Source organism: Juglans microcarpa x Juglans regia, chromosome 7D, assembly GCF_004785595.1.
Source record: "Juglans microcarpa x Juglans regia isolate MS1-56 chromosome 7D, Jm3101_v1.0, whole genome shotgun sequence".
NCBI lineage: Eukaryota > Viridiplantae > Streptophyta > Magnoliopsida > Fagales > Juglandaceae > Juglans > Juglans microcarpa x Juglans regia.
The window spans coordinates 24837076-24981254 of NC_054606.1; the positions used below are offsets into that span (position 1 = coordinate 24837076).

Here is a 144179-nt window from a genome sequence, read left to right on the forward strand (position 1 = left end):
TTTGTTGTTCTCCATTTTTTTCTTATGAATTTCTTCTCGATTTTTCTTACTCCACTCTCTCTCTCTCTCTCTCTCTCACTCCCACTCCCACTCCCGATCTATAATGAAGTGATTTTGGGATTGAATTTCTCCTTGACTTTTTGTCTTCTCAGTCTTTTTGCTTCCCATGATTTTTTTCTTATGAAGCTTGTTTTGTCTTGTAATGATTCCTTGTGATTCACCCGTGTTGTAAGTGGGCTGGTGTAAAATGGAAATAGTGATGCGTGGAATGAATAATAGAATGCACGTGCAGTGTTTGTAGAAATGAGCAAGTAAGCTAGTTGGGTTCATAACAGTTTTAAGGAAGATTGAGAGGGAAGACAAAAAGTTTCAAACCACACACCATGGAACTAAAAATTTCCTATGCGGGTCATAAAAATATCATTTTAATGAGATGAATCTACTTATTTATTAAATAAAGTAGTTCTTACTTGGGTAAATAATCGGTAGCTCTTATGGCGATGATTACCAATTTGTGATAGCACTTCCAGTTATATTACAGCATACGTGGATAATGGACTTTAGATGTATGAATCATGATTGCATAATGGACTCAGCTGACTTCAACTTGTATTTTGGTGTAGATAAAAAAATATTAAATAAGAAGAGTCAAATATATATATATATGTATATATATGAAAGTCGTTAATCATTGATGATGCAATTGCAAAGAAATTACACAAAGCATAGGATGAGATTTATTGTATATGGCTTTTGTGGGTCTTGATTCTTTCCTTTTTTTTGCTGACTGTTTATGAAACTTGTTGCATCTCAATATGTAATATGTAATTTCTTGTGTCATCTCATTCTTACTTACAGTTTTGATTGTCTCCCCTACTTAAATTGTTGTGTTGACTTTATTACTTGTTGACTGTTTTATGAAGGATGGATTCACACTTATTGGACAATCTTTTTTCACCACACTCTTGCAAAGTGGTGGAGAAGGTATTAATAACCCTCTCCCATGACTAGTGTCTTGCATGGTAATGTTGAGGTCTACTAAGTTTGATGAAAGGTTAACACACATGGAAAGTGATAGGAAGATAACGTTGATTGAGTGATGGGAGGCGGAAAGTCAGGCTGATAGGGACAGGACTGAGATTATCGAACTTAAGAAAAAGAAGATGGAGATGGAAATTATGAGTATGAATGTTGATAACATGAATGCGGTTCAGAGAGAATACTTCAAGTCACTTCAAATGAAAATCATAGAGAAACGTAGGAATGAATTGAATCAAATGTAGTAGCTGGAGGAGGGAGAAGTGAATCAAAGAGTTGTTGTTTGTGCACACCTGGTAATATATTGTTCAGTTTGTTGTTTTTTGTAGTTGCTGTTTTTGGTTAATATATTGAAGAGTTGCTGTTTTTGGACACTTGGAAATCCTAGTAGTTGCTGTTTTTGGTCAATTCTGAGATTAATATTGCTTAATTCTATGTTTTTTGTAGGTACTGCTCATTTTGGATTTTGCTGCTGAATTTTATTGAATACTCATAACAGTTATGTGGATAGTTTTTGTAACTCATCATGTGGATGTTTTTTGGAACTTCATGACAGATGTATGTTTTTTGGGCTTAGCATAGCAGATGTATGTAACAACTCATGTGAATGTGTAACACCCCGCATTTTAGTGTATTTTTACTAAAGGATTATTTTTATTTATTTAAATTTTATTCTCGTATTTTAAAATTGGTTGGATTTTTAATGAGTTTATTTCTATGATTTTAATTTGCTGAAAATTATTTTTATGTGCTTTCTTAATATTTATTTATTGTTATGCATTTAAATTGCTTTTAATATTTATTTAATTACTGTGGGATTTAATTATTTCAATTTAACTTTACCATTACGTTTAAATTATTTTATTTAACTTGAGGTTTTGAAATCATTTCCGTTGGATCATTTTTGTGACCCAAGTTATGAGGATTAGACCTCATTTCTTTCTCTGCATTTTCTCTTTCCTCTTTTCTTTTTCTTCCTTTTTCTTTTTCTTCTTTCTTTTCTTTTTCTTTTCTTGGATTTCTTCCCGTTCGCGCGCCCAGCTTCCTCTCTCTCTCTCTCCGTCCGTTCTTCTCCTCCCTAGCCCGCTCCGTGCGCCGGCGGTGGTCGACACCGCCCGGCTCCTCCGCTTCCCCTGCCGCCGGCGATCACTCCCCTCCATTTCCAGCTCCTCCATCGCCACCGTTAACCACCACCAGCCCTTCAAGCCGCGGCGTCACTTTCGTTCCAGCGCCGCCGTCGCGCCACCTCCGGCCACCATCTTCCTACCACATCATCCTCGACCTCTTAGCAACCCATTGGACCCAACCCCAGCTCCGATCCGCCACCGGTGAAGCTCCACCATCTACATTTCCGATTTGGGAATTTTGGTCTTCTACCGCCCATTGCGCCGCCACCCACGGCCAACCACCACCACCACTAACTTCACCGACCTCCCTAGGCCCTACCCTATCAATCTTGGGTCTTCGTTTGCCTCCGTTTGAAAGTTGGTATTTGTGACCCACTGCCACAGTGTATTTTACACTGTGGTGTTGCTCAAACGTCGCCTTTTTTAACTTCGTGATCCTTCGGAAATTGTTATATTGCACTGTAAGTATTTCTTCAAAGAACTTTCGTAATTTAAATGTATTTTTGCACTAACCCATTTCACTGTATTTTTGGCATGCCGGACTGAGTCCGAGGAGTTCGGGGGTCGAATGGATTTGTGATTGGAGTTGTTTGGTTGGTTTGGTTTATTTGGTTTGGTTGTTGATGAGTTGTTTTGATTGGATTTGTTGGGATTGGTTCTGGATGGATGTTGGATAGTGTTGGTGCATGTTCATATCATTATTTCATGCATGATCATGTTTGTAAGAAAACTGGGTTTTCGTGTATTGCATTCATGTTCATGTGTTTATGAAAACTGGGTTTTCATGTGAGAATGGATTTTGGGTGCGTGTGTATCACGACCCCAAGCCGAGATGGGGTATTAACTCGGTGGAGCTCCTCTGGTTACTCGGGAGCGGAATATACTGAGTAACGTCCCCTGGATTGTCGCCGAGCGACAATGGGATCGGACGAGATGGTCTCGTGCGGACTCCGTGGTCCTTCTGCTGGCGGGGACTAGAGGATGTCTGGCCACGTACGCGCTGGGCGCGGAACTGGGCATCGCTCGTTGCGTAGTGTGGGTGCTTGGCCATGTACGCGCCGGGCGCGGAACTGAGCACCGCTACGAAGCCAGGACGTGCGGATGGTCCATAGGGGAGGCCATGGTGCATATGGAAATAATGCATGGTGCATTTGGAATTAATGCACTATTTTCTGGGAAAATAGTGCGAGTTGGATTTTGGGTAAATCATTTTCTGGAAAAATGTTTTACGGATATTTTGGGCCAAAATGAGATTTTGGCGTGTGTTGGAAAATTATCATTTTCGAGGAAAATGATGTCTTGTGGAAAAATGCATATTTTTCATGTGCATGCATGTTAGTTGCATTTAATGCATTTTATATTACGTTGTTATTTGGGGTCATACTTACCTGATACCATTTTGTGGTAACGCAGATTTTGATGCAGATGAGGAAGAGGAGGGCGAGCCTGAGGAGGCGGCTCCGCCTGAGGAGTGATCTGGGATCACTCGTTTGTTTATCTGAAACTATTGTATTATATTTTATGGATGACTGTATAACTGCTATTTAAATCTTTACTGATGTTTGATTGTAAATAAATTCTGGTACTTAGTTGACTATCCGCTGCGTTATTTTATTTGTACACTGTTGCATGTACACACACTGGCATTTCGTTGGGACGTGTGACCGTGTTGTCACCGTCCTGGCATCTCGATCCCTGTGTATTTATATAAGGGGATTGGGGGCGCCACAGAATATATTTGGTGTTTTTGTAACTGTTGTTAATATGGGGGTTTCTTTTTGTGTTGTTGTACATGGTATGTTGTTAGACATGAATACTAGTATGTTGCTAGACATGGTAAGTGCAGATTTATCAAATGTTGAAGTGCTAGACATACTAATTGATCAAATGTTGGAAGTACAGATTTATGTCTCTTTTTTCATAATTAAGATGGCATTGGATCTTAAAATGTCTTGTAGGTGTTTATGTAGGTGTAGATTTTTTATTGACATTGAAATGTGTACGTTGCTGGATATTTGGTTATTGAATAAGAAATTTAGATAGAATTTTAGATAAATCTAATCTCAATTTTTGGTTATTAGCATTAAATGACATTTGAAAATATGATTTTTTAATATTAATTTAATTAGAATATAATTATTATTAATATTAAATTGGTAGAATTATAAAATATGATACAAATAAATTAAATAAAAAAATTTTAATTTAATAAAATTTTATTATTATATAAAGAGTGAATGGCTAATCCAATGTAGTAATTGAATTTAATAAAATACATTTGACCAAATCAATGAAAATGCTCTTACAAAAATACATTGGTGGAAATCAATGTCAATATTATGCAATTGTGACACATTTATTTTTTTGTGTCGGTTTAAAATCACCGTAAAAAGCTATATTCCCGCCAATCATCGCTCTACTACAAAAAATCTGCAGTTAATGTGATAAGTTTAACTTTTCAAGGTGATTGAAAATGCATCAATAAATGGGTTATAAATTTTATCTTTGAATAACTATTTTTTCTTTTTTCTCTTCTCTCTGTTTTAGGGGTGGGTGACGAAACTTCCACTTGGCCTGGATGGGCGCCCCCATCCGCAGACGCTGGAATTGCAGGCATCAGCCCTCACGCTTTTGGTTGTAGGGGACGGGGCAGGGATAGCGCCCACCCCTAGAAGGTAGAAAAGAGATAAAGATTTCTTGAATCCCTAGTGAAAAAGAACTATATATAAAATAATATAAATCCCAAAAGAGAATCATATTGATATATATATATATATATAAGTATATATGAATAGATGTTTACTTCAAACACACTATAATTGAACCATAAAAATGTCCCAAAATAAAACAGCTCAGAACCAGGCTGTTATATTAACGAGCCCTTAACCTGCTCAATGTGCAGACCGTTATTTATGCTAAATTTTATAAATCTAAATAGTTTATTATACATAATCACTACCATAACTATTAAAAAAAATATATCAAATATATATATATATATAATGAAGTATGCATATATAAGAGTTTGGTACAGATGACAGCGTTTGTAAGATCCAATATTATAATCGATCCGGAATATTATATGGTAGAAAATAAATTAATGTTAATTTTATCGTCTATTCAATTGTAATTGTAAATTATTTATATAAATATATTTGTATTATACATGAAATTATATTAATTGAATTAAAAAATAAATCTATGGGTCATTTGCTCAACCCATTTATATGAAACGGGTTAAACAGGTTGATGTGGGTTAAACGAGTTGAAACATGTTAAATGGGTCATGTGAATGCTAACCTAATAAAAGTTAATTACTAAATTGTTTACGCAGGCTGGTCATAACGTATCTTGTCACTCGTTATTTAAATGGGATGGATCCAGATTTTAGGGTTTGACCTATTTAAAAAAGAGATTAGGTTCTGGTTGACTTATATAATTTAATATTCATGACTTGACATAAGACAAATAATTCCAATTGTTGGCCCTATATAAAATAATAATATCGAGCAACAAAATTATTGTAAGGGGTGTCCTCCAACCCCCCAACCCTCCCCACCCCCTCCCATTTTTAGTGGGCCTGAGAGGAGTAACTAAGAGAATAAGAAAAGAAGGCCCACTCCAAAACAACTAGGCTTCTCGACCCGGCTCGCAAGTAGACTCTTTTGGACTCAACCCCTATGTGAGAGCTTACTACAGGGGATGAGATTCGTCGTCATGGAGATCTCTTGACCATCGTCTAACCTTGAAGTACCTGTCCACGTGAACGAGCAGGGAGTAAGGAGGACTCTTGATCATTTGACATTGTGACATCGATAGACCATCGAGGACACCAGCAGAGTAAGACAAATTGAGGAATCATCCCGCATTAATGACACTATTACCCGAATTATACGCTACATTAATAATGTCGTCGAAGAGGCATGCTGCAGTAAAAGATTCTAACAAAATGAAATAGTAAAAAGAAATAGACTCTACAGAATAATCACGATTTGTCCCTCCAAACTCTCAAAATAAATAATAATTTTTAGGTATGAGATCGCTCTTTAATCTATAAATGTAACACCCCCTTCTCGTAGGCTAGGTGTGTCACGTGTTTTTCATAAAATAAACCCGGCAATAGATCCCATAATTTCATAATTGAAAAACTGAAATTTATTAAGCAGAAAAACGTCTAATAAAACTGTCTTCCAAAACATTAATGAAATAAACTGAATAAATTCATGTCATAAAAACATGTTTTATTTTAGAAAGTCTGAACTAAAAATATACTCCTGGCCTGCCTGCTCGTAATCATCATCTTCACCTGGGTGGTTAAAAACATGAAAACAAACTAAAATGAGTCGATGACTCAGTAAAAAATCTACCACCACGTAAACGTAATAAACATAAGATTTTCATAACAACTTTCATGCTGAGCTTAAAAAATTCATGACTGTTCATACTGATGCTTATGCTATGTATGACTGTTTTAACTGAATTAACTGACTGATCTGACTGATTTAACTGATTTATCTGACTGGCCAACACACTTAACCCTGTGTGCAAGGTTGTGCACCGGCCCCACATCCCGCTGCAGCAAGAGGAACCGCTGATAGTATTCTAGCATACTATGGTGGACCACGACTAAGTTCATGGCTTGCACACCACCCTGAACTGAACTGAACTGCATTGGTACCATGCATCTGAATGGCCATCTTATTAACTGATATGATATTATCTTACACTTGAAATTTAAGATGGCTTACGTGTCTTATACACATGAGATGCATGACATACTACATACATAATCATAAATTCTGAATTTAAACATGATGCGGAATGACATGGTCGTATGCTATGCTAGATGACATGCTTGCATATGACATGAGCGGTTCATAAATAGTGGCTATCAATGAACTCGCTTGGATAATACATACATATAAGCTAACTGTGATGATCCTAATTTATGATCAAATTTATTTACCTCGCTGTGCCTCTTTCTGAATATCACTTCGTAACTCGACACCTATACGCAATAATAACTATCACTAAATCTGTTTGGAAACAATATGTACTAATATCCTACTAAATCAAATTCACAATCTAATAGGTAGTCAAACAAATCTTTTGTTTAACCCTTTAATCAATAAATCATAATATTTAAAATACTAAATTACTAATCTATAATATAGTGGAATACTTGAGCTATTTTAAAATAATTCATAAAACTTAAATTCTTAAACTAATTTTTATTTAATTAAAAATTCACATCGTAGAACATAATCAAATAAATATTCTGTTTATCACTAAAACAATGAATACTGATATCTTAAATTATTTACAATACTAATAGCATATTCTTACTTTCAAAATATAACTTAGTATAATACTTGAGATATAATCAATTCTATTAAAGATAAGTCATAAAAACTTAAATTCTTAAAATAGGTTTCCTTTCTTATAATTAACATAATTAAACAAGAAATTGAATAAATAATAATATCATTTAAATATTCTTAACATATTTCTTTATTCTTAAATTTACAACTCTAATAGCATAAAAATATCAAAATCTATTATAATAACATTAAAGATTCATTTCACACCATAGATTTAAAGTATTTAAAATAAAAGATTTAAACACTTACTATTTACTACTGAAATTTAATTGTAAAAATTAATAATAACTAATATAGTTTAAAATTCCCTAATTTCTTTTTAAAGTATAACATATAATAGGCTCCATAATATACTTTAAAACACATTTTAAATTCTTTAAACACTTTCTTATACACAAAGAGCTTATGACTAATATCTTTATTTAATAAAATTAGACTCAATTTGAAATATTAAACTCAACTTCAAATAAAAATGACGTAATAGTCTCCGTACTTAACATATACTTAATTGTAAGTCTATAAATGTAATTTAAAACAATCCTCCAAGATACTAGATAAAATAGAAATAAAAGGGCATATATATAATATTCTCAATTAACACCTGAATACTTAAAATAAAACATGTATCGTTAGAAGAGAAAACAGAGGATGTATCGTTAGAAGAGAAAACAGAGGCACGGGAGAGACGTGCGAAGCAGAGGACTCACCGAGAGAGAGGCTGACGTGCGGCGGTTCTGGGTTGCTGGCGGGGGTCACGGCGACGCGACTGGGGGCTCGTCTGAGGTGGTGCGACGCCGAAGGAAGTGAACCATGCGGCAGTGCAACATAGAGAGAGAGAGAGAGAGAGAGAGAGAGAGAGATGTTTACCGAGAGGAAAAGAGTGAGGCGAGAGTGGCGGACGGCGGTACGCTACCCGGAAGGGAGTGGGTGCGACGGGACTAGGACGGCCGGCAGTTTCTGTCACCGTGGGTGGTGCTCCGATGTCCCTTGAAGTGGTTGGTGACGGCAGTAGAAGTATACGGCCAAAGAGCCACTGCCGATGTCTTCTGTGGTGGCTGGCGGCGTGCCCTGGTGGTTCTCGCGGTCATGCATGGTCTGCGTAATGGAGTCGCTGCGGTGGCTCCGTCGTCGAGTCGTGGCCTTTCATGGTTGTTGCTGACGATGCTCTGTTCGATGGGTGCAAAACAGGGCTGCTTTCGTGCATGAGGGGCATGTGCATGGCAACGTGATGCATGGCAGTTTTCTGTGGGGTCTCGACGTGGAGGAACTGCCGGTGAGGGTGCTGTGTAGTGGCTGGGTGCGTGGATCTGGTTTGTGGTGTATTTAATAAGAGGCTTCGTGAGCTTTTATAGAGGAAAAACTATGGTAGAGTTTTCTCATTCGAGTTCGTCTTCTAATAGGATTCGAATTTATCAATTTAAGGGATAAGGATGAGTGTGAGGTTGTTGCTAAAGGGTTGGGATAGGAAGAAATGATATTTAAAATTCAAACAAAACTCTAAAATATTATAAAATAATAATAATATTTATAACTATAAGAAAAAATACATAAAATTTATCTTATATCCTAATTTTTGGGTCAGGTTGTTACAATAAACTCTCATTATTTATAAACTTTTAAAATATTCTATTATTACAATAGCAAAACCAATAGTTCTAGCTATGTCAATTTTTTCGTCTTCAATTTTCAAATAGCAAGTAAAGAATAGTACTACTGTGCATATAAGCGAAGGGTGATACAGTAACGGTCAAGTTGCATAGCCCGAGAAAAGTACGGCAACATTAATAATGGACTGTTTTTTACTGTACTGATACGTACACTCACGAGCAAAATACCCTCATCACTATTCATCACTGCAACATTGCCATATATTAGAGCAATGACGTCCGATTCCTTAAATTTTTTTCTAAATTTTAGTTAGAAAAGATATTTTTTATAATTTTATTTTAAATTTTATTTATTTTTAAAAAATTTTTCACATCCCATTCATATCATTTCTCTATTTTATTAAAATAATATCTTTCTATTCTTTATTTATTATTTATTTCTCTCACTTCTATTTATAAACTAACTACTTAATATTTTTTCTTATGTTTTGAACTATTACTATAGTGAATATTTTAAACAAAAATTTAAATTGTTTTTTTACAGGTTTGATAATATTTTTAAAATTATTATTTTTATATTTTAATAGTTATTTAAATTATTTTTAAAATTATTATTTAAAAGTATAATAAATATGAATATAAGAGAAAATGTAATTGATTCGAAGAAGAATATATTTTATTTATTAGAATAAAATATTAATAAAAATTAATTTAAGAGATGAATATTAGTTTTCTATATTTAGGAAAGTACTGTTTATCATCTAAATCAAAATCTTAAAATAAGAAATAAAATGAGAGGGAGTTTTTGAACTTTTCTCTAAATTATTCTTTATAATTTAAATAAAAAAGTGATATAGGAATGCGGATGAGATGTCTTAGTACTCTCAAGAAAGAAAATACAGAGCTGTATATGCCTAGTGATTATAAACATGCATGCTTTTTAAAATGATGTTTATTTTTAATTAATTAATTATTTTTAGAATAATTAAAATTTTTGAATGGTCATAAATTGGCCCCGGTTTTTTGGATAGGTTGTGCGCTAGCTGTGATTGATGGACGTATGGTGTTCAGGGCACTGCATTTATTGCTAATGCGGAAGATCGATGCCGCCGAACTGGACTTTGTGACGCTGAGACCTATGGCTGCGTCAATTTTTACGGCTTCAATTTTCAAGTAACAAAATAAGATTTAGATCTGATTTTTTTATCTTATTTAATATTACTTAATTTTTTACTTATTAAGTAAAAAAAAAAAATTATTGTCATCTAATTAACCGGATCCAACTGTGGCTGAGAGTAACTTTTTCCTTTGTCTTGCTATTGATCATCTGTCAGGACTTCGAATATTGCTTGCATGCATGCGTACTAAAAGACGATTTATATAAAATTTTAAACATGTTCCAATTCCGTACGTCAAATCCGATGCTACAGTGTATATATAATACAAAATATCTTGTTCTCTTCCATTTAATCGGCATTATCTAATGATCTACACAAGTGCAAAGAAAGAAAAGACGAATATATATGGACGTATTTTCCCTTTATAAAATCTTGGTCTGGGTCTATATATATCAGCTTGTATATTAAATTGGAAATATCAATTTGAATATATATATATAAACATGGTTAATTTTCGGAACATTAAAATATATTATTGTCTAATTATCTATTATAATGGACATACAGAGCTCATATTAAATGCAAAACTTAAAAGGTCGTGATGATTTCACTGATCACTTCCATCGAGAGAGAGTTGTCGGCCGCATGACAAAAATGGAAAACAATGAAAGACCAAGACAAAATTAGCTGATGGGCTCACATGAGTTCAATGTTATATTAACGATGTAAATGCAAAGTAGGAGTAAAAAGTCTTTCCTGTGTTAATAATGATGATCTTACTTATTATATATCCCAACGTGTTCAGTACTGTATACAAATAGAAAAAAAAAAAATCCCAATTGGCAACTTGCATGCCTCTGCTCCTCTATAAAAAGCCGAGTTAGTGACACTAGCAATCACACCAAAACCCAATATGGCGATGTAAGGGTACATACTCATAGTCATAGGCCTTCTTGTTCTTGTTTCCCCTTTCGCCAACACCATCAATGCTGAGGCTACTACTCCCAGTTACGGCATTTCTACCCTCAACAGGACCAGTTTTCCCGAAGGTTTCACTTTTGGTGCAGGATCATCTGACTATCAGGCCGTAAGCCCCAGGTTGCACATATTTTGAGTTTTAATACGTTCACAAAATAAGTCATGCAAATACGTGCATGCCCCAATAAGTGTTTGAATTCCAGGTTGAAGGTGCAACGCCGTTTCATGATGGCAAAGGAGAAAGTATGTGGGATTATTACACCCACAAATACCCAGGTCTCTCTCTCTCTCTCTCTCTCTCTCTCTCTACATATATATATATATATTACATACGAAGCGTCGTCCTTGAATATAAGTTTATCTATATCTATCGTCTCAATAATGAGAAAATTATTATTTCAGATGACATGAAGACCAAAAACTAAGAACGTACTGCTATTTCCAGAAGAAAAAAAAATTGACATTTTGGAGATCGTCTTGGATACAAAAAGCTTTTTAATTCATCTCATCTAATCTAATCATTATAATTTTTTCAAATTTCTATACAAAATACAATAAACAATTCAGTTTTTTCAAATCTCAAAACAATATTCATATTAGAAAAAATATTTTACCTATATTTTATTCAACTTTCAATTCATTTTATCTCAACTCTCTATTCAAACATCCGCTTATCTCAATCTATTTATATTCAAACACGTTTCAATAGGACTTACAAAATATTAATATTTACAAATCAACTTAGATCATGTCAAATGAAATCGCGTTGGCATCCGAATATATAATATATGGCCCATTAATCATTAAAAATATTTTCGAACAAACTTTGTGGTTAGGCTTGTGCTTTAGTCTTAAATAGTATTAATTTGATTTGTTTGAAACTGTAGAGAAATAAAATAGCGGATGGCAGTAATGGAGATGTAGCTAGTGAACAATATCATCGCTTCAAGGTACGCCGCGTATCCTTTTCTTTTAAAACTAAAAATAAATAATTATTATTTTAAAGAAATGTTATCTGAGAAATTGTAAAAAAAAAAAAAAAAAGGAAAAAGCTTTTTTTCTAACATTTTTATGCTAAAATAATAATTATAAAAGATTAATTGTCTTTTCTGGGAATTTTAAGAGGACTTTGGGCTTCTGAAGGATATGAATGGAGATGCATACAGATTCTCACTCGCATGGACCAGACTGATACCAAGTAATTAATTAATTACATGCTTTTCTGCCTCAATGATATATGATCTCTAGCAATTAATTTCCGATGCCTATATATATTCATTGTCTATTTTTTAAAAGCTTTCGATATGATATATAATCATAAGTCATAAGTACTATTGGTTTGTGTTCAATTTTCAGCCGGAAAGATTAGTGATGGTGTGAACCAGAAAGGAATCGACCACTACAACCAGGTCATCGATGAACTCCTAGCCAAAGGTCACGGGCGTCTACATTAATCTATCACCATATACTAATAATGAGGTGGTCATGTCGACCCATAAATAATTCACTGATCATGTATTAATGGTACTTAGAATTATTGAAATGCAGGTCTTACGCCCTATGTGACAATCTTCCACTGGCACGTCCCAATGGCCTTAGATCATGAGTACGGCGGTTTCTTAAGTCAACGCATTTTGTAAGTGATGACTAATTCACGACCGTATCACCAACATTCCATATATTGAAATGGGTAATTCTAATATATCCATGCATGCGTACGTAATAATTTTTAGGGAAGACTTCAAGGACTACGCAGAGCTTTGCTTCAAGGAGTTTGGTGATAGGGTAAAGCATTGGACCACCGTAAACGAGCCTCATATGTTCACCAATGGTGGATATGCAGCAGGGGTTTTAGCACCTTTTAGATGTTCGAGCTGGCAAAACATGAATTGCACCGGTGGGGATTCAGCGACGGAGCCATATACCGTCCCCCACAATCTGCTCCTTGCTCATGCAGTTGCCGCAAACTTGTATAAGACCAAATATCAGGTTCCAATACTATTATATCTTTACCAAATAAGTTGACGTTTACACCCAAAATATATATATATATATATATATATATATATATATATATATATATATATATATATGCTTTTGACGCACGGATGTTGTGTTGACTTAAACTAGACTAGCCATGGCCTGATTAACCAAATCACGTTCACTATGTTCAGGCAAAGCAAAAAGGTGTTATAGGGATAACAGTTGATCTGGATTGGATGGTTCCATATTCTCAATCGGAGAAAGACCGTGCTGCCGCGTTACGTGCCATTGATTTTAGATTTGGATGGTATGTTTTTCTTTAATTAGAAGTTTTCCATGGTCACACCTGTTTTTATTTTTAAATTATAGGACGATTACATCGTTTCATATCCTGATCTCAATTTGTGGATGGTTTTATATTTTGTTGCAGGTTCATGGACCCCTTGACAAAGGGCCGCTATCCCCTCAGCATGCGCACTCACGTACGTGGAAACCGATTACCCATGTTCACTCCAGAGCAATCGAAGCTGGTGAAGGGATCATACGACTTTATCGGATTAAACTACTATACTGCCAATTATGTTGCTGATGTACCTGAAGATCAGTCTCTGAACAAAAGCTACTTGACAGATGCTCTTGTTAATAAAACAGGTACGTGCTAATTCAACAGTACTCGTACAGCTAGCATTGATCGATATATACGTTTCTCTTATGCATATATCGAATATTAACTACATCTTCTTTTTTTTGTTTGTCTGTGCATATATATGGATTGCAAAATATATGGATTTAATAGCTATTTTCTATCCACCTTACCATCAGTACATGATGACAAACGAAAACAGTCTCGGGAAAATTTTTATGTACTGATCAGTTCATTTTCTATAAATCTCAGGCTGCTTCGGATTGGCTCTATGTCTATCCTAGAGGAATCTACGATCTTCTTGTCTACACAAAAACCAAGTACGGTGATCCAGTAATTTACATCACCGAGAATGGTAATTTTCTCTACCTTTTTGAATTATTGTTGCATAAAGTCGATGATGAATTCAGCTTGGTCCCATTCTATCTAATTAAGCTAAACCGTAATCTTTTACTAGGAATCAATGAGCACAATAATGCCTCAATACCTCTTAAAGAAGCTCTTGTGGACACCCACAGAATTGATTATCATTATAGGCACCTTGCGTATGTTCACAAGCCTATTGGGTAAGTGCTTAATTCATACAACTCTCTCTCTCTCTCTCTGTGTATGATCTATGACCTTTAATTCATTTTTTTTCCTTGGAATAGGGAGGGCGTGAGAGTTAAAGGATACTTTGCTTGGTCATTCTCGGACACCTTTGAATGGTTTTCTGGTTATACGATTCGGTTTGGCATCCATTTTATCGACTTTGAGAACGGATTGAAAAGACACCCTAAACTTTCAGCACAATGGTTCAAGAATTTCCTCAAGAAATAGAAATGAAGATTTTCACATTATTACGAACTGCCTATCAATAACTTGAGCATGTATCTCTTCACTATGAGTATTTTACTTTTTGAATAATGTAATTTTCTTTCTGTATTGGCTGAAACGCTTGCAGAATGATAAATTGCTTTGCGGATGGTCTCCGCCTTTTATTATGGGTGGTTGTTGAAATTTTCGCATTTTTAGTGTGCTGAAATTTTAAATACTAACACAGTGTGGATAGTAAAGGTGTTTCATCCCATCTCATCTTATCATTACAATTTTTCAAAATTCTCACCCAAAACATAATAAATAATTCAAAAATTTCAAATCCTAAATCAATAATAATATTAAAAAATAATATTTTAACAATATTTTATTTAATTTTTAATTTTCATTTAAAACTATCTCATCTCATCTTACTATCAATGATCGAAATAATTCTGGCCTTTTACATCAACTTCAGATCTTGACCATGCATCATGTGGAGTTTCTTAAAATCCTGACTAATTTGCTTATTGAATGGGTTCAAATTTTGTTAATGCCTTAGCAATTCACTTGTGATATGTTGAGTTTAGATCTCAAAATATTCTTGTTTTTCTTTATTCGAATGGTTATCATACGTATATAGTAAGTCCTAAAGTGACAAATTTGAATTATTGTTTTTCTTTACTCATTAGATTTAAGGAATTTTAAGAATAAATATAATAATATTGGAGCTTTCTAGTAGGTTTGATTAGTCTATACTTGGTTCGTTTGATAAACATGGCCCAAACTCTCTGCATTAGTCGACGGAGGGTACATGAACGTTGTTGAAAAATGTGGCATTGGTGGGGGCTACAATCATGCACGGTGTTAGAACGGGTAACAACGCACACATACCAAAAAAAAAAAAAATGAAAATACCTGGTTTGTTTGTTGAACATTGCCCGAACTTTCTGCATTAGTCGACTGAGGGTACATGAACGTTGTTGGAAAATGTGGTATTAGTGGGGGCTACAATCATGCACGGTGTTAGAACGGGTAACAACGCACACATACCAAAAAAAAAAAAATGAAAATACCTGGTTCGTTTGTTGAACATGGCCTAAACTCTCCGCATTAGTCGATGGAGGGTACATGAACATTATTGGAAAATGTGGCATTGGTGGGGGCTACAATTGTGGCGCCCACGACCCCATGTAAGGAGACACGGGAATCGAGACGCCGGGATGATGACAACAGGGTCACACATCCCAACGATAGTGTCAAGTGTGTGTACATGCAACAGTGTACAAAAACAACGCAACGGATAATTAATACAACTAAGTACCAGAATTGTTAATACAATTTAAACAATCAGTAAAAAGGTTTAAATATTATACAGTCATCCAAAAATAAATATTTTACAAGTCTCAAACCAAAACGAGTGATCCCATATCACTCCTCGGGCGGAGCCAAATCCTCAGGCTCACCCGTAGCCTCATCTGCATCGAAATCTGCGTTACCACAAAATGGTACCGCAGGTAAGTATAAACCAAACAACTCTCGGGATAAAAATACATTAATGCAACCAACATGCATTCATACGACAAAATCCACTTAGCCATAAAACACCATTTTTCTCCAAAAAATGATTATTTTCAACACAAGCCAAAATCTCATTTTGGCCAAAAAATATAGTCCGTCATTTTCCTAGAAAATGATTCACACAAACAAATCATTTATCGGACACTGTAGGCGGGAATCGCAGACGGGACTCTACCACCGTCCCTGCTTACCACCATCTATACCGCGTGCACCGTAGGCGGGAATCACAGGCGGGACACAACCACCATCCCTGCTTACCACCATCCCTACCGCGTGCACCGTAGGCGGGAATCATAAGCGGGACTCTACCACCATCCCTGCTTACCACCATTCCTACAGTTCCTTTCCACACATGAATATTTATCACACACAATGAATACTAATCAGAGCACTGTAGGCGGGAATTACAGGCGGGACTATACCACCATCCCTGCTTACCACCATCCCTACCGCATGCACCGTAGGCGGGAATCACAGGCGGGACACAACCACCATCCCTGCTTACCACCATCCCTATCACGTGCACCGTAGGCCGGAATCACAGGCGGGACTCTACCACCATCCCTGCTTACCACCATCCCTACAGTATCTTTTCCTTTTTCTCAAACCAGTCAATCCAGTCGTTTCAAACACACTCAATCATTTCACATGAAAATTCAATTTTCAGATAAACACATGAACATGTATGCAATCATGTGAAAACCCAATTTTCATTTACAAACATGAACATGCATGCAAATATGCCATATACATGAAACAACACCACAACAACCAACAATTCACAATACCAACCAAACACACAACTCCGTCCATAATCCATCCGACCCCCGAACTCCTCGGACTCAGTCCGGCATGTCCAACCAGATCACAATAATATGTGTTATTGCAAAAATACATTTAAATCACGAAAGTTTTTTGGGAAAATACTTACAGTGCTATATAATAATTTTCGAAGGATCACGGTGGTGCAAAAGGTGGCGACACAGCAACGTAACAGTGTAAAATACACTGTGGCCGTGGGTCTCAAATACCCACTTTTGCATGGGGACAAACTAAGACCCGAAATTGATAGGGTAGGGCCTAGAGAGGTCGGTGAAGCCAATGGTGGTGGTGGTTTACCGTGGGTGGCGGCGCAAATGGTGGTTTTAAGGTCAAAAAGTCGAAATCAGAGATGGAGTTGAATGTGCTTCACCGGTGGCGGATCGGAGATGGGGTTGGGTCCATTGGGTTACTCGGAGGTCGAGGATGAAGTGGTGAAGAGATGGTGGCCGGAGGTGGCGCGACGGCGGCGCGCGAAGCAAGAGAAGGCCGCGGCTGGGTGTTGCGCGTGGAGGCTATCGGTGGCGAGATAGGGGCTGGGATTTGGGAGGTGAGGTCGCCGGCCGATGGGGATGTGAACGGAAGGGGCGGTGCCGGTCACGGACGGCTCACGGCAGCGGGCTGGGTGGAGAAGAATTCGGACGGGGAGAGAGAGAGGGGGTGCGTCGCGCGGGAGGGGGGAAAAACTGGGGAAAAAGAAAAGAAAAAGAAAAGTGGGAAAAGAAATGAGGTCCAATCCTCACATCTTGGGTCACAGAAAATGATCAAACGAAAGTGATTTTAAAACTGCATCTCAATTAAAATAATTTAAACGTAATGATACAATGAAAATAAAATAATTAAATCTCACAATCAATTAATTTAAAAAGAAGAACAATTTAAATGTACAACAATAAATAAATATTAAGAAAACATAACAATTTAATTTTCACAATTTAAAGATCATAAAATAACCCATTTAAAATATCCGATAATTTTAAAACAAGAGAATAAATTTTTGAATTAATAAAAATAATCCTTCAGTGAAAATACACTAAAATACGGGGTGTTACAACAATCATGCACGGTGTTAGAACTAGGTATTTTCACGCACACATACCAAAAAAAAAAAAGAAATGAAAATACCTGGTTCGTTTGTTGAACATGGCCTGAACTCTCCGCATTAGTCTATGGAGGGTACATGAACGTTGTTGAAAAATGTGGCATTGGTGGGGGCTGCAATCATGCACGGTGTTAGAATGAGTAACAACGCACACATACAAAAAAGAAAAAGAAAAAAAGAAATGAATATACCTGGTTCGTTTGTTGAAGATTGCCCTAACTCTCCGCATTAGTCAACGGAGGGTACATGAACGTTGTTGTAAAATGTGGCATTGGTGGAGGCTGCAATCATGCACTGTGTTAGAACAGGTAACAACGCACACATACAAAAAAGAAAAAGAAAAAAAGAAATAAATATACCTGGTTCGTTTGTTGAATATTGCCCAAACTCTCCGCATTAGTCGACGGAGGGTACATGAATGTTGTTGTAAAATGTGGCATTGGTGGGGGCTGCAATCATGCACTGTGTTAGAACGGGTAACAACGCACACATACAAAAAATACAAAATTAAGAAAGGAATGTACCTGGTTCGTTTGTTGAACATGGCCCGAACTCTCCGCATTAGTCGACGGAGGGTACATGTTCGTTGTTGGATACGGTGTCATTGGTGGGGGCTGCAATCATGCACGATGTTAGAACGGGTAACAATGCAGTTCAGGACAAAAATTTAAAGTTCACACATTTCTCAACCTGGCTACCCCATGCGTATGTATATGAATTTGGATATGCATTTGGATGCATCCTAAATGGCGGATAGTAAGTATTTCTTGGACAGAGAGAGACCTACAATACACAAATAAAAATACATTAACTAGTTGGAATTGAGACACCTTCCTTTTATGAATGACCAATGTATCATACCTGAGTCAGTGAAATTGGTGTAGAAGGCCTAGGTGGCCTTTTATCTTCCTCTTTGTCTATCACGCTATTTCAATTGTGTTTTTAAATCGACATTACAAGAAAAAAAATTAATCCAACATTAGTTATCATAATATTGAATCGATTAAGATTGAAAGCAAAAATGAAGAACTTGAATAGCTTTGAAAATAATATCATTTCCTGACTTTAGTCTTTGTGTTATAAAGCATTGCAAAGAACTTCAAATGTTCCCAATATCTTAGTTCACTATTTCATGCTTCTATAATATATCATCCATTTGTGGGTCCATGATAAGAAGTGAATCCTGATTCCCACCCTTCCTGGCAAGTAAGTATCTAGTTAAGTATTCTTTCTTTAGTTTGATGAAAACCTAGGTTCAAACACAACTAAGGCAGTGTGTGGGTTTTAGCTTCCTTCTACACGGTATCTTTGAGTAACACCCCGTATTTTAGTGTATTTTTATGAACGATTATTTTTATTAATTCAAAAATTTATTCTCTTGTTTTAAAATTTATTCTCTTATTTTAAATGGTTTATTTTATGATATTTAAATTGTGAAAATTAATTTGAGATGTTTTCTTAATATTTATTATTGTGATTCATTTAAATTGTTATTCTTTTAAATTAATTGATTGTTGGATTTAAATATTTTATTTTTATTTTATCATTACGTTTAAATTATTTTAATTGAGATGCTGTTTTGATATCATTTTCGTTGGATCATTTTTGTGATCCAAGATGTGAGGATTGGACCTCATTTCTTTCCATTTACTTTTCTTTTTCTCTTTTTCTTTTCCCTTTATTTTCTTTCTCCCTTTTCTTTTTTCTTTCTCTGCTTTTCCCCCAGTGCGCGACAGCCTCTCTCCCCTTCCCCGTGTGTCCGCGTCTTCCTCACCCAACCCACCGCCGTCGCGCTGCCGTGTGTGACACCGCCCAGCCCAACCTCTCCCCCACCGGCCGGCGACCCTTCCCCGTAAATCTCTGCCCCTATCTCGCCGCCGTTTGCCCCCACGAGCCCCTCCAAGCCGTGGCGCATCTTGAGCTCCAGCGCCACCGTCGCGCCACCTCTGTGGCTCCCACGACCCCCATGTAAGGAGACACGGGAATCGAGACGCCGGGATGATGACAAGAGGGTCACACATCCCAACGTTAGTGCCAAGTGTGTGTACATGCAATAGTGTACAAAAACAACGCAACAGATAATTAATACAACTAAGTACCAGAATTGTTAATACATTTTAAACAATCAGTAAAACAGTTTAAATATTATACAGTCATCCGAAATAAATATTTTAAAAGTCCCAAACCAAAATGCGAGTGATCCAATCACTCCTCGGGCGGAGCCGACTCCTCAGGCTCACCCTCATCCTCCTCTGCATCAAAATCTGCGTTACCATAAAACGGTACCGCAGGTAAGTATAACCCAAATAACCACGAGATAAAAATACATTAATGCTACCAACATGCATGCATATGATGAGATATGCATTGGACTATTTTTCCCGAAAATAGATATTTTCCAGCGCACGCCAAAATCCCATTTTGGCCCAAAAAGAATACTCCGTCATTTTCCCAGAAAATGACCCAAATCAATAAAATCTCATTTTCCCAGAAAATGAATCACATAAAAACCTTTTAATCAACACACGCTATTTTCCCAGAAAACAGCTCATTATTCCATTAACCAATGCACCATGATCTCCCCTAGGGATCATCCGCACGTCCTGGCTTCGTAGCGATGCTCAGTTCCGCGCCCAGCGCGTACGTGTCCAAGCATCCTCTAGCCCCCGCCAGCAGGGGCCACGGAGTCGGCACGAGACCATCTCGTTCGATCCCGTTGTCGCCCAGCGACAACCCAGGGGACGTCACTCAGTATATTCCACTCCCGAGTGACCAGAGGAGCTCCACCGAGATAATACCCCATCTCGGCTTGGGGTCATGATACACACGCACCCAAAATCCTTTAATACATGAAAATCCAGTTTTCATGAAACACATGAACATGAATGCATGTACACGAAAATCCAATTTCCTTTACAAACATGATCATGCGTGCAATATGCCATGTACATGAACAACACCACAACAACCAACAATTCACAATACCAACCAAACACACAACTCCGTCCATAATCCATCCGACCCCCGAACTCCTCGGACTCAGTCTGGCATGTCCAACCAGATCACAATAATATGTGTTATTGCAAAAATACATTTAAATCACGAAAGTTTTTTGGAAAAATACTTACAGTGCTATATAATAATTTTCGAAGGATCACGGTGGTGCAAAAGGTGGCGACACAGCAACGTAACAGTGTAAAATACACTGTGGCCGTGGGTCTCAAATACCCACTTTTGAATGGGGACAAATTAAGACCCGAAATTGATAGGGTAAGGCCTAGAGAGGCCGGTGAAGCCAATGGTGGTGGTGGTTTGCTGTGGGTGGCGGCGCAAAGGGTGGTTTTAAGGCCAAAAAGTCGAAATCGGAGATGGGCTTGGTTGTGCTTCACCAGTGACGGATCGGAGCCGGGGTTGGGTCCATTGGGTTGCCAAGAGGTCGGGGATGAAGTGGTGAAGAGATGGTGGCCGGAGGTGGCGCGACGGCGGCGCGCGAAGGAAGAGAAGGCCACGGCTTCAAGCCATGCGTGGAGGAGAACGCCGGCAAGATATGGGATTGACAGGGTGGTGTCACCGGCGGCTCACGGTGGCGGGCTGGGTTGAAGAGAAATCGGACGGGGAGAGAGAGAGAGAGTGTCGCGCGGGAGGGGGGAATTCTGGGGAGAAAAGAAAAAGAAAGAAAAGAAAAAGGAGAAAAAGAAAAATGAAGGGAAAAAAATGAGGTACAATCCTCACATCTTGGGTCACAGAAAATGATCCAACGAAAATGATTTTAAAACAGCAAATCAATTAAATTAAATTAAACGTAATGATACAATGAAAATAAAATAATTAAATACCACAATCAATTAATTTAAAAGAAGAACAATTTAAATGTACAACAGTAAATAAATATTAAGAAAACATAACAATTTAATTTTCACAATTTAAAGATCATAAAATAACCCATTTAAAATATCCGATAATTATAAAATAAGAGAATAAATTTTTGAATTATTAAAAATAATCCTTCAGTGAAAATACACTAAAATAAGGGGTGTTACAACCTCTAGCCACCATCTCTTCACCACTTCATCTTCGACCTCATAGCAACCTAATGGACTCAACCCCAGCTCCGATCCGTCACCGGTGAAGCCTATCTATTTCCATTTCTGATTTGGACACCTTTGGCCTAAAACCACCATTTGCGCCGCCACCCACGGCAAACCACCACCACCACTGGCTTCACCGACCTCTCTAATCCCTACCCTATCAATTTCGGGTCTTGGATTGTCTCCGTTGAAAAATGGGCATTTGAGACCCATGGCCACAGTGCATTTTGCACTGTTCTGGAGCTGTGTTGCCACTTCTTGCAGCTCCGTGATCCTTCAGAAATTATAATATAGCACTGTAAGTATTTTTCCAAAGAACTATCGTGATTTAAATATATTTTTACACTAACTCATATTATTGTGATCTGGTTGGACATGCTGGACTGAGTCCGAGGAGTTCGGGGGTCGAATGGATTGTGGACGGAGTTGTTGTGTGTTTGGTTTGCATTGTGAGTTGTTGGTTGTTGGTTATGGTGTTGTTCATGTACATGGTATATTGCACGCATGATCATGTTTGTAATGGAAACTGGATTTTCATATACATGCATTCATGTTCATGTGTTTCATGAAAACTGGGTTTTCATGTGTTAAAGGATTTTAGGTGCGTGTGTATCACGACCCCAAGCTGAGATGGGGCATTATCTCGGTGGAGCTCCTCTGGTCACTCTGGAGCGGAATATACTGAGTGACGTCCCCTGGGTTGTCGCTGGGCGACACGGGATTGGACGAGATGGTCTCGTGCCTACTCCGTGGCCCCTCTGCTGGCGGGGGCTAGAGAATGCTTGGCAACGAACGCGCTGGGCGCGGAACTGGGCATCGCTCGTTGCGTAGTGGGTGCTTGGCCACGAACGCGCTGGGCACGGAACTGAGCATCGCTACGAAGCCAGGACGTGCGGATGATCCCTAGGGGAGATCATGGTGCATATGGTTAATGGATTAAAGGGCTGTTTTCTAGGAAAATAGCGTATGTTGATTAAAAGGATTTTATGTGATTGATTTTCTGGGAAAATGAGGTTTTATTGATTTGGGTCATTTTCTGGAAAAATGACGAATTATTATTTTTGGGCCAAAATGGGATTTTGGCGTGTGTTGGAATATCCATTTTCGGGGAAAATAATATTTTGGATTTGATGCATATTTCATCATATGCATGCATGTTGATTGCATTAATACGTTTTTATCTCGTAGTTGTTTGGTTTATACTTACCTGCTGTACCGTTCTATGGTAACGCAGATTTTGATGCAGAGGAGAATGAGGGTGAGCCTGAGGATTCGGCTTCGCCCGATGAGTGATCTGGGATCACTCATTTGGTTTGGACTTGTACTGTATTTATTTTGGATGACTGTATAACTTTTTAAAGATGCTTTGTTTTGAATATTTGTATTAAAATTCTGGTACTTAGTTGACTGGTTAAATTTATCCGCTGCGTTGTTTATTGTACAGTGTTGCATGTACACACACTTGGCACTATCATTGGGATGCGTGACCTTGTTGTCATCATCCCGACGTCACGATTCCCGTATTTTTTTTTTGTACATGGGAGTCGGGGCGTCACAGGTGGTATCAGAGGAGTTCGGCTCTGGGTAAACCCATATGTCCCTTAGGTGATGTACCAGAAATTTTATTTTAAAGTTGCAAGTTAAATTATTTAATTTAAAGTATATTATTTTAATCGCTTTATTTATTTTATTTTATTATCTTACTTTGTTTGTTTATTTATTTTATTTTATGTTACTTTATTTTGTTTAACTATGTTATTTTATGCTAGGCTATTTTATTTGTCTCTATTATTTTATTGTGTACTGCTTCATTGTTTTCTTCATTTTGTCTTATGATATTTTATTGTTGGTTTTATTCTATTTTATTTTTGTTGTATTGTCGTATTTTAATTTATTTTGCTACAGTTGTATTTTAATTTGCTTGAGTTGAAAGTGAGGTTAAGGTTACGCTATGTCAGGAAGATGATACGATTGAGAATGTCATTGTTAGGCTTGTACATTTAGTGTAGTAGGCCTGAACTCTTGGCGATTGGTTTGTTTTTAATATCGAGACTTGAAGGGAACGGCATGGTCTGGGTGATCTCTTTGGGGAATAGGATAATTGAGGTTTTAGATTTTATGGAGATATGACAGGGGGTTTTAGAATAGGAGATTGTAAGTTCAACAAGTTTCAATGTTAGATTTATGAGGAGTTTATCTAAGGTTTGTGGCTCTATAGTTTTTAGGAAATAAGTTTATTGGATTTAAGGTGATAGGTTCAACAAGCATTTGAAGGATTACTCAGATTAGAAGTTTTCGATTTTGCCGATTTTGATAAGCAGCTTGTTAACATTTGGGACTTGAGGATTTTCAAGCTTTATAAGGTGAATGTTTAGATTTAAGGTCGTCGAGCTTGAGGATTTCAGGGAATGATTCTTATCTGGTTTATGGTTTTATAATTGCAGAGTTGAAAGGTTGAATTATAATAGGATTTGAGTTCTTAGTTTTGTAGACTTGGTACGCTAGATTGGTCTATTCTAGCAATTGATTAATTGGTAACCATTAAAATGAGGTTGATGAGAGTTGAGTTACTGATATGAGAATTTTTCAGGAGAGAACTTCTTTGGAGATGGAAGGTAATGATCTAGTTTGTGTATGTTCTGAGGATTGAAGATGTTGATCTAGTTCAGGAAATGATTGTTTTTAGCTCTAGGTTAGTGACAGGTTGAGGATTTAATCCATATCAATTTTAAGGATAATAGATGGTGCGGACATAGGAAATGATTCTTGTTGATTTCTAGGATATAGGTCCAGATGATGGAAATGGTAGTGACGGATCACTTGCACGTTTGGAGGATTGGTTCTGGCTAAGGGTGCATGAGATCGATGCGTAGTAGTGGCGAGTGTGTATGCATTTCGGAGAGTACATGGGTCTTTGTCTCATTTTTGGCTTGGAAGAAGTATCTTGGGTAGGTGTTGAAGATGAATAAATACAATAGTATTAAATTTAAGAGATTTTGATTTGGAGTTTTTCTAGTGAGTCAATTGGAGTGTGTAGTCGAAGCAAGTTATTCAATGGAATCATGGTTGATAATAGTTATTGTGATTATCTTCAGGAATTAATTGTGACTTGAGGTTACCTAGGAATTTAAATTTTGAGGTTGTACTTTCCTTTGGAGATTGAGCGTCCAGTTGGTTGAATTAAAGACATTATTATTTAACTTAAAGAGAGATTGATGGGTCGTCATGTAGTGTATGATAGGATCTTGGAAGTTGAAGCTTAGGCATCGACAGTGGATAACTTGATTAAGTATGTGAGTTATTATATCATTAGGATCCATGGGTGCCTTGCAATGGCTTTTGGTGGATTGTAGATTTGAGCAGTATGGCTTGCCTTGGGATTTAATAGTGATGTGCTATTGAAGGAACTAGTTGTGTTAATACTAGCTTATAGGAGTAGAAATAGGTGGGCGAGTTATCAAGGAGGTTTTGATAATGTTTTGGTGAAGTCAATGATGGTTCGTAATGAGTTTAGTCACCACTAGATTAGATGTTATTCTGAATGTCGGTGATGAGCTTTTGGGTTTAGATTACTGGGTAGAAGTTTATAGGTGCTCTTTTTGGCTGGTCGGGTTGGAATCGAGCCTTTTAAGATATGTTCCTTATCGTAGATGAGACGGATGTATTTTGGGGTGATGTTACTTGTTTGCAATTTGGGATGTTGAGGTTGATTGATATTGGTTTTCTATCTGTGATAGTGGATGTATTTTACGGAATATTGATTTTGATCAAGGCAACGGGAGTTAATTGAGGAATATGAGTGATAACTCCTGGTTTGGGGAAAGAGAATATTTTCTACCAAAAAGTGGTAAGAGTTTTCTGGTTAGTAGGTATGGAGCCACCTTGTACTCGATGATGTTAGTTTTATGAGGACATAAATTTTGTGCATGTGGCGAATTGTCAGAGTGCGCAGCAGAAGCGTGATATTTGTGGTTGTAGTTAGGAGTTTGGATTTTGTGTTGATCTTGATGAATTAGTGGTGACTTGAATTTTTTTTTAGATGATGCTTGTAGTGGAGATTAATCATTTGGTTGTGCAAAATTTGTTATTGATGGTTGACCTTGGAAGTGGCCATTAGGTTACCAAATGTAGAATTCAATAGAGGTTTAGAAGTTGTAGGAGTTGATTGAGGTTAGCATGGATTATTGTATGGAGCTATTAATCATTGGAATTTATTGGATGTTGTATTAAGGTTCTTGGGGAAAGGAGATTTTGGAGAACATAGCCACCATAGGAATATTGGGCGTGATGTGCCACTGGGGGACTAATGCGAGTATGATGGAATTGCCTATGGGAGTAGACTTGAGAGAGCATTACTTACGCTTTTGGGCATTGGTGATGGTATGTTGTCTCAAGCGTGTTCTGGTTGTATCTCGTATCCTGTTTTAGCGTGATGTATGGCCTTACAAATTTTGAGGACGAAATTTTTTTTAAGGGGGGAGAATGTAACACCCCGTATTTTAGTGTATTTTTACTGAATGATTATTTTTATTAATTCAAAAATTTATTCTCTTGTTTCAAAATTTATTCTCTTATTTTAAATGGTTTATTTTATGATCTTTAAATTGTGAAAATTAATTTGAGATGTTTTCTTAATATTTATTTTTATGATGCATTTAAATTGTTCTTCTTTTAAATTAATTGATTGTTGGATTTAAATATTTTATTTTCATTTTATCATTACGTTTAAATTATTTTAATTGAGATGCTGTTTTGATATCATTTTCGTTGGATCATTTTTGTGACCCAAGATGTGAGGATTGGACCTCATTTCTTTACCTTTACTTTTCTTTTTCTCTTTTTGTTTTCCCTTTCTTTTCTTTCTCCCCTTTTCCTTTTTCTTTCTCTGCTTTTCCCCCCAGTGCGCGACAGCCTCTCTCCCCTTCCCCATGCGTCTGCGTCTTCCTCATCCAACCCACCGTCGTCGCGCCGCCGTGCGCGATACCGCCCAACCCAACCTCTCCCCCACCGGCCGGTGACCCTTCCCCGTAAATCTCTGCCCCTATCTCGCCGTCGTTTGCCCCCACGAGCCCCTCCAAGCTGCGACGCATCTTGAGCTCCAACGCCACCTTCGCGCCACCTCCAGCCACCATCTCTTCACCACTTCATCCTTGACCTCATAGCAACCTAATGGACCCAACCCCAGCTCCGATCCGTCACCGGTGAAGCCTATCTATCTCCATTTTCGATTTGGACACCTTTGGCCTAAAACCATCATTTGCGCCGCCACCCACGGCAAACCACCACCACCACTGGCTTCACCGACCTCTCTAAGCCCTACCCTATCAATTTCAAGTCTTGGATTGTCTCCGTTGAAAAATGGGTATTCGAGACCCACGGCCACAGTGCATTTTGCACTGTTCTGCAGCTGTGTTGCCACTTCTTGCAGCTCCGTGATCTTTCGGAAATTATAATATAGCACTATAAGTACTTTTCCAAAGAACTATTGTGATTTAAATATATTTTTGCACTAACTCATATTATTATGATCTGGTTGGACATGCCGGACTGAGTCCGAGTAGTTCGGGGGTCGGATGGATTGTGGACGAAGTTGTTGTGCGTTTGGTTTGCATTGTGAGTTGTTGGTTGTTAGTTATGGTGTTGTTCATATACATGGCATATTGCACGCATGATCATGTTTGTAAAGGAAACTGGGTTTTCGTGTACATGCATTCATATTCATGTGTTTCATGAAAACTGGGTTTTCATGTGTTAAAGGATTTTGGGTGCGTGTGTATCACGACCCCAAGCCGAGATGGGGCATTATCTCGGTGGAGCTCCTCTGTTCACTCGGGAGCGGAATATACTGAGTGACGTCCCCTGGGTTGTCGCTAGGCTACAACGGGATCGGACGAGATGGTCTCGTGCCGACTCCGTGGCCCCTCTGCTGGCAGGGGCTAGAGGATGCTTGGCCACGAACGCGCTGGGCGCGGAACTGAGCATCGCTACGAAGCCAGGACGTGCGGATGATCCCTAGGGGAGATCATGGTGCATATGGTTAATGAATTAAATGGCTGTTTTCTGGGAAAATAGCGTGTGTTGATTAAAAGGATTTTATGTGATTCATTTTCTGGAAAAATGAAGTTTTATTGATTTGGGTCATTTTTTGGAAAAATGACGGATTATTATTTTTGGGCCAAAATGGGATTTTGGCGTGTGTTGGAAAATATCCATTTTCGGGGAAAATGATATTTTGGATTTGATGCATATTTCATCATATGCATACATGTTGGTTGCATTAATATGTTTTTATCTCGTAGTTGTTTGGTTTATACTTACCTGCGGTACCGTTCTATGGTAACGCAGATTTTGATGAAGAGGAGAACGAGGGTGAGCCTGAGGATTCGGCTTCGCCCGATTAGTGATCTGGAATCACTCGTTTGGTTTGGACTTGTACTATATTTATTTTGGATGATTGTATAACTTTTTAAAGATGTTTTGTTTTGAATATTTGTATTAAAATTCTGGTACTTAGTTAACTGGTTAAATTTATCCGCTGCGTTGTTTATTGTACACTGTTGCATGTACACACACTTGGCACTATCGTTGAGATGCGTGATCGTGTTGTCATCATCCTGACTTTACGATTCCCGTGTTTTTTTTTTTTTTTTGTACGTGGGAGTCGGGGTGTCACACTTTGTGCAGGCGTATACCCCTTATTCATTTACTTAAATACTTCTCAAAGTTTCTAAAAAGAAGTTACACAGGAAGAAACAAACACCACAACTATGATTTGTACTAACCCAAAAAAATATGAAAACAAAACTGACACCACAACATAACTCTGAAGACATTTATTATCATTTGGATCTTTTCTTCGTCATTCCCAGTCTTATAGGAATGCTATGTTTTACACGGTCTAGCCTCCAACTCCCCAAGTTTAAAGCAGTAAAATGGGAATGAATCAGGTCAAGGGTTTTTAAACCAGTAAGACTGGAAATCAGATCAAAGGTCATCGTCTAAACAACACCCAAAGAATTAATAACACAAACTACTTTCAGATATAACAGGATTATCAAACGAGGAAGCAGTAAATCGCGCAAAAGACTGACCTCGCTGGAACAGCACAACGCAGATGGTGGAAGGCGGACGGCTGAAGGGACGCTGCACGCGGACGATGCGGGATGGCACGCGGAGGAGAGTGGCAGGACGCAGGAACTGAGCGGGAGGAGCAGGGGCGAGACGGAGGGAGAGATTCGAAATGGAGCAGCATTTGGGCAATAAAATTGGATTGGGTTTTTCGTAAAACGCTGTGTTTTACTGTAGAATTAAAAAAAAAAAAAGTTACACGTCAGTAGTGTGTGGTGTTGGTTACTGTAGCGGCCTAAGTGTAGAAGAACTCTTTCTCAAATTGACTAGGTTGTTAAGAAAATTTTGTATATGATTGTTATAATAAATCTGGTGATTGCACAACTTGTATAAGGTTGAATATCAGTTTTTTTCTTTAGTTGTATTCTTGGTTATTGCCAAAGTAACTCAAGGATGTTTGACCTAAAAACTGTGAAAAGAGTGCAAGGTTATTTGCAAGAAATTAAAGATTATATTGTTGCTTTAAGAAGAACTGATACTCTTAAGGTAATTCGATACTCAGACTCTATTTTGTGGGATTACTCTAATGATAGAAAATACAGTTATGGTTATGTATTTTGCTATCTAGTAGAGTTATTTTATGGAAAAGTATGAGGCAAATCTCTTACTGCTTCATGTGTAATAGTGACTGAGTTTGTGGTATGCTTTGAGGCCACAATGTATGGTATCTGATTGAGGAAATTTATCTTAGGACTTAAAATTATCGACTTATAACCAACCCGCTAAGAAAGTATTATAAGAATTCCTCAGAATATTTTTCTCCGAATGATAAGTATTTAATGAAAATTTAAATACATAAGTGTTAAGGAAAAAATACAGAAACAAATATGTCCATAACAATAGTGTATTAATGATTACACTTTAAGGGACATGTTGAAAAGATGGGTCATATGCTTATACCCGTGATGTGAACATGCCAAAGAGATCATTAATATGTTGAGTATTTTGTCACTGGAAATTGAAATATATCTATTATGGTTGTTTCTGTTTTCTTATCTTTCCACTTTATATGTACATTGAATGGTATGGATAAATGATGACAAGATAATGTCTACAATAGACATGAATTAGAACCCAAGGTATTACAGTATTAGCCTTAATTATCCCAATTAAAGATCATGTTAAATTAAGTTACTGGTGTTGTGGTACAAGGAAGTGAATTTTTTGATCATATAATAGAGGACCGCCATGACTCGCATTGGTAGCAGGTTTGACATTGATATTACGTAACTCATGAAATATATTTGAGCTATGAAGGTTTTAGGAAATGAATTTATGTAGCATGGTTAATTTCCTGTAATAAAACCTATGAACAGAAAATATTATTTATGGGCATATGAGCGAAGTGGGAGAATGTAAGAGTTTTATTTAAACTCAATATCCCACACACCCATCTTGATAGAGTTTGGAATAGTTCAAAACTTATTAGTTAATAGATGAGTTATAATGGGATAAGAAAACTCTTAAGAGATAAGATTAACTCTATATCTCTAATCACAGTCAAACACAAAGTCTTAGATTTCTTGATGGTCAAAAGTCTATAAATAGTACTAAGGGGTTAAAGGGTTCTCACCTACAACATCAGAGTGCCTCTAGGCATCAGGAGACACTTGTGAGGCTAAGTTGCTAGGGTGATTATTCTCTCATAGTCAGATCAAATTCTTCATCAAACAAATGGAAAAAGGTACGTGTTTAGTTATCATTGTTTTATTATTGTGGATCATAGAAAATCAAATATCCAATTATTAATGCTCATGTTAAAAATATTTAACATGTTAAACTTATCTGAGTTCAACTTTGTTTAGCCTAATTTTAAGTTAAGTCTAACATTTGAACACTCAACTCTCAAATTATTAAACTCATCTCAACTTAGAACTTCTTTACACGTGGGACCCACAACTTTTTTCAACTTTCAATAAATACATCTAAATTCATTTTAACATTCAAACAAATTTTAAATCATTTTAAATGGAATTCACAAAATTCACTTTACCATCTCAATTCACTACTATTTATAAAAAATTGAACTCAACTCGACATTCAAACACTCAATATCTGAGTTTTATTTAAAAAACGAAACTCAACTCAACTCAACTCAAGAACACCAAGCAAGAATCCTCTCAATGAAAGCACCAATTAATGTTAGGGATCTCGGTTAAGTCCCTAAACACTATGTTGTCCATGCCTAGGTTCTCCTTTGTTGACCGAATGTCGTTCCTTTCTTGCTTGGATATTGTGCAATGATGGCAATGGTGGCAATTTTGGTGAAGTGAGGTTAAGTGTTTAGGGTTGGTTTGGTGTATGAGAATGATGGAAAAGATGATGAAGTGAAGGAACTCCAATGCATGAATGGCGCGCATGGCAATAGTGGGGGCACTAGGGTTGGCGCCACTTTGGTGTATGGAATTAGGGTTTGGAGTATCGGGGCTAGGGTTGGATGGTTGGGAATGGATATGGTAAGTAGATATGGCTTGATTGGATAATTGAGAGATTTAAGGAATATTCCTAAAATATTGAATCTCAATATGGAAAGTATATGGCTAGCTATATAGATGGATATCGATTGGAATTAGTGCTCCTAAAGTTTAGGAATACTAATATGGTAAGTATGACTTTTGGCTAGGGCAAAATGAATAAGGAAAGAATTGTGGTAGCCAAATATGGATAGGAGCCAAGTATGATAAGTGTATTTCGGCTAGGGCAACTTGAATGGAAGAAGGAAATTATGATAAGTACGACAAACACAAATGTTGGTCGAAAATATGGTATGGATGGATTGAATCAGCAATGGATGGATGAACACAATGAACAAATGATGAACGCTCAAGAACTTGTATGAGCAAAAGATAGATAATCAACTATGATTCACGAATTGCACAATAGTTGAAATAAACTTCATATATTGAAAACTTGAAAGTCACAAAGATAACAACCCAACTTTGATTCACGAATTTCACAAAGTTAAAAGAAAAGATAAATTAAATCACACATATTCAATGAATTGCAAGGTAGTGATCCTCTTTCTAGAATTTACGAATTTCACCCAAAAAGTCCAAGTGCAAAGGCACCAAATAATGATCTCCTGAACAAATAATCTCCCTCTAAGGTAATTGCCAAAAGATCCTAAAGCAAATGACTAAGGTTCTATTTATAAAGATTACAAATTGAAAACCCCTAAAAGGTCCATTGAAAAATAAATAAATAATAAAGTAATAACATAGTTGGCATGGGCCAAGTTGGCCCATGGCATGCATGAGCCCATGGGTAGGCTAGAATGGTGCATGGTCTTCGGTCTGGTACATGGCTGGTGGACACGGCATGGCTTCTTGATGGGCATGGCATGATGCCATGCAAGGGCTTGTTGGTGGGCATGGCATGGTTCATGCAAGGCCTGCTGATGGTCTGGGCAATGAACCATGCGTGCGTGTTGCATGGCCCAGGCAGGTGGCCTGGGAGTTGGCTCTACATGGCCCAGGCTAGTGGCCTGGGCATTCTGCAAGGCATGGGCTGGAGCCATGCGCAAGATGGCATGCCACTGGCCTTGCCTGCAAGGCACGGGTTGGAGCCGTGCGTTGGATGGCATGCCACTAACCTCGCTGGTGTGCGGCATGGGGCTTGGGGCGTGCTGCTGAGTGTTGTGCGGTGCAGGGGTGCGCACATGGGCTTGCGGCACATGGGCATGTGTAGGGTCATGCAGCGCAAGTGGATGAGCAGGGCCGCGCACGGCGCAAGGCTGTGCGCATGGGCATTTGCATGGGCATGCACATGCTAGGCTGTGCGTTGGGCTGCGCATGGCCACTAACCTTGTTGGACTTGTAACCCAGCATGTTGGGCGCCCTGTGCGCGTCACGACATGGGCCAAGGCATGCATGCATACTGGGCGCCCCGTGCATGTCAAGGCATAGGCCAAGGCATGCGTGTAGGTTGGCCACAGGGCATGTCCCCTACATGGCTAACACATGGGCAGCATGGCTAAAGGCAACTAGATTGTTCTAAATTTTTTTGTAATTCTTAAAATTTTTTGGTTTGCTTTTTCTCAGTCAAAAGTACTAAAGGCAATTAATAAATTTGGAGGGATATATAAGCCGCCATAGTATTGCAGATATAGATCAAGACACTTTGCATTTGGAGGTTCACATTGGTTTGATGTGGAGTCGCTCGCATGTCTATATAGATATATTTTAAACAAATTTCTACCACTTCTAGAGTTTCAAGCTACAAGGATATATAGTTTGGTGACACCTTTCCCGGCTGACATCACATTAATTAGCAGAAACTTACATTACTTATAAACTCTTCCAACCATATATACAAGATGAAATTAACTTACAAACCATATGCATGGTTTTGAACCTGAATTTTGGCAGCGCTAAGAATATCATTATCAGATGATTGAGGCCTTCGACTCGATCTTAAATGTGCTTTCAAGTGTAGAAGTGTCAAGTTATATCAAGGATAAGTCTAAGATCGTATTCCATAGGGACAAAAGATTACCAAAGCATTTGTGAAATTTTGTTGTAAAAAAAATGTATTGACTATGAGAGATGAAAAATAAAATGAAATGCGATGTGAGGAATCTTGAAGATGAATTAATAAAAAGTATGAATTTAATTTCTACAAAAATTATGTTAGAGCTGAAATTAAAGTTTCTAATCAAAAAGACAAATTAACAAACACTTGGGTTGGGTATGGGACTCTCTTTGTTTCCGTTCCTAGATAATTTTTTCGATTAACAATCCAATCAAGGCATTGATAAACGGAAGATAAAAAGTTATGCTCAAGTTTTGCATTATTTTCTTAAGGGATTCACAACCTTATTAACCAAACACATTAACAATCAACTGAGAGAAGACTTGATAATTTTCAAGCTTTTGTTGTGCCTTACGTCAACAACAAATCAAGAGTAAGAGCGCAATCTATTTTCAATTCGAATCTGACTAGCAACAAGTGAAATCAATATTTATCAAAAAAAAATATCGCATTAAACTAGAATCCAAAACAAATCAAGTCTCATTCTACAACCCCAAGCTTCAAAAATTAGCTACACATGGCATTTCTAGTAGCAAAAATTAATCTAAGTAAAGCCATCACAAATTTGAGTTTAAAAGAAACCCAAATGGGATAAACCTTAGAGTCCAAAAATAGTCTCTCAAATACACTCCGGAAAATGAACAAGAAGTGCTGAGAACGAAGTCGAGAATGAAGCCAAGACACTCACATTGTTTGAAAAAGGACCAAAATAAAACCACGAAAATCAAAACTAACGCTCCAAAGAAAAACCAGAGAAAGAAAGGCAAAAGCCAGCCAACGTTGTCCCAAAAAAACCAAAAGAGAAAAGAAACAAAAACTGGAGAGAGCCAAAATGAAAATGAAGGAAAATAAAAATAAAAACTAGCTAACCCCCTCACACGAAAATCCCTCTTCCTTTTATACTCAGAATCTTCTCTCCTCCTCTCTCTCCTTGCCACGAATCATAGCCTCTCCATCATAATGGCGTCTCTTCATGGTCCCCAAGTTCGTGCGTTCCTCTCCTAGCTACAGTACGTAGACTTGAGGCGTGCTCTTGATTTACTTATGCAGGTGGTCTTCTATTAGGCCTAATTAAATCTTTTGCTGCAGGTCCAAGAGTCCTTTTATGTCTTTCCTATTCATGGGCTTCAGCTCTTGTACGTGGGCCTTCTTATGATAATTTCTTTCCAAACTCTAACTCTTGATAAATCCTGGAACAACATAAGCTATATGAGCCCATCTGAATTTAATTAGGGACAAGAAAATCATTTCACATGCCACATAAACTTAAATTAAATTATCTAATTAATACTCTTATTTTAACACCTAAAACTCTTTTAACCCAAGATATTTAAGAGTATTAATACTGCATAATTGACCGTTTATCACACCCCCAACTAACTTTTTACTAGCCTCTAGCAAATAAAGTGAATGAAATCATACAAAAGGGAAGTTACCAGCTACAATTCGAATAAATCTGAAAATCACATGCCATGAAATAAACTTGTTGAGTTTAAGAACATTGGAGATAGATTAATCTGAATTTTTGTATCAACTGGAAGATTTATACACTATTTAGTTAATCAACCAAGGGAATTAAATGTAACAAAGATTGCTTTCCTTCAAGTGCATGGGAATAAGGTTAGAATTCCAAGATCGACAACCAAAAGGCATTAACAGTTTTAATCATAACAGCTAATCTGAGATAACCACATGGTCTTAGTCTAATTCAAAACCATTGTAGTGGCGGCTTTTACGCTATTACACTTTAAAAGGCACATACTCTTTTTTTAATAAGGACCTTGGTAATATGCAGTCTTTTCCAATACACAAATGTAAACCATGTATGAAAACCTTCTTATTTTACTTCTTTTCTTTTTCTCTCTCTCTCTCTCTCCTTTTTTTTTTTTTTTTGATTTGATCCCTGGCTTGTCCATTTTCTCATTTAATACACTTCAGATTTCTTCCTAAGCCATTAGGATATAGTTCATTAGAGTCCCAACTAACCGAAGTGTAAATCAACAAATAACGACCCAATGTAGTCTTTCTAAGCATTATGGGCATGTGTTGTGTGTTTTACCAAAACTTTTGACATCTTTCCCTTGGTTTAACAACTAAATAAAATGGATAAGTTCCCCTTTTGACCTATACTCAGATTTGCATTACATTCCACATGTTCCATGACCTCAACAAATCATTTTTTGGTTCACTTTCTAGCATGTGAAATTTAAAAATAGGGATTTTAATCTACTTTGAACTCATTACCAGTACTCCCCCAAGGTGGACCAACATATGTCTAAGGCATGCAAATAGAAAAATAAATTCTCTTCCACCCCCAATTAGATTGTATCAATTTCATCAATGATGTAAGAGAAATGAAAGAATTTATACAAAGAGAGTAGTTAAGGGGCAAAACAGCTAAGAGAATAACCAAGTAGTTGAACAAAAATTGAAAGAAAGAGGAAAATGAAGTACCTGGGCAACTTTGAAAGGAATGCAACCAAAATAAAAATAAAGACTGAAAAGGAAAACAATGAAAAGAAATGGACAAATCAAGAAACCATTAATTAGGATCAAGCAAATGTAGAGTAGATTCATCAAGTGCAAAGTTAGAAACAAAAAACTTGAGCCTTTGACCATTATCCTTAAAAATGTTACCATTGAGATGACTCATTAACTTACCAGGGAACTAGTGTAACCGAGAATTGTACAACAACACTTGTTGATCAGACTCAAAAGTCTTACGTTGGATGTGTTTGTCATGGAAGTTCTTCATTCTTTCTTTGGACAACTTAGAGTTATTGTAGGCATCCATCCTCAATTCATCCAACTCAGATAGCTACAATTTCCTCACACAACCAGTTTCATCAATGTTAAAATTACATTACTTAAGAGCCGAATAAGCTCTATGTTCCATCTCTACAGACAAATGGCAAGCCTTACCATACACTAGTCAATATGGAGACATGCCCAAAATAGTTTTAAAGGCTATTCTATAAGCCCACAAGGCATCCAACAATCTCAGAGACCAATCCTTCCTGTTTGGGCTAACTGTTTTTTCAAGTATGTTTTTAATTTTCCTATTTTCCAGTTTAGCTTATCCATTGGTTTGAGGATGATACGGAGTAGAGATTTTTTGGTGGATACCGTACTTCTTCATTAAAGCCGATAAATGCTTGTTACAAAAATGAGTGTCATTATCACTGATTATGGCTTTAGGCATGCCAAACCTTACAAAAATTTTTTCTTTCAACAATTTTAAAACAACTTGATGATCATTATATTTGCAAGGGGCTGCCTCGACCCACTTAGAAATATAGTCAACAGCAACCAAAATGTATAAATAGCTATAAGAAGAAGGAAATGGTGTAACACCCGGACTCAGTCAAGCTCAATTTTTATTTTTATTTTTTTATTTTATTTTATTTTATTTTTTCACATGTTAACTTCCCTGTACGTTTTATTTTTTTTTTTGTCTATTTTTCACCCCTAAGTTTTCCTCTCGTCCATGGCATGCATGATCATACACATCTCTAGTGTATTTTTATCCACTTTATGCACACTCACGACTTTATTTTCGTCCGTATGCACGTCTCCCTCATATCTCTAGAGTTATCACATCATATATATATACACAAAGCCTCCACCGTGCACCACTCATCCCTCCACCGTAAACGACCATCACCCAGGGCCCAAAGCCTCTACCGTGCACCACCCAGAACTCCCACTGCCCCATACAAAAATCGACGCAAACCACGCATAACTCCCTCTCGTTCATTGCCTCTCCGCGTTCTCGGCTCTAAGCTTGTCAACTTTGCCACCATAAACCTCGACCGCAAACCACCAACACCGAAAGATAGCCACTGCAGAACGCTCCTTTGCCTTGGTCACGTAAACCACCCCAAGCTGTGCAGCAACCCCAACCGCTGGCCAAGCCGTAACGCAACACGGTTTGATTCTCCGTGACGCCGCTGCCCTGCCACACGAACTCACAGACAGCGACAACTCCTTGCAAACAGCGCACCACCCTCCAGGCAGTCCTCGCCGCCGCGAAAGGCCAACCACTGTCGCCCAACCGTTGAAGGAAGAGCACACACGGCATACTCTGTTTTTGACTCCCAAAACAAAGCAGTCCTTGCTCTAGCCGTCCACTGAGTTCCCCTGTCGGTCTCTCCCTCTCCCTGTGCCCCTCAGTTTTTCAGCCATGTTACACGACGGAAGCCACCGCATGTAGCTCCCGACCAGTCGCCCGCCTTCTCGCTGTCCCATGGTGAGCTCTCTCTCCCTTCCGCACACTATACTCTCTCCGTCCCTCACTCATATTTTCACCGTGTTTCTCTCTCTCACTCTCTCTAGCTTCCAGTGCTCCGCCGAGATCGCCACCGCTAAGCTTCTAGCCCCTCGCTGCGTCGCACGCTGCCGCGTAATTCCTCCGTGAGTAAGCCCCTGCCATGCAAGTTATTGTTTTTACGTAGGTTTTCAAAGAATTGAAGGAAATTACATTAATACCCTTTACTACATATTATTTAGATATGGAATTACAATTTTGCCCTTATTATTAGATGGTTTCAATTTAAAACTTTGTTTATATTAAATCTGTTTTTACATGGTTTATGCGGGAAGTATAAGAAATTTTAGAAAAAATAAATAGGATTTTCAAATTGTAATATTGATAGCAAATTATTTTAGTAACTGTGTAATTTTATTTTTAAACATTTAAATTATGATTAAAGCTATTTGTTTAATTATTATTTAACGAAAATTTTACTAGTACTTACCTTAAATGTTGAGTATTATCAAAGAAATTTAGAGAAGGAGGATATTTTAAGGTTATGAGGATTTTTAGGTAGTGAAGGATTAAAATAGGTTATTTTAGATTTTTAGGATTAGATATTGAAATATGAGATTAATTGAAAATTTACTAGAATTACGTGATTATTTTATCGGTGACTCTTAATTATTGTTCGTCATTTTTGAGGAAAATTCTGAAAAAGTTAAGAAGTCCAGGTAAGTGGGGTTCTTATGCTAGACTTTACATTAAAATAAAATGAGCTAAGGTTATTTTTGGAAAATATATATATTTGATTATGAAAATAAATTTGAACTACCTCAGTTATTTGTTATGCATTACTCATGAGATTCTGTTTAAGAAGAAATTATTTTCTGTCATGACTGGTGTAGACATGAGCTGATTTTTTGACATTCTGTTTCTGAACTTTGAAAACGAAAGCAAATATGAAATTTTGTGCATAAATTATGTTTTGTGATATGATTTTGTTCTGTTCTGAAGATTTTTTATACTCTGATATGATCTGATATGTTTTCTGGAAACCTTTGACATAACATTTTGTTTCTGTTTCTGTTCCATTCTGACCTTACTACAGGTGTAAAATCGCGGCCTCTGTTCGGGTTGGTACCAACTTTTCTGTTTCTGGTACACCCACTTTGGAAATGAAGTGGTTTTCTGCATAGTCTTTCCTATGTGCACACTCGGGGCTCCGAGAATGAATAAGGGAAAGATTCACATTCTGTTTCTACTCGATTAGCTACCGGGGTTTGCACAACCCTACCACGGGGGTTAAACATGGTATTTGTTCTGATATGATAAGATAAGATGTGATGTTTCAGTTTATGCTGTGCCAAAGGGATTTTGATTATGAATATTTTTGAATTTTCGCTATAATATTTTTTATAACACATTCTGACGCTGCATTTTGAAAACATTATTCTGATTCTGCATTCTGAAAGAAAATATTTTGTTCTGCATTCAAAATTCTGTAAATGCTCATGTTTACATACTAGTATATGTCCTCTACTTACTGAGTTGTTGATAACTCACCCCTTATCTCCATATATTTTTTTTAGATAATTTTGATGGTTCAACTGGAGAACAAGAGTAGGAAATTTTAACAAAGTGTGATGACCGTAGTGGAATAAGTGTCTGAGGGTACAAGTGCTTATTTGAGAGTCGTAGTTAGTAAACTAATTATTTCGGGTATTTTGATTTGATGAGTTAAGGATATTTTTGAATTTTTGGAGAATTTCTAATTTATGTTATTGAGAATATTTTATTGTCCCCATGGAAGAACTTAGATATTTGGATTGATTAAATGAATTAATATATTATGAAATTTTCTGGATTTTATAGTTGTGTTATTTAAGTTGATATTCGGTATTAAGAGCTAACTCTCCGGATCTATGGGAACGGGGCGTTATAAATGGTCCCATAAAATCTATTACCCAACAATAAAAAATTTCAATCACTAGTATGGGTTAAATAGGCATCATATTTCTCCTAGCGATTCTTCCTAATTTTTTATAAGGTTCACAATCTTTACAAAAACTAAAAGCATCCCTAAACGTAGTTGGTCAATAAATCTACTTCAAAGAATTTTAGCTACTATTTTGTGGGTTAAAAAATGCCCACCACAAGCTTCTGTATGGCAAAAATTTAAAACACTAGTAATTTCATTATTAGGCACACACTTCTTAATAACTTGATTTGAACAATATTTAAAAAGATAGGGATCATCGAAAAAAAACACTTAAGCTTTAGCTTTCAACCTTTTGATGTCTTGAGCCTTCTAATGAGGTGAATTTTTTCTTGTGACCAAGAAATTCATAAGGTCAGCATACCATGGTAAAGTCTCAACTGAAAATAATTGTTCATCAAGAAAAAAATCACAAATTAAAGGAAACTACTCAGAAACTTCAGGTGTAAGGTGAGAAAGATGATCTGCCACCATATTTTCTACTCCTTTTTTGTATTTTATTGTGAGATCAAATTCTTGCAATAGGAGTATCCATCTTACCAGTCTCGGCTTGGTGTCTTTTTTTGACAATAAAATTTTAAAGCTGCATGATCAATGAATATTATGATAGGTGAACCAAGAAGATATGATCTAAATTTATCCAATACAAACACTATAGCTAGTAATTCTTTTTTGTGGTGGAATAATTCTTTTGGGTAGCATTCAAAGTCTTACTAGTATAGTATATGGCATATAGCAGCTTATCTCTTCGTTGTCCAAATGCAGCCCCCACAGTAAAATCACTTGCATCACACATTAATTCAAAAGGAAGTGACCAATCAGGGGGCTGAATGATAGGTGTAGTGGTGAGAAATGTTTTCAGCTGATCAAAGGAATTTTGATACTCTTTGGTCCATTCAAACTTGACATCATGCATTAAAAGTCGACAAATAGGCTTAGAGATAAAGCTAAAATTTCTTATGAACCTTCTACAAAAATCGGCATGCCCAAAAAAAGATCTAATCCCTTTCACATTTTTAGGTGCAGACAAATTTGAAATTAAGTTTATTTTTTATTTATCTACCTCTATGCCCCAGGAGATATAATATGCCCCAAAACTATCCCTTGTCTCACCATGAAATGGTATTTTTTCCAATTTAATATTAATTGTTTTTCTTCACACCATTTTAAGACAACATGTAAATTAGACAAACGTGCATCAAACGTTTTCCCAAAGACTAAAAAATAAACAATGAAAACCTCTACAATGTTCTCAATCAAGTCGCTGAAAATGCTTAATTTGCTTCTTTGAAAAGTGGTCGGGGCATTGCATAGCCCAAATGACTTTCTCTTAAATGAAAAATTTCCAAAAGGACAAGTGAAAATGGTCTTTTCTTGATCCTAAGGGGCTATTCCTATTTGATAATAATCAAAGAAGCCAACTAAAAAACAATAATATTCATACCCCGCCACTTTTTCTAAAATCTTGTCAAGGAAAGGTAAGGGAAAATGATCCTTCCTAGAGGTGGCATTTAATTTCCTGTAGTCCACGCACATCCTCCAGCCTGTGGTCTCTCTAGTAGGCAACAATTTTCCCTTGTTATTTTCCACAACAGTTATACCAGATTTTTTTGGAACAACTTGGATTGGGCTAACCCACTTGCTATCAACAAAGGATAGATGATGCATATGTCTAATAATTTTAAAACTTCTTCTTTTACCACTTCTTTCATTGTGGGGCTTAGTTTCCTTTGCATTTCTCTAGAGGGTTTTGAATCTTTTTCCATATATATCCTATGTGCGCAAATAAGAAGACTTATACCTTTGATGTCAACAATAGACCAGCCAATGGCTGATTTGTGTTGTGCCAAAATTTCTAACAACATACTCTCTTGGTTAATGGTTAGGAGTGCAGAAATCACCACTAGAAATGATTTTTTTTTTGGCCCAAGGTAGGCGTATTTCAGCTCCGAGGGCAGTGACTTTAGTTCCAGCACTAGGGTCTTTTCATTTGAGGGCTGTGTTGAGCCTTGCAGTGATGGTAGTGGCTCAAATTTGAGCTTCCACTGCATCTCATTTGAATCTCCTGCAACACAAAGAGAAGAAAATTGATTAGTAGATTCAATTAAATCAATGGAGAATTCTAAATCTTCCCAATGTTCATCACAATTGTAATTTAACACAAGATTTTCAGCAAGTAGGGATTCCAATGCATTGACTTCTTGAATATCTTTAATTTCTTGAGGTTGCTTGCACAAGTTAAAAATATTTAGTTCTAAAATCATATTCCAAAAATTCAACTTTAAAACACCACTCCTACAATTAATTATCGCTTCAGAAGTTGCTAGGAATGGTCTTCCTAAAATCACAAGTGGTGAAGAGTTTGAGTGAAATGACAACTTCATATCCAATACCACAAAATCCACAGGGTAATAGAATTTATCTACTTAGACCAAGACATCCTCAACAATACCCTTAGGAATTTTTATGGATCTATCAGCAAGCTACAAAATGATTTAAGAGGCTTTTAATTCCCCTAGCCTTAATTGTTTATACACACTATAAAGTAACAAATTAACTCCCACACCTAAGTCTAGCAAGACCTGACCAATCTTAGAATTTTCAACGACACATGAAACAGTAGGTGATCTAGTGATTTTAACTAATGGCACTAACTTGCTCAGTGAGAAAATCCTTTTTCTGTACATTTAGTTTGCGTTTCACTATGCATAAATCCGTTATAAACTTAGCATAAGCAGGAATTTGTTTAATAGGATCAAGAAGTGGAATGTTAATCTTAACTTACTTAAAAATTTCTAGGATTTCAACATATTGTTTTTCTTTATGCAAAGAAAGCAAATGATGTGGAAAATGTGCAGGCATTGGACATGCATCATTATTTGGATCTAAAGTGCTTGACTCAACACTAACTAAAGGGGGGCTAGCTTTTTTACATGAATTTCTTGCACTATGGGCAGGGATATCCACAACCTTTTCATTCCTCAAAGGTTTAATGGCTTTCACTGATTTCAAATTGGCCCCTTCACCATTATTCTGAGATGGTTGACCTTGCCCTTGTGGATTGGGTTGGGGTTAAGCTGGGAATTCGCCTTTCTCTTGGTTACTCAGAGTAGTGGTTACTCTAGTGAGGGTCCCTCTGATATCGTTGATGGCTTGGGAGATTTGGTTGTTGATCGTGGTCTGACTTTGCATAAACTGTTGTAGGCTAAGAGTTAGTTGTGGTCTGACTTTGCATAAACTGTTGTAGGCTAATAGTTAGCTGCTGAATGGAGTCTTCCACCCTCTTTTTCTGCATTGGAGAGGGCTGATTTGCTAAATAAGATGATCCCGAGCCTTGGCCAGCTGCTGCATGGGGAGTATATTGACTTTGTCCTTGTGTAGATGACCCAGATTGTTCTTTTTTTCAACTGAAATTTGGATGACTTCTTCAACCTTAATTGTAAGTAGTAGAATAAGGTCCAGAAAAATTCTTAGAAATCATATGCACAGGGTTGGATTGATCAAGCAAAACTTCCTTAAAAGAAGGGATCGTTGGGTGTGCATTCGTCACATGCCCGTGATCTTCACATATGTTGATTTTTTCAGAAATTGATGGTAAAACATGCATTTCATTGACTTTCTTAAGCTTTAAAGACTCTAAAGTCACATGCCCGGGATCTTCACATATGTTGCATTTTTCAGAAATTGATGGTAAAACATGCATTTCACTGACTTTCTTAAGCTCTAAAGACTCTAACTTTTTAGACATCAATGCAAACTTAGTATGTAAATCATCAGATTCTTTCAAGTGGTATTTACCACCACACTATCACATTTTTAATTTTCAAATCTATCATACAAGTCAGAAACATCCCAAGATTGGGAATTTTCAACCAAATAGTCAAAATATTCAAAGGCTTTCTCCGGCCCTTTGTTAAAGAATTCACCATTACACATGGTTTCTACAAATTGCCTCAATTTTTGTTGTAACCCCTCATAAAAAAAACTATTAACTCTCCAATTCTCATATCCATGGTGAAAACATGCATTTAAAAGGTCTTTGAATCGTTCCAAACAATGATAAAATGTTTCCACATCCGTCTGGCAAAAATTCATGATTTAGTCTTTGAAAGCATTGGTTCTATGCATGGGAAAAAATTTCTTTAAAAATTCAGTTTGCATTTCTTGCCAAGTCCCAATGGATCTTGGTCTTAAGAAATTCAACCATGTTTTAACCTTGTCTTTTAAGAAAAATGGAAATAATTTTAATCTTAGGACCTCTTTAGTGCCTGGTCTATCCATAAATGTGGAAGAAACTTCTTCGAACTTTTTGATATGCAAGTAGGGTTTTCGGATTCCATACTATGAAAGTGTGGTAGCAATGGAATCATTCCAGGTTTAAAATTAAAAGCATTTGCATTAAGAGGCAAAATGATGCAAGAAAGGGTGCTAGTCCTAACAGGATGTAGCTAGTCTCTAAGTGTCCTGTTTTGATTTACCATTTCTCTATCATGATGTTCATCTTCAGCCATGATGCTATCAGTGTCAGATGATGCTTCAAGAGACAGGGATGCAGGGTTAGAAGATGTAAATGATTCTGTCCTAACCAACCAAGATGTTTGGTCTCCAGACCAACTAGTTATACACAAAAGAGCAGAAAATCAAAGACAATAAAAAATAAACAGAGAAAAGGGAAAAAGATCATATATCACCCAGGCTGTGAAGAGGTTCCTCTTTATAGGTCCATAAACATCCTTTCAGTAGTAGTGGAATGCTCTAATAAGCACCAGTTGTCCCTGGTAATGGCACCAAAAACTTGACTCGATCTCAAATGTACTTCCAAGTGTAGAAGTGTAAGTTGTATCAAGGATAAGTTCAGGATCGTATTCCACATAGACAAAGGATTATCCAAGCATTTGTGAAATTTTGTTGTAAAAAAATGTATTGACTATGAGAGATGAAAAATAAAATGAAATGCAATGTGATGAGTCTTGAAGATGAATTAAGAAAAGTATGAATTTAATTTCTGCAAAAGGTAAGTCAGAGCTGGAATTAAGGTTTCTAATCAAAAAGACAAATTAACAAGCACTTGGGTTGGGTATGGGACTCTCTTTGTTTTCGTTCCTAGATAATTTCCTCAATTAATAATCCAGTCAAGGTATTGATAAACAGAAGATAAAAAGTTATGCTCAAGTTTTGCAATATTTCTCTAAGGATTTACAACGTTACTAACCAAACACACATTAACAATCAACTGAGGGAAGTCTTGATAATTTTCAAATTTTTGTTGTGACTTACGTCAACAACAAATCAAGAGTAGGAGTCGCAATCTATTTTCAATTCGAATCTGACTAGCAACAAGTGAAATCAATATTTATCAACAAAATATTGCATTAAACTAGAACCTGAAACAAATCAAGTCTTATTCCACAACCCAAGCTTCAAAAATTAGTTACACATGATATTTTTAGCAGCAAAAATTAATCTAACTAAAGCCATCATAAAATCTGAGAGCAAAAGAAACTTAAATGGGATAAACCTTAGACTGCAAAAATAGCCTCTCAAATACTCTCCGGAAAATGAACAAGTAGTGTTGAGAACGAAGCCGAGACACTCACGCTGTCCGAAAAAGAACCAAAATAAAATCACGAAAATCAAAACTAACGCTTCGATAGGGGTGTAAAAAATAACTGGTAAACTAGACCGAACCGGTGGGTTGGGTCCGATACCGAGTTTGGTTCAGTTCGGTACCAGTTTTATTTTTCTTAAAAGCCTTCAAAATTGTTCTTGTTTTAATTTTTCTTTTCCTAAAACCAGACCAGTTCATATATATATATTATAATTTTTTATATTCTATATAATTTTTATATATTCTATATAATTATATATAAAATAATTTTGTATTATATGATAAATTACTAATTAATATATCACTATATATTATAATATACTATATTATATGGTATATATTATAATATATAACTATAGTCTATAATACAATTATAATATATATTATAATATACTACAATAAATCAGCACTATAGTATATTATAAATACAGTATATTTAAATCAGAAAACCAGATCGAAACAGAATCGATAAAATCAGAAGTACTAGTTTAGGGGGTAATTGGTGCGGAATTGGTTCTTGAAAATGCAAAACCGGTGCATACCGGTTCGGTCACAAATCTTGTCCAAAACCGGACCAAACTGGTTACAGCCCTAAGCTCCGAAGAAAAACCAGAGAAAAAAAGGCAAAACCCAGCCAACGTTGTCCCAAAAAAATCGAAAGAGAAAAGAAATAAAAACTAGAGAGAGCTAAAACGAAAATGAAAGAAAATAAAAATAAACACTAACTAACCCCCTCAAGCGAAAACTTCTCTTCCTTTTATGCTCGGAATCTTCTCTCATTCTCTCTCTCCTTGCCACGGATCGCAGCCTCTCCATCGTAACGACTTCTCTTCGTGGTTCCCAAGTTCGTGCGTTCCTCTCCCAACTGCAATATGTAGACTTGAGGGGTGCCCTTGATTTACTTCTGTAGGAGGTATTCTATTAGGCCTAATTAATGCCTCGGTTGCATTCAAAACCTACCTTAACTCATCTCAACTCACCTCATCATTACAACTTTTTCATATTCTCACACAAAATATAATAAACAGTTCAACTTTTTCAAATTCCAAAACAAATTTTCCAAATTTCCACACAAAATATAATACATAGTTCAATTTTATTCTACTATTCACAAGCTATCTCAACTCATCTCTGAATTCAAACCACTCAAAATCTTTGGTTGCAAGTGAGGGAAATGCCCCATCTTGGCTTGGGGTCGTGAGACACATGCACCCAAAAACCATTTTTTACATAAAAATTCAGTTTTCAAAAATACACATGAACATGTATGCAGTCATGCAAAACTCAGTTTTCATTCACAAACATAAACATGCATGCAAATATGCAATGTACATGATACAACACAATACCCAACAACCAACAAATCACAACAGAGTCCAGTCACACAAACAACTCCATCCTCCAATCCATCCGACCCCCTTACTCCTCGGACTCAGTCCGGTACAATCAACCAATTCACAGTAAAAATGAGTTAGTGCAAAAATATATTTAAATCACGAAAGTTTTTTGGAAAAATACTTACAGTGCTATAGTATAATTTTTGAATGATCACGGATGTGCTAGAAGTGGTGGCACAACAATGTAACAGTGCAAAATGCACTATGGCCGTGGGTCTCAAAATGCTAGATTTTTAACGGGGACAAATGAATACTTGAGATTACAAGGGAAGGACTTAGGAATGTTGGCTGTGGGTGGTGGCGTAGAGGGCGGTTGAAGTCTAAAAATGCCAAAACGGAAATGGAGTTGGATGGACTTCACCGGTGGAGGATCGAAGCTGAGGATGGGTTAGGTAGCTAGGGTATAGCCGGTGATGTGGTGAAGAGATGGTGGCCAATGACGGTGCGATGGCGGCGCGCGAGCACAAGAGGTACCACGGCTTGAAGCTGTGCGTGAGGGGTGGTCGCCTGCTAGTGGGGAAGAGATTGGGAGGGGCAGTGAAGGCCACGACGTCGCACGACGACACTGGGTGGAGGACGACGCACGGACGGGGAGATAAAGGGAATCCGCGCGAGGGAGAAGAGGGAGAGAAAGAGGAGAAAAAGAAAAGAAGAAGAAAAGAAAAAGGAAAATGAAAAAGTGAGGGAAAGAAATGAGGTCCAATCCTCACATCTGGGTCACACAAATGATCTAACGAAAAAGATTTCAAAACAGCAAGTCAAATAAAATAATTTAAACGTAGTGATTAAAAGAAAATAAAATAATTAAATCCAACAATAAATTAATTTAAAATAAAGAACAATGTTGGGAGTTTCGGCTCCCTTCCCCCTCCCTCCCTCTCTTCCACTCCCTTCTCCTCTGGTTAGTGCTCCATTTTTGTGTTTGTGTGTTTGTAGTCTAAATAAGGGTGAGTTCGCAGATCTGGTTTTGCCGGTGACCATAGACCAGCACGCGCCCTCCATGATGGTGCCCAGTCACCGATCTTCATGTCCACCGATTGAGGCGCCAATTGGAGTGGCGAGTCGCTAGCACGCGCGGCCTAAAGCTCTAGGAGACGTTCGGCGAGTGGCTCTCACGCTCCACCGGGAGGCCCTCTGCCGACGTCGCGCACGGCTCCTATGGGGTCTGTGAGTCCGGAGTCTCCAAAATCGACCGTCAGTCTCCTCCCAGAGCAGTGCGTGTACTGCACGCGCCACTGCAGCCTCATTGGAGCACTTGTGGCGCCCCCAATCCCCCTTATATAAATACACAGGGATTGAGACACCAGGATGGTGACAACACGGTCACACATCCCAACGAAGTGCCAGTGTGTGTACATGCAACAGTGTACAAATAAAATAACGCAGCGGATAGTCAACTAAGTACCAGAATTTATTTACAATCAAACATCAGTAAAAATTTGAATAGCAGTTATACAGTCATCCATAAAATATATTACAATAGTTCTCAAATAAACAAACGAGTGATCCCAGATCACTCCTCGGGCGGAGCCGTCTCCTCAGGCTCGCCCTCCTCCTCCTCATCTGCATCAAAATCTGCGTTACCACAAAAGGGTATCGCAGGTAAGTATGACCCAAAATAACAACGTAATATAAAATGCATTAAATGCAACTAACATGCGTGCACATGAAAAATATGCATTTTACTCAACACATTATTTTCCCCGAAAATAATTATTTCAACACACGCCAAAATCCCATTTTGGCCCAAAATATCTGTAAAACATTTTCCTAGAAAATGATTTACCCAAAAAATCCAACTCGCACTATTTTCCCAGAAAATAGTGCATTAATTCCATATGCACCATGGCCTCCCCTATGGACCATCCGCACGTCCTGGCTTCGTAGTGGTGCTTAGTTTCGCGCCCGGCGCGTACATGGCCAAGCACCCACACTACGCAACGAGCGATGCCCAGTTCAGCGCCGAGTGCGTACGTGGCCAGACATCCTCTAGTCCCCGCCAGCAGAAGGACCACGGAGTCGGCACGAGACCATCTCGTCCGATCCCATTGTCGCCCGGCGACAACCCAGGGGACGTTACTCAGTATATTCCGCTCCCGAGTAACCAGAGGAGCTCCACCGAGTTAATGCCCTATCTCGGCTTGGGGTCGTGATACACACGCACCCAAAAATAATATCACATAAAATCACAGCCTTTCAAATCACACATGAGCATGAATGCAATGCACGAAAACCCAGTTTTCTTTACAAACATGATCATGTATGAAATAATGATATGAACATGCACCAACACTGATCCAACATCCATCCAGAACCAATCCCAACAAATCCAATCAAAACAACTCATCAACAACCAAACCAAACCAACCAAACAACTCCAATCACAAATCCATCCGACCCCCAAACTCCTCGGACTCAGTTCGGCATGCCAAATAAATACAGTGAAATGGGTTAGTGCAAAAATACATTTAAATTACGAAAGTTCCTTAGAGAAATACTTACAATACTATATAATAATTTTCCGAGGATCACGGGTGCGCTCGAAGTGGAAATATAGCTGTCGAACAGTGTAAAATACACTGTGGCCGTGGGTCACAGATACCCACTTTTCAACGGTGACAAACGAAGACTCAAATTTGATAGAGTAGGGCCTAGGGAGGTCGGTGAAGCTAGTGGTGGTGGTAGTTTGCCGTGGGTGGCGGCGCAATGGGCAGTAGAAGACCAAAATACCCAAATCGGAAATGTAGATGGTGGAGCTTCACCGGTGGCGGATCAGAGCTGGGGTTGGGTCCAATGGGTTGCTAAGAGGTCGAGGATGAAGTGGTGTGAAGATGATGGCTGTGGCGCCCCCAATCCCCCTTATAAAAATACACAGGGATCGAGACGCCAGGATGGAGATAACACGGTCACACATCCCAACGAAGTGCCAGTGTGTGTGTACATGCAACAGTGTTCAAATAAAATAACGCAGCGGATAGTCAACTAAGTACCAGAATTTAATTACAATCAAACATCAGTAAAGATTTAAATAGCCGTTATACAGTCATCCATAAAATAATTTACAATAGTTTTAAAAGTACAAACGAGTGATCCGAGATCACTCCTCAGGCGGAGCCGTCTCCTCAGGCTCGCCCTCCTCCTCCTCATCAACATCAAAATCTGCGATACCACAAAATGGTCTCGCAGGTAAGTATAACCCAAACAACAACGTAATACAAAATGCATTAAATGCAACTAACATGCATACACATGAAAACATGCATTTTTTCACAATACATCATTTTTTCCCGAAAATGATAAATTTCCACAACATACACCAAAATCTCATTTTGGTCCAAATTATCCGTAAAACATTTTCCCAGAAAATGATTTACCCAAAAATCAACTCGCACTATTTTCCCAGAAAATAGTGCATTAATCCCAAATGCACCATGCATTATTTCCATATGCACCATGGTCTCCCCTATGGACCATCCGCACGTCCTGGCTTCGCAGCGGTGCTCAGTTCCGCGCCCAGCGCGTACATGGCCAAGCACCCACACTACGCAACGAGCGATGCCCAGTTCCGCGCCCAGCGCGTACGTGGCCAGACATCCTCTAGTCCCCGCCAGCAGAAGGACCACGGAGTCGGCACGAGACCATCTCGTCCGATCCCATTGTCGCCCGGCGACAATCCAGGGGACGTTACTCAGTATATTCCGCTCCCGAGTAACCAGAGGAGCTCCACCGAGTTAATGCCCCATCTCGGCTTGGGGTCGTGATACACACGCACCAAAAATATTAACACATAAAATCATAGCTTTTCAAAGCACATGAACATGAATGCAATACACGAAAACCCAGTTTTCTTTTACAAACATGATCATGCATGAAATGATGAAATGCACATGTACCAACACAACATCCAAACCAACAAATACCAATCCAATCAAATCCAACCAAACAACTCCAATCACAAATCCATCCGACCCCCGAACTCCTCGGACTCAGTCCGGCATGCCAAAAACACAGTGAAATGGGTTAGTGCAAAAATACATTTAAATTACGAAAGTTCTTTGGAGAAATACTTACAGTGCAATATAATAATTTTCCGAGGATCGCGAAGTTGAAAAAGGCGACGTTTGAGCAACACTACAGTGTAAAATACACTGTGGCCGTGGGTCACAGATACCCACTTTTCAACGAGGACAAATGAAGACCCAAGATTGATAGGGTAGGGCCTAGGGAGGTCGGTGAAGCTAGTGGTGGTGGTGGTTTGCCGTGGGTGGCGGCGCAAGGGGTGGTTTTAGGCCAAAAATGTGCAAATCGGAGATGGACTTGGTGGGGCTTCACCGGTGACGGATCGGAGTTGGGGTTGGGTCCAATGGGTTGCCAAGAGGCCGGGGATGAAGTGGTAGGAAGATGGTGGCCGGAGGTGGCGCGACGGCGGCGCAATGGAGGAAAATGTGCCGCGGCGTCGTGGGTTTCGTGGGCTTCGTGGAGACTAACGGCGGCACGAACGGAGGTGATACTGGTGGGGTAGGACGGCCGGCGGCTGGGGAGTCTAATGGGCTGGGCGGTGACGACCACCGCCGGCGGACGGCGGCGCTGGGAGTGGACGAGGGAAACGGGCGGAGGAGAGGAGAGGAGAGAGAGAAATCGCGCGGGAGAATGAAGCCAGCAGGAAAAAAAAAGAAAAGAAAAAAAAGAAAAGAAGAAAAGAAAAAGAAAAGGAAAAGAAAAATAGAGGGAAAAGAAATGAGGTCCAATCCTCATAACTTGGGTCACAAAAATGATCCAACGGAAACGATTTTAAAACCACAAGTTAAATAAAATAATTTAAACGTAATGGTAAAGTCAAATTGAAATAATTAAATCCCATGGTAATTAATTTAAATATTAAAAGCAATTTAAATGCATAACAATAAATAAATATTAAGAAAGCATATAAAAATAATTTCCACCAAATAAAAATCATAGAAATAAACTCACTAAAAATCCAACCAATTTAAAATAAGAGAAATTATTTTAATTACATAAAAATAATTCCTTCAGTAAAAATACACTAAAATACGGGGTGTTACATCCTCCCCCCCTTAAAAAAATTTCGTCCTCGAAATTGGCAAGGTCAACATTAAGACTAAGACAGGAATAAGATTCAACTAAGAGCAGACTAAGAACATACTGCCAAAATAGTCAGGCAAGGCCACTCTATAAGCAACAAGCGCAACCTTCTCTACGATCTGAAAATGGCCAACATATCTTGGACATCAACAATCGCCCAAATTGAGTTCTTCCCACTAGGAGTCCTCGGCAACCCTACCACAAAATCCATAGAAATATCATCCCACTTCCACTGTTAACCATCAATAACAAATTGCACAACCAAATGATTAATCTCCCATTACAAATATCTTCTCAAAATTCAAGTCACCGTTAATTCTTCAAATCAGCACAACTTGAACTCCTGACTACAACAAAAATACCACGCTTCTGCTGCGCACTCTGATATTCGCCACATGCATAAAACATTACGTTCTCATGAAACTAACACCATCGAGTACAAGGTGGCTCCATTCCTACTAACCAAAACCCTTATCACAATTTGGTAGAAAAACACTCTCTCTCCCAAAACCACGAGTTATAACTCAAATTCCTCAATTAACTTCTGCTGCCTTGATCAAAATCAAATTCTATAAAATACAACCATGATCAAAGACAGAAACCCAATATCAAACAACCTCAGCATCCCAAATTGAAAATAAACAACCTCAACCCAAAATACACTCATCTCCTCTAAGATAAGAAACATCCTTTAAAAGACTCAATTCCAACCTAGCGAATCAAAAAGAGTGCCTAGCGACTTCTACCTAACAACCTAAACCCGAAAGCTCACCATCTACATTCTAAACATCATCTAATCTAACGGTGACTAAACTCACAGCAAACCACCATTGACTTCACCAAAACATTAACAAAACTTCCTTGGTAACTCGCCCACCTATTTCTACTCCAATAAGCTAGTATTAACACAACTAGTTCCTTCAATAGCACATCACTATTAAACCTCAGGGCAAACCATACTGATCAAATCTTCAATCTACCAAAAGCCATTACAAAGCACCCAAGGATCCTAATGCTTTATTACCCCCACATACTTGATCATATCATTCATCGCTAACGTCTAAACTTCAACTTCCAAGATCTTATCATATACCGTACGTGACATCCCATCAATCTCTCTTCAAGTTAAATAACAATGTCCTTCATTCAACCAACTAGATGCTCAAACTTCAAAAGAAAGTATAACCTTAAAATTTAAATTCCTAGGTAACCTCAAGTCACAATTAATTCCTGAAGATAATCACAATAACTATTCCCAACCATGATTCATTGAGTAACCCACTTCAATTGCACACTTCGATCGACTCACCAAAAACTCCAAGCCAAGGTCTCTTGAATTACTACTATTGTGTCGACTCCTCTTCCACACCTACCAAAACCACTTCTTTCAAACCAAAATGAGACTAGGACCTATACTCTCCGAAATCCATAACCACTCACCACTACTATACATCAATCTTACGCACCCTTAGCCAAAACCAATAATCCTCCAAACGTGCAGGTGGTCATCATTACCATTTCCATCACTAAACCTATATCCTCGAAATCAATAAGAATCATTTCTTTAATCGTCACCATCTATTATCCTTAAAATTGATATGGATTAAATCCTCAACCTGACACTGTAACCTCAAGCTAAAATCAATTATTAACTGAACTAGATCAACATCCTCCATCTCCAAAGAAATTCTCCCCTAAAAATTCTCATATCAATAACTCAACTCAGATCAATCCTATTTTAATTCAGCCATTCAACTCTGGAATTCTAAAACCTTAACCCAGATATAAATCATTTCCTGAAATCCTCAAGATCGATGAACTCAAATCTAAAACATTCGCCTTATAAAACTTGTAAATTCTAAAACCCCAAATGTTATCAAATTGCTTATCGAGGTCGGCAAGATCAAAAACTTCTAGTCTAAGTAATCTCTTAATTGCTTGTTGAACCTACCAGCTTAAATCCCATTAACTTATTTTCTAAAAAAAAAAACTATGGGGCCACAAACCTTAGATGAACATCTCATAAATCTAACATTGACATTCGTTGAACTTACAACCCCCTACCTCAAAGACTCATTACCTAAATTCTACGGAACCTAAATCCTCAATTATCCTAAGCAATTAAAACTATTCCCCTCCTTAGCAGCAACTTGAGTACCTAATCCAAAGAGTTCTCCCAGACCCTGATGTTCGAGCCTTGATATTAAAACAACCAATCACCAAGAGTTCAGGCCTACTATACCAATGTTTAAGCCTAACAATGGCCTTCTCAGTCGTACCATCTTCCTGTCATAACATAACCCTTAACCCGCCTTTCAATTTCGAACAAAACAAAATAAAATAAAATTTCATAAATAAAATAACATACGACAAAATGCATAAAACCAATGAAGTAGATCACCATAAAATAAATATAACAATAAAATAATCCGCCATAAGATAAAACAATTAAATTAAAATGACATACAAATAAATAAATAAACAACAAAATTATTATACAATAAAATAAATAAACAACAGAATTATTATACAATAAAATAAACAAAGCCAATAAAACCATACTCAACCAAAGGTAAACACTAATTAAAACAATAAAAACAAATAACGTCAATTAACATCAATTAACATAAAATAAAATAGTAATAAACTCATAATATAAAATAAATAACTTAACTTACACCACTTAAACAAAAATTTTATTATTTTAAAATAATAATAAAAATAATTTTCTGGTACTATCCTAAGGGACATGTGGTTTTACCCAGAGCCGAACTGCTCTGATACCACCTGTGGCGCCCCCAATCCCCCTTATAAAAATACACAGGGATCGAGACGCCAGGATGGAGACAACACGGTCACACATCCCAACGAAGTGCCAGTGTGTGTGTACATGCAACAGTGTTCAAATAAAATAACGCAGCGGATAGTCAACTAAGTACCAGAATTTAATTACAATCAAACATCAGTAAAGATTTAAATAGCCGTTATACAGTCATCCATAAAATAATTTACAATAGTTTTAAAAGTACAAACGAGTGATCCCAGATCACTCCTCAGGCGGAGCCGTCTCCTCAGGCTCGCCCTCCTCCTCCTCATCAACATCAAAATCTGCGATACCACAAAATGGTCTCGCAGGTAAGTATAACCCAAACAACAACGTAATACAAAATGCATTAAATGCAACTAACATGCATACACATGAAAACATGCATTTTTTCACAATACATCATTTTTCCCGAAAATGATAAATTTCCACAACATACACCAAAATCTCATTTTGGTCCAAATTATCCGTAAAACATTTTCCCAGAAAATGATTTACCCAAAAATCAACTCGCACTATTTTCCCAGAAAATAGTGCATTAATCCCAAATGCACCATGCATTATTTCCATATGCACCATGGTCTCCCCTATGGACCATCCGCACGTCCTGGCTTCGCAGCGGTGCTCAGTTCCGCGCCCAGCGCGTACATGGCCAAGCACCCACACTACGCAACGAGCGATGCCCAGTTCCGCGCCCAGCGCGTACGTGGCCAGACATCCTCTAGTCCCCGCCAGCAGAAGGACCACGGAGTCGGCACGAGACCATCTCGTCCGATCCCATTGTCGCCCGGCGACAATCCAGGGGACGTTACTCAGTATATTCCTCTCCCGAGTAACCAGAGGAGCTCCACCGAGTTAATGCCCCATCTCGACTTGGGGTCGTGATACACACGCACCAAAAATATTAACACATAAAATCATAGCTTTTCAAAGCACATGAACATGAATGCAATACACGAAAACCCAGTTTTCTTTTACAAACATGATCATGCATGAAATGATGAAATGCACATGTACCAACACAACATCCAAACCAACAAATACCAATCCAATCAAATCCAACCAAACAACTCCAATCACAAATCCATCCGACCCCCGAACTCCTCGGACTCAGTCCGGCATGCCAAAAACACAGTGAAATGGGTTAGTGCAAAAATACATTTAAATTACGAAAGTTCTTTGGAGAAATACTTACAGTGCAATATAATAATTTTCCGAGGATCGCGAAGTTGAAAAAGGCGACGTTTGAGCAACACTACAGTGTAAAATACACTGTGGCCGTGGGTCACAGATACCCACTTTTCAACGAGGACAAATGAAGACCCAAGATTGATAGGGTAGGGCCTAGGGAGGTCGGTGAAGCTAGTGGTGGTGGTGGTTTGCCGTGGGTGGCGGCGCAAGGGGTGGTTTTAGGCCAAAAATGTGCAAATCGGAGATGGACTTGGTGGGGCTTCACCGGTGACGGATCGGAGTTGGGGTTGGGTCCAATGGGTTGCCAAGAGGCCGGGGATGAAGTGGTAGGAAGATGGTGGCCGGAGGTGGCGCGACGGCGGCGCAATGGAGGAAAATGTGCCGCGGCGTCGTGGGTTTCGTGGGCTTCGTGGAGACTAACGGCGGCACGAACGGCGGTGATACTGGTGGGGTAGGACGGCCGGCGGCTGGGGAGTCTAATGGGCTGGGCGGTGACGACCACCGCCGGCGGACGGCGGCGCTGGGAGTGGATGAGGGAAACGGGCGGAGGAGAGGAGAGGAGAGAGAGAAATCGCGCGGGAGAATGAAGCCAGCAGGAAAAAAAAAGAAAAGAAAAAAAAGAAAAGAAGAAAAGAAAAAGAAAAGGAAAAGAAAAATAGAGGGAAAAGAAATGAGGTCCAATCCTCATAACTTGGGTCACAAAAATGATCCAACGGAAACGATTTTAAAACCACAAGTTAAATAAAATAATTTAAACGTAATGGTAAAGTCAAATTGAAATAATTAAATCCCACGGTAATTAATTTAAATATTAAAAGCAATTTAAATGCATAACAATAAATAAATATTAAGAAAGCATATAAAAATAATTTCCACCAAATAAAAATCATAGAAATAAACTCACTAAAAATCCAACCAATTTAAAATAAGAGAAATTATTTTAATTACATAAAAATAATTTCTTCAGTAAAAATACACTAAAATACGGGGTGTTACAGTGGCCAATGGTGGTGCGACGGCGGCGCTGGAGCGAAAGTAACGCCGCGGCTTTGAAGGGCTACTGGTGGTTAACGGCGGCGCAAATGGAGGTGAGGTTAGTGGGGTAAGGTCGCCGGCGGCTGAGGAACCAAATGGGGTGGGCGGTGACGGTCACGGCGGCGCGACGGCGGCGGGTTGGGTATGGGCGACGGACGCAAGGGAGAGAGGGAGAGCGGGCTGGGCTTCACGCGGGAGAGAAGGAGAAATAAGAAGGAAAAAGAAAAGAAAGAAAAGAAAATGAGAGGAAAGAAAAATGGAGGGAAAAGAAATGAGGTCCAATCCTCATAACTTGGGTCACAAAAATGATCCAACGGAAACAATTTCAAAACCTCAAGTTAAATAAAATAATTTAAACGTAATGGTAAAGTCAAATTGAAATAATTAAATCCCACAGTAATTAATTAAATATGAAAAATAATTTAAATGCACAACAATAAATAAATATTAAGAAAGCACATAAAAATTAATTTTCACCAATTAAAAATCCTAAAAATAATCCAATTAAAATCCAATAATTTTAAAACAAGAGAATAATTTTTGAATAAAATAAAAATAATACTTCAATAAAAATACACTAAAATACGGGGTGTTACAGCACTATTCCTTCTTGTTTTACTGTGTCTTCTTGTATTTATTTCGTGTCTTGTTTTACTTTTTAGACAATAAAAATTTAAAAATATGTCCCTTCGGACCTCAATTTGAACGGTGTGTTCTCCGCTCCACTTAGGCGGTGTATGGGGTTTGGTGCACCCTATTCCGATTAGTCGGGGTATGAGTTTTGTCACCCGGTTATTATTACTGTGCACGATAGATCTCTTAGACTTAAGTCTTCAGAGATCTGCCGCCTGGACTAGACCTTGTCAGCCATGAAAGTGTGCTGGGGAGCTTTTATCGTTTGTAACTGACTTTTTTAAGTCATAGTTGTATGTCCTCTTTATGAATGAAATGCGGTTCGTTATCATATAAAAAAAAAAAAAAAAAAAAAAAGGACAATGTAAATGCGTAACAATAATTAATATTAAGAAAGCATATCAAAATAATTTTCACAAATTAAAAATCATAAAAATAAACCAACAAAAAATTCGATAAACTTAAAACAAGAGAATCAATATTTAAATTAATAAAACTAACCCTTCAATTAAAAATACACTAAAATATGGAGTGTTACAAACATCATAAGCTATATGAGCCCATCTGAATTTAACTATAGACAAGAAAATCATTTCACACTCCAAACAAAATTAGATCACATTATCTAATTAATACTCTTATTTGAACACATAAAACTCTTTTAACCCAAGATATTGAAGAGTATTACTATCGCATAATTGACCATTTGTCAGCCTTCTCATATATAATTATCAAGTATTTCGTCTTTTGAGAAGCATTTTTATTTTTCTTGTTTTTGTAATGCCTGAAAAGGATTCTAATTAAGGGATAGTTAGTCAAGTTGCTATGTGACCAATTAATTAAGTTTGAAACTGATCAACTCCAACCTCACCTTAGCTGGGCGGCCTCAAGTGCTGGCAGATAAGCACAGTACTGCAACAGATATTGCTTCTTGTTGCGATAAGTTCTGCATGTGGCAGTCTCAAAATAGTAACAAAAAGTGAATTTAGCCACAAAAAATGCATTGGCGGAAATCAGTGCAAATATTATGCAATTGTGATACGTTTATTTTTTTGCGCCGGTTTAAAATCACCATAAAGAGCTATATTCCCGCTAATCATCGATCTACTACAAAAAATCTGCAGTTAATGTGATAAGTTTAACTTTCAGGGTGATTAAAAATGCATCAATAAATGGGTTATAAATTTTATCTTTGGATAACTCATTTTTCTTTTATCTCTTCTCTCTATTTTAGGGCTGGGCAGCGAGACTTCCACTTGGCCTGGACGAGTGCCCCTGTCCGTAGACGAGGGACGTGCGGGCATCAGCCCTCATGCTTTTGGCTGTAGGGGACAGTGCCCACCCCTAGAAGGTAGAGAAGAGATAAACGTTTCTTGAATCCCTAGTGAGAAAGAACTATATATAAAAAAATATAAATCCCAAAAGAGAATCATAATGATATATATATATATAAATACATATATATGAATAGATGTTTTCTTAACAAACACAAGATAATTGAACCATAAAAATGTACAAAAATAAAGCAGCTCACAACCAGGCTGTTATATATAACGAGCCCGTATTCTGCTCAATGTGCGAGCTATTATTTATGTTGAATTTTATAAATTTAAATAGTTCATTATACATAATTAATCACTACCATAACTATTAAAGATATATATCAAATATATATATAATGAAGTATGCATATATAAAAGAGTTTACTCTACCAATAAATATTTCATGGTCAATTTACAATATTAAAAATGTAATATATATATATATATATATATGATTGTTCAACTTGAAACAATGCAAAATAGATACAATTAGTACCATAATCAAGAATATTCCAACATAAAATAAAATAAAATAAAAATACTCCCAATATTAATGATGATCTCGATGATCTTGAGGAATTTTAAAACCCATGCATTATGTACGTGCATCATGTACAATGGCCAAACTAATTTATAATAAAATGGTAATACATTGATACATTACATGTGTAATGCCTAGATAGACAGTTAGAGTCATCTTTTTTTAATTTTCCTTCAAACGTCAGCACCTCCACACCCGAAATACAGTTGAATGCAGAAAGTACATTGACCTGGCCTCACTTGATTTGAGAGAGAGGGAGAGAGCGGAAAAGAAAGTGAAAGAAAGAAAAGCAATTTTCTAAAATATATATAAACACTTCTTCGGTTCCTGTTTGAAACGTAGAAAACCGCTTGCCACTTCGGGTTTTGTTTTTTGGTTACTTCGGTTGCCTCTTCGTGTTTAAAGTTTACTATTGCACCGCTTGACCATTCGCTTGCCTCTTCATGTTTTACTGGAACATTTTGAGGATTCTTCGTGTTTTCATGTTTTACGGGAACTATGAGTTTAAACAGTAAAACTATGCATTGCTTGGCCATTAATTGCACTGCTTCATATAGATAATAGGCTAACCATTAATTGTCTATAAATCTCAGGCTGCTTCGGATTGGCTCTATGTCTACACAAAAACCAAGTACGGTGATCCAGTAATTTACATCACCGAGAATGGTAATTTTCTCTTCCTTTTTGAATTATTGTTGCATAAAGTCGATGATGAATTCTTGGATGTCCCATTTTATCTAATTAAGCTAAACCGTAATCTTTTACTAGGAATCAATGAGCACAATAATGCCTCAATACCTCTTAAGGAAGCTCTTGTGGACACCCACAGAATTGATTATCATTATAGGCACCTTGCGTATGTTCACAAGGCTATTGGGTAAGTGCTTAATCCATACATCTCTCTCTCTCTCTCTCTCTCTCTCTCTCTCTCTCTCTCTCTGTGAATGATCTATGACCTTTAATTCATTTTTTTTCCTTGGAGTAGGGAGGGCGTGAGAGTTAAAGGATACTTTGCTTGGTCATTCTCGGACACCTTTGAATGGTTTTCTGGTTATACGATTCGGTTTGGCATCCACTTTATCGACTTTGAGAACGGATTGAAAAGACACCCTAAACTTTCAGCACAATGGTTCAAGAATTTCCTCAAGAAATAGAAATGAAGATTTTCGCATTACGAACTGCCTATCAATAAATTGAGCATGTATCTCTTCACTATGAGTATTGTACTTTTTAAATAATGTAATTTTCTTTCTGTATTGGCTGAAACGCTTGCAGAATGATAAATTGCTTTGCGGATGGTCTCCGCCTTTTATTATGCGTGGTTGTTCAAATTTTCGCATTTTTAGTGTTGAAATTTTCAAAGCTAACGCAGTTTGGATAGTAAAGGTGTTTCATTCTATCCCATCTCATCATTACAATTTTTCAGAATTCTCATCCAAAACATAATAAATAATTCAAAATTTTCAAATTCTAAAACAATAATAAAATTAAAAAATAATATTTTAACAATATTTTATTTAACTTTCAACTTTCATTTAAAACCATCTCATCTCATCTTATTATCAATAGTCGAAATAATTTTGGACTTTTACATTGACTGGGTTCAAATTTTATTAATGCCTTAGCAATTCACTTGTGATATGCTGAGCTTAGATCTCAAAATATTCTTGTTTTTTCTTTATTCGAATGGCTATCATACATACATAGTAAGTCCTAAAGTGACAAATGTGAATTATTGTTTTTCTTTACTCATTAGATTTAAGGAATTGTAAGAATAAATATAATGATATTGGAGCTTTCTAGTAGGCTTGATTAGTCTAATTAATCTGATTGGAAGCCTCTTATATATAACTTTGTTCTAAGAATTTCTTTTGTACATTTTTTTTATAGTTCAATGCAATGGCAGAACCACCAATTGTGTCGAGAGAGCCAACTTTTCTATTGTGTGAAACATTTATGTAAAGAGTAATACTAGATATAGTTTATGGTGTGCAAGCTCTATGCACTCTTTTTTGAAAAACAAAAGGGATCCACAATTATTTTTTTCATATGGGTCCTAGATTTACCAACTTTTTATATGGAAAGTGTTTGTGACTTAATTGCACATCTTAGGACTACAAACATAATCTCTCTTATGTAAATTAAAAAGAGATTGAAAAATCATAAAAATATAGCTACAAACTATTTTGTATAGATCATCGACCTTAAATAATATCTCTTTTATTTTTACTTTGGATCCATGTTAAGAAGACCAATATTGTATAACTAAAAACTTTGAGATCCATATTAATAGCTTTATTATTTCTCCTAAACTTATTTTTAATTTTAATTTTGAAGAGGCCACATCCTTGAAAATAGATAATATCTAGAAATTAAACAAAATTTTGGTGTTATAAGAAAAAAAAAATTTGGAAAGAGGCAATATTTCTAGGTATATTAAAATTTTAGAAAACTTTAGAGAGCATATAGAGATTGTCATTTTTTGGGGAGTCATTTTCTATATTTGTAGAATTATGTATAAAATTTAGGGGGCATTTTATGTTTTGCCCCCCTAAGTATAATGTGGGTCCGCCAATGGTTGAATGATCTTGCATTAATTGTTATGAAAACATCTATTCATATATAAAAAAAAAATCTCTTTTGGGGTTTCTACTGTTTCGATTTTTGTTGTCTTAGCATTTATCATATGTGATATGCTGAGGTTTATACTTACAATATTCTTAATTTGACTTGTTATTGCTTAATCAAATATTTGGTCTTTGAGAAATTGATCTTATACATTACAGCCTCTAGGGTTTGCATGTTCACCAATGGAGACCTAAGTGCCGAGTCTATTAAATTAACCTTGCATTACTTATCAAGAAACAAGTAGTTTCACTTTTCATCCGTGAGTTCTTCTTAATTACCTCCACGCTTTATACACTACAAGAATATACACTTTTTGCGGCGGTCATATGTCGCCGCTATAAGCATCATAATTGCCGCAAAAAATTAAACGCGGCGTTTTATCTAGTGCAGATAAACTGCCGCTATTCGAGCCTGACATAAGCCACTCTTTTCGCTGCAATGCTTCTCCATAAATTGAGAGGAAATTCTCGACGATTTTGTCCTCCGAAGCAACGGCCATCCATAAATGCTGCAAAATTTTGGGTCCCAATCGACTTTGCCGCCGCAAGATCCGTGGTGGTGCCTGCGGGATTGGTTCGTCGCAAAAGGTGCTTTTTATCGGAGAGTTGAGAGACGCCAGGAAACTAGCTGCGATTCCATACATGCCGAGAGAAAGTGGAGGAAGTTGCAGATTAGATCGCGATACCAGGTATTTATGGTGATTGAAATCGCCAAGAGGAATTTTAATTTCTTCTAATTAATTATTGGGTTTTCCGGGGCAAAATAGGTTGCCGAAAATTGGGTTTTGACCAATATTAAACAGTATGAATGTTAGGGGTATTCCGTCGAACGTAATAGGCGCTGGAAATCATCATTTTTGCCCATATAATTTGCAGTGGTGTTTGTTCGTAAAATTGGGGGGGGGGGTTCTTCCGAATTCATTGATTATAAGGGGGGTTCTGCCGAATTCATTGATTATAATTTAGAAATAATGGATCCATTAGTAGCAGAGGTCCTAATTGATTCATTACATTTCAATTTGCAAGGCACCATAAAAACAGGACTCATGAGTTGTTTGTGAAGTTTATCCCTTGCCTAATTGGGTAGAAATTAATCTACCCCTTCTATTTGATCTGCACTGGGTTTACACATACATATATATATATAGATATAGGGTTTTCACATAATCCCTTGCATTTTGAATTTGGTCTATATATATATAATTGTTACTTTCTACATATGCATACAAATATATGTCATCAGTAATATAATTATATCTACATGAACATTTTGCATATATCACGATTCTAGCATTCATACAAAATAACTTGATTGCCCTCATCAAGACTTGAGACAACACTACATATATATATATATATATATATATATATATAAACTGCTCAGTTTCTAGTATATAGTAATTGATGTATTGAACTCATGAGTTGAACACATCAATTACTTACTGATTTAGCACTCACACTAGCTAGTTCTTATTAAATACTTGCTATCCATACATGCCAGCAGTACTCATCTATATGTCAAACTCTCTACATGCATGTACATGATACTTCACATGAGAAAATCCTTCGGGTCTGGGAGTTGTTGGGGCCTAGAGAAAAATAAAATCAGCACTACCGGTTGGATACCCTTCGAAGGTGATTTGACCTGTTGCAATACACAACACATGCATAAAGTCAGTATAAGTTTTTCTGTTTTCTCTATCCATATTATTTATGAAATTTCTGAAGTTTCACACAAGGTAAGATGTTCTTTGTGCTGTACTGTGAGTAGGTCCATGAACAAACATGTGTATATATGATTCCAGTTAGTTTTCGATGTTGACTATAGCATAGATGGGGCAAAAGGTTATTACACGATATATCTACTAACTGGATGGAATGAACCTAATGAGAAAAAACCAACAATCCAAAGAAATCATCTAGACAAAGATACATGAATAGGACCCAATGGAATTGTCAGTTTAGATGAGGAAAAACTTATGAGTTCAAAAATTGTCCACAATCATTCTCTGGCCATTCTACCTACCACCCATGAAATTGAATAGCATGCAATAAAATAATTATAGATTAAGTTCACAGATTGCATGCTAGTATTCAAAGATTCCATGCTAGTATATTTAGATTAGATTTACAGATTCCATTCTAGTGTCAGATTCCTCATCCCTGTAATAGCCTCTTTTTTCAGTCTCACTCAGCATGGTTTTTCATCAATAACACATAAACTCTTTTACTGATATAGTGCTCTTTATTAAGAAGCACTAATACTTCTCATCTAGCATTAACAAGTTGTTCCCAGAAATTTAATATTGAGATTACGGATATAAGTTATTCAATGATGTTGTTAACATGCCTCACCTGAAAATCCCACCTTCCATGAATTATCTTAACAGATTCAATTATTAAAAATGTTTCCTATTAATCAAACCTTCGGAACAACATTTACATGAGCAATATGCTCACTTTTATTGTAACACCCCGTCCCCGAGGGTCCGGAGAGTTAACTCATGTTACCTGATAATCAACTCTAACATCGCTAATACTCTTCCAAAAGTTCCAAATCCAACGTAAACACTTCAAATTTAATTAACTACACATATTCGTATATGAAATTCTCAATACAGTAACCCCAAAAATTACTAACTTCTCTACATGTCACTTAAATTCACATTTCAACAATATAATTATAAAAAATCACCAATATTCATCGAAAGCTTTCTATTCTTAATCCACTATTCTTAAGTCATCTCACCCAATTCTTCATAGTCTTGATTCTCAGGTGAAATAATAAAAAATCATCTGAAAATATTGAAGATAAGAGGGGGTGAGTTATCAACAACTCAGTAAGCAGAGAACATATACTAGTATGCAAACATGAGCATTTACAGATTTTAGAATGCAGAACAAAATACTTTTTATTTTCTTTTCAGAATGCAGAGTCAGAACATGCTATCAAAATATCAGAGCGAAGGTTTCAAAATAATAATATATATATATATTCTTATTCAAAGTCTTTTGGCATAGCATAACTGACCACCATCATACCAGAACATCACATCGCATCAGAGGCCATGTTTAACCCCCGTGGTAGGGTTGTGCAAACCCTGGTAGCTAACTGAGCAGAAACAGAATGTGAATCTTCGTCTTATTTATTCTCAGAACCCCGAGTGTGCACACAGGAAAGACCACCAGAAAACCACTTTGTTTCCAAAGTGGATGCACCAGAAACAGAACAGTTGGTACCAACCCAAACAGAAGCCACTATTAGCACCCGTTGTAGGTCAAATAGGTCACCATCCACAAACCACATCCCGATTCAGAATGTCATGCCAAAACTTTTCAGAAATCACATCATATCAGAGTACAAAACATCTTCAGAACAGAACAAAGTTTTCAGAAATCACATCACATCAGAGTACAGAACATCTTCAGAACAGAATAGAATCAGATCACAAAACATAATTTTATGCACAAACTTTCATATTCGCTCTCTTTTACACTATTCAGAAGCAAAATGCAAAATAGCTCATGTCTACACCAGTCACGCCAGAAAATACTTTATTTTTAAACAGAATCTCATGAGTAATGCAGAACAAAAAACTGAGGTAGTTCAAATCTCTTTTCATAACAAAACATACATATTTTCAAAAATCAACCTCAGTCCATTTTATTTTATACAAATCTAGCAAAGGAACCCTGCTTACCTGGACTTCTTAGCTTTTCAGAATTTTTCTCAAAAATGTCGAGTCGACTATAAATCGTCATCTATAAAATAATCACGTAATTTCCGTATGTTTTCAATCAATCACGAATTTTGATATTTAAACCTAAGTTTCTAAAATAACCTATTTTAATTCCTCAAAACTTAAAACCCTCATAATTCCAAAATATATCATCACTTCCTAAAATCACCAATATCCAACCAACAAATGTCAACACAATCTAATTTCACAAACAACTTCATTATCCAATCCATTCGACCCCCCTTACTCCTCGGACTCAGTCCGGCATAACCAACCAGTTCACAGATAAAATGAGTTCGTGCAAAAATACATTTAAATCACGAAAGTTATTTGGAAAAATACTTACAATGCTATAATATAATTTTTGAAAGATCACAGAGGTGCTAGCAGTGGCGGCACAGCAACGAAATAGTGCAAAATGCACTGTGGCCGTAGGTCTCAAATACCCATTTTTGAATGGGGACAAACCAAGACCTGAAATTGATAGGGTATGGCTTAGGAATTTCGATGAAGCTAATGGTAGTGGTGGTTTGCCGTGGGTGGTGGCTTAGAGGGTGGTTTAAGGCAAAAAATGCCCAAAACGGAAATGTTGATGGATGTGCTTCACCGGTGGTAGATCGAGGCTAAGAATGGGTGCATTGGGTTGCTAGGAGGTCGAGGATGAAGTGGTGAAGAGATGGTGGCCGGAGGTGGCGCGACGGCAACGCGCAAGCTCAAGATGTGCCACGGCTTTGGGCTGTTCGTGGGGACAAACGGCAGCGCGAAAGGGGCTGAGAATGGAGTGGGGTGGTCGCCAGAGGGAGGGAGAGCTAATGGGCTGGGCGGTGCCGGTCACGGCGGTGCGGCGGCAGTGGGCTGGGAGAAGAGAGAAGAGAGAGGCCTTCGAGAGCGGGAGAGCAGGGAAGAAAAGAAAAGAAAGAAAAAAGAAAAGAGAAGAAGAAAAGAAAAAGAGGAAAGAAAAATGGAGGGAAAGAAATGAAATCCAATCCTCACATCTTGGATCACAAAAAAATGATCCAACGAAAAAGATTTTAAAACAACAAGTTAAATAAAATAATTTAAATGTAATGGTAAAATGAAAATAAAATAATTAAATCCAACAATCAATTAATTTAAAATGAAGAACAATTTAAATGCATAACAATAATTAATATTAAGGAAACATATCAAATTTAATTTTCACAAATTAAAAATCATACAAATAAACCCACTAAAAATCTGACAATTTTAAAACAAGAGAATAAATTTTTAAATTAATAAAATAATCTTTCAATCAAAATACACTAAAAATACGGGATATCACATTTATTCTTAGCAAACAAAGGTTACTTTGATGTCAGACATGATCAGATATTTAACTTCCCCAACATCATAAGGAATGTAAGGCCAAAAATGTTCTAACTATAACTATGTTAATTCTAATGTCAATCCCTTATGGTGCAACCAGATCATGCTAACCTCACACAGCTTACAGAGCATACCAATAACACTAACATAAAGCCCACATATTATTTAATGGATCCCACACTCTACCCATATTTTTATCATAAACTAGCTGTGCTGAAATGGAAAATAAATGACATGCTCTACACATCATAGAATTTGTAACAGATAGAGGAATTACCAAATTACCTATTTTCCTTTACCCTCTCCATCAATTGAAGATTTCCCTAGCTGTGCTGAACAAAAGTATTTTTTCTACTGATCTCCCCATGACACCTTCATCAAAAGTATAGTTGTAAGTCAAAATACAAAATACTCATGAGTAACTACTGACAAATTCATTGGGGCTAAGGATCTGTGGATTGAGTCTCTCTCTGAGACTCTAATTGTGTCCTTAGTTCTGACATTGTAATGTTGACGTGTTGCTCATACTCCTGCATATGGTCCCTCATAGCCAGCGAAACCACCTTCAATATCAAGCATCCGATTTTTGTAATACTCAGCATTTTTCAGATTCTGTTTATTTTCCTTAGCAAGGCGTTCATACTCTACATTGGTCACTCCAGGAACTATAGATGATTCCGGCATAACAGAGTGGTCCAGCCCTCTAGAATAGCCAGACCTATGTCCCAGAACCTCCCTAAAAATGGTTGCTACTGCTTCATCAGTGCGATACTCTGGTTCTTTTGCATTCATCAATTCAACCATTTGATTCTGTGGTATTTATAAGAACCCAAACATCAGCCTTTTTCTTGCTCTATCAGCTTAAAGCTCCCATTCAATATTATGTGTTATCACCTAACTAGTTGATCCTAACATACATTAACGTTTATATATTCAGCTCACCAATTTTGAATATGGATTGTGAGCAATTCATTATGCAAACTGAGTGAAATTCCTAGCAATAACAGTATCTTTGATCTCTGCTGTAATTTTGTTGGGCATATAAGGTTGATGCTTTCTTAACTAATATTGCTAAAAAAATAATTAACTTATACTTAGAGTAGTAAACACAATATCACAATACCATAGACTAAACAATTATCAATTTACTAATACACAGAAATTGGATCTGAAAAACCAGTTTGCTTGTGCTTACATAATTCTCTTTCGTGGTTGGTGTGATGAATCTGCCCTTTTTATTTGACCAGTGCGCATCCTTGTAGAAATCAATTAGATTCCGGTCCTTCTAAATTTTTCATCAATAGGCAAACCAATCAAATATTCGGATCCCATTTCAAATAAAATGCAAACATTCAGAAAAAGAAATAAGTTTATACCCTTCTTTCCATTAGTACAACAAACGATGTCCTTCCGCTTGTGTGGTTGACCCTTTGTTTACGCCTATTCTCTTTGTTTTGAGTGGACATTTTCTAAAACAAAACACAAATTGAAACTGACAAGGCATCAAAACATCTCGGTGATTAATAAGACATCATCTATGTTCTGTTTTAGCTATATAGAAACCCACAAATTTCAGACAAAGGAATTTAGTAACAAGCTGTACATCTTATTCTCATTCCGGTTTTGACAGTCTTTAATACGTACCTTGAATTCAACACTAGCCCACCGACTGCATAACCACTCCCAAACTGGCCTATCTACCATTGAACCTCCATTAACTAATGCCTCCTCATGTGTTGCATATTCTATGTATTTCCGGTGCAACATGTAATGAAACGCATTGTATGCACGTGATAGCTGAGTTGTGACTGTCTGACGATGATTTTTCTTCGTCCAATCCAATACAAAGTCAGCCTAGAAATGCCATTGTGTTATAAACCCTTTATCAATATTTAAAACATGTTTTACTAATCTGGTTTTGTTAAAAACAGATGCCCAGTTGTGGGATTTTTCATATTCTTGGTAATAAATTTACATGTCCCATGATAAATCATCTCAATGGTTAATCTTAGCATTGAGATATTACCATTGAATGATTCACTACATTCAAATCCTGTCCTCCACCATTATTGAACATTGGTGATATTATTGGTAATTCTTGTAATCTGGATGGAAATTTATGCGTAATCATTGAAGATAAACAACATCTTCCATTTAAATCATCAACAAAGGAAAAACCTTCTACATTTAATCATTCAATGTAAAAAAACCTTACTCGAACTCGATCAATCAGTTCATCTTTCTCCTTTACGTCAACGACACTCAAGCTAACATGCCTCATTTCTGCCCGATCCACGTCACTCTCGTTGTGTAGACTGTCCTGTTGTTACAGCTTAGGCCTGTCTTCCCATCTTTTATCTGCAGTGGTATCTTGCCATACTTTCACAGCCTCTCAAACTCCATCCCTTTGGCTACACCCCTACCATGTGTACTACTCCTTGGTACCATATATACCAAGCATAAAAATACATTAGACTAAATAAGTTGCAATAAGCTTTACATACCAACCATAGAAATTTTCGGACTTTTATTTTGCAATAAGCTTTGTATACCAACCATAGAGTCTTATGACTTTTAAGTTGCAATAAGATCCAACATACCAACCATAGAAATATAACTATTGCATGTTGCAATAAGCTGGCACTAGTTATAGAAATATTCGGACTTATAAGGTCCAATAAGTTCTATATACCAACCATAGAAATATTCAGACTTTTAACTTCCAATAAGCTTTATATACCAACCATCACCATATAACTACTGCATTTTGCAATAAGCTTTATTTAGTTATAGAAATATTCAGACTTATCATCTCCAGTAAGTTGTATATACCAACCATTTAATTATGAGAGACTGAAAACTTGTAATAAGCTCAGATTCTACTAGTTTGTCCACTAACTTGTAAAACCTAAATAAATAATGTCTACTGGTTTGTGTTTATGTAAAAGTTAATCATCATAACAACATCATTCTTACCCTCAGATTCTGCATTCACCTGATCTGCTGGATTACAGTTGGGCAAAAATGCTGAACTTACATCATCTGGAAGTTGAGTGGAGTCATCAGATTCCACCTCCCTTTCATCTCTGAGAGTCCAACCTCTCGGTGCTTCTGGTTGCAAGTGTTGCCCAATAGGAGGCAACACTCGTGGCCCTGGTCCCACTATTCCTCCACCTCTCCCTCTATTTGCAAGAACCATTTCCCTAACATGCAATTCCTACTCAGATTAGTGGTATGAATACTAAAGTTTTAATGTGCAGAATGTGTAAAAGGAGTGTAAGAAAATGGCCAACCAATTTGTTCAGGACTGCAGTGAGGAAGCTTGCCTTCGACCAGAGGATTCCAATGTCCAAAACAGAGTTAAGCCTTCACCAATATCTGAACTGGACAGCAGAAATATGCACAACCAATTTCAACTCCTTCAGGACTGAATTGAGCAGAGTGCCTACAGATGGTTTGGCGCTTTCCACTTTTCATTCTCCCGCGCAAGTGTCCTCTCATCTGATCTCAAAGGTCACGCTACTTGTGGATTTTGGATATCTGGACAAGTCATTCACAGATGCATCATGAGCAGTGCAGAAGGCATCAGCAAATTGATAAATTATTTTTTATTGATACTTTCAGTTCCCACGTGATATATCCCAATGAATGACTCTAATTTGTAGCAACTTTTTTATCAGTCAGTATATACTTTCATGTATTATATCCCACGTGAACCACTCTAATTTATATATAAGATTATTACTTTATAATTGCATGTATATGTGATTGTTAAATTTTATTGCAATGTATTCATTGACAGGTTTTCTAAAATCCTAATCTCACAAGTACGTAGGAAGATAATACGTACGTCTAATTATTTGTACTTCTTTATGTCAGCTAATAAACAAAGGAACAACTTAATTAAAAATTTGTGCGCTCTCTCTATATCAATATTCGAATCTTCAGGATGATGATCAAGTATTATATATATATATATATATATGCTTAATGACTATAAAAGTACCAACATTAAATTATTATGGCCTTGTATAATTAATACATGAAAGATATTCATGATCACCACGTGTTATATTCGACCAGTATTGATGCGTGCGTGCGTACGTTGTGGCGCCCTCGACCTCCATGTAAGGAGATACGGGAATTGAGACGCCAGGATGGTGACAACAGGGTCACACATCCCAACTATAGTGCCAAGTGTGTGTACATGCAACAGTGTACAATAAACAACGCAACGGATAATTAAGTCTACTAAGTACCAGAATGGTTAATACAATTTAAACAATCAGGAAAAAGGTTTAAAAATTATACAGTCATCCAAAATAAATATTTTACAAGTCTCAAATCAAAACGAGCGATCCCAGATCACTCCTCGAGCGGAGCCGAATCCTCAAGCTCACCCTCAGCCTCATCTGCATCGAAATCTGCGTTACCACAAAATGGTACCGCAGGTAAGTATAGACCAAACAACTACGAGATAAAAATACAATAATGCGACCAACATGCATGCATATGATGAAATATGCATTAGATCCAAAAATACTATTTTCCCCGAAAATAGATATTTTCAACACACGCCAAAATCCCATTTTGGCCCAAAAATAATACTCCGTCATTTCCTAAAAAATGACCCAAATCAATAAAACCTCATTTTCCCAAAAAATGAATCACATAAAATCTTTTTATTCAACACACGCTATTTTCCCAGAAAATAGCCCATTATTCCATTAACCAATGCACCATGATCTCCCCTAAGGATCATCCGCACGTCCTGGTTTCGTAGCGATGCTCAGTTCCGCGCCCAGCGCGTTCATGGCCAAGCACCCACTACCCAACGAGCAATGCCCAGTTCCGCGCCCAGCGCGTTCGTGGCCAAGCATCATCTAGCCCCCGCTAGCAGAGGGGCCATGGAGTCGGCACGAGACCATCTCGTCTGATCCCATCGTCGCCCAGCGACAATCCAGGGGACGTCACTCAGTATATTCCGCTCCCGAGTGACCAGAGGAGCTCCACCGAGATAATGCCCAATCTCGGCTTGGGGTCGTGATACACACGCACCCAAAATCCTTTAACACATGAAAACCCAGTTTTCATGAAACACATGAACATGAATGCATGTACCCAAAAACTCAGATATCTTTACAAACATGATCATGCGTGCAATATGCCATGTACATTAACAACACCATACCAACAACCGACATTTCACAATACCAACCAAATACACAACTCCGTCCACAATCCATCCGACCCCCGAACTCCTCGGACTCAGTCCGGCATGTCCAACCAGATCACAATAATATAAGTTAGTGCAAAAATATATTTAAATCACGATAGTTCTTTGGAAAAATACTTATAGTGCTATATAATAATTTCCGAATGATCACGGTGGTGCAAAAGGTGGTGGCTCAGCAACGAAACAGTGTAAAATACACTGTGGCCGTGAGTCTCAAATACCCACTTTTGAATGGGGACAAACTAAGACCCGAAATTGATAGGGTAGGGCTTAGAGAGGTCGGTGAAGCCAATGGTGGTGGTGGTTTGCTGTGGGTGGCGGCACAAATGGTGGTTTTAGGCCAAAGATGTCCAAATCGAAAATGGAGATAGATAGGCTTCACCGGTGACCGATCGGAGCTGGGGTTGGGTCTATTGGGTTGCTAAGAGGTTGAGAATGAAGTGGTGAAGAAATGGTGGCCGGAGGTGGCGCGACGGCGGCGCGCGAGCTCAAGGAACGCCGCAGCTTCAAGCCGTGCATGGAGAAGAACGCCGGCGAGATAGGGGCTGGGATTGACGGAGAGTGGTCGCCGGCCGGTGTAGGAGCGAACGGGAGGGGCGGTGTCGCGCACGAGGGCACGACGGCGGTGGGTTGGGTAAGGAAGACGCGGACGCACGGGAAAGGGAAGGGGAAAGGCTGTCGCGCGGTGGAGAGCTGGGGGAAAGAAAAAGAGAAAAAAAAAAAAAAAAAAAAAAAAAAAGAGGAAAGAAAAGAAAAAGGAAAATGAAAAATGAAGGGAAAGAAATGAGGTACAACCCTCACATCTTGGGTCACAGAAAATGATCCAACGAAAATGATTTTAAAACAGCAAATCCATTAAAATAAATTAAACGTAATGATACAATGAAAATAAAATAATTAAATCTCACAATCAATTAATTTAAAAAGAAGAACAATTTAAATGTACAACAATAAATAAATATTAAGAAAACATAACAATTTAATTTTCACAATTTAAAGATCATAAAATAAACCATTTAAAATATTCGATAATTTTAAAACAAGAGAATAAATTTTTGAATTATTAAAATAATCCTTCAATAAAAATACACTAAAATACAGGGTGTTACATCCTCCCCCTTAAAAAAAATTTCGTCCTCGAAATTTGTAAGGCCATACATCACACTAAAACAAGATACGGGATACAATCAGAACACGCTTGAGACAACATACCATCACCAACGCCCAAAAGCGTAAGTAATGCTCTCTCAAGTTTACTCCCATATGCAATTCCATCATACTCGCATTAGTCCACCAGTGGCACATCACGCCCAATATTCCTATGGTGGCTATGTTATCCAAAATCTCCTTTCCCCAAGAACCTTAATACAACATCTAGAAAATTCCAATGATCAATAGTTCCATACAGTAATCCATGCTAACCTCAATCAGCTCCTATGCTACAACTTCTAAACCTCCATTGAATTCTACTTTTGGTAACAAATTGCACAACCAAAAGATTAATCTCCAACTACAAGCATCATCTAAAAATTCAAGTCACCACTAATTCCTCAAAATCAGCACAAAATCCGAACTCCTAACTACAACCACAAATATCATGCTTCTGCTGCACACTCTGATAATTCGCCACATGCATAAAATTTATGTCCTCATAAAAACTAGCACCATCGAGTACAAGGTGGCTCCATACCTACTAACCAGAAAACTTTTACCACCTTTTGATAGAAAATAATCTCTTTTCCGAAACCAGGAGTTATCTCTCATATTTCTCAATCACTCCCGCTGCCTTGATCAAAATCAATATTCCTCAAAATACATCCACTAACACAAATAGAAAACCAATATCAATCAACCTCAACATCCCAAATTGCAAACAAGTAACATCACCCCAAAATACGCCCATCTCATCTAAGATAAAGAACATATCTTAAAAGGCTCGATTCCAACCCGACCAACCAAAAAGAGCACCTATAAACTTCTACCCAATAATCTAAACCAAAAAGCTCATCACCGACATTCAGAATAACATCTAATCTAGCGGTGACTAAACTCATTACGAACCATCATTGACTTCACCAAAACATTATCAAAACTTTCTTGGTAACTCGCCCGCCTACTTCTACTCCTATAAGTTAGTATTAGTACGACTAGTTCCTTCAATAGCACATCACTATTAAACCTTAAGGCAAGCCATATTGCTCAAATCATCAATACACCAAAAGCCAATGCAAATCACCCAAGGATCCTAATGCTTGATTATCTCACATACTTGATCATTTTATTCATCGCTAATGCCTAAGCTTCAACTTCCAAGATCTTATCATACACCAAACATGACGACCCATCAATCTCTCTTCAAGTTAAATAACAATGTCCTTAATTCAACCAACTGGATGCTCAATCTCCAAAAAAGTATAACCTCAAAACTTAAATTCATAGGTAACCTCAAGTCACAATTAATGCATGTAGATAATCACAATAATTATTGCCAACCATCATTCCATTGAGTAACCCACTTTGACTGCACACTCCGATCAACTCAAAACAAAAACTCCAAGGCAGAATCACTTGAATTTAATACTATTGTATTTATTCATCTTCAACACCTACCCAAGACACTTCTTCTAAGCCAAAAATGAGACAAGGACCCCTGTACTCTCTGAAATGCATACACACTCACCACTACTACGCATCGATCTCATGCACACTTAGCCAGAACCAATAATCCTCGAAACGTGCAAGTGATCTGTCACTACCATTTCCATCATCTGGGCCTATATCCTCGAAATCAACAAGAATCATTTCCTACGTCCGCACCATCAATTATTCCTTAAAATTGATATGGATTAAATCCTCAACCTGTCACTAACCTCGAGCTAAAAACAATCATTATCTGAACTAGATCAACATCTTCAATCCTCGGAAAATACACAAACTAAATCATTACCTTCCATCTCCAAAGAAGTTCTCTCCTAAAAATTCTCATATCAGTAACTCAACTCTGATCAATCCCAATGTAATGGTTACCAACTAATCAATTGATAGAATAGACCAAGCTAGCGTACCAAGTCTACAAACTAAGAACTCGAATCCTATTATAATTTAACCCTTAAACCCTGCAATTTTAAAACCTTAAACCAGATAAAAAATCATTTCCCAAAATCTTGAAGATCCATAACCTTAAATCTAAAACATTCACCTTATAAAACTTGTAAATTCTAAAAACCCCGAATGTTATCAAACTGCTTATCAAAGTCGGCAAAATCCAAAATTTCTAATCTAAATAATCCTTCAAATGCTTGTTGAACCTAACACCTTAAATCCAATAAACTTATTTCCTAAAAACTATGAGGCCTCAAACCTTGGGTGACCTTCTCAAAAATCTAACATTGGAATTCGTTGAACTTACAACCTCCTACTCCATAAACTCACTACATAATTTCTACGGAGGCTACGACCTCAATTAACCTAAGCGATTTAAAAATATTTCCCTCCTCAGTTGCGACTTGAGTTCCTACTCCATAGAGTTCACCCAGACCATGTCGTTCCCTTCAAGCCTCGATATTAAAAACAAACCAATCACCAAGAGTTCCGGCCTACTACACTAAATGTTCAAGCCTAACAATAGCATTCTCGATCGCATCATCTTCCTGCCACAGCGTAACCCTTAACCCCACTTTCAACTCAAGCAAATTAAAATACCACTATAACAAAATAAATTAAAATACGACAATACGACATAAAATAAAATAGGATAAAACCAACTATAAAATATCATAAGATAAAATGAATAAAACAAATGAAGTAGTGCACAATAAAATAATTAAAAAATAAATAAATAACATAAAATAACCTGCCATAAAATAAAACAAATAATATAAAATAAACAAACAAGTAATATACAATAAAATAAATAAAACCAACAAAATATAAAAACATAAATAAATTAAAACCATTAAAATAACATACTTCAAACCAAATAATTTCAAATCACAACTTTAAAACTTTCTGGTACTCCACCTATGGGACATGTGGTTTTACCCAGAGCCGAACTGCTCTGATACTACCTGTGACGCCCTCGACCCCCATATAAGGAGACACGGGAATCGAGACGCCAGGATGGTGACAACAAGGTCACACATCCCAAAGATAGTGCCAAGTGTGTGTACATACAACAGTGTACAATAAACAACGCAACGGATAATTAAGTCAACTAAGTACCAGAATGGTTAATACAATTTAAACAATCAGTAAAAAGGTTTAAAATTATACAGTCATCCAAAATAAATATTTTACAAGTCTCAAATCAAAACAAGAGATCCCAGATCACTCCTCGGGCGGAGCCGAATCCTTAGGCTCACTCTCAGCCTCATCTGCATCGAAATCTGCGTTACCACAAAATGGTACCGCATGTAAGTATAGACCAAACAACTACGAGATAAAAATACATTAATGCGACCAACATGCATGCATATGATGAAATATGCATTAGATGCAAAAATACTATTTTCTCCGAAAATATATATTTTCAACACACGCCAAAATCCCATTTTGTTCCAAAAATAATACTCCGTCATTTTCCCAGAAAATTACCCAAATCAATAAAACCTCATTTTCCCAGAAAATGAATCACATAAAATCATTTTATTCAACACACGCTATTTTTCCAGAAAACAGCCCATTATTCCGTTAACCAATGCACCATGATCTCCCCTAGGGATCATCCGTACGTCCTGGCTTCGTAGCGATGCTCAGTTCCTCGCCCAGCGCGTTCGTGGCCAAGCACCCACTACCCAACGAGCGATGCCCAGTTCCGCGCCCAGCGCGTTCGTGGCCAAGCATCCTCTAGCCCCCGCCAGCAGAGGGGCCACAAAGTCGGCACGAGACCATCTCGTCTGATCCCATCGTCGCCCAACGACAATCCAGGGGACGTCACTCAGTATATTCCGCTCCCGAGTGACCTGAGGAGCTCCACCGAGATAATGCCCCATCTCGGCTTGGGGTCGTGATACACACGCACCCAAAATCCTTTAACACATGAAAACCCAGTTTTCATGAAACACATGAACATGAATGCATATACACGAAAACCCAGTTTCCTTTACAAACATGATCATGTGTGCAATATGCCATGTACATGAATAACACCATACCAACAACCAACATTTCACAATACCAACTAAATACACAACTCCGTCCACAATCCATCCGACCCCTGAACTCCTCGGACTCAGTCCGACATGTCCAACCAGATCACAATAATATGAGTTAGTGTAAAAATATATTTAAATCACGATAGTTCTTTGGAAAAATACTTACAGTGCTATATAATAATTTCCGAAGAATCACGGTGGTGCAAAAGGTGGTGGCTCAGCAACGAAACAGTGTAAAATACACTGTGGCCGTGGGTCTCAAATACCCACTTTTGAATGGGGACAAACTAAGACTCGAAATTGATAGGGTAGGGCTTAGAGAGGTCGGTGAAGCCAATGGTGGTGGTGGTTTGTTGTGGGTGGCGGCGCAAATGGTGGTTTTAGGCCAAAGATGTCCAAATCGGAAATGGAGATAGATAGGCTTCACCGGTGACGGATCGGAGCTGGGGTTGGGTCCATTGAGTTGCTAGGAGGTCGAGAATGAAGTGGTGAAGAAATAGTGGACGGAAGTGGCGCGACGGTGGCACGCGAGCTGAAGGAACGCCGCGGCTTCAAGCCGTGCGTGGAGGAGAACGCCGGCGAGATAGGGGCTGGGATTGATGGGGAGTGGTCGCCGGCCTGTGGGGGAGCAAACGAGAGGGCAGTGTCGAGCACGGTGGCGCGACGGCAGTGGGTTGGGTGAGGAAGACGCGGACACACGGGAAAGGGAAGGGAAGGGTTGTCACGCGGGGGAGAGCTGGGGAAAGAAAAAGAGAAAAAAAAAGAAAGAGGAAAGAAAAGAAAAAGGAAAAAGAAAAATGAAGGGAAAGAAATGAGGTCCAATCCTCACATCTTGGGTTACAGAAAATGATCCAACGAAAATGATTTTAAAACAACAAATCCATTAAAATAAATTAAACGTAATGATACAATGAAAATAAAATAATTAAATCTCACAATCAATTAATTTAAAAAGAAGAACAATTTAAATGTACAACAATAAATAAATATTAAGAAAACATAACAATTTAATTTTCACAATTTAAAGATCATAAAATAAACCATTTAAAATATCCGATAATTTTAAAACAAGAGAATAAATTATTGAATTATTAAAATAATCTTTCAATAAAAATACACTAAAATACGGGGTGTTACATAGGTACGTATAAATATTGATACTTCTCTATGGCAGCTGATAAACAAAGTGGAATTTAATTAAAACCCACCATCGTACGTGATGATCTATATCTACATTTTTTCCTCAGGTTGATGATCAAGTATTATATATATATATATATATATATGCTTAATGACTTATTTATATATATAAGTACCAACATTAAATTATTATGGCCTTGAATAATTAATACATGAAAGATTTTCATCACCATGTGTTATATTCGACCAGTATTGATGCGTGCGTACATACATATAAATATTGATACTTCTCTATGTCAGCTGATAAACAAAGTGGAATTTAATTAAAACTCACCATCGTACGTGATGATCTATATCTACATTCTTTCCTCAAGTTGATGATCAAGTATTATATATATATATATATATATATGCTTAATGACTTATATATATAACTACCAGTATTGATGCGTATGTCCGTGTGTGTATATATATGTATCAAAATTCTCTCATAAATAAAACCAAATTATGTTATATTCATTTCAAATAAATTAATAGAGAGGATTTTATTCCTTGAATTCCCCTTAATATTGAAGGTACTAAAACTAATAGAACCATAGCACGGTACTGAACCCCGCATTATAGCTAGGCAACCTGGGTAGAAAATTGACAAAAGTTCTCCTTCATATTGCAAACCTGTTTAGCTATTTTTGTCTATATCTACAACCCCAACTAAATATTGTGACTGCCCCTTACTAGTTACAAGTATTTTATTTGCAATGTCCAGTACAAGTACATTAATCATCCAACATTGAGTTAAGCCATCTTCGCTTTTACAAGCACATTAAAACTATGGGCAAAATAGCAGCTTACAAAATTCTTCCTTGTAAAAATACATAGAACAAAAAAACGGTACAAACCAAAATTCATCTAACAATTGGTTCAGCAATTATCTTCTTATTTCACAGTAGGTGAAACCAAACCCAACCAAACAGCACCATCCTACCAATTAACAAGTTGCTTTCCGATGGACCTTTCTAATGGAACAAGCTTCTTTTTCCATTCTCAAGTTGGGGCTTTCTTGGATGTAAGTAGGGATGCATCATGCCAAGCATCGATCGAGACCACCTAGTTATTAATAGCTAGCACAGTACTGGGATACATTTTCAGTAAAAGTAGATAACAAAAACAAATGGGTTTAATTATTACAGCGACCCTACTTGTAATTGACTGGCACTTATGAAACCAATCTGGTTAACTTTCTCACACCTTCTTGTTTTGTTTGATAATTGCAAACCATGAGGTTGATCAATTGTAAATATCTAATAAATATTGTGTTACAAATCAATAACTACCAAGCAGAATCAGTAGAAACTCATCCTTAATCAGAGAATATGAGAAGTGTGCAACCTGAGTGGAATGTTCTCCTCGGTAGCCATTATAACCATGCGCACAAAATAAGTTGATTATTCATCAGATTCTGCAAAAAAAACATATAGTGAAAACCAGTTTTTTTATAACTATGATATGAAAAGGTTATACTACACACGTATTAACCCACATATAATCATGTAATAAGAAGTAGAATCCTAGCATAAATGCCTACCATTATCAGACGAAAACTGAGTGTCGGACAGAAGGTCTTCACTACTATCATGAGTATGATTATCATCATTTTCATCATCTTCATCATCAATGAATTCGTCATCATCAGGAAAGGGTAATCCATGTTGCAATGTTGTATCTTCACCGACATGGGTTGGCTCCACGTCAGATCTATGCAATTGGTTCCTTGTATCATTATCATCATATTCGGGTACAACTTCTACATAGGAGGCGTCATTCTCTTGGAAAACACTCACAGAAAGATTATCCTCATCTAAAACATCATCATTGGCCATTGGCATCGTTGGAATATCATACATGTTTCTAATTGTAATCTTTTGCACGACAGACCAATTACCATCCAAACTAGTGTCTTTAAGGTAAAACACTTGGGAGGCTTGACAGGCAAGGGCAAATGGCTCATCTTTATACCATTTGCGAGCAGTGTTAACACGGTGGTCCCCAACACGTATTCCTCTCCTCCTATCACCGATATCAAACCAGTCACATCTAAACAAATTTACATGACGCCAACCCATGTAACGTAATTGCAATATGTCAATCAATACACCATAAAAATCAACAGGCTGTGATCGCTGTTCCCCTTTAACAACAACCCCACTGTTTTGGGTTGCCCGAAATTGTCCACGCATTACTGTGTGGAATCTAATGCCATTCATTATGCAAGCAGAATATGAAACAACCCATGGATCTGGTCCACAAGTGAGTGCATATATGTCATCAGAGGCATCATCAGGATTTGCAGCACGTATTTCTTGAATCTTCAGATAGTGGTGTGCAACAAGTTAGACATACTCATGCAACGAGTAAATTGACAAAACACAATGTGGACAGTCTTTAGAGGTAACCTACCCGTGTACGGAACCAACTTGGAAATTCTAGTTGATGTCTACAATCGACATTCTCGGAAGAAATTTCTTTCACTTTCGTATTGTGCTCACTGCAAAAACATATGCAGAAATTTAAGATCCAACGGCAATTTTAAAGACCAAACTAGAAAGCAATGTACAAGTAATGGAAACAACAGAATACTTACTCTATGTACTGACTGATCTCTGCACAATTATTAAGCACGTACCACCTTGTCTTTGCAAATAGAGTCTTATCCAATCGATTGGAGGTTGGTGAACCCAAAAGACGTACCTTTTGTGAGAAAATAGGAAAATGTTCAGATTGATCTACACCCTTATCTATATCTCTATTCCGTTCCTCCCGATTATGTATGGTCTCAACATCATGGATGTACAATGAGCAAAAGGATAAGCATTCAACATGGACATATGCTTGAGCAATTCAACCTTCTAGACGAGCTTTATTTTTGACATAACATTTGAATTTTTCCAAATATCTCTCAAAAGGATACATCCATCTATATTGAACAGGCCTTGCAAGGTAAGCCTCGTGGGGTAAATGAATGGCAAGGTGTACCATGATATCAAAGAAAGCAGGTGGGAAAATCATCTCAAGCTTGCAGAGGATAATTGCAATGTCATCTTATAGTCGCTTCAATATGTCTAGTGTTAACGTCCAGGTGCACAAAGCCTTGAAAAAAGAACTAAACTCGGTCAATGCAAGTCGTATATCAGATCGTAAAAACCCACCAATTGCAACTGGAATTAATCTTTGCATGAACACATGACAATCATGACTTTTCATCCCTGATATCTTCCTATCAGCAACTGAAACACATCTAGAGATGTTTGAGGCAAAACCATCTGGAAATTTAACAGATGCAAGCCACTCACAGAAACGTCTCCTCTGATCGATATCCAACATGTAGGAGCCTAGCATCATGGAGTACCCATTTGCCGAAGGCTGTAAACGTAATTCCTTCCTTAACCCAAGCTCCATCAAATCCCTACGTAAATTAGCTGTGTCTTTGGTTTTTCCTTCAATATCCATCAGTGTTCTTAAGACATTGTCACAAATATTTTTTTCAATATGCATGACATCGAGATTATGTCTTAACGGCAACGTGGACCAGTAAGGTAAATGAAAGAATATACTTTGTTTTGTCCAGTTCAATTCAGATGGTGTGCGCTTTCTCTTTCGAGAGCCTTTGCCAAATTCGGTGTTACCAACCTGCTCTAGTTGATGGAGTATATCATCTCCTACTAGATCTGAAGGTGGCAAGCAATGATCCTCGCTTCCATTGAATGCAGCCTTTTTCTTTCTCCAAGCATGCATGGATGGCAAGAAACGACGATGACCCATGTAACAGTGCTTCCTCCCATGTTTCAACCACTTCGAATCTGTATCTACATTGCATACTAGGCAAGCCATCTTTCCTTTTGTGCTCCACCCGGAAAGATTGGCATATGCGGGAAAATCATTAATTGTTCATAATAGTGCAGCATGTAACTGGAAATTTTCAAGCTTTGATGCATCATAGGTATCTATGCCTTCCTCATATAATTCTTTTAATTCATTCACTAAAGGTTGCAAATAAACATCAATGTCGTTTCCCGATGCTTTGGGGCCAAGTATGAGTAAGGAGAGTATTAAGTACGGATCTTTCATGCATAACCAAGGGGGCAAGTTATATGGCACAAGTATCACAAGCCAAATGCTATAAGGTTTACTCATATTATTGAATGGATTGAACCCATCACTGGCTAGGCCCAGTCTTACATTCCAAGCATCTTCTACAAACCATCTATAGTCCTTATCAAATTGTCTCCATATCTTAGAATCAGCAGGATGCCTTAAAGTACTATAGTCATCAACTCGTTCTTCTTTATGCCATCTCATAGATTTTGCAATATTTTTTGACATAAACAATCTTTGTAACTGAGGTTTCAAAGGAAAGTACCGGCATCCTTTTGGGGAACAAGTTTCTTTGTCAGCATCATCTTTCCAAAAAAGCATGCAGTCATTTGGGCAAGCGTCTATCTTCACATAACTAAAACCTAGCCCATGCTCTAAGCGTCGAGCCTCGTGGTATGTGTTTGGCAATTGAATATCTGGGAAAGCTGATTTTAACAACTATAAAATCATGTTAAATGACTTGATAGTCTATCCACCAATAGTTTTGATATGGAGTAGATTAACTATAAATGAAAGCTTAGAGAATTTTTCACAACTGGGATAAAGTGGGCATCTGACATCATCTAACAATTGTTCAAAAATTTTCGATTGCCTTTCACTCATGGTGGGTTGTGAGGTAGTACCATGTTTGAAAGAATCATGTTCCATGAATGCACCAGTGCGAATGTCCTCTATCATCTCATCCATATCATCAACATTATTCTGACTTTCATTATATGTATTCTCATCACTATCTGACGAATTAGCAATCCAACTTTCACCCTCTCCATGAAATATCCAATGTGTATAACTTGGATTAATACCTATCGTGAATAGATGATCTTCTATTTGAGTTATTGGTAGAAAAATGTTATCAGAACATCTTTTACACGGACACCTAAAGGTAGTGCTTCCAGGTGCATGGGCTTTGGCCATTGTGAGGAGTTGCTTAATCCCTTCAGCATATTCCCGTGACGTAAACCTGTTTGGCACGTGCATCCAATCCTTGTCAATTTAATCCTCAATTGTATTGAGGATATTTCAACCTTTACCACAACAGTGATTTAGTAAAGGGCAAAGATAAACCTTCAGACTTAGTAAAGGCCATTAATTTAACAAACACAAACATTGGTATAACTAGTTGGATCAATAGGCATATCTTAAAGTTTTAGAGGAAATAAGGGAAATAAGAAATATTTTGTGAAAGGGAGTTGAAAGGCTCACAACATTGTATTTAGGGTAGGGATGGTTTTATTTAGTTCATGTGGAAGAAAGTGCCAGTTGTAGGTGCCTATTTTACCTGGTTCTATAGGCATTCTCTAAAGCACATTCTCCAATATCTATGTAGGTTTTGCATGCAGCACATACTTGAAATTAGTAAAATCATAACAGTTAAGACCTATGTTCTTAACCGTTCACAGCATACATTAAGAAATGATACACTCTAATTTGGTGCCTTTTTTTGTTATGAATAAGCTTTCAATACACTAAAAGGTGGAATACAAATGGAGGCTTTGGGGAGGCCACCAACAAAACAGGTTGTAACAACTAATATTCATAATATAATATCTAAAAATAAATAAAGGGCAATGGAGCAGCTAAACTTGATTAGGCCAAATTTATAACTCTTGTTGATTGAGAAAATTAGTAAGAATTGGTAATTTTTTGCACAAAACTGTGAAGTTTAAGTCTACTAAGGCTAAACGTTAGAACTGGTAATGATACAATTTCGTTCACTGCTTCGAGAAGTCACATCGAGCTTCCCACAATGTCAGTATTCCTCTAAATTATCAAAGAAGAAAGTTAGATTTAACTAATGTCAAGAACCTCTTAAATATATGCATGAAAGTCCTAATTAAAAAATTAGTATCAACATGGTCTCAAATATCTAACAAATCTGGAAAGGGAACTAATATATATCTGACAAAACCATCGGTACTGTGAATTAATTCTGTTAATTTCGTAATTCGAACCCTTTGATTCTAAAGTAAGGCCCGATATCTAAGGTAAACACTAACATGAATATGCTGTGAAATCGGTTGATTCTATATGCATGAAAATGGGCATCGCATAATCTGGGTACACATCAATGTCTACACATCATATACCAGACAGAGTATTCTGCTAATATTAGATGAAGGAGATGACTTACACGTGAGGAGGTGGCACACCGCCTGGAACTACTACCACGACATCTTAGGCCGTTAAACAGAGGGCCGAAATGAGAGTTATTATAAACAGAAAGAGGGGGCGAGAGGGAGAGATCCGACCAGTACATGATCAGGTGGAGGGGCCGGGTGAGAGAGATAAACACAGCTTTCTTACTGGCAACCTCGCCACTATGAGGAAGCGGGCGGTGGCAAACAGAAAACACGTTGCGGCGACAAGGCCTCAACAGAGACGAGAGAAGAGTGGTCTGGGCAAGTTTGCGGCGGCAATACCTCAATAGAGATGAGAGAAGATGGTCCGGACAGCTTTGCGGCGACAACACCTCAATAGAGACGAGAGAAGATGGTTTGTGCAAGTTTGCGGCGGCAACACCTCAACAGAGACAAGAGAGATGGTCTGGGCAGGTTTTGAATTTTGGGGAAAAAAATTCCCTGGGTCCGTCACTTTTCAAATCGTTTGTGTGTTGGGACATATATCATTTACGGCGACTTAAATCTGCTGTAAAACAAGTATTTGTCACCACTAAAGGATTCAGTTTGCAATGATTGCTTTGCGTCGTAATATTTTTGCCGTATTAAGTGTTTTTAACGACAGGAAGAAAAACCGCCAGTGAAAGTTAGTGATATTTTCTGCATTTTTTTGCGGTGACATGATTTTGATGCGAAAAATATTATTAACAACGCGAAATCAACGCCGAACAAATAAAAACCCTCCTTTGCTGCGATTGTTATTGCGGCGACTAAAGCTTGCCGCAATAGTGAACACTTTTTCTGGCAACGCAGTAACACGCCGTCTGGAAGCCACTTCGTAGGATATGAGCAAACATTCGTGGCCGTTCTTTGTCGCCGCCAAAACGGTTGGCCACAAAAGCCCGACATTCTTGTAGTGATATAGGTTTCATGAAACTTTATTCATCCTTATAGCAGCAATTGACTATTAAAAAAAAACCTTTTAACTTAGGATGAATAATAATTGTATTCACCACTGTTCATCCTAAGTTAACAATTGACTATAATAAATAAATACATTTGATAAGGATAGAAGACTTCCCTTAACAGACTCTTGGGTATCTAGAAGACAACTAGTCTAATAGCAACCTATTAAGATATAACTGCTAATATCAACTAAACTCATAGTTTTTAAATAGGAATATGTAGTTAGTAATATATAATGTTGTATTTGGAGTTGTGTTAGTGATATATGCAATGTGAAAATAATTATAGTGTGAAAGTCTGAAATCTACAAGAAATGAATAAAATGTTTACTTAGAAGAGATAGCAGATTTTTTGAAATGATCACTTTGAAAAATAGGTATATGAAATTTGATAATACCAATACTATTTTGGAATTAAGAAAAACATTGTTAATATATATACCTGTAAGTCAGTGGGAGTATATTTGTATTTATGGTCATGCATGTATTTGATTTTTGACAATTATGAATTATGGTTTATAGTATGGCATTAAAGTTATGTCACTAAGGAACTTTTAAAAAAATGAAATTATGAATGAGACATCCTTCGTAATTGAGATTGAATCTTAATACTAAGACGATGACTGTTAGGATTGTCTCAGTATAGTTGCATAGAGTTTTGAAAGATTTTACATGAAGAATTGTTGTTTAATAGATGCTTTAAAAATAAAATGTGACATGCTTAGTATTTTATAGTGTCCTCAAATTGACTAGGTTGTTAAGAAAATTTTGTATATGATTGTTATAATAAATCTGGTGATTACACAACCTGTATAAGGTGGAATATCAGTTTTTTTTTAGTTGCATTCTTGGTTGTTGCCAAAGTAACTCAAAGATGTTTGACCTAAAAACTGTGAAAAGAGTGCAATGTTATTTGTAAGAAATCAAAGACTATATTGTTGCGTTAAGAAGAACTGATACTCTTAAAGTAATTTGATACTCAGACTCTATTTTGTGGAATTACTCTAATGATGGAAAAGACAGTTATGGTTATGTATTTTACTATCTAATAGAGTTATTTTATGGAAAAGTATGAGGCAAATCTTTTACTGCTTCATATGTATTAGGGACTGAGTCTGTGGTATGCTTTGAGGCCACAATGTATGGTATCTGATTGAGGAAATTTATCTTAGGACTTGAAATTGTCGACTTATAACCAAGCCGCTAAGAAAGTACTGTAAGAATTCCTCAAAATATTTTTCTCTGAATGATAAATATTTAATGAAAATTTAAATACATAAGTGTTAAGGAAAAAATATAGAAACAAATATGTCTATAACAATAATGTGTTAATTATTATACTTTAAGGGAAATGTTGAAAAGATGGGTCACATGATTATACCCATGATGTGAACATGCCAAATTCTGATCTTTCCACTTTATATGTACATTGAATGGTATGGATAAATGATGACAAGATAATGTCTACGATAGACATGAATTGGAACCCAAGGTATTACAGTATTAGCCTTAATTATCCCAATTAAAGATCATGTTAAATTAAGTTATTGGTATTGTAGTACATAAAAAGGAATTTGTTGATCATATAATAAAGGACCGCCATGACTCGCATTGGTAGCTGGTTTGACATTGATATTACAGAACTCACGAAATATATTTGAGCTATGAAGGCTTTAGGAAATGAATTTACGTAGTATGGTTAATTTCCTGTAATAAACTCATGAACAGAAAATATTATTTATCGGCGTATGGGCCAAGCGGGAGAATGTAAGAGTTTTATTTAAACTCAATATCTCACACACCCATCTTGATAGAGTTTGGAATAGTTTAAAATTTATTAGTTAATAGATGAGTTATAATGGGATAAGAAAACTCCTAAGAGATAAGATTAACTCTATATCTCTAATCATAGTCAAACACATAGTCCTAGATTTCTTGATGGTCAAAAGTCTATAAATAGCATTGGGGGGTTAAAGGGTTCTCACCTACAACATCAGAGTGCCTCTAGGCATCAAGCGACACTTGTGAGGCTAAGTTGCTAGGGTGATCCTTATCTCATATTCAGATCAAATTCTTCATCAAACAAATGGAAATAGGTACGTGTTAGTATCATTATTTTATTATTGTGGATCATAGAAAATCAAATATCCAATTATTAATATTCATGTTAAAAATACTTAACATGTTAAACTCATCTGAGTTCAACTTTGTTCAGCCTAATTTTAAGTTAAGTCTAACATTCGAACACTTAACTCTCAAATTATTAAACTCATCTCAACTCAGAACTTCTTTACACGTGGGACCCACAACATTTTTTAACTTCCAATAAATACATCTAAATTCATCTTAACATTTAAATACATTTTAAATCGAATTCACAAAACTCACTTCTCATCTCAACTCACTACTGTTTATAAAAAACTCAACTCAACTCAACATTCAAACACTCAATATCTGAGGTTTATTTCAAAAATAGAACTCAACTCAACTCAACTCAAGAACACCAAGTAAAAATCCTCTCAACGAAAGCACCAATTGATGTTAGGGATCTCGGTGGTTCCTCTCTTGCTTGGATATTGTGCAATGATGGCAATGATGACAATTTTAGTGAAGTGAGGTTAAGTGTTTATGGTTGGTTTGGTGTATGAGAATGATGGAAAAGATGATGAAGTGAAGGAACTCCAATGCATGAATGGGGCGCATGGCAATAGTGGGGGCACTAGGGTTGGCTCTACTTTGGTGTATGGAATTAGGATTTGGAGTATGGGGGCTGGGGTTGGATGGTTGGGAATGGATATGGTAAGTAGATATGGCTTGATTGGATAATTGAGAGATTTAAGGAATATTCCTAAAATCTTGAATCTCAATATGGAAAGTATATGGCTAGCTATAGAGATGGATATGGATTGGAATTATTGTTCTTAATGTTTAGGAATACTAATATGGTAAGTATGACTTTCGGCTAGGGCAAAATGAATAAGGAAAGAATTGTGGTAGCCGAATATGGATGGGAGCCAAGTATGGTAAGTGTATTTCGACTAGGGCAACTTGGATGGAAGAAGGAAATTATGATAAGTATGACAAACACAAATGTTGGTAAAAAATATGGTATGGATGGATTGAATGAGCAATGGATGGATGAACACAATGAACAAATGATGAACACTCAAGAACTTGAATGAACAAAAGATAGATAATCAACTATGATTCACGAATTGCACAATAGTTGAAATAAACTTCATATATTGAAAACTTGAAAGTCACAAAGATAACAACCCAACTTTGATTCACGAATTTCACAAAATTGGAAGAAAAGATAAATTCAATCACACATATTCAATGAATTGCAAGGTGGTGATCCTCTCTTTAAAATTCACGAATTTCACCTAAAAAGCCCAACTGCAAAGGCACCAAATAATGATCTCCTAAACAAATAATCTCCCACTAAGATAATTGCCAAAAGATCCTAAAGCAAACGCCTAAGGTCCTATTTATAAAGATTACAAATTGAAAACTCCCAAAAGGTCTCTTAAAAAATAAATAAATAATAAAGCAATAACATAGTTAGCATGGGCCAAGTTGGCCCATGGCATGCATGAGCCCATGGGTGGGCTAGGATGGTGCGTGGTCTTCGGTCTGGTCCATGGCTAGTGGGCACGGCATGGCTTGCTGATGGGCATGGCATGTTGCCATGCAAGGGCCTGTTGGTGGGCATGGCATGGTGCCATGTAAGACCTGCTGATGGTCTGGGCAATGAACCATGCGTGCGTGCTGCATGGCCCAGGCAGGTGGCCTGAGCGTTGGCTTTACATGGCCCAGGTTAGTGGCCTGGGCATTCTATAAGGCATGGGCTAGAGTCATGCGCAAGATAGCATGCCACTGGCCTTGCCTGCAAGGTGCAAGCTGGAGCCGTGTGCTAGATGGCATCCCACTAACCTCGCTGGTGTGCGGCATGGGGGCTGGGGCGTGCTGTTGAGTGCTGTGCGGCGCAGGGGCGCACGCATGGGCTTGCGACACATGGGCTTGCGTAGGGTCATGCGGCACAAGTGGATGCGCAGGGCCGCGCGTGGCGTAGGGCTGTTCGCATGGGCATGTGCATGGGCGTGCACATGCCAAGCTGTGCGCTGGGCTGCACATGGCCACTAACCTCGCTAGGATTGTGGCCCGTGCGTGTCACGACAAGGTCCAAGGCATGCATGCATGCTGGGGGCCTCGTGCGTGTCAAGGCACGGGCCAAGGCATGTATGTAGGTTGGCCAAGGGGCATGTCCCCTACATGGCTAAGATTTGGGCGGCATGGCTAGAGGCAACTAGATTGTTCTAAATTTTATCTTTGATTTTTTTGTAATTCTTAAAGTTTTTTAGTATGCTTTTTCTCAGTCAAAAGTACTAAAGGCAATTAATAAATTTGGAGGGACATATACGCCGCCTTAATATTGCAGATATAGATCAAAACACTTTGCATTTGGAGGTTCACATTGGTTTGATGTCGAGTCCCTCGCATGTCTATCTAGATATATTTTTAAACAAATTTCTACCACTTCTAGAGTTTCAAGCTACAAGGATATATAGTTTGTTGACACCTTTCCCAACCGACATCACATTAATTAGCAGAAACTTACATTACTTATAAACTCTTCCAACCATATATACAATATGAATTTAACTTACAAACCATATGCATGGTTTTGAACCAGAACTTTGGCAGCACTAAGAATATCATTATCAGATGATTGAGGCCTTTGACTCGGTCTTAAATGTGCTTTCAAGTGTAGAAGTGTCAAGTTGTATCAAGAATAAAAAATTATCAAAGCATTTCTGAAATTTTGTTGTAAACAAAAATGTATTGACTATGAGAGATGAAAAATAAAATGAAATGTAATGTGAGGAATCTTGAAGATGAATTAAGAAAAAGTATGAACTTAATTTCTACAAAAATTAAGTCAGAGCTGAAATTAAAGTTTCTAATAAAAAAGACAAATTAACAAACACTTGGGTTGGGTATGAGACTCTCTTTGTTTCCGTTCCTAGATAATTTTCTCGATTAACAATCCAATCAAGGCATTGATAAACGGAAGATAAAAAGTTATGCTCAAGTTTTGCAATATTTCCTTTAGGGATTCACAACCTTACTAACCAAACACACATTAACAATCAACTGAGAGAAGGCTTGATAATTTTCAAGCTTTTGTTGTGCCTTACGCCAACAACAAAGCAAGAGCAAGAACCGCAATCTATTTTCAATTCAAATCTGACTAGCAACAAGTGAAATCAATATTTATTAACAAAATATCACATTAAACTAGAGTCCAAAACAAATCAAGTCTCATTCCACAACCCAAGCTTCAGAAATTAGCTACATCACAAAATCTGAGAGCAAAAGAAACCCAAATGGGATAAATCTTAGAGTGCAAAAATAGTCTCTCAAATACACTCCGGAAAATGAACAAGAAGTGCTGAGAACGAGGTCGAGAATGAAGCCAAGACACTCATGCTGTTAGAAAAAGGACCAAAATAAAACCACGAAAATCAAAACTAATGCTCCGAAGAAAAACTAGAGAAAGAAAGGCAAAACCCAGCCAACGTTGTCCCAAAAAAATTGAAAGAGAAAAGAAACAAAAACTGGAGAGAGCCAAAACGAAAATGAAGGAAAATAAAAATAAAAACTAGCTAACCCCCTCACCCAAAAATCCCTCTTCCTTTTACACTCGGAATCTTCTCTCCTCCTCTCTCTCCTTGCCACGAATCACAACCTCTCCATCATAATGGCATCTCTTCGTGGTCCCCAAGTTCGTGCGTTCCTCTCCTAGCTGTAGTACGTAGACTTGAGGCATGCCCTTGATTTACTTCTGCATGTGGTGTGATACCTCGTATTGTAGTGTATTTTTTTTAATATAAGGATTTTTTTTTATTTAATTTTATATATTGGTTCTCTTGTTTTAAATTTATTGTGTTTCTCATTAGTTTAATTTTTGATTTTTAAGTTTGAAATTTATTTTGACATGCTTTCTTGATATTAATTATTGTTTACATTTAAATTGCTCTTTGCTTTAATTTATTTTATTGTTGGACTTTAGTTATTTTTATTTTATTTTATTTTACTTTTATTTTTATTTTTTGGCTAAAGAGCCCTGTCCCTTGGAAGCGTCCAGAACACGTCGCATGGTTTTGCACCCGTTTGCCATTTTCGTGCATGCCCTTTTCATCCCCTTCCTCTAGGCTTTCCCTTTATTATTTATATCTTCTATATATGTATATATGTGTGTGTGTGTGTGTAAAACATCCTTAAAATTTCTGGCGCCCGCAATCCCCCTTACATAAATACACAGGGATCGAGACGTCAGGATGGTGACAACACGGTCACACATCCCAACGAAGTGCCAGTATGTGTACATGCAACAGTGTACAAATAAAATAACGCAGCGGATAGTCAACTAAGTACCAGAATTTATTTACAATCAAACATCAGTAAAGATTTAAATAGCAGTTATACAGTCATCCATAAAATATATTACAATAGTTTCAGATAAACAAACGAGTGATCCCAGATCACTCCTCAGGCGGAGCCGTCTCCTCAGGCTTGCCCTCCTCCTCCTCATCTGCATCAAAATCTGCGTTACCACAAAATGGTATCGCAGGTAAGTATGACCCCAAATAACAACGTAATATAAAATGTATTAAATGCAACTAACATGCATGCACATGAAAAATATGCATTTTTCCACAAAACATCATTTTTCCCCGAAAATGATAATTTTCCAACATACGCCAAAATCCCATTTTGGCCCAAAATATCCGTAAAACATTTTCCCAGAAAATGATTTACCCAAAAATCCAACTCGCACTATTTTTCCAGAAAATAGTGCATTAATTCCAAATGCACCATGCATTAATTCCATATGCACCATGGCCTCCCCTATGGACCATCCGCACGTCCTGGCTTCGTAGCGATGCTCAGTTCCGCGCCCGGCGCGTATATGGCCAAGCACCCACACTACGCAACGAGCGATGCCCAGTTTCGCGCCCAGCGCGTACGTGGCCAGACATCCTCTAGTCCCCGCCAGCAGAAGGACCATGGAGTCGGCACGAGACCATCTCGTCCGATCCCATTGTCGCCCAGCGACAATCCAGGGGACGTTACTCAGTATATTCCGCTCCCAAGTAACCAGAGGAGCTCCACCGAGTTAATGCCCCATCTCGGCTTGGGGTCGTGATACACACGCACCTAAAATCTATTCTAACATGAAAACCCAGTTTTCATAAACACATGAACATGAATGCAATACACGAAAACTCAGTTTTCTTTACAAACATGATCATGCATGAAATAATAAAATGCACATGTACCAACACCAATCCAACGTCCATCAATAACCAGTCCCAACAAATCCAATCAAAACAACTCATCAACAACCAAACCAAATAAACCAAACCAACCAAACAACTCCAATCACAAATCCATCCGACCCCCGAACTCCTCGGACTCAGTCCGGCATGCCAAAAATACAGTGAAATGGGTTAGTGCAAAAATACATTTAAATTACGAAAGTTCTTTGGAGAAATACTTACAATGCTATAAAGCAATTTCCGAAGGATCACGAAGCTGCAAGAAGTGGAAAAACAGCTACAGAACAGTGTAAAATACACTGTGGCCGTGGGTCACAGATACCCACTTTTCAACGGAGACAAACGAAGACCCAAAAATGATAGGGTAGGGCCTAGGGAGGTCGGTGAAGCTAGTGGTGGTGAAGGTTGGCCGTGGGTAGCGGCGCAATGGGCGGTAGAAGACCAAAATGCCCAAATCGGAAATGTAGATGGTGGAGCTTCACCGGTGGCGGATCGCAGCTGGGGTTGGGTCCAATGGGTTGCTAAGAGGTCGAGGATGAAGTGGTAGGAAGATGGTGGCCGGAGGTGGCGCGAAGGCGGCGCTGAAACGAAAGTGACGCCGCGGCTTGAAGGGCTGGTGGTGGTTAACGGCGGCGATGGAGGAGCTGGAAATGGAGGTGTGGCGTCGCCGGTGGCTGGGGGAGCTGGGGAGCCGAGCGGTGTCGACCACCGCCGGCGCACGGCGGCGGGATGGGGGAGAGGAAGAACGGACGGAGAGAGAGTGAGGGAGCTGGACGTCGCGCGGGAGAAAGCCAGGAAAGAAAGAAAAGAAAGGAGGAAAAGAAAAAGGAAAGAAAAAGAAAAGAGGAAAGAGAAAATGCAGAGAAAGAAATGAGGTCTAATCCTCATAACTTGGGTCACAAAAATGATCCAACGGAAATGATTTCAAAACCTCAAGTTAAATAAAATAATTTAAATGTAATGGTAAAGTCAAATTGAAATAATTAAATCTCACAGTAATTAATTAAATATGAAAAATAATTTAAATGCACAACAATAAATAAATATTAAGAAAGCACATAAAAAATTAATTTTCACCAATTAAAAAATCCTAAAAATAATCCAATTAAAATCCAATAATTTTAAAACAAGAGAATAATTTTTTAATAAAATAAAAATATTACTTCAATAAAAATACACTAAAATACGGGGTGTTGCATCCTCCCCCCTTAAAAAAAATTTCGTCCTCGAAATTGGCAAGGTCAACATCAAGACTAAGACAGGAATAAGATTCAACTAAGAGCAGACTTAAGAACATACCGCCAAAATAGTCCGGTAAGACCACTCTATAAGCAACCAGCCAAACCTTTCCTACGATCTGAAAATGGCCAACATATCTTGGACTAAGCTTTCCTTTCTTACCAAAGCGCTTAACGCCTTTCATAGGAGAGACTTTAAGATAAACCCAATCACCTACTTCAAAGGATAAGTCTCTTCTTCTTGTATCTGCATAACTCTTCTGGCGACTTTGCGATTCCGCCATTTTAGTCCTTATAAACTGAACTTGTTCCTTCATTTCTTGAATTATCTCAGGCCCAAGCAATTTGTTCTCACCAACTTCATCCCAACATAAAGGCGATCTGCACTTCCGTCCATATAAAGCTTCATACGGGGCCATCTGAATGGAGGAATGAAAACTGTTATTATAAGAGAACTCAATAAGCGGTAAGTGATTCTCCCAACTTCCTTGGAATTCCATGACACAAGACCGCAACATATCCTCTAGAGTCTGAATAGTACGCTCTGATTGGCCGTCCGTTCGGGGGTGATACGCCGAACTAAACTTCAATTTAGTGCCTAATGCTGCCTGCAAACTCTTCCAGAAATGGGACGTGAATCGCGAGTCCCAATCTGACACGATACTCTTGGGTATTCCATGCAAACGCACTATCTCCTTGACATATAATCGAGTCAACTTACCTAAAGAGTCAGTATTATTAACAGGCAAGAAATGGGCACTCTTGGTCAACCGATCCACAATCACCCAAATGGAGTTCTTCCCACTAGGAGTCCTCGGCAACCCTACCACAAAATCCATAGAAATATCATCCCACTTCTACTCTGGAATAGGGAGAGGTTGAAGTCTACCTTGATGCTCAACTTTAACTAGACGGCACGTGGTACATTTCTCAATGAACATGGCAATATCCAATATACTCGTTTTAGTCCCCCAATGACACATCACGACTAGTATTCCTAGAGTGACTGCTATCCAAAAATCTCATTTCCTCGAGAACCTTAATACAACATCCAATAAATTCCAATGATCAATAGATCCATACAATAATATGTGCCAACTGCAATCAACTCCTATGCTCCAACTTCTAAACCTTCATTGAATTATACTTTTGGTAACCTAATAGCCACTTCCAATGTTAACCATCAGTAACAGATTTTGCACAACCAGATGATTAATCTCCAATTACAAGTATCTTGTCAAAATTCAAGTCACCATTAATTCTTCAAATCAGCACAATTTGAACTCCTGACTACAACAAAAATACCACGCTTCTGCTGTGCACTCTGATATTCGCCACATGCATAAAACTTACGTCCACATGAAACTAACACCATCGAGTACAAGGTGGCTCCATTCCTACTAACCAAAACTCTTATCACAATTTGGTAGAAAAAAATACTCTCTCCCAAAACCACGAGTTATAACTCAAATTCCTCAATTAACTCCAGCTGCCTTGATCAAAATCAAATTCCATAAAATACACCCATGATCATTGACAGAAAATCAATATCAAACAACCTCAACATCTCAAATTGAAAATAAACAACGTCAACCCAAAATACATTCATCTCCTCTAGGATAAGAAACATACTTTAAAAAACTCAATTCCAACCTAGCGAATCAAAAGAGCGCCTAGAGACTTCTACCTAACAACCTAAACCCGAAAGCTCATCATCTACATTTTGAACATCTGATCTAGCGGTGACTAAACTCACTACGAACCACCATTGAGTACACCAAAACATTATCGAAACCATCTTGGTAACTCGCCCAGCTACTTCTACTCCTATAAGCTAGTATTAGCACGACTAGCTCATTCAATAACACATCACTATTAAACCTCAAGGCAAGCCCTACTGCTCAAATCATCAATCCACCAAAAGCCAATGCAAATCACCCAAGGATTCTAATACTTGATTAACTCACATACTTGATCATATTATTCATCGCTAATGTCTAAACTTCAACTTCCAAGATCTTATCATACACCAAATATGACGACCCATCAATCTCTCTTCAAGTTAAATAACAATGTCCTTCATTCAATCAACTGGATGCTCAATCTCCAAAGAAAGAATAACCTCAAAATTTAAATTCCTAGGTAACCTCAAGTCACAATTAATTCCTGAAGATAATCACAATAACTATTCCCAACCATGATTTCATTGAGTAACCCACTTCAATTGCACACTTCGATCAACTCACCAAAAACTCCAAGCCAAGGTCTCTTGAATTACTACTATTGTGTCGACTCCTCTTCCACACCAACCAAAACCACTTCTTCCAAACCAAATGAGACTAGGACCTATACTCTCCGAAATCCATAACCACTCACCACTACTATACATCAATCTTACGCACCCTTAGCCAAAACCAATAATCCTCCAAACGTGCAGGTGATCATCCTTACCATATCCATCACTAGACCTACATCCTCGAAATCAATAAGAATCATTTCCTATATCCGCACCATCTATTACTTAAAATTGATATGGATTAAATCATTAACCTGTCACTGTAACACCAAGCTAAAAATAATTATTTCACCAAATTAGATCAACATCTTCAATCCTCAGAAAATAAACAAACTAGATCATTACCTTCCCTCTCCAAGAAAATTCTCGCCTGAAAAAAATATTCTCATATCGGTAACTCAACTCTCATCAATCCTATTTTAATTCAGCCCTTCAACTCTGCAATTCTAAAACCTTAACCCAGATATAAATCATTTCCTGAAATCCTCAAGATTGATGACCTTAACTCTAAAACATTCCCCTTATAAAAGTTGTAAATTTTGAAACCCCAAATGTTATCAAATTGCTTATCGAGGTCGGCAAGATCAAAAACTTCTAAAATCTAAGTAATCCCTTAATTGCTTGTTGAACCTACCAGCTTAAATCCCATAAACTTATTTCCTAAAAACTATGGGGCCACAAAACTTAGATGAACTTCTCATAAATCTAATATTGACATTCGTTGAACTTAAACCTCCTACCCATAGACTCACTACATAAATTCTACAGAATCTAAAACCTCAATTATTCTAAGCAATTAAAAACTATTCCCCTCCTTAGTAGCAACTTGAGTACCTAATCCAAAGAGTTCACCCAGACCCTGATGTTCAAGCCTTGATATTAAAACAACCAAACACAAAGAGTTCAGGCCTACTATACCAATATTTAAGCCTAACAATGGCCTTCTCAGTCGTACCATCTTCCTGTCATAACATAACCCTTAACCCGCCTTTCGATTTCGAACAAAACAAAATAAAATAAAATTCCATAAATAAAATAACATACGACAAAAAGCATAAAACCAATGAAGTAGTTCACAATGAAATAAATAAAACAATAAAATAATCCGCCATAAAATAAAACAATTAAATTAAAATGACATACAATAAAATAAATAAACAACAAAATTATTATACAATAAAATAAATAAACACCAAAATTATTATACAATAAAATAAATAAACAACAGAATTATTATACAATAAAATAAATAAAGCCAATAAAACCATACTCAACCAAAGGTAAACACTAATTAAAGCAATAAAATAAAATAAATCAAATAACATCAATTAACATAAAATAAAATAGCAATAAACTCATAATATAAAATAAATAACTTAACTTACACCACTTAAACAAAAATTTTATTATTTTAAAATGATAAAAATAATTTTCTGGTACTATCCTAAGGGACATGTGGTTTTACCCAGAGCTGAACTGCTCTGATACCACCTGTGGCGCCCGCAATCCCACTTACATAAATACACAGGGATCGAGACGCCAGGATGGTGACAACACGGTCACACATCCCAACGAAGTGCCAGTGTGTGTACATGCAACAGTGTACAAATAAAATAACGCAGCGGATAGTCAACTAAGTACCAGAATTTATTTACAATCAAACATCAGTAAAGATTTAAATAGCAGTTATACAGTCATCCATAAAATATATTACAATAGTTTCAGATAAACAAACGAGTGATCCCAGATCACTCCTCAGGCGGAGCCGTCTCTTCAGGCTCGCCCTCCTCCTCCTCATCTGCATCAAAATCTGCGTTACCACAAAATGGTATCGCAGGTAAGTATGACCCCAAATAACAACGTAATATAAAATGCATTAAATGCAACTAACATGCATGCACATGAAAAATATGCATTTTTCCCCAAAACATCATTTTTCCCCGAAAATGATAATTTTCCAACACACGCCAAAATCCCATTTTGGCCCAAAATATCCGTAAAACATTTTCCCAGAAAATGATTTACCCAAAAATCCAACTCGCACTATTTTCCCAGAAAATAGTGCATTAATTCCAAATGCACCATGCATTAATTCCATATGCACCATGGCCTCCCCTATGGACCATCCGCACGTCCTGGCTTCGTAGCAGTGCTCAGTTCCGTGCCCGGCACGTATATGGCCAAGCACCCACACTACGCAACGAGCGATGCCCAGTTTCGCGCCCAGCGCGTACGTGGCCAGACATCCTCTAGTCCCCGCCAGCAGAAGGACCATGGAGTCGGCACGAGACCATCTCGTCCGATCCCATTGTCGCCCGGCGACAATCCAGGGGACGTTACTCAGTATATTCCGCTCCCGAGTAACCAGAGGTACTCCACCGAGTTAATGCCCCATCTCGGCTTGGGGTCGTGAAACACACGCACCTAAAATCCATTCTAACATGAAAACCCAGTTTTCATAAACACATGAACATGAATGCAATACACGAAAACTCAGTTTTCTTTACAAACATGATCATGCATGAAATAATAAAATGCACATGTACCAACACCAATCCAACGTCCATCAATAACCAGTCCCAACAAATCCAATCAAAACAACTCATCAACAACCAAACCAAATAAACCAAACCAACCAAACAACTCCAATCATAAATCCATCCGACCCCCGAACTCCTCGGACTCAGTCCGGCATGCCAAAAATACAGTGAAATGGATTAGTGCAAAAATACATTTAAATTACGAAAGTTCTTTGGAGAAATACTTACAATGCTATAAAGCAATTTTCGAAGGATCACGAAGCTGCAAGAAGTGGAAAAACAGCTACGGAACAGTGTAAAATACACTGTGGCCGTGGGTCACAGATACCCACTTTTCAACGGAGACAAACGAAGACCCAAAAATGATAGGGTAGGGCCTAGGGAGGTCGGTGAAGCTAGTGGTGGTGAAGGTTGGCCGTGGGTAGCGGCGCAATGGGCGGTAGAAGACCAAAATGCCCAAATCGGAAATGTAGACGGTGGAGCTTCACCGGTGGCGGATCGCAGCTGGGGTTGGGTCCAATGGGTTGCTAAGAGGTCGAGGATGAAGTGGTAGGAAGATGGTGGCCGGAGGTGGCGCGAAGGCGGCGCTGGAACGAAAGTGACGCCGCGGCTTGAAGGGCTGGTGGTGGTTAACGGCGGCGATGGAGGAGCTGGAAATGGAGGTGTGGCGTCGCCGGTGGCTGGGGGAGCTGGGGAGCCGAGTGGTGTCGACCACCGCCGGCGCACGGCGGCTGGATGGGGGAGAGGAAGAACGGACGGAGAGAGAGTGAGGGAGCTGGACGTCGCGCGGGAGAAAGCCAGGAAAGAAAGAAAAGAAAGGAGGAAAAGAAAAAGGAAAGAAAAAGAAAAGAGGAAAGAGAAAATGCAGAGAAAGAAATGAGGTCTAATCCTCATAACTTGGGTCACAAAAATGATCCAACGGATATGATTTCAAAACCTCAAGTTAAATAAAATAATTTAAACGTAATGGTAAAGTCAAATTGAAATAATTAAATCTCACAGTAATTAATTAAATATGAAAAACAATTTAAATGCACAACAATAAATAAATATTAAGAAAGCACATAAAAAATTAATTTTCACCAATTAAAAAATCCTAAAAATAATCCAATTAAAATCCAATAATTTTAAAACAAGAGAATAATTTTTGAATAAAATAAAAATATTACTTCAATAAAAATACACTAAAATACGGGGTATTACAGTCGCTGCCCTCTCTTTACGCTCTCAGCCATCCATATTAAACTGAGACCTCCACTCCAGTCGCCTCACCACCTCCAAGTAGCCACAACCCAGCCACTGCAACTCCACACACGAAAGTTCCAGCCCTCCCTTTCCCCACCACTCCCACAGCCAAGCCAACGTGTTGCTAATTCCTCGAACTCAATCCACGCAGAACCTCAGCCACACGAAGTCGCCGCCCAACGCCTCTGTAGCCCCCGTTGCAACCATAGAAATCCTCTGTTTTAGACACCCGAAACAGAGCCACGCCTGCAGCCACCCCAACTCCTCGGTGCCTCTTGCCATGGCTCACCCACGCCCAACGTTGCGCCATAACACCTCTACTTAGCCGCTGCTCAGCCACACGAAACCGAGAGCCACCCCACCTCACGGAAAAGCCTCTGTTTGCACCACCGAAAAATAGAGCACCAGCCTTCCTCCATAGTGAACCCCAGCGCCACCACCCAACTGCTCAGCCTCAAGCGGGAACAACCAGAAGATGCCGGTCGTAAGCCCAAGTCCGCCGTGACCACCCTCGATAAGTCAAACTCTGTCTCCGTGCTATGACTCCCACCATTCTCTCTCTCTTTTGCCAGTGTTCGGCTGCTTTTTTTTTCACTGTCGTAACCTCCGCCCAGCTTGCCGCCTGCCCAGCTCTCAATCTCTCGGTGAGCCTCTGCCTCGCAAATTGCCGTTTTGTTTTTACGTATTGTGTTTTTCTGTTTTCAACTAGCAAGTCTCTACTGAAGCTTGGGCAATGTACTGTTTAATTAAATGAAATTACGTTGTTACCCTGTGAGCTACAAGTTGAGTTAAGGTGTTTTAAACTCTTAGTATGAGTTAGTAAGCTCTAATATATTTATGTTTACAGTGATGTTTCAAGTAATTTAAATTGGTATTACATAAGGTTTTATTTTTAGTATGATCTAGTTTGTTATATAATTTAAAATATTTTGGTGTAATTATTCTATTTAGTGTTAAATTTGATAGTTTGATTTTTTCAATAGTAAATAAGTTAGAATTTAATATTTTAGTCAGAGATCAAGTTGGATACCGAAGAATTTGGGAAGTGATGATATTTTAGGGATTGAAAATTTAGGTTTTTGAGGAATTAAAATATGTTATTTTAGCATTTTAGGCTTAAATATTGAAGTACGTGATCGATTGGAAATTCACGAAAATTACGTGATTATTTTATAGGTGACGATTAATTTTTTTGTTCGGCATTTTTGAGGAGATTTTTGAAAAACTAAGCAGTCTAGGTAAGCGGGGTTCCTATGCTAGACTTTGCATAAAAATAAAATAGACTGAGGTCAATTTTGAAAATGTGCATGTTTTGTTATGAATGAAATTTTGAAAACGGCCTCAGTTATTTGTTCTGCGTTACTCATGAAATTCTGTATAAGAAGGAAATATTTTCTGTCATGACTAGTGTAGACATGAGCTTCTTTTGACATTTTACTTCCGAACCGTATAAAATATGAAATTTTGTGCATAAATTATATTTTTGTGATCTGATTCTGTTATGTTCTGAAAATTTTCTGTACTCTGATATGATAAGATGTGATTTCTAAAACCTCTAACATGACATTCTGTTTCTGTTCTAACCTTACCACGGGTGTAAAACTGTGGCCTCTGTTTGGGTTGGTACCAACTTTTCTATTTCCTGTGCACCCACTTTGGAAACAAAGTGGTTTTCTGCGTGGTCTTTCCTATGTGCACACTCGAGACTCCGAGAATGATAAGGGAAATATTCACATTCTGTTTCTACTCGGTTAGCCGCCAGGGTTTGCACAACCCTACCACGGGGGTTAAACATGGAATTATGTTCTGATATGATGTTTCAGTTATGTTGTGCCAAGGAAAGTTTGAATAAGAATATTTTTGAACTTTCACTCTGATATTTTTTATAACATGTTCTAACTCTGCATTCTGAAAATAAAAAGTGTTTTGTACTGCATTCTGAAATCTGTAAATGCTCAAGTTTGCATACTAGTATATGTTCTCTGCTTACTGAGTTGTTGATAACTCACCCCGTCTTATCTCCAATATTTTCAGATGATTTTTGGATATTTCAGCTGAGGATCAGGACTATGAAGAATTGGGTGAGATGACTTAAGAATAGTGGATTAAGAATAAAAAGCTTTCGATGAGTATCGGTGATTTTTTATAATTATATTGTTGAAATGTGAGTTTAAGTGACATGTAAGAAAGTTGGTAATTTTGGGGGTTACTGTATTGAGGATTTTATATACGAGTATGTGTGGTTAATTAAATTTGAAGTGTCTACGTTTGATCTGGAGCTTTTCGAGGTATATTAGCAATGTTGGAGTCGGTTATCAGGAAATATGAGTTAACTCTCCGGACCCTCGGGAACAAGGCGTTACAGGTGGTCTTCTATTAGGCCTCATTAAATCTTTTGTTGCAAGTCCAGGAGTCCTTTTAAGTCTTTCCTATTCATGGGCTTCAGCTCTTGTACATGGGCCTGCTTATGATAATTTCTTTCCAAACTCTAACTCTTGATAAATCCTGGAACAAAATAAGCTATATGAGCTCATCTGAATTTAATTAGGGACAAGAAAATCATTTCACATGCTAAATAAACTTAAATACATTATCTAATTAATACTCTTATTTTAACACATTAAACTCTTTTAACCCAAGATATTTAAGAGTATTAATACCGCATAATTGATCGTTTATCACACCCTCAACTAACTTCTTACTAACCTCTAGCAAATAAATTGAATGAAATCATACAAAAGGGAAGTTACCGGCTACAATTCCAATAAATCTGAAATCACATGCCATGAAATAAACTTCTTGAGTTTAAGAACATTGGAGATAGATTAATCTGAATTTTTGTATCAACTGGAAGATTTATACACCATTTAATTGACCAAGGGAATTAAATGTAACAATGATTGTTTTCCTTCATGTGCATGGGAATAAGGTTAGAATTCCAAGATCGACAACCAAGAGGCATTTATAGTTTCAATCATAACAGCTAACCTAAGATAATCACATGGTCTTACTTTAATTTAAAACCATTGTAGCAGCGGCTTTTACTGTAACACTCTGTATTTTAGTGTATTTTTATTGAAGGATTATTTTTAATAATTCAAAAATATTTATTCTTTTGTTTTAAATTTATCGGATATTTTTAGATGGTTTATTTTATGATCTTTAAATTGTGAAAATTAATTTGAGATGTTTTCTTAATATTTATTATTGTGATGCATTTAAATTGTTCTTCTTTTTAAATTAATTGATTGTAGGATTTAAATATTTTATTTTCATTTTATCATTACGTTTAAATTATTTTAATTGAGATGTTGTTTTGAAATCGTTTCCGTTGGATCATTTTGTGACCCAAGATGTGAGGACTGGACCTCATTTCTTTCCCTTCATTTTCTCTTTCCTCTCTTTTTCTTTTCTTCTTTCTTTTCTTTTTCTTCTTTTTTTTCTTCTCTTTCCGTTTCTCTCCCCGCACAGCCTCTCTCCCCTCTCACCCCGCCCGTTTCTCTCTTCTCCCAGCCCAGCCGCCACCGCGCCGCCGTGGTCGGCACCGCCCACCCCTCCCGCCGGCCATCATCCCCCACCAAGCTCGGCCCTTATCTCGCCTGCTTTCTCCTCCACGCATGGCTTGAAGCCGCGGCGTTCCTTGAGCCCGCGCGCCCCCGTCGCGCCACCTCTGGCCACCATTTCTTCACCACTTCATCCTCAACCTCCCAGCAACCCAATGCACCCAACCCCAGCTCCGATCCGTCACCGATGAAGCACAACCAACCTCATTTCCGATTTGGGTATTTTTAGTCTTCAACCACTCTTTACGACGCACCCATGGCCAACCACCACCACCACTGGCTTCACCGACCTCTCTAAGCCCTACCCTATCAATTTCAGATCTTGGTTTGTCTCCATTCAAAAATGGGTATTTGAGACCCACGGCCACAGTGCATTTTGCACTGTTACGTTGCTGTGTCGACACCTTTTGCACCTCTGTGATCTTTCAAAAATTATAATATAGCAGTGTAAGTATTTTTCCAAAGAACTATCGTGATTTAAATATATTTTTGCACTAACCCATATTGTTGTGATCTGGTTGGTTATGCCGGACTGAGTCCAAGGAGTACGGGGGTCGGATGGATTGTGGTCGGAGTTGTTGTGTGTTTAGTTTGCATTGTGAGTTGTTGGTTGTTGGGTATGGTGTTGTTCATGTACATGGCATATTGCACGCATGATCATGTTTGTAAAGGAAACTGGGTTTTTGTGTATATGCATTCATGTTCATGTGTTTAATGAAAACTGGATTTTCATGTGTTAAAAGATTTTGGGTGCGTGTGTGTCACGACCCCAAGCCAAGATGGGGTATTATCTCGGTGGAGCTCCTCTGGTCACTCGGGAGCGGAATATACTGAGTGACGTCCCCTGGGTTGTCGCTGGGCGACAACGGGATCAGACGAGATGGTCTCGTGCCGACTCCGTGGCCCCTCTGCTGGCGGGGGCTAGAGGATGCTTGGCCACTTAAGCGCTGGGCGCGGAACTGGGCATCGCTCGTTGGGTAGTGGGTGCTTGGCCACGAACGCGCTGGGCGCGGAATTGAGCATCGCTACGAAGCCAGGACGTGCGGATGATCCCTAAGGGAGATCATGGTGTATTGGTTAATGGATTAATGGGCTGTTTTCTGGGAAAATAGCGTGTGTTGAATAAAAGGATTTTATGTGATTCATTTTCTGGGAAAATGTTGTTTTATTGACTTGGGTCATTTTCTGAGAAAATGACGGATTATTGTTTTTGGGCCACAATGGGATTTTGGCATGTGTTGGAAAATATCTATTTTCAGGGAAAATAATATTTTAGATTTGATGCATATTTCATCATATGCATGCATGTTGGTTGCTTCAATATGTTTTTATCCCGAGAGTTATTTGGTTTATACTTACCTGTGGTACCATTTTATGGTATCGCGGATTTTGATGCAGATGAGGGTGATGAGCCTTAGCTTGGCTCCGTTGGCGGAGTGATCTGGGATTGCTCCTGTTTTTTCGAGATTCGTTTTTATCAATTATTTATGTATTGCCTTTGTAATATATTTGGGATGACTGTATAACGTTTTAAGGATAATTTGTTTTGAATATTTGTATTTAAAGTTCTGATACTTAGTTGACTATTCTAATATCCGCTGCGACTTTTATTGTGCATCTTTGCATGTTGCACACACGTGAGCACATTTCATTGTGATGCGCGACCGTGTTATTATCATCCTGACGTCACGATTTCCTTGTTTTTATACGTGGGAGTCGGGGCGTCACATTTACGCTATTACACTTTAAAAGCACATACTCTTTTTTTAATAAAGACCCCGGTAATATGCAGTCTTTTCCAATACACAAATATAAACCATGTATGAAAACCTTCTTATTTCACTTCTTTTCTTTTTCTCTCTCTCTTTTTTTTTTTTTTTTTTTGATTTGATCCATGGCTTGTCCATTTTCTCATTTAATACACTTCAGATTTCTTCCTAAGCCATCAGGATATAGTTCATTAGAGTCCTAACTAACAGAAGTGTAAATCAACAAATAATGACCCAATGTAGTCTTTCTAAGCATTCTGGGCATGTGTTGTGTATTTTAGCTAAACTTTTGACATCTTTCCATTCGTTTAACAACTAAATAAAATGGATAAGTTCTCCTTTTGACCTAGACCCAGATTTGCACTACATTCCACATGTTCCATGACCTCAACAAATCATTTTTCAGTTCACTTTCCAGCATGTAAAATTTAAAAATAGGGATTTTAATCTGCTTTGAACTCATTACCAGTACTCTCCCAAGGTGGACCAACATATGTCTAAGGCATGCAAACAGAAAAATAAATTCTCTTCCACCCCCAATTAGATTGTATCATTGTCATCAATGATGCAAGAGAAATGAAAGAATTTACACAAAGAGAGCAGTTAAGGGGCAAAACAGCTAAGAGAAGAACCAAGTAGTTGAACAAAAATTGAAGAAAAGAGGAAAATGAAGTACCTAGGCAACTTTGAAGGGAATGCAACCAACATAAAAATAAAGACCGAAGAACAAAGGAAAACAATGAAAAGAAATGGACAGATCAAGAAACCATTAATTAGGATCAAGCAAATGTAAAGTAGATTCATCAGGTGCAAAGTTAGAAATAAAAAGCTTGAGCTTTTGACCATTAACCTTAAAAATGTTACCATTAAGATGACTCATTATCTCTATAGCACCATGGGGAAAAATAGTTTGTACCACATAAGGCCCACTCTACCGAGATCTTAACTTACCAGGAAATTAGTGTAACCGAGAATTGTACAACAACACTTGTTGATTAGACTCAAAAGTCTTACATTGGATGTGTTTGTAATGGAAGTTCTTCATTCTTTCTTTGGACAACTTAGAGTTGTTGTAAGCTTCCATCCTCAATTCATCCAACTCAAACAGCTACAATTTCCTCACACAACCAGCTTCATTAATGTTAAAATTACATTGCTTAAGTGCCAAATAAGCTCTATGTTCCATCTCTACAGGCAAATGGCAAGCCTTACCATACACTAGTCTATATGGAGACATGCCCAAAATGGTTTTAAAGGTTGTTCTATAAGCCCACAAGGCATCCAACAATCTCAAAGACCAATCCTTCCTGTTTGGGCTAACTGTTTTTTCAAGTATGTTTTTAATTTTCCTATTTGCCAGTTCAACTTTTCCATTGGTTTGAGAATGATACGGAGTAGAGATTTTTTGGTGGATTCCATACTTCTTCATTAAGGCCGAGAAATGCTTCTTCCAAAAATGAGTGCCATTATCACTGATTATGGCTTTAGGCATGCCAAACCTTACAAAAATGTTTTCTTTCAACAATTTTAAAACAACTTGATGATCATTAGATTTGCAAGGGGCTACCTCGACCCATTTAGAAACATAGTCAACAGCAACCAAAACGTATAAATAGCTATAAGAAGAAGGAAATTGTCCCATAAAATCTATTCCCCAACAATAAAAAATTTCAATCACTAGTATGGATTGCATAGGCATCATATTTCTCCTTGTGATTCCTCCTAATTTTTTATAAGGTTCACAATCTTTACAAAAACTAAAAGCATCCTTGAACATAGTTGGTCAATAAAATCTATTTTGAAGAATTTTAACCACTGTTTTGTGGGTTGAAAAATGCCCACCACAAGCTTCCGTATGGCAAAAATTTAAAACACTAGAAATTTCATTATTAGGCACACACTTCCTAATGATTTGATCTGAACAATATTTAGAAAGATAGGGATCATCGAAAAAAAACACTTAGCTTCAGCTTTCAACCTTTTGATGTCTTGAGCCTTCTAATGAGGTGAAGTTTTTCTTGTGACCAAGAAATTCATAAGGTCAGCATAACATGGTAAAGTCTCAGCTGAAAATAATTGTTCATCAAGAAAAGAATCATAAATTAAAGGAAACTACTCAAAAATTTCAGGTGTAAGGCGAGAAAGATGATCCGCCACCACATTTTCTACTCCTTTTTTGTATTTTATTGTGAGATCAAATTCTTGCCATAGGAGTATCCATCTTACCAGCCTAGGCTTGGTGTCTTTTTTTGACAATAAAAATTTCAAAGCTACATGATCAGTGAATATTAGGACAGGTGAACCAAGAAGATATGATATAAACTTATCCAATACAAACACTATAGCTAGTAATTCTTTTTCTATGGTGGAATAATTCTTTTGGGCAGCATTCAAAGTCTTACTAGCATAGTATATGGCATATAGCAGCTTATATCTTCGTTGTCCAAGTGCAGCCCCCACAGTAAAGTCACTTGCGTCACAAATTAATTCAAAAGGAAGTGACCAATCAGGGAGCTGAATGATAGTTGTAGTGGTGAGAAATGTTTTCAGCTGATCAAATGAATTTTGACACTCTTTGGTCCATTCAAACTTGATATCATGCATTAAAAGTCGACAAAGAGGCTTAAAGATAAAGCTAAAATTTCTTATGAACCTTCTACAAAATTCGGCATGCCCTAAAAAAGATCTAACCCCTTTCACATTTTTAGGCGCAGACAAATTTGAAATTAAGTTTATTTTATATTTATCTACCTCTATGCCCCGAGGAGATACAATATGCCCTAAAAGTATCCCTTGTCTCACCATGAAATGGTATTTTTTCCAATTTAATATTAATTATTTTTCTTCACACCTTTTCAAGACAACTTGTAAATTAGACAAACGTGCATCAAACGTTTTTCCAAAGACTAAACAATAAACCATGAAAACCTCTACAATGTTCTCAATCAAGTCCCTGAAAATGCTTTTATGGATATTTGAAAAGTGGTCGGGGCATTGCATAGCCCAAATGATTCTCTTAAACGAAAAATTTCCAAAAGGACAAGTGAATGTGGTCTTTTCTTGATCCTAAGGGGCTATTTCTATTTGATAATAGCTAGAGAAGCCATCTAAAAAATAATAATATTCATGCCCCACCACTTTTTCTAAAATCTGGTCAAGGAGGTAAGGAAAAATGGTCCTTCCTACAGGCGGCATTTAATTTCCTGTAGTCCACACACATCCTCCAGCCTATGGTCTCTCTAGTAGGCACCAATTCTCCCTTGTTATTTTTCACTACAGTTATACTAGATTTTTTTGGAACAACTTGGATTGGGCTAACCCACTTGCTATCAGCAAAGGATAGATGATGCATATGTCTAACAATTTCAAAACTTCTTCTTTTACCACTTCTTTCATTGTAGGGTTTAGACTCCTTTGCATCTCTCTAAAGGGTTTTGAACCTTCTTCTATATATATCCTATGTGGGCAAATAAGAAGACTTATACCTTTGATGTCAGCAATGGACCAGCCAATGGCTGATTTTGTTGTGCCAAAATTTCTAGCAACTTACTCTCTTGGTCAAGGGTTAAGAGTGCAAAAATACTACTGGAAATGACTTTTTTGGCCCAAGGTAGGCGTATTTCAGCTCCGAGGGTAGTGACTTTAATTCTAGCACTAGGATCTTTTCATTTGAGGGTTGTGCCGAGGCTTGTAGTGCTGGTAGTGGCTCAAATTTGAGCTTCCACTGCATCTCATTTAAATTTCCTACAACACAAAGAGAAGAAAATTGAATACTAGATTCAATTAAATCAATGGAGTCTTCTAAATCTTCCCAATGTTCATCACAATTGTAATTTAATAAAAGATTTTCAGCAAGTAGGGATTCCAATGCATTGACTTCTTGGATATCTTCAATTTCTTGAGGTTGTTTGCGCAAGTTAAAAATATTTAGTTCTAAAATCATATTCCTAAAACTCAAATTTAAAACATCACTCATACAATTAATTATTGCATTAGAAGTTGCTAGGAATGGTCTTCCTAAAATCACAGGTGGTGAAGAGTTTGAGGGGGATGACATTCATACCCAATACCACAAAATCCGTATGGTAATAGAATTTATCTACGTAGACCAAGATGTCCTCAACAATACCCTTAGGAATTTTTATGGATATATAGGCAAGCTACAAAATGATTGAAGAGGCTTTTAATTCCCCTAGCCTCAATTGTTCATACACACTATAAAGTAACAAATTAACCCCCGCACCTAAGTCTTGCAAGGCCTGACAAATCTTAGAATTTTCAACAACACATGAAACAGTAGGTGATCCAGGATCCTTGTACTTAGGTGGTGTGTGATTTTAATTAATGGCACTAACTTGCTCAGTGAGAAAATCCTTTTTCTGTACATTTAGTTTGCGTTTCACTGTGCATAAATCATTTAAAAACTTAGCATAAGCAAGAATTTGTTCAATAGCATCAAGAAGTGGAATGTTAATATTAACTTGCTTAAAAATTTCTAGGATTTCAACATATTGTTTTTCTTTATGCAAAGAAAGCAAATGATGTGGAAAATGTACAGGCATGGGACATGCATCATTATTTGGATCTAAAGTGTTTGACTCAACACTAACTAAAGGGGGGCTAGCTTTTTTACCTGAATTTCTTGCACTATGGGCAGGAGATCCACAACCTTATCATTCCTCAAAGTTGTAATGGTTTTCACTGATTTCAAATTGGCCCCTTCACCACTATTCTAAGATGGTTGACCTTGCCCGTGTGGATTGGGTTGGGATTAAGATGAGAATTCACCTTTCTCTTATTTACTTAGAGTAGTGGTTACTCTAGTGAGGGTCCCTCTGATATCGTTGATAGCTTGGGAGTTTTGGTTGTTGATCGTGGTCTGGCTTTGCATTAACTGTTGTAGGCTAACAGTTATGGTCTGACTTTGCATAAACTATTGTAGGCTAATAGTTAGGTGCTAAATGGAGTCTTCAACTCCCTTTTTCTGCACTGGAGAGGGCTAATTTGCAAAATAAGATAATCCCGAGCCTTGGCCAGCTGCTGCATAGGGAGTATATTGACTTTGTCCTTGTGTAGATGGCCCAGATTGTTCATTTTTCCAGCTAAAATTTGGATGACTTCTCCAACCTTCATTGTAAGTATTAGAATAAGGTCCAGAAAAATTCTTAGAAATTATATGCACAGGGTTGGATTGATCAATCAAAACTTCCTTAAAAGAATGAATTATTAGGTATGCATTCGTCACATGCCCAGGATCTTCACATATATTGCATTTTTCAGAAATTGATGGTAAAACGTGCATTTCATTGACTTTCTTAACCTCTAAAGACTCTAAAGTCACATGCCCGGGATCTTCACATATGTTGCATTTCTCAGAAATTGATGGTAAAACATGCATTTCATTGACTTTCTTAAGCTCTAATGACTCTAACTTTTTAGACATCAATACAAGCTTAGTATGTAAATCATTAACTTCTTTCAAGTGGTATTTACCACCACACTAACATATTTTTAACTTTCAGATCTATCATACAAGTCAAAAACATCCCAAGATTGGGCATTTTCAACCAAATAGTCAAAATATTCAAAGGCTTCCTTGGGCCCTTTGTTGAAGAATTCATCATTGTACATGGTTTCTACAAATTGCCTCATTTTTTGTTGCAACCCCTCATAAAAAAAACTATTAACTCTCTAATTCTCATATCCATGGTGAAAACATGCAATTAAAAGGTCTTTGAATCGTTCCCAACAATGATAAAATGTTTCCACATCCTTCTAGCAAAAATTCATGATTTGTCTTTTAAAACATTGGTTCTATGCGTGGGAAAAAATTTCTTTAAAAATTCAGTTTGCATTTCTTGCCAAGTCCCAATAGATCTTGGTCTTAAGAAATTCAACCATGTCTTAGCCTAATCTTTTAAGAAAAATGAAAATAATTTTAATCTTAGGACCTCTTTAGTGCATGTTCTATCCATGAATGTGGAACAAACTTTTTCAAACTCTTTGATATGCAAGTAGGGTTTTCGGATTCCATACTATGAAAGTGTGGTAGCAATGTAATCATTAACAGGATGTAGATAGTCTCTAAGTGTCCTGTTTTGATTTACCATTTCTCTATCATGGGACTCTTTTTGTTTCCGTTCCTAGATAATTTTCTCGATTAACAATCCAGTCAAGGTATTGATAAACGGAAGATAAAAAGTTATGCTCAAGTTTTGCAATATTTCCCTAAGGGATTCATAACATTACTAACCAAACACACATTAATAATCAATTGAGAGAAGTCTTGATAATTTTCAAGTTTTTGTTGTGCCATACGTTGACAACAAATCAAGAGCAAGAGCCGCAATCTATTTTCAATTCGAATCTGACTAGCAACAAGTGAAATCAATATTTATCAACAACATATTGCATTAAACTAGATCCCAAAACAAATCAAGTCTTATTCCACAACCCAAACTTCAAAAATTAGTTACACATGGTATTTTTAGCAGCAAAAATTAATCTAAGTAAAGCCATCACAAAATTTGAGAGCAAAAAAAACCTAAATGGGATAAACCTTAGAGTGCAAAAATAGCCTCTCAAATACACTTCGGAAAATGAACAAGAACCAAAATAAAATCACAAAAATCAAAACTAACGCTCTGATAGGGTTGTAAAAAATAACCGATAAATCAGACCGGACCGATGGGTTGGTCCAGTACCGAGTTTGGTTCGGTTCGGTACCAGTTTTATTTTTCTTAAAACCGATCAAAATCGTTCCGGTTTTAATTTTTCTTTTTCTAAAACCGAACCAGACCGGTCATATATATATTATAATTTTTTAAATTGTATATAATTTTTATATATAATATATAATTATATATATTGGTGCGGAATTGGTTCTTGAAAATTCAAAATCGGTGCATACCGGTTTGGTCACAAATCTTGTCCAAAACCGGACCAAACCGGTTACAGCCCTACGCTCCGAAGAAAAACCAGAGAAAGAAAGGCAAAACCTAGCCAATGTTGTCCCAAAAAAACCGAAAGAGAAAAGAAATAAAAACTGGAGAGAGCTAAAACGAAAATGAAGGAAAATAAAAATAAACACTAGCTAACCCCCTCACTCGAAAACCGCTCTTCCTTTTATACTCGGAATCTTCTCTCATTCTCACTCTCTCCTTGCCATGGATCGTAGCCTTTCCACCATAACGGCTTCCCTTCGTGGTCCCCAAGTTCGTGCGTTCCTCTCCCAGCTGCAATATGTAGACTTGAGGCGTGCCCTTGATTTACTTCTGCAAGTGGTCTTCTATTAGGCCTAATTAATGCCTCGTTTGCATTAAAAACCTACCTTAACTCATATCAACTCATCTCATCTCATCATTAGAACTTTTCCAAATTTCCACACAAAATATAATAAACAATTCAACTTTTTCAAATCTCAGAACGACTTTCTCAAATTTTCACACAAAATATAATAAATAATTCAATTTTATTCTACTATTTACAAACCATATCAAGTCATCTCTAAATCTAAACCACTCCAAATCTTTGGTTGCAAGTGAGGGAAATGCCCCATCTTGGCTTGGGGTTGTGATAAAAACACACCCAAAAACCATTTCTCACATGAAAATCAAGTTTTCAAAAATACACATGAACATGTATGCAATCATGCGAACCCCAGTTTTCATTCACAAATATGAACATGCGTGCAAATATGCAATGTACATGATACAACACAATACCCAACAACCAACAAATCACAACAGAGTCCAATCACACAAACAACTCCATCCTCCAATCCATTCGACCCCCTTACTCCTCGGACTTAGTCCGGCATAATCAACCAATTCACAGTAAAAATAAGTTAATACAAAAATACATTTAAATCATGAAAGTTCTTTAAAAAAATACTTACAGTTTATAGTATAATTTTTGAAGGATCACAGAGGTGCTAGAAGTGGCGGCACAACGTAACAGTACAAAATGCACTATGGCCGTGGGTCTGAAAATACTAGATTTTGAACGGGGACAAACGAATACTTGAGATTACAAGGGAATGGCTTAGGGATGTTAGTCGTGAGTGGCGGCGTAAAGGGCGGTTGAAGTGCACAAAGCCCAAAATGAAAATGGAGTTCGATGGACTTCACCGGTGGCGGATCAGAGCTAAGGATGGGTTGGTTAGGTAGCTGGGGTGTAGCAAGTGATGTGGTGAAGAGATGGTGGCCAATGGTGGCGCGCGAGCACAGGAGGTGCCACGGCTTGAAGCCGTGCGTGGGGGCTCACGGCGACGCGAAAGGGGTTGGAAACGGAGGGGGGTGGTTGCCAGCTAGTGGGGAAGAGGTTGGGAGGGGCGGTGACGGCCACGACGACGTACGACAACATTGGGTGGAGGACGACCCACGAACGGGGAGATGAAGGGAATTCACGCGAGGGAGAAGAGGGAGAGAAATAGGAGAAAAATAAATGAGGAGAAAAAGAAAAGAAAATAAAAAGAAAAAGAGAAAATGAAAAAAGGAAAAAGAAAAAGTGAGAGAAAGAAATAGGGTCCAATCCTCATATCTTGGGTCACACAAATAATCCAACGAAAAATATTTCAAAACAACAAGTCAAATAAAATAATTTAAAAGTAGTGATTAAATGAAAATAAAATAATTAAATCCAACAATAAATTAATTTAAAATAAAGAACAATTTAAATACATAACAATAATTAATATTAAGAAAGCATATCAAAATAATTTTCACAAATTAAAAATCATAAAAATAAACCAACAAAAAATTTGATAAATTTAAAACAAGAGAATCAATATTTAAATTAATAAAATAACCCTTCAATTAAAAATACACTAAAATACGGGGTGTTACAAACATCATAAGCTATATGAGCCCATCTGAATTTAACTACAGACAAGAAAATCATTTCACATGCCAAACAAAATTAAATCGCATTATCTAATTAATACTCTTATTTTAACACATAAAGCTCTTTTAACCCAAGATATTTAAGAGTATTACTACAGCATAATTGACCATTTGTCACCCTTCTCATATATAATTATTAAGTATTTCGTCTTTTGAGAAGCATTTTTCTTTTTCTTGTTTTTGTAATGCCTGAAAAGGATTCTAATTAAGGGATAGTTAGTCAAGTTGCTATGTGACCAATTAATGAAGTTTGAAACGGATCAACTCCAACCTCAACTTTGCAGGGCGGTCTCAAGTGCTGCAGATAAGCACAGTACTGCAACTGATATTGCTTCTTGTTGCGATAAGTTCTGCATGTGGCAGTCTCAAAATAGTTACAAAAAGTGACTTTAGCAACAAAAAATGCATTGGCGGAAATCAGTTCCAATATTATGCAATTGTGATACATTTATTTTTTTGCGCCGGTTTAAAATCACCATGAAAAGCTATATTCCCGCCAATCATCGATCTACAGCAAAAAATCTGCAGTTAATGTGATAAGTTTAACTTTCAGGGTGATTAAAAATGCATCAATAAATGGGTTATAAATTTTATCTTTGGATAACTCATTTTTATTTTATCTCTTCTCTCTGTTTTAGGGCTGGGCAGCGAGACTTCCACTTGGCCTGGACGAGTGCCCCCGTCCGTAGACGAGCGACGTGCGGGCATCAGCCCTCATGCTTTTGGCTGTAGGGGACAGTGCCCACCCCTAGAAGGTAGAGAAAAGATAAAGGTTTCTTGAATCCCTAGTGAAAAAGAACTATATATAAAAAAATATAAATCCCAAAAGAGAATCATATTGATATATATATATATATAAATACGTATATATGATTAATGGATGTGTTCTTAACAAACACAAGATAATTGAACCATAAAAATGTACGAAAATAAAACAGTTCACAACCAGGCTGTTATATATAACGAGCCCATATTTTGCTCAATGTGCGGGCTGTTATTTATCTTGAATTTTATAAATTTAAGTAGTTCATTATACATAATCACAACCATAACTATTAAAAAATATATATCAAATATATATATAATGAAGTATGCATATATAAAAGAGTTTACTCTACCAATAAATATTTCATGGTCAATTTACAATATTAAAAATGTAATATATATATATATATATATATATATATATATGATTGTTCAATTTGGAACAATGTAAAATAGATACAATTAGTACCATAATCAAGAATATTCCAACATAAAATAAATAAATAAATAAATAAAGAATATTCCCAACATTAATGATGATCTCGATGATCTTGAAAAAATTTCAAACCCATGCATTATGTACGTGCATCAGGTATATTGGCCAAACTAATTTATAATAAAATGGTAATACATTGATACATTACATGTGTAATGCATAGATAGACAGTTAGAGTCACGTTGTTTTAATTTTCCTTCAAACTTCAGCACCTCCACACCCGAAATATAGTTGAATGCAGAAAGTACATTGGCCTGGCCTCACTTGATTTGAGAGAGAGATCGGGAAAGAAAGTGAAAGAAAGAAAAGCAATTTTCTAAAATATATATAAACGCTTCTTCGGTTCCTTTTTGAAACGTAGAAAACCGCTTGCCTCTGCGGGTTTTGTTTTCCGGTTACTTCGGTTGCCTCGTCGTGTTTAAAGTTTACTATTGCACCGCTTGACCATTCGGTTGACTCTTCATGTTTTACATGAACATTTTGAGGCTTCTTCGTGTTTTCGTGTTTTACGGAACTACGAGTTTAAACTGTAAAACTATGCATTGCTTGGCCATTAATTGCACCGCTTCATATAGATAATAGGGTAACCATTAATTGCTTTGCTTCATATAGAAAACGCTAATATGAATAATATTCAAAATGTTGAATATTCAACTATGAGTTTAAACGGTTGTATAAGTTCGGGTTTGTACTCTCTCTTTTCTTGGATAATTGTAATTGTGTTCAGTCCCAACTTTTCTAGAAAATCTCTAGAATTTTCAAAAACCACTGCAAGTGGAAAGCTTTGTTTTTAACCCACAGAAACAGAGGATGAGTTTTGCACCAAGATATCCGATAGTATCTTCCAGTTGATTTTTTGGAACTATCCAAACTTTCTTTCTTGTTCTTGTGAATAAAACAATTACTTCGGAGACTCAAAAGCTTTGCTGGATTCAGGATTTTTTTTTTTTTCTTTAGAATTTAGTTTGTAGTTTGTGAAGTTTCTCCAGGGTCGACTTTCTTAGATTTTTTCTTCGAAGAGTAAAAAGAGCATTGCCCATTTTAAGTATTCATGAGACTGACGAGAATCGACGTGATTGTTTGTCTCATAGGTTTTGAGAAGTTAACGGCGTAATTGAAGTGGTATCTTTTGAGCTTTATGAATGCGGTATATGTGAGAAACTTTAACACCGACTAATGTGGTATGAATGCAAGTTAGGAAGTTAAAACTTGGCTTTTATATCATTAAATATATAAGAGGTTTCCAATCCGATCAATAGACTAATTCAAGCTTTAATTTTAGAAAGGTCCATTCTTATATTTATATGTACAATTTCTCAAATATAAACTACGTACGTAATATTCTCAATTCAATTATTCAAATTTATCACACCATACGGAACTCTTGGGAGCTAGATGTTCGGATTAATTCCCAAGTATACCCGGATTCATGATTTTTTTTTCTTAGTTATTAAGTGCAAGTCCTGCTTTTCCTTTTTCTTTAATATATTGCAGGCCAGGGAGAAACTTGTACTATTCCTAGTTAGACTTGTTATTAAGTGCTAGACGTTCGAACGGTAATTATTTTTGTTCGAACGGAAAATATTTGGTAGCAAAACTTGGTGAGAATTTGGTTTCTAAACCGTTCGAACGGAATATATTTAGTTTGAATATATTCAAGCACCACATTTATACATTCAAACGTATAATATCAATCTCGGTACTAATTCAAAATATAAAAAATATATATCATATATATAAATTTATTAATTAATTTTATGTAATTACTTTAAAAATATTTTAATGATTTGTTTTATGTTAAATAAAACTTGTACTATTCCTTGTTAGACTTGGTGTAAATATAAATGTGATTTTTTTCTTTCTATTTCTTGGGTTCCTTAATTAACAGCGACAGGATGATAAATGATCTATGTGCGTGGCCCCCGCATTAGAGAGTTATTACCATTTGGGAATTTGGTTAATTAGGTCAGTCTTTGAATTGCGAGGGATAGATTTGTTCAAACACTGAACAGGCAATTGTTAGTTGGGACAATTAGTAGGTAGAAAATAACAATTTGTACTTGACAAACACTTTACTCTCAGTTTGCATCATTAATATTCAAATCTGTTAAGCCCATAAGTACTTAATTCATTTTAATTTATCATTATTGATCACGCCAATTGATACGATGCATTTATATATATATATATATAACAAAATAGAACCTTTATTCATCAAGCAAAGCATTAAATAAGTTTATCAATCCAAATAGCATTTGCAATACATTCTGGAATCAAATCCCACCAACTTGCTAAATCATCTAAATTCCAAGCAAACAGTGCCAAAGAGTGTTGAACCATTTGATGTCCTGCCTTTGTGATGAACAGACCAACTTGGCCAAAGCTGCAGTATACTCCTGATTTTATGAACAATATTGTCCCAAATAGACAATGAAGGACCCTCTATGTTCAACTCTTGCACCACAAGAAGGGAACCACTCTTTAATGCACATTACAAAAAAAACGAGCATTAATGACGAATTATTTACGATGAGAATGACTATTTATGAGAAAAACACTCATTTTAGTAGGAAATAATCATTTCACAGGAATAACTGGTCACAAATAAACAATTTTCTTATAGTGGCAAATCTGTAAGTCCCATAGGAATACATAATTGCAACTCTCTTAGAATAGCGAGCAACGCTATCTCAAATGGATTTTCAATTAGATTGAAAATGTTATTTGTATTTATAATTTTTACTTATATAACAATACGTATGTATTGATATTTTAATATTAATATGCTGAAAATTATGAGATTTAAAATTTAGAATTTGAATTTGAAAAGAAAATTGATAAAATGAATTTTATACGTAAAATTGTATGTAAAATTATAAGCACTAATATAAACATATTTGTAAGTAAATCACACAAACTAAGACTAACATGACATATATGCAGTACTAATTTACTTGCAAATGGAATTGGAAGTTTGAAATAAAACAACATGGTTTAAAATGTGTAATCAATACAATTATCTCTCATGTTCATAAAATTTTAGTGGCTAAATTGTAGCTCAATTAGTATGTTCTTTGTCAACAATACAAAATAAAGGATAAACTATAAAGTCAAGAAATTCGAATATTCACATATCACGTGTTTACCGTACCACGAGAATGTGAAAAATGATATATATATATATATATATATATATAAGTGATGGAAAGACTACCAAACTTTCGACTTCTGCAATTACTTAATTAATTTGACGGAGAAGTAAGTCCCCAAAATGATTTGAAGCTTAATCATTGCTCAAAGAATATGCAGAAAGAGAAGTAGATCGGACAAAACCCACGATGCTTGGATCGATCCATGCCTATTGACTGTTCATGTCATGACTTTTGTGCTGTCGTATGCTTGACAAATTCAACTTAATTTATTTTTAGGATATTCTTCTCTCTGGCCTATCGAATTTAAAATCGGCCTCGTTAGTCGTGTGGCCAACTTCCCTACAGCTTTAAACAGAAGAATATTGGCAGATGAGATATATACATATTTTTGGAAGAGAAATGATAAACATCTGCTTTACTATTTGTCTACCATCTTAGAATAGAATAATGTTTTTTAAAATATATATTTTAATTTTGATTTTGATTTGATGTATTTAAATTATAAAAAAATATTATTTTTTTAATAAGTCGTAAATGAATGAAAGATAAGTTGTCATTTAATCATTGCTGTTTTTAGAATTCTATTGTCCTATCTGGCCTATCATATTTGAAATATATAGGCCTCGTTGGTCGCGTGGAAAACTTTTATATATATATTGATTATTTACTACGTGCAGTACATACCATGGATTTAGCAAATAAACTTATATATAGCGTAGATCGATCAGATTCGACTGATCTACTGCAAGATTGTCCTAATATCAGCTTACACGTAATTAATGTTATTAATTATTCATATTAGTTTTTTTATCATTTTAAAGAATGATTGATTTGACACATATTAAATAATTAATATATTAATAAATTATATATCATATATCAGTATACTGTGCAGCAAACATTATATATTAGTATTGTTTGATGACGTAGTATTCATATTATAATTTATAAATTATAACATAAAATATTAATTTTAAATTTAAAAATTTGTAATTTTTTTCATCATATGTTATTATTATAATTATATATAAGATAATATTATTATAATTTATAAAACAAAAATTTAATCTTAAATATGAATGTTTAATTGATCATATACTTTAAACATAAAATATATATATTAAATTATTAATAACATTTTATCATAAGAAGTAAGAACCAAAAAATAAAGAAAATCACTCAAATATTATTACTAAATTTTGATGGCCTAATAAATTCTCAATATTTTTTTTTAAGTACATAAGACATTAGTAGATTAGTAATACTAATATTAATATATATATTAGTATATAATTTATATTAATTAAAATTTACATTTTATGACCTAATACTAATAGTCTAATACTATATTATTATTAGTAATATACTTTAAGTCTAATTAGTATATAAATCACTATATATACTAATTAAATAATCACATATAAAATAATGATATAGTAATACTAATACTAAATTACTATACTAATACTATCACTATAATAAATTAATATACCAATACTATCACTATAATACAATCAATAATATAGTTATAATAAATCGCCGAGAATAAGTGTAGATATTTATTGCGGCAAATATAGTTGGACGCGAAAAATAATAGTAAGCCATAATCTTTTGAACGACGAACACATATTCAATACAAATAGATTTTTGGCGAATTTTATTTGCTGCAAAAAATTCTGTTGGTAAGTGCTTATGTTATTAGCGGCGAACAAAAAGTGGCTGCAAAATATGTTATGGCGATCTTTATTGCCTGGAAAAAATTAATCGTAATGATTTCCCAAAACGCTGCGAATAATACCAAGGTTATTTGCGGCAATTTTAAAAGTATTTAAGACGGCTAGAAAACACTGCAAATAATTTTTTCCTGCGATTTAACACTAAAATCTGAAGCTCCGTTGCGGGGCATTTTCTCGATATTTGCAACGACAAAAATTGCCGAAATTGATAACCTATTACAATAATTTTTGAAGTTTGTTGGTTTAACTTATAATTGAGTAAACAATTACGACGAACGTGCGGTGCAGTATAAATCGTTGGGAAAGAATATTTGTAGTGATTATAGGGGTTATTTGCGGTGATTATTGGCGTGGGGAAAAGCTTTGTTTCTTGTAGTGTAAACTCACTATAACAATTAACAAATACTAACATATAGTTATATAGTTATTCTAATCACTATAACTAATACTAATATTTATAGTGATACTATAGTCTAATACTATATTACTATTAGCAATATAATTTAAGTCTAATACCTAATATTAATAATGTTATATAGTCTAATATATTATATAGTTATAACTAATACTAATATATATGCTAATACTAATAGTCTAATATAGCTTATAGTTATAGTTATACTAATATAATTATACTAAATCAATATAACTAATACTTGCTAAAAAATTGGCAAGGCTGGTCACATAAAAACGAACTGTAAAATTTTGAAGAAGACGAAGAATAATAGTGCTAATGTGCTTACCGAAGAATTACATGATGCATTACTACTTGTAGTTCATAGTTTAGTTGATGATTGGATACTGGATTTAGGAGTTTCCTTTCACACATCCTCCCATCGGGAGATAATTTAAAATTATGTTGCTGGTGATTTTGGGAAGGTGTACCTGGCTAATGGAGAGGCATTGAACGTGGTGGGGATGAGAGGCATTAACATTGAACTCCTTAACAAAAACAAGTGGACCCTGTAGAAGGTTAGACAAATTCCTGAGTTGAAGAAAAATCTCATGTCTATTGGACAACTCGATGATTGTGGTCAATCAGTAGTGTTCTTAGGTAGCACCTCGAAGATTACTAAAGGGGCATTGGTATTGGCTCAGGGTAAGAAAACTGGTACTCTATATATGACTACTGGTTTGAATAACACTATTGCTACTACCGTTGCAGAGAGCACAACAGATTTGTGACATTGTAGGCTTGGTCATATGAGGCAGAAGGGCATGAAATAACTATTGTCTAAAGGTAAGCTACCATAACTGAAGTCAGTTGATTTGAGTATATGTAAGAGTTGTATTTTGGGAAAACAGAAAAAAGGTCAATTTCTTAAAGAGTGGCAGAACACTGAAAACAGGAAAGCTGGATCTTGCGGCACAAACGTGTGGGGACCTTCCTCAGTGGCATCTCTTAGAGGTTCTCGACACTACGCCAGGTTCATTAACGACCACATCAGGAAAGTATGGGTTTATTTTTTGAAGCATAAATCTGATGTGTTTAATGTGTTCAAAAATTGGAAGGCCATGGTTGAGACAGAGACAGATTTAAAGCTAAAATTTTGTGGTCTGACAATGGTGGAGAGTACATTGTTGGAGGGTTCAATGAGTATTATGCAGCACAGAGTATCAGAATGGAGAAGAACATTTCTGAGACACCACAACAAAATAGAGTTGCTGAACATATGAACAGAACTATTAATGAGTGTGCTAGAAGCATGATACTGCATGTTGGATTACCATCTACATTATAGGAAGACACAGTCAGTATTGTCGTCTTCCTGATAAACAGAGGGTCATCAGTTTCGTTGGAGTGTGGACTGTCTGAGGAGTCTTGGAGCGGGAAAGAGGTTACCTTAAAACATTTGGCAGTCTTTCTTATGTTCATATTGATTATGTGCTCATAGTAAGCTTGAGGTGGCCTGGTTTGCTTTCAAGACTAAAATCTAAACTTTAAACATTTAAAAATTTTGAAAATCTCTCATCTCATCATTACAACTTTCTCAAATTTTCACACAAAATAAAACAAATAATTCAACTTTTTCAAATCCTAAAATAAAAACAATATTAAAAAATATATTCTAACAATATTTTATTCAACTTTTTAACTTTAATCTCAACTCATCTCATCTTATCTCTGAAAACAAACAAAAGTCAAAGAAATGCTATTTCATTTGCTATGGAAACGAGGCATTTGACTATCGTTTCTAGGATGAGTTAGATAGGAAGATCATAAGAAGCAGGAATGTGATATTCAATGAGAAGATTATGTACAAGGACAAGTCCAGTACAGTTGCTGAAAGAGTTCCTCAGGAGTCTGAGTTTGTGAAATCAAAAGTTGCAGTGCAGCATAGAGATGTGAGTAACGGGGAGAGTGGGTCTAATGCACCCATTCCTATTATTCCATAGTCAGATCCAGAGCCGTCCACACCTGCAGCTGCAGTTCGTAAGTTAGTTAGGACTATTCGTCCTCCACAGCATTTCTCACCTACTTTGAATTACATTCTGCTGACAGATGGTGGAGTACTGCAAAGCCATGAGGAAACTTTGTAAGATGAAAATTCAAGCAAGTGGGAGTTGGCCATGAAGGATGAGATGGATTCCTTGCTAAGGAATCAAGCATGGGAGTTGACAAAACTTCCATCATGAAAGAAGGTATTGCACAACAAGTGGGTGTACCGGGTGAAGACTGAGCATAATGGAAGTAAGAGGTACAAGGACAGACTTGCTTTCAAAGGCTTTCAGTAGAAAAAGAGTATTAATTACTCTGAGATCATTTCTCTTGTGGTGAATATCACAACCATCAAGTTAGTGTTGGCTATGGTTGCTACTGAAGATCTGTATCTTGAACAGGTAGATGTGAATATAGCTTTTCTTCATAGAGATATTGAAGAAGACATCTACATACATCAACCTGAGGAGTTTGTAGTACCGAAAAATGAGAGTTCAGTTTGTAGATTGAAGAAGAGCTTGTATGGCCTGAAGCAAGCTCCTAAACAGTGGTACAAGAAGTTTGACAGTTTTATGTATAGTTCAGGATACATCATATGTCAGGCAGATTACTGCTGATATATCAGGCATTTTGATAATTCTTATACTATTTTATTGATGTATGTAAATGACATACTTATTGCGAGGGCTAATATTGATGAGATCAATGATCTGAAGAAGCAGATGCAAAGCAATTTACAATGAAGGATTTGGGACCTGCAAAACAAATCATTGGCATGAGAATTGTCAAAAACAGAGTCAAGTGCATGTTGAGACTCTCGTAGGCTGAGTATGTGAAAAAGGAACTTAGGAGGTTCAATATGGACAAGGCCAAACCGGTTGGCACACCCTTGGGCAGTCATTTCAAACTAAGCAAGAATCAGCCACCAAAGTCAGAAGATGAACAAGACTACATGAGTAAGATTCCTTATGCCTCAACTATTGGTTCACTTATGTATACTATGGTCTGCACAAGATCAGATATTGCCCATCCAATGGGAGTTGAGAGCAGATACATGAATAACCCAGAAAAACAATATTGGGAAGCTGTGAAGTGGATTCTGAGGTACCTAAAAGGTTCCTCAGAAATATGCTTGTGTTTCTCAGGAGAGAGCTAAGAGATGCAGGGCTATGTACTGATTTAGCTGGAGATACTGATAGTAGAAAGAGTACCACAGCCTTTGTTTACACTTTGGGTGGTACTACTGTGTCATGGGGTTCCAATTTGCAAAAAATAGATTCTTTGTCTATGACAGAAATGCCATCTACCATACATGTCTATGCTACAACTCCTCGAAGCCTTATTTCAAACCATGGAAAGCAAGATCATTCAAGAGTTTGCTGTGGTGGCCAGTAAGATATGGTGGAGAAGGAACAACCTAGTTTTTAAAGATGCTTTTACTCACCTGAAGGTTATTGTGCAAGAGGCAAAAGCAACTTGGATGTGTTGAACGAGGAGGCATCCAATCAGGGTTGTAGCTCCAGTGGTGTCTATATTTTAGCTGAGGTTTGGCAGGCTCCTCCATCTAATTGGCTCAAGATGAACTGAGACAGTGCAATTAACAAGGCTAAAGGTATCATAGGAGTGGGAGTGGCAGTTAGGGACTTCACAGGCAAAATCATTGCAACCATGAGGACTAAGAAACATCTCTTCCCTGATCCATTGCTAGCTGAGGCTTTTGTAGCTCTTAAGACAATACAGTTTGAACTGGAGCTTGGTCTAACACAAGTAATTATTGAAGGGGATTCCCTACAAGTCATCAACAATCTTAGAAGGGATAAATAAAGCTATAATAGTGAAAGTATGTTTGTATGTGAAGCAAAATAACTCTTAGAAAACTTTGCTAAGTGAGAGGTTTCTCATATAAGGAGAAATGACAATTCTATAGCTCACTTGTTAGTAAAAGATGCTCTTTTCAATTATGATCACATTGTAACGTTAGAGGATCTCCTTCCTTGTATCCCTTTAGTTTGATTGAATGGAAATGAATTATTTAAAAAAAAAAATGATTAAAGAGAAAGAAAAGAAATTAAAGTTGGGTCAACAATATCAACAGTCGAGCTTTACAGCTCAATGCTATCCTAGTAATGTCAAAACTAATAATGCAGATTGTGACCAGAGAATATTTGCAAAATAAAAAAATTAAAGTACCAATAAGTAATAATTATTAAAAATTAAAATTAAATTTTAAAATAGTCTATACACTTTGTCTTTTAAATATTTTCTGTATAATTTTTTTACCACGTAATTTACAGTTTTGATCAAAGATCCAAACTTGATCAATTAATTATTAATGCGGACATGTAGGAAATTATTTCGGACGTGGGGAATTGTTCATGTACTACAAAACAGAGATAATGCGGGAAAGAATATAATTAAGTACACTACTCCATGATAAATATTAACAATTTGAAAGGCTAGTATTATTCCACGTAGTTGTAGGGACATTTAGAGACGTTTGGATTTGAAGATGACTTGAGATGAGTTGAGATTAATTGTGAATAATAATGAGATGAGTTGTGAATAGTAGTGAGATTTGTGAGTTAAAGTTGTTGAATAGTAATGAATAGTAGTGAAATGAGTTGAGATGAACTGAAATGAACTGAGATGAGTTGCGAATCCAAACGTCTCCTGATGCTGCTTTTTTTTTTTTTTTTTAATTATTACTGATATTATTATTTGAAATAGAAGGCTCTAGAGATAGCTTGAGTAATGGCCAACGGAACCGATTCAATTAGGTCCCGTTTGGCTTCAGTTAGGTTTTGATTGTATATTTAATTGAATTGAGATAATTTCAATTATTTTTTATAATGGTAAGTTAAGATGGTGGAATGTATTTTATAAGATTCACTTAAAATAAATTTAGATCCGATGCTACCGTATATATATATATATACAAAATATTATTTCTCTTCCAATTAAAACAAAATTTTCGTTATGACATTTCGAGATCACCATACGTGGCCTATTTTTTACATTCATTTTGTAATATTGGAAAGTAATTTGAAAATAATTTATATTTGAATTAATCGTTGCAGTACCATTACTGCACATATCATGTGGAACGATTTATCTCCCCAAATTCCTGTATGAATGATAATTTTTAGGTATGAGAATCCTTTCTAATTTTTAGACTCTTATTATTTATAAATTTTTAAAATATTTTATCATTATAATAGTAAAATGAATAGTAAAAAGACATGAACTCCACAGGATAGACACGATTTGTCCTTCTAAACTCTCAGTATAAATGATAATTTCTAGATACAAGAACGCTCTCTAATCTCTAGATTTTTATTATTTACAAACTTTCAAAATATTCTATCAGAAACAATAGTTCTTGCTATGTCAATATTTTCGTCTTCAATTTTCAAGTTGTAAATAAAGAAGGGTGGGTTTATTATGCCGCTCCACTCTTATCGTTAGGTGTATTATCAAGAGGTTTTTTTTATATCTTTTTAATATATTTCAATATTTTTAAAAAATAAAAAATATATCAATATATTTAAAATTATTTATTTAATTATTAAATAAAAAAAAATTTTAATCAGCGGTCAAATAGAGGCAGATTAGTTTTATTCAATAAAAAATAATACTGTGCATATAAGCGAAGGGTGATACAGTAACGGTCAAGTTGCATAGCCCAAGAAAAGTACGGCAACATTAATAATAGACTGTTTTTCACTGTACTAATACGTACACTCACGAGCAAAGTACCCTCATCACTATTCATCACTGCAATATTCCCATACGTTAGTACTCTCTAGGAAAGAAAATACAGAGCTGTATATGTCTAGTGATTATAAACATGCATGCTTTTTAAAAGGATGTTTATTTTTAATTAATTAATTTTTTTTTTTTTTTGGAATAATTAAAATTTTTGAATGGACATAAATTGGCCCCGGTTTTTTGGATAGGTTGTGCGCTAGCTGTGATTGATGGACGTATGGTGTTCAGGGCACTACATTTATTGCTAATGCGGAAGATCGATGCAGCCGAACTGGACTTTGTGACGCTGAGACCTTTGGCTGCGTCAATTTTTACGGCTTCAATTTTCAAGTAGCAAAATAAGATTTAGATCTGATTTTTTTATCTTATTTGATATTACTTAATTATTATAATTTTTTTAAACTTTCTAATAAAATAGATCCGCTCACGCAATATCCAGTACTACTAATTTACCTTTTTTTTTTTATTTTTTTTATTTTGATCTATCATCATCGAGTGGCCGCCGGCTTCGAATATTGCATGCGTGCATAATTTGCCTTTTTCTTAGAGATGGGTCCCAATAAGGATAATTTTTTATTTTTTTTTCATTCATTTTTGTATTTTTTAAACATTTTTTATAATACAAAATATCATGTTCTCTTCCATTTAAACATGCGTACAAATGCTACAATTTTATTTTTATTTTTTATTATATATATGAGAGAGGATCCGACGCTTGATTCTCTCTGTAAAAAATCAAGTATCATCAATTGAAAGAACCTTGACGGCCTAACGCTACATCCATTTTGGCAATGTGGGAAAGTAATTCAAAGTATGAATCAATCGTTCTACCACTGCCCACACCAAGTGGAACACGTTGAGACTAACGTCCAGTCAATAGCTATCCAGCGGGGACCTATGCACATTAGTTAATTAATGAAAAAATTTATTTATTTTTTATTTTCTTATCATCTTCTCATTATTTTATAAAATAATATTAAATAATAAATTTATAAGTAAAATATAATAAATAATTTCTAATCATCTAATAACACATTATAAAATGATAAGAGAAAAATAAGAATTTAAATGACGAATAGCATTACTGTTAGTTAATTGGTATCATCTAATGATCTACACAAATGCAAAGAAAGAAAAGACAAACATATATGGACCTATTTTCCCTTTATAAAATCTTGGTCTGGGTCTATATATATATATATATCAGCTTGTATATTAAATTGGAAATATCAACTTGAATATATATATATATATATATAGACATGGTTAATTTTGGAACATTAAAATATATTATTGTCCAATTATCTATTATAATAGACATGCATTTCTAAAATTATGAGTGATAATAAATGACACAATCCATAAACTTGACAAAATCAAAATACAAAATAAATATATTTTGGTTTGAATAAATTTGTTGGGATAAAATAGTTACTTCACACATTTAGGATTAAATTTCGGACCTTGATCAGGCAGTGAACAGAGTTCATATTAAATGCACAACTTAAAAGTTCGGGATGATTCCATTCCACTGATCACTTCCATCGTGTGAGAGTTGTCGGCCTCATGTCAAAAAAGAAACACAATAAAAAACCAAGACAAAATTAGCAGATGGGCTCACAAGAGTTCAATGTTATATTAACGATGTAAATGCAAAGTAGGGAGTAAAAAGTCATTCCCGTATTAATAATGATGATCTTACTTATTGTATATCCCAACGTGTTCAGTACTGTATACAAATAGATAAAAAAAAAAAGGAAGAAAAATCCCAATTGGCAACTTGCATATATGCCTCTGCTCCTCTATAAAAAGCCGAGTTAGTGACACTTGTAATCACACCAAAACCCAATATGGCGATGAAAGGGTACATACTGATCATAGGCCATCTTGTTCTTGTTTCCTCTTTCGTCAACACCATCAATGCCGTTGCTATCACTCCCAGTTACGGCATTTCTACCCTCAACAGGACCAGTTTTCCCAAAGGTTTCACTTTTGGTGCAGGATCAGCTGACTATCAGGTAAGCCCCAGGTTGCACATATTTTGAGTTTTAATACGTTCGCAAAATAAGTCATGCAAATACGTGCATGCCCCAATAAGTGTTTGAATTCCAGGTTGAAGGTGCAACGCCGTTTCATGATGGCAAAGGAGAGAGTATGTGGGATTATTACACCCACAAATACCCAGGTCTCTCTCTCTCTCTCTCTCTACATATATATATATATATATATATTACGTACGAAGCGTCGTCCTTGAATATAAGTTTATCTATATCTATCGTCTCAAGAATGAGAAAATTATTATTTCAGATGACATGAAGACAAAAAACTAAGAACGTACTGCTATTTCCGGAAGAAAAAAAAAAATTGACATTTGGGGGATCGTCATAGATACAAAAAGTCTTTTAATTCATCTCATCTAATCTAATAATTATAATTTTTTCAAATTTTTTTATATAAAATACAATAAACAATTCATTTTTTTTAAATCTCAAAACAATAACAATATTAGAAAAAATATTTTACCTATATTTTATTCGACTTTCAACTTTCAATTCATTTTATCACAACTCTCTATTCAAACTTCCACTTAATCTCCGAAGTGAGATACCAAGGCTAGATTCAGAATATAAACTTATCTCAATCCATCTCAAATCAATCATTGATAAGACTCACTACTTTTTTTAAGTTTTCATAAAAAAGTTAAACTTATCTTAAATTACTGCATATATTCAAACATATATCTCAATCTATTTATATTCAAACACATTTCATTTATATTCAAACACATTTCAATGAGATTTACAAAATACTAATATTCACAAATCAACTTAGATCATGTCAACTGAAATCACCTTAGCGCGCATCCAAATATATAATATATGACCCATTAATCATTAAAAATATTTTCGAACAAACTTTGTGGTTAGGCTTGTGATTTAGTCTTAAATAATATTAATTTGATTTGTTTGAAACTGTAGAGAAAATAGCGGATGGCAGTAATGGAGATGTAGCTAGTGAACAATATCATCGCTTCAAGGTACGCGTATCCTTTTCTTTACCCGTTTTATGTGGATAAATAAGAGGAGTAAAAGGTACAACATACCACATAAGAAAAAAATTAAATATTGATGAGGTAGCATTTTCGTTCCGCTTCCATTCTATTATGGTGAGCTAGCTTTGTGATCAAGTCCTAAAACTAAAAATAAATAATTATTATTTTAAAGAAATGTTATCTGAGAAATTGTAAAAAAAAAAAAAGAAAAAGGAAAAAGCTTTTTTTCTAACATTTTTATGCTAAAATAATAATTATATTAATTGTCTTTTCTGGGAATTTTAGGAGGACTTTGGGCTTCTGAAGGATATGAATGGAGATGCATACAGATTCTCACTCGCATGGACCAGACTGATACCAAGTAATTAATTACATGCTTTTCTGCCTCTATGATATATGTATCTCTAGCAATTAAAGCTTTCGATATATAATCATAAGTCATAAGTACTATTGGTTTGTGTTCAATTTTCAGCCGGAAAGATTAGTGATGGTGTGAACCAGAAAGGAATCGACCACTACAACCAGGTCATCAATGAACTCCTAGCCAAAGGTTACGGGCGTCTACATTAATCTATCATCATATACTAATAATGAGGTGGTCATGTCGACCCATAAGTAATTCACTTATCATGTATTAATGGTACTTAGAATTATTGAAATGCAGGTCTTACGCCCTATGTGACAATCTTCCACTGGCACGTCCCAATGGCCTTAGATCATAAGTATGGCGGTTTCTTAAGTCAACGCATTCTGTAAGTGATGACTAATCCACCACCGTATCACCAACATTCCATATATAGAAATGGGTAATTCTAATATATCCATGCATGCGTACGTAATTTTTAGGGAAGACTTCAAGGACTACGCAGAGCTTTGCTTCAAGGAGTTTGGTGACAGGGTAAAGCATTGGACCACCGTAAACGAGCCTCATATGTTCACCAACGGTGGATACGCAGCAGGGGTTTTAGCACCTTTTAGATGTTCGAGCTGGCAAAACATGAATTGCACCGGTGGGGATTCAGCGACGGAGCCATATATCGTCGCCCATAATCTGCTTCTTGCTCATGCAGTTGCCGCAAACTTGTATAAGACCAAATATCAGGTTCCAATACTATTATATATTTACCATATAAGTTGAAGTTTACACCAACAAAAAATATATATATACATATGCCTTTGTCGTACGGGCGTTGTGTTGACTTAAACTAGACTAGCCATGGCCTGATTAACCAAATCACGTTCACTATGTTCAGGCAAAGCAAAAAGGTGTTATAGGGATAACAGTTGATTTGGATTGGATGGTTCCATATTCTCAATCGGAGAAAGACCGTGCTGCCGCGTTACGTGCCATTGATTTTAGATTTGGATGGTATGTTTTTCTTTAATTAGAATTTTTCCATGGTCACACCTGTTTTTGTTTGTAAATTATAGGACGATTACATCGTTTCATATCCTGATCTCAATTTGTGGATGGTTTTATATTTTGTTGCAGGTTCATGGACCCCTTGACAAAGGGTCGCTATCCCCTCAGCATGCGCACTCACGTACGTGGAAACCGATTACCCATGTTCACTCCAGAGCAATCGAAGCTGGTGAAGGGATCATACGACTTTATTGGATTAAACTACTATACTGCCAATTATGTTGCTGATGTACCTGAAGATAAGTCTCTGAACAAAAGCTACTTGACAGATGCTCTTGTTATAAAACAGGTACGTACTAATTCAACAGTACTCGTACAGCTAGCATTGATCGATATATACGTTTGTCTTATGCCGATCTAATATTAACTACATCTTCTTTTTTTTGTTTGTCTGTGCATGGCAGGTGAGCGCGACGGGGTCCTCATTGGTCCACAGGTATATGAATTATAAGTAAATTAATATATATTTTTCACTGAATGGATGATATTGGATCTGATATATGGATTGCAAAATATATGGATTTAATAGCTATTTTCTATCCACCTTACCATCAGTACATGATGACAAAAGAAAACAGTCTCGGGAAAATTTTTATGTAGTGATCAGTTTATTTTCTATAAATCTCAGGCTGCTTCGGATTGGCTCTATGTCTATCCTAGAGGAATCTACGATCTTCTTGTCTACACAAAAACCAAGTACGGTGATCCCGTAATTTACATCACCGAGAATGGTAATTTTCTCTACCTTTTTCAATTATTGTTGCATAAAGTCGATGATGAATTCTTGGATGTCCCATTTTATCTAATTTTGCTAAACTGTAATCTTTTACTAGGAATCAATGAGCACAATAATGCCTCAATACCTCTTAAGGAAGCTCTTGTGGACACCCACAGAATTGATTATCATTATAGGCACCTTGCGTATGTTCATAAGGCTATTGGGTAAGTGCTTAATTCATACAACTCTCTCTCTCTCTCTCTCTCTCTGTGTATGATCTATGACCTTTAATTCATTTTTTTTCCTTGGAATAGGGAGGGCGTGAGAGTTAAAGGATACTTTGCTTGGTCATTCTCGGACACCTTTGAATGGTTTTCTGGTTATACGATTCGGTTTGGCATCCACTTTATCGACTTTGAGAACGGATTGAAAAGACACCCTAAACTTTCAGCACAATGGTTCAAGAATTTCCTCAAGAAATAGAAATGAAGATTTTCGCATTACGAACTACCTATCAATAAATTGAGCATATATCTCTTCACTACGAGTATTGTACTTCTCGAATAATGTAATTTTCTCTGTATTGGCTGAAATGCTTCCAGAATGATAAATTGCTTTGCGGATGGTCTCCGCCTTTTATTATGCGTGGTTGTTCAAATTTTCGCATTTTTAGTGTGTTGAAATTTTAAAAGCTAATTAGCACAGTTTGGATAGTAAAGGTGTTTCATCCCATTTCATCTCATTATTACAATTTTTCAGAATTCTCACCCTAAATATAATAAATAATTCAAAATTTTCAAATCCTAAAACAATAATAATATTAAAAAAAATAATATTTTAACAATATTTTATTCAACTTTCAACTTTCATTTAAAACCATCTCATCTCATCTCACTATCAATGATCGAAATAATTCTGGGCTTTTACATCGACTTCAGATCTTGACCATGCATCATGTGGAGTTTCTTAAAATCCTAACTAATTTGCTTATTGAATGGGTTCAAATTTTATTAATGCCTTAGCAATTCACTTGTGATATGTTGAGTTTAGATCTCAAAATATTCTTGTTTTTCTTTATTCGAATGGCTATCATACATACATAGTAAGTACTAAAGTGACAAATTTGAATTATTGTTTTTCTTCATTCATTAGATTTAAGGAATTGTAAGAATAAATATAATAATATTGGAGCTTTCTAGTAGGTTTGAATTGATTAGTCTAATTATCTGATTGGAAGCCTCTTATATATAACTTAGTTCTGAGAATTTCTTTTGTACATTTTTTATAGTTCAATGCAATGGCGGAACCAGCAATTATATTGAGGGAGGCCAACTTTTCTACTGTGTGAAACATTTATGTAAAGAGTAATACTAGATATAGTTTAGGGTGTGCAAGCTCTACACTACAAAAAAATGGCCATTTGCCAGTATTTATACAAATGGCGTTTATGTAAATGCTGGTAAAAATAGTAATTTGCCGACGTATTGTTTATGCGTCGATAATTAGAGGCGCATATGCATATACGCCGGTACCTAAATTTACAATTGCCGGCGTTTGCATAAACGCCGGACAATCAGAGATGATTTAGCGGCATTTCTATTAGCGGCTTTATAGATGTGCAGAGCAAATAGAAATTTAACGACGTTTCATTTGTTTGCCGGTAATTTAATATATATTTGTCGGCGTTTGCATAAACGTTAATAAAGTAGAGAGGATTTAGCGGCGTTTAGATTAGCAGCGCTTATTGATATGTTGAGAAAATAGAAATTTAACGACGTTTGATTTTTACGCCTGTAATTTAATATATAATTGTCGGCGTTTGTATAAACGTCAATAAAATAGAGAAGATTTAGCGGTGTTTAGATTAGCAACACTTATTAATATGCCAGAGAAATAGAAATTTATCGACGTTTCATTTTTACACCGTTAATTAAATATACATTTGTCGGCATGTGCATAAATGTCAATAAAGTAGCGAGGATTTAGCAGCGTTTATATTAGAGATGCTTTTAGATATGTCAAAAAATAGTAATTTATTGACGTTTCATTTATATTATTGGTGTTTATACAAATGCCGGTAAATGGACATTTAATTACGTTTTGCTTTGAAGCAGCTTGTAGTTAATTATACATTTATCGACGTTTGCATAAATGCCAGTTTAAAAATCTCATTTTTCCCATGTTTTATGTTACTTGTGCATGACATTAGGAAGAAGATATATGAAGGCTAACCTACGTGAAGGGGGGGTAAAAAAAAAAACAAGAAGCCCAAATCTCAAGCTTTTCAAGCACTATATAAAATACCAGACGCTTTATACATGTTCGACAGTAGAAAAAGTTCTTTCGACCTTAGGAGCGGACAAATTAACGAAGAGAAGAAATCTACCTAGGCTAGTTTCTACATATAATTACATCCTGTGAGTAGTATAATTTTTATTTTTGTTTAGTTTCTTTTAAATTATTTATGTTCAGATTTTAATGTTTATCTTCATGAACATGTTTTAGCAAAAAATTTTATGTTTATTTACGTTCAAAATTTAGAGTTTATTTTCATGAACTTGACTACCAGGATACCATGTATGTCTCCACGTCCATGCATGCACGTCTCTTCCATTAGTTTCTCTAGGGTTTTATAGGTCTTTCTTTTTTCCTTCCATTATGCAAGTATCACACACACAATACCCTCCCGTAAATCACCTTCAACCTAAGTTACACATGTCGTCGCCTGAGTTGCAGTGAGCCGCCAAGCACTGCCCAAGCCCCACCGCCAGCCACCCTATACTGCGAACAACGTCTCGGTCGAATCCCACTGTCCAGCCATTGCATGCCCACGTCCAAACTTTGGCCTAGTTGCACCGTGGCCACTACCTAGCACCACCGTAGACCCACGCCACCCCAGCACAGCCCAAAACCACCCCAGCACAGCCCAACACCACCCCAGAACCGCCCAACACCTCTCCTCTGTTTCACTCACCGAAAACAGAGTGTGCCTTCCATAGTACCGTGAGACACAAACCAGCCACCCCACGCCGCCAACCTCCTCGATGCTGTTGCCACCTGCACAGAGATCACCGCTGGTCACCTTCACGCCATCCCCAAGCCGTCGTGTTCCTCTCGGTAAGCCACGGTCTCCTCTCCGTCTCTCTCTCTTTCTCCCACCACGTTTATCTCTCTCTCCCTCTCTCTTCACTCTCTTTCTCTCTCAACCCCATAGTGCGCTACCGCCGCTCCGCAATCGAAATTCACGTGCCGTCGCTCGTGGTCCTTGCAGTAAGCCTCTGTCGCGCAACCTCATATGCTAATTCATGATTTTTTTTAATTATTATTATTATTATTATTTATTTTAGTGATTAAGGAAATATTTTTTAATGATGCTATTAATTTTTTTATTTTTTAAAAAATATTTAAGTATATCAAAAAATTGAATGAAAATAAATAAGAAAAAATAGGAAAATATTTTTGCCTTTTTGAGACATCCTTGAGCCACATCCCTAGGGAGATGTTGTACTACTTTTTCAAATAAAAAGTCTTGTTTCTGTAAAGCATGATACTTAGCAAAAAATGCATGATATTGCATATATGCTCTGTAAATTATAAGCCGCATAATTGTTCCCAATGTGTGGTTTTGGTTGGGCTTCAGTTAATTATGGACCTTGTTTATTTTGATTGGGCTTGATGCTAAGATCAGTCTATCATTTATCTGGGCCTTTGTCGTTGTGATGCGCACACTTCCTGAGGTCCAGTGATTCATTTGCAATAATTCCCTTCGATACAAATAGTATATATTGTAGGTCTTCTAGCTAGATTAGTTGCAGTTAATAATTTTGTCAATCCCAATTCACTTTCTATCATGAAGTGGCACATTGAAGGTCGAACAGATGATGGTGTATTACGACATCCGGCCGATGAGATGGCTTGGAAGACGTTTGACTCACAACACAATGATTTTGCATCTGACCCACGGAATGTCAAACTTGGATTAGCCGCGGATGGATTTAATCCTTTTGGTAATATGAGCATTTCTCACAGTACTTGGCCAGTTATGATCATACCTTATAACTTGCCTCCTTGGATGTGCATGAAACGATCGACTTTCATGTTATCATTGATAATCCCAGACCCATCTTCACCCTCTATGAAAATAGATGTGTACCTCGAGCCTTTATGGGAGGTCGGATCACTGACCAATGATGCCTGCTCTAAAAGAATGTTTACGATGCATGCAGCCTTGATGTGGACAATCAATGATTTTCCTACATATAGTAATTTGTCTGGATAAAGTACGAAAGGTCGATTTGCGTGTCCTTATTGTATGGATAATACGTGGTTTAAGTGGTTAAAACATGGAAAAAAGTTTTCATATATGGGACATAGAAGGTTCTTACCTATGGATCATAAGTGGAGAAAGCAAGCTAGTGCATTTGATGGTACGAAAGAAATTAATCATCCGCCTATTGTGCCAAATGGAGATGACATTATGAGACAATTAGAAAATGTTGAATATGTTGCTGACATGCAGAAAAGAAAAAGGACTAGTGAACACGATCTTGACATGCAATCCATATGGAAGAAGCGCAGTATTTTCTTTGACCTACTATATTGGAAAGGAAATTTGTTACAACACAATCTTGATGTAATGCACATAGAGAAGAACGTTGTTGATAATATAATTGGCATGTTGTGTTAAACCTAAAAAACGTACTATAGAGGATATGAAGAGTCATGATGGTCATATACTAATGCAACAACTGCTACCAATTGCATTGCGCAAGTCTATATCTAAGAAGGTTGCAGAATCATTAATAAAGTTGTCTGCATTCTTTAGGGGATCAATTTGTTCCAAGACGCTGCGAGTAGAAGATTTAAACCGATTAGAGTTTAGAATACCCTACATACTGTGCTAATTGGAGATGATCTTTCCACCCGGATTCTTCACTATTATGGTGCATTTGACTGTGCATTTAGTTGCTGAATGCAACCTTTGTGGGCCAGTTCATTATTGATGGATGTATCCTATAGAGAGGTATGTTATAATTAGTATATCTAATATTAATGATTTGTACACAACTATGGCACAATTTCTTTGAAAATGATACTAGATTTGTTATCATGTTAGGTATTTACATCGACTTAAATTTCATGTACGTAACAAAGCTGCATCAGAAGGCTCCATTTCCGAAGGATACTTATTGGAGGAATTGTTGACGTTTTGCTCTCGTTATTTGGAATCCGCACAAACAGTATTTAATAGACTATCTAGAAACCCTGATGATTCTAGGGGGAGATTGTTGATATTCATCTTGATATGAAGTCATTGACTCAGGCGCATCGATATATCCTCTTCAATGTCGACGATTTTATTCCATTTCACAAGTGAGTATTCCATTATTAAATTTTTAATATGTACTACTCAATTATTTTTTTTTTAAAATTTGTTGGTGTAATTATAAGATCAATTTATAATACCTTATAAGTATATAGGATCTATATGGAAATGCTATGATTGACATTCAACCAAAATGAGTTATCGGAACACAATCTACAAAAGAAGCATCGTGACAAATTTTGTGAATGGTTTCAGGACTATGTAAGTTTGTACATTGCATCTACTAGTACATCACACATACATATAACTCACATTACATTTAGTTCATTATAGTCACTCTAATAGATTTTGCTGTAAATAAATTCTCAGGTTGTGAATATGGATGATACTTGAAGAAATGAGTTAGGTCGAAAAATTAAATTACATTCTAAAGGGCTTGTACAAACAGCAAGAGAATTTAAGCGAATTGTTATAAATGGCACCAAGTTTCGCACAAAAAATTCTGAAAATGGGAGGACAACTCAAAATAGTGGGGTCAGTGTATATACAGAAGATGGATCTACTTGGTACGGCGTGCTAACACGCTTAATTGAGGTACAATATTATGATGGATCACGATACATACTATTTAAGTGTGACTGGACAGATATGTCTCATGGTAGATGTTACAAGAAGGACAACTTTGCTTTTAGTCTTGTGAATTTCTCACATCTAATACATACTGGGGAGCGGATTACTGATGATCCGTTCGTATTGTTGTCGCAAAATTTTCAAGTATTTTATTTGCCAATAAAAGAGAACCAAACTGGGTTGTTGTTGTCAAGACAAAATCAAGAGATACATATGACATCGGTCAAGAAGAAATGACAGATGATGAAGATGACTACATACTCAATGAGCGAAATAACCCCAGAATTGATGATATTATTGATGTAGCCACTGATGATGTTGTGTGGGTTCGGAATGACATAGAAGGAATAACAGTCGATCTCACTTGATCATTAAAAATAGAAATCCAAACTTGATGCATTAATATTAATCCATCCACTGGTATATTTTTTGTCACTAAGTTTGCATTTGTAGTATTGAATTGCAACAACGTTATTTTTTTATTTTTTATTTTTTTGTATTTTTGATGCATTTTTTTTTTTTATCTCTGAAGCATTAATTTTTTGGACAGGTAGAATGACACCAAAAAAGAAGACAAAGACTCTAAAATCTCTCTTGAACAACAATTCATCCCCAGTTTTACCATCATCAACACAATATTTTCTCAATCCTCGAGGAGAAGAGCAGGCATCTACACTAACTCAACTTGCATCACAACCACCTAGATCTACACTTGGAGCTAGGGGTTCAGGGCTCGTGGAGAGTGACCAAGCATCTCCTTCCATTGATGAGCAGGCCTCACAACCACCTGGATTTGCACATGGACAAACTCGACAAGCTACATTCATACAGAGTGCTGAACATACATCATCTTCCATTGAACCCTCATCACAGTCATCTGCACCCACACATGGAGGATGCCAACCATCCACTTTCACACAAGAATGGTTGCCACCATCCTCTGCTGCTCAAGAAGGGGGACACTCGCATACAGAGGACATCAATGACTACATTGACCCTGAAGATCGCCATGTCACCATCATTGGTAAATTAACTTTGTCAATCCTATTAATAATTTAAAAGAACTAGCAATCTCTTATAAAAATTCATATGCAGATGTTAATGACAACAAAAAGGAACGGATATATATTAAACTCCATCAATGATATATGGCACTTGCCAAAAGATGAATTAATTGAGATGGATCTCAATTCCATGTGTCATCCCATGAATTTAAAATATTTAAAGGTGAGAAGATTTGCTGGAAAATTAGTGAGGGATCGACAATTGGCACCAATTAATTTCTCAGATTGGAGGTTGGTGCCTCAACATTTTAAGGATACAATGTAGGACATTATTAAGGTATTCAATTAAGATTATAAGGCTTTGATTTATAATCTATTTAATGTTTGAAAACTACTTCACATGACACTAATATTGTTGACATTTGGTATTGAATGAGGTCTAAATTTATGGCTCCCAATGATAAGCTTGAAGGGTTCCACTCGTTTATATAAAGAGATATGGGGAAGAAATGGAAATATTATAAGCACGATTTGAAGAAGACGTTGCTTAAAGCAAATGATACCTCTGCTGCAACAGTTGTGTCAAGGGCAGATCCCAATAAGGTTAACTTGAGCCAATTGGCAGATTTAGCAACGACTTGGTTTGATGAAAAATGGAAGGTAACATTTAATATTTTCTTATAAAGTTTTGAAATATGATACAAGTAATACTTACAAAAAATGATGTCACAAACATTTTCTTAATGCAGGCCAAATCTGAAAAAAAAAAGGAATGTCATGGAAAGCAAAAGGTGGTTCACAGTACGGGCTCCAAAAGTTATACCCAATATGCTAGTGAGTGGGTATGTAATTTTATGTCTTTAGCATTTGTTTGTTTTTGTTTTCTCATGTATTTTTTGATCTACTTTCCTATATATGTTTGAACTCTTCAAGTAATTTACAGGAAAAAATGACCCGCACCTTGCCAAGTCGAGCACAATTATTTGTAAATACCCACAAAAGTAAGAACGGCACACATTTGAACAATGAAACGGAAAAAATAGTAGTATGTCTGATTTATGCATTTACTATTTCTTGTCCATCTTATAAAGTACCTTAATAAGCATATTCGTGTATTCTCTTTATGTTTTTCTGCAGACTGAAATGGAGGAACTCCTTACCCAAGACTCCACCTGCAGACTAGAGGGTATTGGAGGGACCATGACTTGGGCTAGTGATGATATTTATTCCAAGGTCATGGGCCCAGAATGTCATGGGCGAGTGTTTGGTTTAGGTTTTGGGCAAACCACAAAAAAGGGGTGCAACACGCATTCAACATCTACATCAGCATCCAATGACATTAGCCAAATTGTCAAGATGCAATCGGCGATGGACATGATGTAGAACGAGTTAAGTGTGTTTAAAAACATGTTTTATGGCTACATTCAAGCACAAGTTACTAAAAAAGTAGTTTCATATGAACTAGCTTCAGTTTTTTTTATTATAAGTAATTTTATGTATTTATGTTTGATATCATCATTGAATGTTGTATGCAGATTGAAGGGAGAAATCCTCTGGAAGGAATATTTCCAAATGAACTTTAGAAATTACTCACGCCAAATCAATCAGGTAATTTTTATGTTTTCCAACATAATTGAGAGAAAACATTGTCTGCAATTAATATGTCAACTTTAATGCTGATATGGATTATTTTATATGATATAAATTAGTTTGTATTATGAATTTCTTATTGAATGTATGTATATTATTTTGTAGGTACCATTCATAATGAGAATGGAGAAAATAGGAATGACGATACAAAGGACCACAATGAAGATGAAGAAGGAGTGGAAGAGGATGATGATGATAACGAGGGAGATGACATGGATGATGAGGATGGATATGATTGATTTTTGCTAGTTTTCTAATGTCGTTTATTGAATTTTTGCATTTGAATTCTTTATTGATTTAAACTATGTTATTAATTAGTGTTTAGATCTTCCCAGCTACTCTCTCATCAAGACAGTGCAGCAACTATTAAGTTTTGTTTACATCTTCGTATCCATATTTTTATTTAATTAATATGATTTGATTTTAAACTTATTTCGTACAAATAAGGTAAAGTTAGTCAAGACGAATGAATCTTTTAAAAAAGAAACAATCACTTTTTTTCTCGTTTTTTACAATTTTTCCTTAGCCATTACAATTTTCCACATATTTCTCTCAAATTTAAAGCAATTCCCGCTTAATCCAAAACAATAAATAATCGTGTAGCCCAAAACTCTATTAAAAGTGAGCTAGCTAGTCGGAATAATAAAAGATTGTTGATTGAAGGATGGCGTACGTGAAGAGAAAAAAAAACAAGAAGCATAAATCACGCTACACTCACACATGAAAAATGTAAAAATGAACTTTAAGTAAGAATACTCTCGTAAAAATGAAGATGATCAATTCCTTTAAAATTTACATTTAAAGTTAAAAATGAGTACATAATTGATGGTAAGGATGATTACAAATGTAATTGTGTAGTACGTATAAGTTACAAAATTATTGTATAAATTATACTAAAATATGAAAAGTTGACAGATATATGAAATTAAGTAATGTGTGTGTGTGTGTATATATCGTATTAGAGTATTGGTACTATTTGAATCCTTTTACATCACACATAATCTAAATAGCATAATTTGATTTGTAAGACTCAAGTTTTAAAATTTATTTTCTTAATCAAATTATGCCATATAGATGGTTATGTGGTATAAATCTTTCAAATAGAGTTTTCTTCTTGTATTATCAATAAGAGTAAATTATTAAGTTAATAGTTAAATTATAGTTATAAAATGAATAGTATTAAACTCATAAGCTCTAATGGATATAGTTCACGTTGCTTGAAATTGAAAATTCTTGTGTATATGCTATAATTAATAGAAAATAATACTATGTCGCCTGAGTTTACCACTCTAATTTGAACGTTAATATATATAGATATATATATTTTTAAAAAAATTCCTAATAGTTAAAGAAGTAACTATTAGTGAAATGATGTATTTAAAAAAAATTAAATATATTTAAAAATGCTTAAAAAAAAGAAAAAAAATTTAAAAAGTGCAAAAGCACAAGGAATACACTAGCAATACACGTTGGGCGGGCATAGTAACACTATCCATAATTGGAACATGGTTGTGGAACTACTAATTAATTATAGTATAAGCAATTAAGTATCATGATCTAACTATTAATTATAATTATTCTAAGACATAAACTAGTATATATATTGGTATAAGTTATTTTTAAGTATGTCATGAAAGAACATTTAGCAATTACTCTATGATATACACTAGTACATATTCTAGTATTAAGTATATGTAAAATTGATTAATAATTTGTGATACTATAAATATATTATGACATAATTACTAACGCTTCTACAAGTTGTATACTTGAAAATAAGTTATACACTTCAATATAAGTATATGCTAATATATATATATATATATATGATTACTACATAAATTAATTCTATAGGGTTAATACCTACTTTAGATTTAAATAACCGGTACTTTTAATTTTACCCATTTCGGTCCCATTCAGTTCGATTTTTCTAGTTTTAGTATAGTATTAGTGGATTATATAGATTATATAGTTAGTATAACTATACCATAGTGATATAGTGATATATAGTGGATTATATAGTGATATAGTATTTGATTATGTATATTGTTAGTGATAATATGCTAGTGATAATATGTTAGTGTCTAACTTATTTATATATAAGATTATATATATATGTTAGTGATTATACGCTTGGCTACATATACGTTTGTGGAATATAATGGTTACATAAATATACTTTTTAATTGAATGTATATGATCAAATGTATATAAATGTATTTATCAAAAAGAATATATATTATAATTTATTATGGCATAAAATTTATTTATCCTTAATATATACAGTTTATATTAATAACATAAGATCAAATGTTCAACTTTAAGATTAAAAAATTATATCCAATGTTATATTAAGATTTATAAGATTAGTTTTATGTTATATTAAATTTAATGTTATATTAATTAAAATTTAGTATATAATATACAATTATTTTATATAAATTATATATAAAAATTATGTATGATATAAAAAATCATATAAAACATATTTTATATAATATGATAAATTAAAAAATATATATATATATATATGAACCAATCCGGTGTTAGAAAATGGAAAAATCGAAATTGGATCGTTTTGACCAGTTTTGAAAAAAATGAAACCAATACCAGGCCGAATTGATTTTGAACCGGACTAAATCCATCGGTTCAGTCTGATTCACCAGTTTATCAGTTTCTTTTTTCCTACTTAGACCCAATAAAAAGTTAAAAAGAAGATAAAAATTAAAAAACTCGTTACTTTATTTTACGTATTTTTTTCAATCATTTTATCATGTTTTGCAAAGTTTTTATCATGAGCATTTTTTATTTGTGTTGAT

The 144179-nt window shown here is 36.4% G+C and overlaps 4 protein-coding genes and 1 long non-coding RNA gene across 7 annotated transcripts; 4 read left to right on the forward strand and 1 right to left on the reverse strand.

Annotated features, from left to right (window-relative positions):
* The first annotated feature begins 1045 nt into the window (after positions 1 to 1045).
* On the forward strand, positions 1046 to 1644 carry LOC121238443. The gene is made up of 2 exons (XR_005935128.1): positions 1046 to 1334; positions 1486 to 1644. It is a non-coding gene; the product is annotated as an uncharacterized LOC121238443 (long non-coding RNA).
* Positions 1645 to 11429: 9785 nt separating this feature from the next.
* On the forward strand, positions 11430 to 13909 carry LOC121238442 (beta-glucosidase 12-like). 2 transcript variants are annotated; one of them, XM_041135285.1, is made up of 8 exons: positions 11430 to 11525; positions 12141 to 12199; positions 12372 to 12447; positions 12606 to 12683; positions 12798 to 12885; positions 12983 to 13238; positions 13424 to 13539; positions 13663 to 13909. In XM_041135285.1, exons 1-8 carry the CDS (start codon positions 11495 to 11497, stop codon positions 13892 to 13894), a joined length of 936 nt encoding a protein of 311 aa, XP_040991219.1. In that variant the 5' UTR covers positions 11430 to 11494; the 3' UTR covers positions 13895 to 13909. The 2 variants fall into 2 exon arrangements, with proteins under 2 accessions (XP_040991219.1, XP_040991220.1); XM_041135286.1 differs by having other exon boundaries at positions 11432 to 11525; positions 12137 to 12199.
* Positions 13910 to 13999: 90 nt separating this feature from the next.
* Positions 14000 to 61138, forward strand: LOC121238243 (beta-glucosidase 13-like). The gene is made up of 4 exons (XM_041135071.1): positions 14000 to 14053; positions 14107 to 14230; positions 60592 to 60700; positions 60809 to 61138. The coding sequence occupies exons 1-4, from the start codon at positions 14000 to 14002 to the stop codon at positions 60975 to 60977; spliced, it is 456 nt and encodes a 151-aa protein (XP_040991005.1). The 3' UTR covers positions 60978 to 61138.
* Positions 61139 to 68059: 6921 nt separating this feature from the next.
* On the reverse strand, positions 68060 to 69494 carry LOC121238444. Its single transcript, XM_041135288.1, has 3 exons — positions 68914 to 69494; positions 68733 to 68822; positions 68060 to 68347 (listed from the first exon to the last, which is right to left on the reverse strand). Exons 1-3 carry the CDS (start codon positions 69001 to 69003, stop codon positions 68060 to 68062), a joined length of 468 nt encoding a protein of 155 aa, XP_040991222.1. The 5' UTR covers positions 69004 to 69494.
* A 59888-nt stretch (positions 69495 to 129382) lies between these two features.
* On the forward strand, positions 129383 to 133264 carry LOC121238447 (beta-glucosidase 24-like). Of its 2 annotated transcripts, XM_041135294.1 has the most exons (13): positions 129383 to 129575; positions 129670 to 129742; positions 130536 to 130594; positions 130895 to 130970; positions 131082 to 131159; positions 131274 to 131361; positions 131456 to 131711; positions 131863 to 131978; positions 132102 to 132325; positions 132437 to 132468; positions 132661 to 132763; positions 132866 to 132974; positions 133065 to 133264. In XM_041135294.1, exons 1-13 carry the CDS (start codon positions 129408 to 129410, stop codon positions 133231 to 133233), a joined length of 1551 nt encoding a protein of 516 aa, XP_040991228.1. In that variant the 5' UTR covers positions 129383 to 129407; the 3' UTR covers positions 133234 to 133264. The 2 variants fall into 2 exon arrangements, with proteins under 2 accessions (XP_040991228.1, XP_040991227.1); XM_041135293.1 differs by lacking the exon at positions 133065 to 133264 and having other exon boundaries at positions 132102 to 132321; positions 132866 to 132973.
* The last annotated feature ends 10915 nt before the right edge of the window (positions 133265 to 144179 follow it).

Coding starts and splice junctions, on each gene's coding strand:
- LOC121238442 (XM_041135286.1), top strand. CDS start 11,475: ATGATGGCAAAGGAGAAAGTATGTGGGATTATTACACCCACAAATACC. Junction 12,448..12,605: donor ATGGACCAGACTGATACCAA/GTAATTAATTAA, acceptor TTCAATTTTCAG/CCGGAAAGATTAGTGATGGT. Junction 13,239..13,423: donor TGTATAAGACCAAATATCAG/GTTCCAATACTA, acceptor CACTATGTTCAG/GCAAAGCAAAAAGGTGTTAT.
- LOC121238243 (XM_041135071.1), top strand. CDS start 14,000: ATGGATTGCAAAATATATGGATTTAATAGCTATTTTCTATCCACCTTA. Junction 14,054..14,106: donor TTCTATCCACCTTACCATCA/GTACATGATGAC, acceptor TGTACTGATCAG/TTCATTTTCTATAAATCTCA. Junction 60,701..60,808: donor TATGTTCACAAGGCTATTGG/GTAAGTGCTTAA, acceptor TCCTTGGAGTAG/GGAGGGCGTGAGAGTTAAAG.
- LOC121238447 (XM_041135294.1), top strand. CDS start 129,408: ATGGCGATGAAAGGGTACATACTGATCATAGGCCATCTTGTTCTTGTT. Junction 132,326..132,436: donor TCTTGTTATAAAACAGGTAC/GTACTAATTCAA, acceptor TGTGCATGGCAG/GTGAGCGCGACGGGGTCCTC. Junction 132,975..133,064: donor TATGTTCATAAGGCTATTGG/GTAAGTGCTTAA, acceptor TCCTTGGAATAG/GGAGGGCGTGAGAGTTAAAG.
- LOC121238444 (XM_041135288.1), bottom strand. CDS start 69,003: ATGTCCACTCAAAACAAAGAGAATAGGCGTAAACAAAGGGTCAACCAC. Junction 68,823..68,913: donor TTGTACTAATGGAAAGAAGG/GTATAAACTTAT, acceptor TGAAAAATTTAG/AAGGACCGGAATCTAATTGA. Junction 68,348..68,732: donor CAACCACGAAAGAGAATTAT/GTAAGCACAAGC, acceptor TAAATACCACAG/AATCAAATGGTTGAATTGAT.